At 37.1% G+C, this 144179-nt stretch overlaps 1 protein-coding gene across 4 annotated transcripts; it reads right to left on the reverse strand.

Moving 5' to 3' along the window:
* Positions 1-40453: 40453 nt before the first annotated feature.
* HNF4G (hepatocyte nuclear factor 4 gamma) lies at positions 40454-99724 on the reverse strand. 4 transcript variants are annotated; one of them, XM_048938645.1, is made up of 12 exons: positions 99507-99724; positions 92563-92664; positions 74699-74803; positions 58727-58895; positions 56587-56681; positions 53100-53206; positions 49258-49413; positions 46964-47051; positions 44788-44940; positions 44352-44588; positions 43743-43865; positions 40454-43362 (listed from the first exon to the last, which is right to left on the reverse strand). In XM_048938645.1, exons 4-12 carry the CDS (start codon positions 58870-58872, stop codon positions 43244-43246), a joined length of 1224 nt encoding a protein of 407 aa, XP_048794602.1. In that variant the 5' UTR covers positions 58873-58895; positions 74699-74803; positions 92563-92664; positions 99507-99724; the 3' UTR covers positions 40454-43243. The 4 variants fall into 4 exon arrangements, with proteins under 4 accessions (XP_048794602.1, XP_048794600.1, XP_048794601.1 ...); XM_048938643.1 differs by lacking the exon at positions 92563-92664; XM_048938644.1 differs by lacking the exons at positions 92563-92664; positions 99507-99724 and adding an exon at positions 80399-80522.
* Positions 99725-144179: the final 44455 nt, after the last annotated feature.

Consider the following 144179-nt stretch of genomic DNA (forward strand, 5'->3'; position numbering starts at 1 on the left):
CAGTCTGCAAATTATGTGAAACTTCATAGTGTCACTGAAGTCTAGAGGAAAGAATAAAGGGGTTTTTTTTTTCCCTCAACCATTTTACGAGTATTGTGATTTTTGAGGACTTCTCACTCTTTCAAAAGAAATTTCAAAGGAACTGAAGAATCATTCACTGCAGGACTTTATTAATTTGAATTAAGAAAGAAGAAAGAGTAGTAAAAGGTGATAGTACTGAAAGATAAATAACAAGGGGCAATAAAAGGATCCTGTGTAATGAGACTTCTTGATATAACTGAATTCCTTCTGGACTGTGACTGAGTGAGGCTGGAAATGTTCTCAGTCTTTCAGGGAATATTTAGTTGATCTAGCTGAGACAAGTCTGAAAGTGTGAGTAAATGCAAGTGTGAAAAATGATAGGGGGCAGTTTTTGCTCTTAATCACTAAACAGACCCTTAATGCAAAGCCAGTCTTGACAAAAATAATTCAAGTTTATGTTCATATGATACCTTGTTTGAGGAAGTGGGATAGGAATATGATGTTAATGCTAAAAATATTAACCTCATCCTATGCCACTGTACAGTTAGATATTATTAATAAGCATGCTCTTTTGTCTCTTCCAAACAAACATATATATTTTTTCCTTTATCTTACTGATTTTCTTCTATAGTCAACCAAAGTGTTAATAAATTCTAAAGCAAATGTATCCTCTTGACACAAATCTTTGAAAAAATAAAAGTTACCAACATCTAGTGAAAGACAGCCAAAGACTAAGTACATAACAAATCTTGTAAGAGTAGCAGAAAATATAATCCTTTCTGCACGCCAAGAAACACCTTGAAAATACAAAAACATCCAAAATGTTGGAAAAAAAACACCAAAACATATGAAGCCTTGTGTTACTGCAACTTATATGTGCAATTATATACTGGGTCTGTATATGTAATTTACTAATTATGGTATAAAAAATCGTAAGTGTAGATCTTACCCAAAATTTTGCTCAGAAAACTCCCTATCCAAGAATTCCAAGCTTTGTACTTATACCTGTACCTGCAGTCTCCCACCAAGCAGCCCAATGGAAATATTCTAAAAGCACTAGATTTTTGTTGTAATTTCTACTTGAGGATTGCAACTGTTTTTAAGCACTTAGTTTATTTTATTTTAAGATGAAAGGCAAATTAAAAACAACTCCTGATAACTCTTGAATTCTTCAGGATGGTGCCAACCACAGATAATAGCTATGCACAGTTTGAAGTTAAATTTTGCAACTTTTTTGCAACTTTGCAATTGTGGATTGTTTCATATTTTCTTCTTTTCTGTAAATAGTCTCGTTACTCAAATAAGAGAAGAGACAATAACTCCTTCTTTCACCCCTTTTCTTTCCAAGAGCAAGAATGGTAAAACCATAAGAACTCCATACTACAGGCAAAATTGCTCTCTCTGATCTGCATGGTGGATCCAATATTCCCAATGAGAATTTTGTGCTATGTGAATAAAGAGACAAATTTCACTAATGTTATGAAACATAATAATTTCATTGTGCATTCACTGGCACTGTTAACACTATAATTTCTTCTTTACACATTTTGAATCTCCTTTGTCTGCTCTGAACAGACAGTAAGGACAAAAACACAGATCTACTGTGCATTTCAGAGAAAAAAAATCTCTTGTTTGCATGATTAACCTTATACTGAACAAATTCATATATGAGCAGGAATGGAAATAGGATATGGAGCATTTCACCTCTTCTATAGGTTACCAGATCAAATCAGTCTGGTTCAGGTCACCAGGAACCTAAAGATATTACAGGCTAATGACTGTTTTTTGACCCACATGAAATGAACTGGAATTATTTAAATTCATGGAAATAGGTGTCCATTTCACAAAAAGAAAAAGAAAAAAGAATAAAAGGGACAGGATAGGATAGCACTAACAGTCTTCCTGGTAACCTGGTAGCATTAATAACAGGCAGTAACTACTGAATTGTAGTAGAGATCGGATTATCTTTTTTTTTCAAATGGTGGCCATAAGAAAGCAGCAGCAGAAATAAAGCAGTTAAATGCAGGGAAGATGCAGGAAATACAGAGAAAGAGACAGAGGGAGTGCTGTGTTTGTTTATGTATTGTCTGATATGTGTACAAACAGAAGACTTCCGTCTCAAGGCCTGTCAGTTCAGCACCTTTCACAAGAACAGAATGTCATGTACTACAAGCTGATGAAATAAAAGACAAAGGTGTCAAAGGAACCATTACACTATATTCTAGCAATGATCAAAGGATCAACAGCTTCCCTTCTAGATTGACACTATGTTAAACTATGCCTGGATATTTGGCCTGAACCTCTTCTTACATTCCCCAGTTTTATACCAAGGGCAGAACTTAATTTATAACAACAGCATCACACTCTGCCATGTGGAAGAGAAATGAAATACATAAATATTTCCTTTCTAAGAAATATTTGGACTATTTTTAAATAGCCAATATGGTTGTATGCATCTACATGTTTTAGGAGGCATACTGTTTCTTCTGCTACCAAAAATAAAGGGTGTGCGTTTACTCACCATATGGATGCAGTGAGTAATCACAGCAGGTAGAATAACACCTTGCACTGAGAAGGCTGCTCAAAGCTGAGAAAGCAATATGTGAAAATACCACTTCTTCTAATTCACACTGTCTTGCATATTTGGCTAACAGCTTATTTCTTATATCAACACAGCCCTCTGTACTTACAGATAATTGTGGGAGAGCTGCACATCTCTGCAATCACGGGTTGTGATGGCCTCAGAGATACTAGAATGCTGGTATGCTCTAGTATAGTCCACCACACCAGCTAAGAAATGTTGAAAACTTTCTGAGACTAAACATTTGAGAGATGTCTGCTGCAGTGCTTCTAACTTAAAATGTCAGAAGTAACTTGAAATGACATTCCAAAATTATATTCCAATTAAAAATCTCTGGGTTTGGTTAGTGAACTAGAATAATACATACAGAGGAAAAAATATATATTTTTGCCATTACAGCAGTCTTTACAACCACAACTGCTGCAGCAGCAGCGTCCATTTGTTGAGTCAGGTTACCACATCCAGCCATAATTAGATTAAATGGCTCTAAAAAGTTTAGATACTTTCTTTCCTCACAAATGTTTTCACTAGTTCTCGAACCTGCAACTGCTTTGATTATTCAACCAACACAGGCTAATTGCCTACAGGTCTCCCTGTATTACACCACTTACATAAATAGAGTCACCAGTCTTCAAAGAGTGGTGACTTAGCTTTTACAGGACCTAAAGTGAAATAATATGTAGCTCACTCTTTCCCAGGCGCACCTTTTTCCTGCCAATCTCCTGGCAGGAGATTTCCCCAATCCTTTCCAGAAGCACAGCTATAATGCACAGCTGTAATGATGGTCGACTGCTGTGCAGAGCCTCTCACCACTGACCCGCAGCTTCCTGGCCTCATGGGGCTGCCTCTGTGGCTCATGTCCTCAGCAAGAAGCCCTAGAAGATCCTTCCATTTTAATTACATCAGGTAATACAAATCTAACCACCAGTAATTGGACAGATGATATTCCAAGGGCTCTGTTGCACAAGCAGCAGCCTGGATAAAAAGAAAAAACAGAGCAATGATGTAACCAACCCCTTCACCACCATTACACGCAATAGGAATATCTTGCTACTCCTACTACGTCATCCCACATCGTACCTGAATCCACTCACGTGGCTTAATCTAGCAATTTACTTAGTCACACATTGAGAGTCTTGTTTTCACGATTTCTTCATGACTGGTCATGCTGGGGGGCTCAGGTAGCTTTTCTGAACTTTTTCCCAATTTTCTGTGGTTCTTTCAGCTGTTATCCTGCAAGTGAAAGGCTCTAAAATCCTCTAAAACCTACACCAGTTTTTCTGCCTTTTTATTTTATTTTTCTGAAAATTACAGGATATTTTAAAGTAAAAGAAGAAAAGGAGAGAGAGGCACTCTCTTGTTGATAAAAAGTCACTGCAGAAGTCCTTCTGTATTTCCCACTTCAGTTTGATCTGCAGTAGTTCTGCAACTTTGCCTGAAGTTTAAAAAAAAAGTGCAGAAAGACAGAGATTAAAATGGGTCACTATGCATTTTTACAGATGATCAGCACAAAAATTAGTGTTAAATTCCAGCTCTTTTTATTGTTTTGACATACAGAAAGGATATAAAAGTCACCATTCAGATTCATCAAGTCACTGAAAAATTGCTTGCCCCAGATTGCTTTATAAACGCTATGCACACCAGAGCTGGGTAATGGGGTTCATAGAAAAATAAATCTGAAGAGAATTTTCACCAAAAAGCTCAAGCTCACAATATATTTTCTGTCTGTACTTTTGCATGCAGAGCTTCTCTCCAGTCAGCTCTCAACAAGGAAGCACTATTCAAGCTCTCAGAGATGCAGAAGAGAAATGACTAAGTACAACCACAACCCTGTAAAAATTCTAGATCAAAGGTAGCCGGATATATTTATGCTCTCACCTATTAATTAAGAGACAAATGTTCAAGGTTTGCCACTTGGACAAGAACTTAAAAAACCTTAAAAATAGCTTGCATGCTCCAGCAATGTTGCATTGGATTGGTGGGGGTTGGCACAATTTGACACATCCATCAGATGGACATATATTAGATGGGTATTTCCAATAATCTCATAGGTTTTATGAATCATAAGTAGTCAGGAAGACATCTGATTAAGTGTATTTATTCCATCATAAAACCCACCTGTGTAAAAAGGCAAGAGCCACTTCATCAGCCAAACATCATTTTTCCCCAATCTCCCTTCACACCCCTCTGCATTCCTAAGACAGACCTCATGAAGAGTGGGGTAACTTTGTCTTTCACGAGACTATAGGTACCTCAGACTGAAAACATACTGCACTGGGGATGCCCCCTTGAGACTCCCTTCCACCCACTCACCCACATCTACATAAACACAGTCACTTTGGTACTACCTCAGTGGTGCTGCTCATCCATATGGGTTCCTGTGCTGAAGTTCAAAGGAAAGAAAATCCCTGATATTGAAGAACCTCCGGTAACTGGTCAAGATTCTCAAAACAAGTAACAGTATCTAAATTCTATTTTTTTTTTTTTTTTTTTTTTTTTGGTGATGAGTCAAAAACTACCCAGTATCTTTTGGGAATGTCAGTTTAACAGTGTGATACTAGAAAAAGGAATAATCTGATTTACGCAGGGTCCAGGGCTTGATCAATCAGAACTACACCTCACATTTAATCAAGAAACAAAGGAGAAGCCAGTGCTGTCTCTGGGGAACAGTTATCAACGCTGCTCCCCTGACCAGATATGCTGCTACTTGCTGAACCCTGAGATATCCTTTATGGCTCACTGCAGCCAAGCAAGCCAGAGGTGGCAAAGGCTTAGGTAGTGCCAGAAGAACGTGCAGCTGAATGATGATTTTGCAGCACCCATGCCTAATAGAGAAGGAAAAGGAAATGCTTGACCAGCTCAAGTATCCTGCCTTCAACAAACAGTCCAGATCTTAAAGGAAATCCAAGTCTGTGAATTCCAGTAACAAAACATAGACTCTTCCACTGAAACAATGATAGCCATGAATCTATGGACAGTTAACCCCAAGGGCAAGCGCACTTGTACATGTTATACACTTATACATCTGCCATATCTGACTTTTTGTTAATTGTTTTTCCACCTCTCTATGTTTAGAGGTATCTGCCATAGGGAGTCCTGAACCTTTAGAAAGGGGACAAGATAACTAGATGCTGAAGGTTGGTACAAGGATGATGAGCTCCCACTTAAGCTGAGTAGAATAAGCTGAACAGAAAAGGAGCTTTCTGAAAGCTAAGTGCTATCCTGTCTCTCAGTTTTGGGTACTGACCCGATGAGTTTTATACCGAAGACAATTGAATCATTAATCTCCACCTGTCTCTGAACAGTGTATTGACATTGTGTACATACTAAGCATTGCTCTGTGCTTTACCACTTCAATCTACTCACAAGTACAGCAACAGTGAAGTTACAGCTTTCTCTTCCTGCCTATTATACACACGCACTGAAAAACACAGCAATACACACGCACACACACATATAAACAAATAAGTGAAGGTGTAGAGCCACATAAAAATTCACTGTAAGGTTCACAAACGGAAAATCTGCAAAGGCTGTAAATGTAACATGCAGGCTAACTAGACACATAACAAAAGACTTCTGAACCTTTATCAAATACAAATTAACAGGAATACATTTGAATTGTTAAGAAGAACATTGCTTTTCAAATAGGTTCATAACTACTTCCTCCTCAGCATAAAGACGGGAAAAATATTGTTGCAGCTCCACCTAGTGGATAACGATAGAAAACACGGCAACGAAGCAGAGGCCCGGAGGGCCGCGAGCCCAGGGGCCGCGCTCCTCGCAGCGGGCGGGTGCAGCGGGCTCGGTCCCGGCGGGCGGGAGCACTCAGCCCCGCGCTGTTCCCCTTGCTTGGCTCCTGCCGGCTCAGTTCCAGCGAGACCAAACGCTCCTGTTTCGGGTGTGTGGGATGTGGTTGCTAGTTATTTCTTACAGCTCGTTCAGGGAACACCACACATTGATACCGGCAGGGTCATCCATCAAAACAAACGATAAAGTTGTCACATGTGTTATATGTGTTCTTTGAATCGAAAGGAGGCTGAATTTCCATATTCATTCAGTTTTCCTATGGCCTCTGCCAAATTAAGAAGGTTTACTGCATACACATTTCACTGCAGTATTAATTTGCATTTTTTGCAATATATTTAATTGCTTCAAAGTTCATTCCAAGAAGTAACATAGCAGTATTGTATGTGCAGTGAGACACGGACAGACAGAATAGACACTGAAATGCATGTCCCATCTCTGGAGGCATTGAATGGAGCCCTGGCCTATCATAGTTGGCAATCCTGTCTCCGTGTCAGGGGGGTTGGAGCTAGACAATCTTTAGGATCTCATCCAACCTAAGCCATTCTATGAAATTTCTCTGTGCTTCATCATCTTTTACTTTTGCCTGACTCTCTTAAGATGACAAAATACGGGAACTGTGGTATCACACACCTCCACGTTGAATGGAAGAACTGTAGAACAGCAAGCAGGCAAGACAAATAAACAAACATAAATAACCTATGAACCCCTTCAGTATATTCTAGGTGATACACTCTACGGCAGTATTCTTTTTTAAATATGCTAATACAATTGAACATTCTCAGTTGAGACCCTTATTTTCCTTTCATTACTTACTTTTCAAACATTTTCTTCCTGCTGCTTTCACAGGCAGCCTGTGTTTTCATTGTTGCCCATTAAAAGGATCCATCTTTTAAAAAGTCAGAGCACTCTGTTAAGGCCTGCCATATAAGCAGCATCTATTCCTTCTGTTCTCCAAATTGCTCCACTGCTTGGCTTCTTTGTACCTCCAGTGACAGCCAGAGCTGACCTTACATTTTGCAGGGCTTTAAGCTGCAGGCACTGAGGACAAGGGCTTGAACAGCCAATGCCCCAGCCCTGCTGCCAGAGGTAATCCGACACTGAGCTGCTGGAGGAGGAGATATGAAAGAGAGACTTGTGAACAGAAGAGATACTAATGGACAACAGGCTGCAGATGAGTAGAGCTATATTGCTTATGCTTAAGTGTAGCATATCCACGGATTATCTTTAATTTAAAGCAGCAGTATAAATCATTTCATCATACAAACAATTTCATTCATTCCAAAACGTGTATTCTGTGCAGTAATGAGAACAATTGTAATTTTGTGCTCCTTCTTACAAAAATATTTGGTACTGTATAGGGTAAAAAATGAAAAGAAAAACCTTGCTGCATGTGGTTTAAATAGTGAAAATATTTAGTCAGATGTTGAAACCGAAGCTTCCAAGTGGTTCTGTTACAGCTAATGGGACAGTCTGCAGACTTCAATTCATCGTGGGAATATATATTTGCAGAACTGGCTCCACAAAAAGCAATAGAAGGAAAGGATCCATCCAGCATGGTGATTTGCTTCAATATTTGTATCTATTTTAGTTTGTTTCTCCTGAAAAAAAGTGTAAATATTTTTGCCAAAGGAAGAAACCTGAAAGGTGCATAATGATTTCACTAAATTCACATTAACTAAACAGGGTAAATTAAGCAGAAAGCATAAAGGCCAAACACTGTACACAGTAATTAAGCTCAATATTACAGGGCTGTACTGTAATAATTACAGCCAGCATTGCATGCACACTCTGATAATTTACTTCAATTGCCTTTAGAACATGCCAGGGAAATTTCTTTTACCCAAACAACAAAAAGATTTTTTTTAATAACAATAAGGGGAAAAAAAAAAAAAAAAAAGGACAGAAAAAAAAGAAAACCAAATTTGTGCTTTTCATTTTGAAAACTATCATTTTTCCTTTCCCTATCTTGTCTCTTCTGGAAAAAAAAGCCCTAAATATAAATAGAGCATTTGCTGTTGTCTTTCTACTAAAGCTTTTAAATTTAAGGAATAATAGATGCCTGTCTAGACAACCCTAAAATTGTTTTAGTTACTGATGTATGGATGACTGATAAATGTCATCTTTTCTGCCTGCGGTGCATTTTGCATCCAGTCTAGTGACATTTGTCTATAGCTGACCTGAGTCTGCATTTTTCATTTGCATTAAACATTTAAATTTTACAAGTCTGGAGCTTCAGGATTCACTGTTTACTGAAAAATACAATACCATTCCCTCCTCCTCTTTCCACCCCAAAGGAGAGATGCTTTCTTTGCTTGTCACATGGCCATTTTTAATTAAACCAGCAGGAAAGATTCTAATCAGACAAAGGCAATGGAATTTGCTTCATACCTTTCCAAGTGAAATAATTATTAATTCCCTGGTTTCACATTTCTCATACAGATAAAATGAAATATGTAGGATAAGCAGTAAAAGGAGATATTTATTTAAATATAGATAGGGTTTTTGAAACAATGCGAGAAACATTTAAGTGTGTCATTGCAGATGACAAACTCATGGAAATGTAAGAAATTAGTAAATCTACTAGTTGCTTTTAGATGTTATTTTATGCTATTAACATACTCAGTCGTGATTGCAAGACAGTTGAATTATCTCCTATAGAGATTTCCATTGCAAAAGACATCACTATATTTTCACACACTTTTACTGAGAAATGTTTGTTCCTGCCTACTTTGTGATACAGATGGTTCCAATGATAACTTTATGCAAACTATATCCTCTAAGACACTGTGTCTCAAACAAGGCATGATTTTTGCAGTATGTCACTTCAGAGGACTGAGGTCCATCGAAAATCTTTGCTAAATACAAGCAGTCTAACTGACATCAAGCATGACTTGTTTCTAAAGGACTGGGTAAATCTGGGATGGTAACAAACTATTGAGGTACACAGTTATAACAGTTATTTCTCATTTATTAGAGCTGCTGCTCTAGGCAGGCTGGTCTAGTGGTTTGCAACCCTGCCTGTGGCAGGGGGGTTGAAACTAGATGGTCTTTGAGATCCTTTTCAATCCAGGCCATTCTATGATTCTATGATTCTATGATTCTATGAAAATAGCAATTATTTTCTATTATAAAAGCTTCTCACTCAAACAACAGTCAAAAAATAATTCCATGGGATAGTTGCACAGAAATTCGCTTTGATGCCAAACTAGAGCACATTTCATTAGAAGCTTTCAATGCAGGTTTTTCCAACCAATACATTCACAAATATTATCAAGGTAAGAAACTGAGGGACCACTTCATTTTCTTGTTGAGCTAACAGCAAAATGGCTCAAGTAGAAGTAATGGAGACCTAAAGCATGTGTCCAACTTTACATACATGAATAGTCCCATTGAGGCCAATGGATTTGCATACTTTCCATCAAGGATGCACATAAGTAGTGCACAATGGATTTTTTTGTTCTACTAATAAAGCTACATCAGGATATCTGCTGTACTACAAAACCCTTGGGCAGATATTTTGCCCCACTGACTGGCACCAGCAACAGTTCCTCAGAGCTTTGGGGAAGCCCCACTCCTGTGTACAATCGCCATCAACAGCAGTATGGAAAGGTTTTCTTTGTTGAAATCCTATCAAGATTGTTATACGAGTACAAGGAAAGGCAGTTCTTCTCTACCTTTGGCAGAAGTACATCAGTGTAAGATAGAAATGGGGGCTTATATTAATGCCTTTGTTAACCAAATCTCACTCCACCCTATAAGGAAATATGATAGAAGACTCCCTGCAGTCCTGTTAGTCAAATCTTATTTTTATTTGGCAGTTTTGTATCAACCTATACCTCACTTACTTTCCATTCTACAGAGCTGATTTTAATATTTTAATTATTTCATTTCTCCAGCACAAACCTGTGTAGAAAATCTTCAACTACTGAGCATTCCTGGCACAGATGGAATAAAGTCTCGGACATGTGCTTTTCTGCTCCTAAAAGTACAGCTAGACCCTAGCAAATGGACTAAAGTGGAAATGATTATTGTACATTTTTAACACACAGAGAGGGAACAATTTTCAACTGGGACCTTTCACCAGCTTCAATCAAATTTCTCCTTCCTCTCTTCTTCCTCCACTCCCTTCCAAAAAAAAAAAAAAAAAAAAAAAAAAAAAGAAAGGTTATTTTGAGTTAGTATCAAAAAAGAATGTGGTCTGAGATCAGAGGAAGTTGTAGTGAAAGGAAAACAGAAAACAGTTAACCTCCACCTTGTATATAAATCAGTGCAACAGATGTAAAAGTAAGTATACATTTGAAACCTACTGACCCAGAACACCAGCACTGAACCTTTGTTTTCTCTCCTCTCCAAAACGACTCCATCTTGTGATTTTTGCTCACATGGCAAGACAGAATATTCGTGTTCTTCTGCAAGATTTATTGAGAAACATTTCTGCCTTGTTTCTTAATGTGCTTCCTTTCCTCAGCACCACTCTAGGGCACTACCCTGTATTCAGGCAAACTAAGCAACCTGGTATTCTAAAATGCTAGATCTGAAGGAAAAAAAAAAGTCTCTAGCATTGGCCTAAGTAGTCCCTCATCAACATTCAGCAGCAGTATGATAGAAAAGAGGAGAAAAAAGCCACCCCACAGACACATGAGAAAAGATAAAAGGAGGCCTGAATGAAGACAACTGTGTTATTTCTTAACTGAGCTGTGGATTAGGAGGAGAAAAGGGGTTCTGACATAGCCTGCAGATCTTTGTTTATGAGAACATCCTTCCAGTGATATGAACCAGCGTCAGATGGGAGCACAGAGCTACTCTTCATGTTTGCACCATTCTGACTCCTATGCAAGGGTATGGAGATACTGAGTGTGAAGTCTCATTTTCAAAGGCTAGAAACAGATTTTATTTCAATCCTTCATACAAAATCTTTAAATTCAAGGCTAGGAGACACTCTAAAGGTTTCAGGAGTGAAGCAGTCTTAGAAGAGTTGTAAAAATTGAGATACTATATGTTGAGGTACCAGTCTCTCAGTTAAGACTCTGTGAGGAGCCCTTTGCATACCAATTTCAGGAAGGGGGAGAACTGTGAAAAGATGGACTACAAGAACATTCCAGACACTGGTTTGTTTTCTGAACAAATCAATAGGAGGTCTGAAGAAAAAATTATACATGGATATATAAATGTACAAACATATTTTACCTATAAATACCTACAAGTGCATATATAATTTACTTTTATATTAAAAGTATATATATAAATACATAATGCATATATGTATATATAATATATATAACATATAACATATAACATAATATATAATACATAATACATAATATATAATATATGATATATAATGTATATAATGTTTAATATTTATAGTATATAAATATGATTGTGGAGAAGTTTTAAAAGAAGTTTTAAAAGAAGAGAAGTTTTAAAAACAACTGAATTAAAATGCAAGATAAAGCACTTCTACTGCTTTAAGGATCTGGTTTGCTGTCACTTACATAGGAAGAAAATAATCTTTCTGAAACTGCTAGTGTTTATCAGTTCAAAACTAATCAGAATTCTTTATAAAACAAATGAACATATGTTTGTCCTCCTGAAGAGGAGCAAATTATTCTGTTTCCTAGGACTTCTGTGTTGCTGTTCCGACTGCTGAAGGAGACAATTATTAGGACTGTCCTCTATAAATATCTCTGTTTTATTTATTTATCTATATTTTAAGGCATCCTTCTCTCTCATGTGCCTTTAAAATAACAATGAGTTTTGCTTGACACCTACTGGGAAATTCTTCATCCATGCATTCATTTATGTATACAATGGGGGATTTAAATACAGAAAAAAAATAGCATGTTACATTGGCGAACATCGCATCCACAAAATATTTGGGAGAGATAGGAAGCTAGGTGGATGGAAGTTTGGAGATGACATTAAAAGAAGAACAGGTTGAAAACTGCTTTGTCAATACAGTAGAGCACTGGACAGAAGAACTGCTAAAGTCTGTATCCTATAGGGATAAGTAGGAATATGGATCAGTGATGGGAATTTGATTGCCATAATAAAAAAAGTTAGCAATGAAAAAGAACAACTTTCATGAAGGGGCAATAATTGCCTTTGAAACCAATGGATAGTGCTTGAAAAATAGATAAATAAATAAAACCAAAACACAAAGCTGTAAAAGCAGAAAAATAACATGAAAAATAATAATGAAAAGTTTGGTCCCACTGCTTGTGGCTGCTCTGTTTGTGCTTATTCAGCCTGTGCCTAGGGACATTTTTTGAGCTTGTCCACACAATTTTTATAATCTACTTCTAACAATACTAATATTTAGTAGACATCTGTGCTCAACTGTTGCTTATATTCAGTAATCTCTAAGGACTGTGGAAATTATAGGGATTAGATGCTCTCAATTTGCAAATGGAGAAACTGAGGCCAGTAGATGACATAATTTTAATATGGTTCTACAGGGACTCAGTGTCAGAGAGGAAAAGCTGCTGTGGGAGCTTTCCTGATGGCAGATGATCTATCTGAAGTCCCTCTTCATTGATCACCCAAGTCTCTGTCACCAAGTTTGAAGTTCCTAGGAATGAGTTTCTGCCATAAGGAGAACACAATATTGCTTCCTGGGGAAGGAGGCATAGTGCCTCTTGGCTCTGGTGGTGAAGGCATGTCCCTCTCAAACTGTGAGGCTTCACACATTCTGTATCTGCAGATTAATGCCCTCACTTTTCCCTGCCATTTGGCCCCAATGCTAGCTGTGTGCTGTGTCATATGATCTCAGGTGGCTTGGCCTCTATGGTGAAAAAGTGAAAATATCAGAGTTCTGAGGAAAAACACAACTTATTTCTGTATCTTTTATCTCCTTGCTCCAGACATTATTATTTCCTCCTAGATAAATTCCTTTGTATTTCCCATGCTCAGCTTCTTGATGTAACACAACACTGTCTTCAAGACTGTGCCTTTCTTGCTGTCATATGAATCAAATGTATAAAACATGAGTCTTCCTTCTCAGCAAAGGAGACCACTGGTACAGACTCTGTTACAATAAAGCATCAGTTGCAACCCTTTTCATGTTGATCATACCAAATTAAGACTTTAGTAACTTCTTGACATGCTTATTTGTGGGCTGAAATTACCTGAGCATAGGTTCTTCTTAAAACAAAATTATTTAGACTGTAAGTTTTTCACCCATCATCTCCAAGAGTTAGCAAAATCAAAGGAACAGAGCTGCTGTGAATCTATATGTTGAAGAAATTCAGACACAAAATAGTTCTTTATAAAAGCTGAGTTTTTGACTGAGGAAGGAACAGACAAACTCCAAAAATTCTAAACTCCAAGCTCCAAAATTCTAATTTAAAAACAAACAAACAAACAAACAAAAAAATCACAGTATTTCTCTTAAATTTGTATGTTGATTATATCTACTGTGAAAGATTACATATAAAAAAAACAAACTATAATGCATGTGGTTTTCACAGTACTGAATCTTCCATGTTAACAATATAAAAAATAATAAACTTTGCTATGCTGAATGAGATTCATGAATTTCATGCGAGATCACAGCAGCCATTTTTTTCCATACTGTAAATCTACTTCCTCAGATATGTAGTTAAGTCTATCACATAGCTTAATATGCAGTTTTTATGCGAAACCAGTGACTTTGGAGTTTCTAGTTTCAAAAATAAATTTTAAAAGATGAAAGAATTTAAAGAGATAAAGGGCTTAAAAGTTGTTGGGAGTTTTTGTGTAGGTGGGTCAGGAGAAGACTGTTAAATTGTTGTTTGGGGCTAATTCCTTTGGCTTTGTTCTCAGTTGTCTTTTACCTCCTGTTGTCAAATGTGCCTTGACATTAAAAAAAAAAAAAAAAAAAAAAAAAAAAAGATATAAATTGCTCTCAAGTGGAGTTCAAAAATATTTGCCATTATTTTACACTAGTGTAAACAGCTATCTGAAGTTCAGTGCAACAGGGAACCAGTCACCTATCTCTGTCTGCCTGAGCCTGGAGCAAGGTGTGCATTCCATGGAACTTCTGTTTCTTTTGGACTCTGCAAAAACCAAGAATGAGGGTCAAGTAGTTCTAAGCAGACAGAAAATGGGATTGTCTGTTAAAATTATACTTTCTTGCATTATTGCTTCCACTGCCGTCTGTTTTGTACTTGAGATTAAGTAGAAGTATCTGCCTATGGCTTTAATTTATACTTGAGCTGGCTCTGACTGCTAGTAACACATTCCAGTTTGTAGCACTACAGAAAGCTTAACAGCTTAATTGCAGGTGACTCCATAAACCTCTGTGTACTTTGTTTTCATCACCAATACATGATCATTCTGTTGTGTTGGGGAAGCTATATTTCTGATCTTCTTTGTGAGGTATCAGCCTTCCCTACCCCTCACCCCTCCCAGTCTAACAGGATAGTCAAGGAACTTTACTTTCACCTCCTTGTCATATGGGAAAATCAAGTTGTTTCTACCCAACAAAGCAGGATATGTTAGTGCCATGGCAATAAAATCAGTGGGAAGCTTTACATCAGCTCCAGCATGGTTTGGATCCCACATCTTAACGAATCTGCATTTTACCTCTGCCTACGTTCTTAAATATCCTTGACAACATTGCATGGTAACTAGTAAAGCCCTCGAGTAGCATTTAAAATAAGTAAGATTTGATTATATTTTGTTCAGTGAGAACTATACAGCCTTCTTACAATTCAAATACGAGTTAATGTCACTTTATGGAAAAAGAAGGAAACCAGATCATTCGAATTACAAGATTGTTGATGGATTAATTTGTGACAGAAGAAAGTGAAAGCGAGGTGGTGACAAGGGGATTAGTTAACAAGATGAAGTAAGACTACTAGGAGAGCTGCTCTTGCTTTATAAATACAGTAGACTTTTTGAAGATATCACTAGCATGACAGATAAAGGGAATGTAGCTGCATTATATATTTAAATTTTCCACAAAGGCATTTGAAAAGATGCTGCACAAATGGCTTATTTTGAAAATAAAAGCCCATGTGATGAAGAGGAAGCCAGAAAATGAATTAAAACATAAGACAAAAGGAGGAATGGAATAATGAATATAATAAACTTAACATGGAAGATATTCTCCTGAGAAGTATCACAGAGAGCACTGCAGGCTTATACCAGGGCAGCTGCACCTTGTTATTTAATCTGTGTAATGCTTTGCTTATAGACTCTTATTTGACTTTATTGAATGTTGACGTAAAAAAAAGGTCTTTATTTATGACATTTATACTGTATTTATAGTCCGAAACTCTTTCTTTAATAACACGGAGATGAAAGTAGAGATTAGCAAAAGCCTTATAATTACAAAATTCACATTTCACAGCCTTAAATGTTACAAAAATTCCTTTGCCTTTTAAACAGGCTATACAGACTTTTCCGTAGCACCTCTGTTCGGGTGCATTTTACATTAAACACCTGGAACCCTGAGAAAAGAAGTGCCTAGTGGAGCCTGTAATCCAGAGGTGTTTCTTTTTAGTTATATTTGTGAATCACTGACTCATTATGTTCACGTGCTATTGTGTTACCAAATATCCATGCATAGAATTGGCATGGGCCTATTAACCTTGTTCCTACAATTTTATAATTACATTTGTATTCCATTTTTATCAGCAAGGAACAGAGACAAAGAGAAACTTAAAGGGTTTTCCCCTTAAAAGTGAGAAGACGCAATACTGTGAAATTTAAGCCATCACTCAATGAAATTCTTGGCCATTAACCCTCTGTAAGACTTATGAATCTAAACTGGTTTGCCTTTTTGCAGAGAAAATGACAAAAGGACTGTATATCACATCACAGATTAAGCTGAAGCCTAAAGCTCTCGCACGCTGGGAGGCTATCTACATTCAGGTTCTGCCTCTCCAGTAGCTAAACCAAGAATTGCCAGCATAGTTTTGCTGATTTCCATGAGAGTACCTTAATCACAAAATATTTGGCTTTTCAGTGATGTGTAATTTTTTTCCACTGGATCTACCCTGTCCTTTATACATGATTTAGAAAGAATAAAGGGAGTGTCTCTCTTTAATCTGGAATTTTTCATTGTGATGTGGAATGTGCTATGTTAGCTAACTCTCATGAAAAATTAGAACAGGGATCTAAATCCAATTCTCCCCACACCCAAAGGTCCTGTCACTTGCTTACTTTTGTGGAGAATGCAGACATCAAAAATATTGTGCAAGAAACTTTTATTTCAGATGTGTACAGCATTAGCTCTAATCCTAAGCAATCTGACTGTTTTGGGGTGGTGTTAACTCTTTAGCAGTTCTGTTCATGTTCTCCTATTTGGAGGAAACTAAGAACTACCCTGACCCAGAGATTTGTCAAAAGACACACACAAGGAAAAAAGGGGTGGATCTGAATTCATTACTACTAAGTTCATAGCCTGTGTGTTAGACCTTCTTCTTATAGAAGGAATAACAAGAGAGCATGCTAGGGCATTTTCTGTGATTGTGGATACTGTTTGTATCCTGCTGCTTTAAAGCTGTGCTGTTCCACCATCTTTTCAGGTGTGGTAGGTAATTTGATCTTCCTAGCCACAGTTTTGAATAAAATGTCACAATTAAACAACATAGAAAGATTGTTTCTGTTTTAATGGTAGTAGTTGTAAAGAAAAACATTATGGAATACATTGTTAATTGTGATTTTTTAAATGAAGTGAAACTTTCTAGTTGAAAGCCATACTTACTTTCTTTCCAAGCCGTGTTGTTACAAATGAGAGCAGCAGATATGCTTAACTTCTCTGGGCTCTGATACAATGTAAAAACTCCACCAACCTGCAGAAAGCCAGCTAGAATGGACATTACATGTGTAAGAAATATGCTTGTCGGCAAGCATATACTTGCTGGCCTGTTTCAGGATAAAACGTTCTACATATTCTCAAATTTAAATTCTTTCTTAATGCCTCTGAAATCAACTGAATATTTTTAATACAGGTGTAAGGAAATTTCTTGGAAAGAAAATTGTGCTTACAGTAAAATGTTGAATATATCCAATATTATGATTTACTATATACCTCAAACACATGGACTTCAGTTCTCCAACATGAATCATATAACCTCTTTTTTGTCAATTTCCAGATATCTGGAAAATTCTTTTCTGGAGGAAAGGAAATTATGGAAATATTTTGGGTCAGAAATTACAAAGATAATTTGGTAACTGCAATTTCTAATTCACTTTGAATTAGTATGTGTTTTCTAATTGAAACAAGATATTCTGTTACTTTGGGTTCTTAAATTTTCAGAGTTTTATCTTAGAAATTAATAAATCAAAGTACATAGGCCTCAGTTGGCATACTTAGATTTATAATCTGCCTTCAAATAAGTTGTGCCAGTACCTGAAAAAAAGAGAAAATGTAGTCCACAGCAAGCAGTTAATATGTCTCCAAATGGCTTTTTATTGTGACTTTTATTTGCTGGAAGGCACAATTCTAGACTTCTACTGAGAAATATGTTAAAACAATAATTCTTATTTATCCATGAATTAAATAGCAAAATAAACCAAAACCAATCAGAATGAAAAAATAATGTAACAACAGATAAGGAGAAAGCTGAGGTACTTAACAGCTTTTTTGCCTTGGTCTTCCCTGATAACTGCTCGCCACACAGCCCTCAAGTCTTTAGTTTGGTAGGAGGGGATTGGAAAAGCAACATCTCTCCCACTGTAAGTGATGATCAGGTTCGTGACATTCACAAGTCTACGGGTCCCGATGAGATGCATCCTAGAGTCCTGAGGGAATTAACTGAGTTAGTCAACAAACCACTCTCAAAAATTTGAAAAGTCATGGCAGTCGGGTGAAGATCCTGGTGACTGGAAAAAAGGCAACATCACATCTGTTTTTAAGAAGGGTAAAAAGGATGACCCTGGGAACTACTGATCTGTCAGTCTCACCTCTGTGCTGGAAAAAGTACTGGACCAGATCCTCCTGAAAGCTATGCTAAGGTGCCTGGAAGGCAAAGAGATGATATGGGAGGATCAGCATAGCTTCCCCAAAGGCAAATCCTGTTTGCCCAACCTAGTGATCTTTTATGATGGTGTCACTGCAACAATGGACAAGGAAGGAGCCACTGATGTCATCTCTCTAGACTTCAGTAAGGCCTTTGCACACAGTATTATGTCTGCTTATAGGTGGCTGCAGGCTCAGAGAAGTTTTAAAGATGCACGTCCACAGATAATGAGGTAGGAAGAGTTATGTGATTGCTCCTTACAGACCTCTCAGATCCAAAAAGTATTCTTTGTTACCTCAACCCCTGAAACAGATGGAGACTTTTTACTGTCTTTATTTCCTCTGGTTGGGCAAGTACTCTACTGTTCAGCAATGCAGCATCACTGTCACATTTCAAAGGAATGCAGAGGTAGTGACAACCATCATTGTCCGCATGGCCAAGGATTTACGGTGTCAACTAATTTGGAGTTATGTAATTCATTTCAAATCTGGGGAAACTGAGGCATGGAGAGGTGAAGTGGTTTGTGGAAGGACATCTGGACAGACTTGTAACAGCACATCTCAGAAACCATGGAGCTATGTGCATGGGGACCTACTCTGAAAACCTGCTTACTACTGATCTCTGCTAATAGTAATAGGGATCATCACTTCCAGTACTGTGGCCTCCAGATTACATTCCAAATTACAGAAGTTCCTGCTGTCTCAGGTGAAGGCTCCGCTTCTCAACTTGAATAAGGGATAGAAAGCAGTATGCAAAGATCTGGGATCACTTTACAGACAGATGCTCATGGAGTGATGCTCCAACCTTGGTTCCCCCTTTCCTTTCAGACCAGGGCTACAAAGTGCCTTCTCTCCATCCTATTCCCAGCAAAAACTGTTTCATGTGTGATTAATTAAACCCTCAGGGAAAAAAAAAAAAAAAAAAAAAAAAAAAAAAAAAAAAAAAAAAAAAAAATCAATTGTATTTGAAAATCACTTAACATCTTCTTGTGCTTCTAAATGTATATGGCTGCACTCAACAGGTTTGCTTGATGGCGTGATGGCTGTCCATATCTCCATATACTCCTGTATAGCCATGAAACAGCTGGCCATCTGTCCTACTCCTTCAACATTCCCAAAGACTAACCCAGCATTTTCACTTGGCACCAAACAAGCAGACATCATGCAATTTTTTCAGGTCAGCACCAAAATGTACATAAGCAACATATTTCCTGATATGCAAGTGGAACAAATCACCACCAAAACAAACAAGTAGAGCTAGGGTGGGAAACTCCTGTGAGACAGAGACAGGTTAGAGTGTATCACTATTACTTTAATAAACAAACAAGTACATATGTTTGTGTTAATGTAAACAATACGTATAAATGTGTGTAAGTGTATGTATGTTCCCTTCCAACCCAAGCCATTCTATGATTCCATGTACTTGATCTAGTGGTTGGCAACACTGCCTGTGGCAGGGAGGCTGGAACTTGATGATCTTTGAGGTCTCTTCCAACCCAAGACATTCTATGATTCTATGATTCTTCAACACTCTACCTCACAACATCCTTCTCTCCAAACTGGACAGGATTGATGGCAGCCCTGCCAAAAAAGACCTGGGGATACTGAGGGATGGAAAGGTTGGACATGAGCCAGAAATGTGCTCTTACAGCCCAAAAAGCCAAACATATCCTAGGCTGCACAAAAAGAAGTGTGGCCAGCAGGTGAGAGGTGATCCTGCCCCTGTACTCTGTGCGGGTGAGGCCTCACGTAGAGTACTGCATACAGATGTAGAATCCTCAGTAGAGACGAGACATGGACCTGTTGAAGTGAATCCAGAGTAGGGACACAGAAATGATCCATGAAATGGAACACCTCTCCTATGAGAGCAGGCTGAGAGAGTTGGAGGTGTTCAGGCTGGAAAAGTCTCCAAGGTGATCTGATAGAAGCTTTTCAGTATCTAAAGGGTAGCTACAGGAAAGAAGGTAACAAACTCTTTAGCAGGGTATATGGTTTCAAGCTCAAAGAAGGTAGTTTTAGGTTGAATATAAGGAAAAAGTCTTTTACAGTGAGTAAGTAAGTAAGTCTTTGAGTGGTGAGGCACTGGAACAGGTTGCCCAGAGGTGTGGTTGATGCCCCATACCTGAAGACTGTCAAGATGAGGCTGGATCAGACCCTGCACAACCTGATCTAGCTATGGTGCTCCAGTTCATTGCAGGGGAATTGGACCAGAGGGCCTTCAGAGGTCCTTTCCAACTCTAAGGGTGCTATGATTCTCTTACTCTAATATTAGGAAACAAGCAGTCACAAAGCAAATCCTAGGTGCTACAGGATAGTCCAGAAGATGTTGCTAAGACATGCTGCTCCACTTGAATTTTCAGGTTCATTTAAGTGTAATCTCAAATGTATTAGGAGGGGAGGGGAGGAAAGGGAAGGGAAGGGAAGGCAGCAGGCGTTATTATTTATTTACTTATTTCTGGAATGTTGCCGTTCCATTTTATGCTACTGGCTATAATGTGCATTTTAATTATCTGTTTGCAGTCTTTTGGCATCTCAGGAAAGAGAACCCAAGCATCAGGCCAGATATATCAATTTCATCAGCTTTTATTTTAGGATATGGAAAGAATACTACATATGGAATGGCTTTGTTGTTAGGGAAAATGCTAATTTCTGAATAATAGAAATTGGATTGTCTAATTTTCACATCAGTATAAATGCAAAATTGTTGATGTTGGCTTATTTCTGCAGGGAGGTGTTAGCTGTCAGATCCCATTGATTTCAGCTTAGATATCTTAATTAGTCAATCCTATTGATTTTAATGAGGATGTCATGAAAAGTAATTACTCTGCCTTCATCGTAGTCATTTTTCTATTTTAACATTTATTCTCTTTTAAAAAGCAGATTTTTAAAATTGCTAAAGGTAGTAATATCAAGAAGATAGTCAAATTATTTGGTTTAAGAATCAAACTAGCCTCCTAAGACCACTCATCATCATTTTGACAGATTTTGAAACAGGTCACCAGCGCTACACTCAAAACTGTCAAAAAAAGTGTGTTTCAGTACCTCTTCATCCCCAAGGCCTGATTACGGTTTGGTATTCTTAACTTACTTATTGAATTTTCCCTCAAGTATTCTATGTGCCTGAAAATTGTTGAGATATTCTGTTCCATCATGTTACAAGAAGTGCTTGTTCTACTATAGTACAGTAAGGACAACAAAGCTTAACCAGTGTTATGTCACTTCATTCATTTTTCTCCTCTTTTCACTTCTGTATTTCATCTCCGACAAGATCTTGTCTAGGATTTTGTATGATCAAAGTCAAGAAAGTTACGGTGTACTGAATATGGATCAAAGACTCTTTTTATCTAAAAAGCTTGCATTTGGTTAAAATCAATATACATATTTTATAAAACATTTCAGTTTAGTCTCAAGTGTTGTTTGGGTCATTCTTTAATTTAAAATTAATCATATTTTGCACACAGATGAGCCTAAGTAAAAATTCATGGAAAAATACTAGCCACAGTCAAATGTGAGTTTATTGATCTGGACAATCAGAAAAGTTCTCCAGAAGTAGGACAGCAGAAAACATTTATTTTGCTGCACTTATTTTAATCATCATCATCATCATCATCATCATCATCATCATCATCATCATCATGAAGGTGCCTGTGATCACTAGGAAGCCTTTTTAGGGCTCTACAGAAGTAGAGGAGAAGAGTAAGTTTTGACCACATGAAGGTCCTAATCTGTGTGTTTCTGACTGCCTTTGCAAGTAAGAGTAACACCTCCTCTCAGTTTTTCTGTTTTACTGAGCCCGCCCAAAACTACTGCAGTTAAGGTCAGCTGTTTATCTGTGGCTTTCAGATGTCAATACCACAACTACACATTGAGTTTTAGGAGTTGGAGAGATTACTTTAGGAATTAGGAATACTAGTTTTGGAAGAACAGCTTCACAGAGATTAAGAATGTAAGTTACACAAAAAATGCAACAGTCTGATTTCAAGAAGTTTGTTGGCAAACAATGGAGTCCTGTTTCAGAGCAAGTTTCAGACATAAGAGAGAAAAAGTTCAATTTTTTTTTTTTTGCACTAAGTTGCCCCCATCATAACGTTGGGACTTTTAAAAATGAAGCAGAATATGGAGGAGCCAGAGAATTCTTTTATTGTCAAGATGGCTTACTGCAATACACTATTCTCTGCATATCCATGAGGCTCCTTCATTATTCTCCAATCTGTACTTGAAACCACGCTGTAATACCAGCCTTTCCTGTTAGTCCAGAAGTAGTTGCAAGGATGCTTCACTTACTCTTCTTGCAGTAAGTGTTGAAACAGTTTAAGGAAGTTCCCCATGTCTTATAACCAGGACGCTGTGATCTTGAGTACATTCCTTGTTTTCAGGGAACAATAATAACGTTCTTCAGATAATTTCTACAAAAGAGTAATTCAAGGGCTAAGTTCCAACAAGAGAAAGAGAAGAATCATATTAAAACCTGGTGTATTAAAACCTTCTTCATTTAGACTATATTCTGCTACTTGAAGAAGATAATTCTTAGTTTGCATCATGGTACTGGAAAAATGTGAAAGATTATGGGAATCATAGATTATACACCATGGCAATCCAACTTTTTGTCTTGCCTGGGCCACACTTAGTGAAAAGGAATTGTCTTGAAATGCATATAAAATATATAGTTAATCTCTATAAGTAACAAAACTTACTGTGCAATTCATAAATGTACATACTGCCAAAGAAACAATGACATGAATAAGACGTGATTGTAAAGAGAAGGATATTTTTTTCTGATGAAGCAGGGCTTATAAAAGTCTGGCAAAGTAACATAATCATTTTTTTAGTAGAATATCTGATTATATTCCATTTGAAAATTCACAGGTAATGTATTTATGTTGACTGAAAATGGAGTCACAAACATACCACATTATTGATGATTTTCTTTGCAATCTTGAAACCTGTTCTCAAATTTTTCATACAAACAGCAAGCACAGCTGCAGATTTTTTCACTGTTCACAGAACCATGTTTATTCAACATATCAAAATGCTTAAAATAATTTGTCGTAACTTCAGTTAGCACTGCACAGTGCCCTCTCCATGCCCTGGTTTCAGCCCTGATAGTGCTTATTGCACATCGATGCTTGGTTGTTGCTGAGTGATGGGTGCACACCATCAGTCAGGCTGGGCTGCTTGCCAGGGAAGAGCTGCCACCATGATGGCTGAGGGCAGAGGGCAGCCACAGTATGAGCTATGCTGAGATGCATGCGGTCCATGGGCTGAGGCTCTGACATGCCTTCTCCACAGTATCTGCCAAGACAGTTATCTTGCAAAGGACTTTGAATCAGCTTTATATCAACAATAGTTCTTTGTCTAGGTAAACCTATGCCATGTCTACTATAATACATAGTAGCTTTTCACAGAACTGAGATTGATTTTCCAAAATATAAGGTTTTATCATGTTAATGTTCAAACATAGTCCATATTTCAGGATTTGAATATCATGTATTGTATAATTGCATTACAATACTTTTTATTATAAAATCACCACATTCTGGGTATGTCATGTTCAGCTTCCTTTAATATACCTTTTCCCTCTTGAAATGTGAAGTCCTTTGTTTTCCGGGCCTTTTTAACACCTGCTTTTCTCATTAGAATTTGTAGGACTGGTAAAAAAAAGTACCAGAACCTCAGTGTCTCAGAAAAAATAAAATGAAACATACAAAAAAGCAACAGGAATTCTATCCTAACCAATATCTATTGCAACTCATTTTATTAATTTTTACATTTTGAATGTCTATATGTGTCTTTAGTGGTACTTTTTCTAAAGACAATTTGTGAATTTCTATTCTACTTTTTCTTCCTTGAGATGTCAGATTTTTCTCTTTGCACTTTGAATATTAAGATCTCTTCAGAAACTCTAAGTTGAGGAAACATGCTATGATCTTCAATGATACAATAAAGCAATTCTCAGTGAGATATATAGATAACATTTTAATAATTTTATATCTATTTTTAAATGAGATACTTAAGTGTAAGATGGTCACTTAGATAATGTGATCATTCTGCTTATAGTATGCAAGATCTGATAAACAATAGAAGAGTTTTTGCATTTTAGTATACTGTCCCGAATACCAAGAGTATTGTTTAATATCTGTGTCTACAGTGAAAAGCGTCAAGGAAAAAGTGACATTAAACTTACAAGAAAATTAGAGAAAAAAACACTCTGACTGGCAGTGTGGGTTGTATGTGTTCTGCAGGTTTTGGACGTCCATAATTTCTATTGCAAGCACTTTTTAGGAATACATTAAGAAAAGTTTCAAGCAGGAAAGATTGAGCATAGCAGCAGAGCTCCTCTAGGTGCTGGGCTCCCACTTGGTCTCTTTGGCCACTTCCTCTCTGGAAGCAATCTTTGGCCAGCTTCCTCCAGCTGCCGGCAAGCAAGACTGGTGGCTGAGGAACATCCTGAGCACTAGATTTGAAAAGTAACTATCATATGGAGAAGAGATAGAAGATAAATGTCTTCACAGAAGAAAAAATATCCTGCTCTTGTGGGCACTTTCCACTTGCAGAGAATTTTTATTTTTACTACCACAGGTGGCATTTTTCTTCCTCTACTCTGTTCTTATTTTTAAATCACCAAAAAGCATGAATAATGTCATATAATTTTAGGGCATTTTACTTGTTTTTCTATCTGTGTGGAAAATCACTTGTTCATCCCTACATCTCTTATTGAAAGACTTTATCTTCAACTTCCAATTTTTTGAGTTAATAGACCAAAAAAGTTTTTGGAAGACAAAATATATTTCTACTTTTCCAGTATTTCGTTTGCATGCTTTAATAGATAAAGCTTTGACTCATCAGATCACTTAATCCCAGCTTTAAATCTTTTTTGAAATATTCAATTAGATTCTACTGAGTCTGTTCTTCAATATACGATTTTATTTTGTGAAAGTGATGTACTTTATAATAAAATTATGAGACTTCAAACTGATTCAAAATTCTGCATTTAATTGGTGTTTTGTTGGTATATTTGTTTTGTTTTATTCTGTTTTCACCATGACTTATAGGATTAAAAGGTCAATGAGTCTTAATATGGTTTATAGAGTTTCACAGGATCACAGAATGGCTGAGGTTAGCAGGGATCTCTGAATCCAGATGTTCCAGACTCTTCTCAAGCAAAAACGGATCCCAGGATCATATCCAAACAGCTTTTTGAAGATCTTCTATGACTCTGTAGCCTCTGAGCAGCCAGCCTATGCCAGTGATCTGTAGTCTACACAGTAAATAACTATTTCCTGATGGCAGATTCTCTTGAGTTTCAGTTTATCTCCACTGCTTCTTGTATTATTGAACAGAGCCTGGCTCCAGCTTCTTGATGCCCTCCCTTCAGGCATTTATGGACACTGATAAGATCCCTCCTAAGTCTTCACTTCTTCAGTTCGAACAGTCCCAGTTTTGTCAGCCTTTCCTCATAGGAAAGATGCTCTTATCTCTTGATCATATTGGTAGCCCCCTACTGGACTTTTTGCAATATGCCCATATTTCTCTTATACTCAGGAAACCAGAATAAGACACAGTACTCCAGGTGTAGGCTCACCAGGGTTGAGAAGAGGGAAAGGATCACATCTTTTCAGTTGCTGGTTTGCCAAGAATAGTGTTAGCTTTCATAGTGGCGAGGACATATTGCTGCTTCATGTTCATCTTGGTGTCCAAAAGGACACCCAGGTCCTGTTCAGGACCTGCTTTTTAGCAGAATGTCCTGGTGCCTGAGGTTGTTCCTCTCCAGGTGTAGGACTTTGCAATTCTCCTTGCTGACCTTCATGGGATTTTCATCAGCCCACCTCTCCAGCCTATCAAGTTTCCTCTGCATGACAGCATGAACCCAGGATTTTTCTCCTTCAGTTCTTTGTCACCTGTGAATTTACTGAGGGTGCACTCTACTCTATTGTCCAGATCATCTGTGAAGATGTTAAACAGGACTAGAGCAAGTATTGGGCCCTGGGGGTACTTCACTCATTACTGGCTTCCAACTAGTCTTTGTGCAACTCACCACTACTGTCTGACTACCACACTTTATCATTACTGGATACAATACAAACATATCCTCTAGGATACATAAGTAAGTACCAGAAAGGAAAGGATCTATGCCAAACATTTTTGTGGCACAGATGAATACTTGTAAAGTAGCATTGCTCAAATAAAAGAAAATGCTTTAAGATGCATTAGCTACCACCAGAAAAGAAGAAAAAGAAAAAAAAAAAAATTGTCAAGAAAGAGGGTTTTCTTTCAATTAGAGTATACTTAGGCCAACAAGTCAGTGGAATATTTCCAGAGAAATTTAGATAGGGAGCCTTTAAATAACCTTATGATTCTTTTGCTACCTCATCTTTCAAGTATTCTGAGGTTCAAAAAATCTTATGAAGATCATATGCCATTGTCTGCAATTTTTCTGTTACTAGCCTGATCTAGAGCATTTGAACAAGTTACTAGCTGTGAAGAATTGTTCCCAGCTTATGTTATGTTCTGCCTATTTGCATTAGTGCCCTGAAGCATTTCTTACGTTTGCTGCTTGAAGAAAATGAACTGCAGCACTATATTTACCTGATAATTTTCATATAGAAGATTTGATCAGATGGAATCATTCTGCAGCCACTTATTTTTTGGTGGTGAGTATCAACAATGCAAATGGCAATTAACAGGACTGGAACAAGATTACGTTCCATAACAGGGAAGTCAAATTATATTTCAGCAGGTAAGTAGTGAAAGTTCAATTAGAACATGAATCACTTAAAACTAAATTGAACACAGCAGTGGATAACATTCTTTTCGAAGTAAGCTTGTACTTGTAGAGGGATATGTCTACTTAGCAAGATAGCCTCAGGGATGCTCTGACTTATGCCTGAGAGCTGGCCCTGCACATGGCAGTCCCAGAATGAGGGCAGGGCTTTGATGAGAGTTCCTCTTCCTTTGTATTTTCTCCCTCCCTCTCCAAAGGGTTCCTCACTGGCAGGCGGTCAGGCACTGGAACAGGCTCCCCATGGCAATGTTCATGGCTCCAAGCTGTCAGAGTTCAAAGAACACACAACGCTCTCAGACATATAGTCTGATTCTCATGTGGTCTTATGTGCAGCCAGCAGGTGGACTTGATGATCCTTGTGAGTCTCTTCCAACTCGGGATATTCTACGATGATGTGAAATTGCACTGTACACATAGCCATACCTGGAGATTTGTATCAGCACTTCATTCCTTAGCCACTCCTTTAGCTGCTGTGAGAATGTAGAACTGGAATTGTTGATCTTAATATCTTTACGAAGGCTTCCTTGTTTGTTTGTTTAGCCTCAGTAGCTCAGACCCTGATGATTTTCTATATGGAGATTCACAGCTTGGTCAAGGGAAGGGCACAACACATTTTTCTGCCTTTTGCAGAATTTGCAATGGTTAACATTCATGCAAATTTCTTGCTTGCACTTCCACCTGTTCCCCTGAACCTTTGGACAGGCAGAATAACTGCAATTTGAATGTCAGCAGCAAGCTGGGACATACAGCATGTTAGACTTTGAAACTGCTCCTACAGGTATCAACTGACCACTTCTAAGTACCTAGGATGAAACCCTCTCCCCTCTTAAGTCTCACAGCATTTACCACATCATTCCCAGGTAAAGACATGACTGGCATCACATTTGGCATCCTTTATCAACTTGACTTTAAATCAGTATAGCAGTCATCATATTCTCTTATAGTTAATTTGTATATATATTTGCTTCAACTTTCATGTCTGCTTCTGTAATCACTTGAATCATTTAAGAATTCAAGCTCAGAGAAGTAGCAAAGAATCCTCTGAAGAAACCATTGAAAACTAGGTCTGCAAAGAGATTCAGCAGAAATCCATGTTTGCCCTGTACAGTGGAGCACATGTGAAAGATACTAAGTTAGCACGGAAATACCTGGAAATGCTAGGTCTGAAAACAGTTGGGCAGTGACAGTTAATTACATCTTTGAGCTTACTGTTATAGTGACACAGGTATAATGTTTGTAGTATGACTGCTGGCATGTCAGTGGAAGGCCACAGGTGTTTCAAAGGCAACATTATTTTGCTGGACCATGGAGGGACTCAGGTCCCAACTGTAATCCCCAAAATTCTGCTCTTCTAAACACCAAAGTGTCCTAGAAAAGGTTCAGAATATTTAATTGTGCACACACCCGGAAGCATCATAGCCTCAGTAGCTCAGACCCTGATGATTTTCTATATGGAGATTCACAGCTTGGTCAAGGGAAGGGCACAACACATTTTTCTGCCTTTTGCAGAATTTGCAATGGTTAACATTCATGCAAATTTCTACATGGGAGGTATTTGGAGTGGGCATGTGTAAGTTTCCAGCTTACTGTCCACTGGTAAAATTCTCAATCTTGTTTGACTGTCTTGACAACCCCTAGGCTCTGTTTCTAGCCTGTTAGGGAACATACCTTAAATGATAACCAAGGCAGGTAGTATGCTATATGGCATGTTCCTTGCATTAGTCAGTAGAAAATGAAGACAAGAATCTTCATGACTGTTCTTCAGTGGATATTTCCTCAGAGGGACTGTCTCCATTCAGGATGCATCCCTCTCCAGCACTGCATGTTTGACACAGGCCAGCCCCTTAATCCAGAAAGAGACTGCATAGACACAAAAATTATCTAGGTCCTCCATAAGGAAATATATATCACTACTACTATAAAGATCTCAGCTTATTCTTTTCAGTGATTTATATACTGCCTGTGTTTAAACCTTTTTGTTCCTCTATGAACTGTAAATGGCAGCTGCATTTTTTTTTCAGATATGACAGTTTCGTGCAGTAGGTTATTTTTTCCCATTAGAACACATGCCATTAAATCCATTATGCTTTCTACTTTCTCTGTCAGCACAATCTGTCTCTTTGCTTTACTGCAGTTAATGCCACTATTAATTAATCTTATCCTTAATTCATTCCTTGTGTATTTTTTAAAGAGAATGTAGAGCTCATAATGAGCTGAACTGACAGATTTGGAGATCAAAGGCACAGATCCTCAGAGATACACTGGCACATAATTACGATTTAGCTACCCAACTTCCATTGATTTCAGTAGTAGTTGGGTGCCAAAGTATCTTTCAATATTGGTGCCAGAGTTCATATTCTTTTAATAGTTTTAGTGCAAAGTTCCCTTCATTAGATTCATTTTGAAAGGTATTGTGTCCAAGGGTGTTACAAGCCAGAGCAGCCTTTCATAGTCAGTTGAGTCACCAATCTTGCTGTGAGGCTGTGAGTGCAACTCTGCTTGCAATTGTAGCTTAGTGGTAGGAGAAATGTTTTCACCCAGCTGATGGCTGAACAGTCACTTCCAGCCAGTTCCATCAACACTTCCTAAACAGTGGAAAAGAAAAACTTGCTTCCTTCAAAACTCTCTCACCAACGTCCAAAGATAAAAATCGTAATTTTCCATCTGTACTTTACTTTGTATTCAAAATAATGAGGAGATGGGGCAGTCTTTTCCTTTCATTCAAGACACTGAGCTCAGCCTGCGAGTTGTCTTCTCACATTGCTTCCTGTGAATAGATGAGAGCAACTATTTTGCTGAATTTATTTATTTATTTTTATGCTGCAGCTGAAACAGAAGTAATTTGTATGATGCCCTGCAACACTGCCTCTTCTGCAGGGTGGTATGCAATAGTATGCAGCCTGACCCTGTGCAGCAGGGACCAATTTAAATCCATGAGTAGCTCGAGTGAAGTCAGACATGTTTCTGAGGCTAAGCATTACCTAACTGCCGTGTTGCATTTGCTCAGAGTGTTAAGCATTATCCCAGATTGCATCTCAAATATCTTAGCAACCTGAAAAGCTCTACCAGAGTAGGATACATTAATAAGTGATACCCAGATAACTCTATGTTTCTTCCTGAACAGAGATAATTGGACCCTTGCTATCTTTCCTCAAGTCCACTTACTTCTATAACTTACTTCTATAACTTCTATTCTGTAATGTGATCAAACTCCAAATCACATTTGCTAAGGTTTTTTTGCTGCTTTTTTCTTCTGTAATGTTTTGTATCATATCATAATATTGCATTGTAATATTTTTCATATGAAAAAGCAAAATAACTAATTCATATATAAGGATCACTTCAGTGGAGTAGCAAGGAGCAGCATTAGCAGAGGCTGAACTGTCTTTACACCACAGAAAAAGCAGAATATGACTCCACGCCAGTTACAGGGTGAAGAAGCCCTGCAGACATGCTGGAGAAGACACTGCTGCTTCCTTCACTCTTTTGGGGTCATCTGCACCACTTAGCCTCATTACCTCAGAGGACACAAGACACGTGGCGCTGAGTGAGCAATCTCAGTTGTATTCGTCATCATATGAAATGAAAGAATATTAAAGGAGCTTGACACTCTACTTCAAAGGTCAAGAAATAATTCTCAGTGCCTCCATATATAAAACAAATTACAGTGGACAATGGGCACAGTTTTGTTTCACATGCTAGTTGTAGGTTAAAGCAAAGTGACAGGAAATAATGAGGTTTAAATTGGTGAATTGGCTTTTGTTTTCTGGGGATTAGCCAAATTGCACCCAAATTATGGAATTTCAGAGAGGAGATGCTTTAGAGCATTTTAACATACACACTGTTTTGTTTTTTTTTTTAATATATTTTATTTATAGCAATATTGGTATTCTTCATTACCTTTACACAGTCATGTCACAGTTTTAGACTAAAACCTTAAACTAACTGTAATAAAACTGAGTAGTATTAGAAAATGAGCACTACTAAAAGCTGATTTTAGTAAGGTGTGTAGTAGAGAAAGTGAAATGTACCAACAAAGGATCTGGTCCATATGTTAAATTTTTAGTATTTATGAATGAAAGAAGGTGCAAAGAGGTAAAGGATAACTCATGCATTTTCTTTTAAAGCAAAGGAATTTCATGAAATAACTTCACTGCTCATATCCTTCCAAACACTCCCTATACCAGTCTAGATGTAGACTGCACAGAGAAGAAGATTGGCAGTACATAGACCAATCTTCTACATTGGTCAGTACATTGTGTCATCTTATGTCTTCCTGTGACATGAAGAACTACCATGCAGCTACTAACTTGTACAGAGGTCATAAATAGTAGGCAGTGAGTTCAGCAGCAGTGAGTAACAGAAATGACAAGATATGCTGCATCCCTCTAAATCTGCTGCTTTATCTTGCCCTTCCTACTTATTCTAGTAGGTGCTTTTTTTGCCCAAGGAAACTCAGACTGAACTCATATGAAACCAGACTAGCAGATTGACAATGCAAGTGCTGTAGGCTTGATGGTTTCAAGGATACTCAGGCACAAGATTCAATATAAATTAAGCTGTAAATAGTAAGGACTCTTACTCTGGGAAAGATAAGATTCAGGTGAGAGAAAAGACAGAGTAATGCAATTAATAGTTATTACACTAAAGAACCTTTATCACTAGCAAATATATTATTAGGGCTGAAGACAGTAATTTGAGCAAATAGTTCTATTAATATGCTTTAGTTGAAGTAGATCCCTTGAGTCTATTCAGTGTGCTGTTGGAAATGTTTTCTTTGGTCTCAGCATTCCCATTGTTTCGGGGTTTTTTTTGCTTTCTAATGTCTTCATTCCTCACACTCCCACTGGGGAGAACATGAAGATGGCATTTACAGTGGTAAATTCCAAGTATTCAAAATATGGAAGCAGAATAATAATTATCAGAAATATTGACTTGTATAAAAGAAAAAAAAAAAATGCACAACAATAAACAATTACTTGGAGGTCAAAATAATTTCCCTTCTGTTTTTCATGTGAGTAAGTTTAAGGAGGTTATCTCTAACCTTGATAGCTTGAAGTTCAAGCTAACCACAAAAAATAAAAGGATTCTTTTTCCCATATTACAAGCGCACCTGGATCAGGGAACTCCCAAACAAAGAATCCCAAGCAAAGAATCGTTTGAGAGCAGCCCTGAGGAGAAGGGTTTGGGGATGTTCGTTGATGAAAGACTTAACATGAGCCAGCAATGTGCTCTTGCAGCCCGGAAGGTCAACCATATTCTGGGTTGCATCAAGAGGAGTGTGACCAGCAGGTCAAGGAGATGATTCTGCCCCTGCACTCTGTTCTTGTGAGATTCCATCTGTAACAGTATCAAGTTCAGGGGCCTCCAACACAAGAAGAACATGGAACTGTTGGAGCAGGCCCAGCAGAGGGCCACAAAGATTATCAAAGGGCTAGAGCATCTTCACTATGAAGACAGTCTGAGAGAGTTGAGGATCTTCAGACTGGAAAAGAGAAGACTCCAAGGTGACCTTATAGAGGCCTTCCAGTACCTGAAAGAGGCCAACAGGAAAGCTAGAGAGGGACTTTTTATAAGGGCAGGTAGCAACAGGACAAGGGGAAATTGTTTTAAACTCGAACAGGGTAGGTTTAAACCTACCCTAGGTTTAGATATTAGGAAGACATTATTTACTGTGAGAGTGATGAGACACTGGAATAGGTTGCCCAGTGAGGTTGTAGATGCCCCCTGAATGGAAGACCAGGCTGGATGGGGCTTTGAGGGTCTAGAGGGAGGTGTCTCTGCCTATAGCACAGAAGTTGGAACTAGATGATCTTAAAGGTCCCTTCCAACCAAAACCATTCTATGATTCTATGATTCTGTGATATTTGTCTATTTCGAGAAGAGATACAGTGAAAAAGGCAACAGTGCTGTCTCAGTTCCTTGGCTGAATCTCCGTCCATGCTCATCAAGCTTTCTTTTATCTACCTTCTCTGAGTTCCCTTGATTCTAACAGCACTAAATCTTTATAAGCAATTTTTTTCTCACCAATTCACTTATTTTTTTTTAAATGCAAAGTTCTCCTTAAGTAAGTGTTTTCTTCTGCAAGTCTAAAGCTGAAATCTCCATCAGTGTTTTCCTCACACTCAGAGAGATATGGATTCCTCTTCTGCCCTCCAGAAGGACTCTATTCCTATTTTTATTTTGAAATTGCTTGTTGGTTAATGAGCATTACCTCAGGCTGTCAGTCTCTGAACAAGCACAGTGTCACAGGCATAGAATATAAGCCTTTATGTATTTACTCATATGATGCAATATTAATCAACCTGCAAAAAATTGAGCTAAAATAGATGACAGATCATTCTACAGTTAAATTGTGATTTTGCTGTTGAGATAAAAATCGATATAAGTGTTCGTGTTGCAAGAGAGTGTACTTCACAGGAAGTAAATTAAAGTTTGTTATTCTGTAATACATCTGTCCACATATTTTACAGTATTGTTCCCTATTATTACATTTCTGATCAAGACTAATGCTCATTAAAAAATCTAATATGACAATGAAAAATTTATATGGAAAATTTTTTGTCCTCTGTTACAATTGCTATCTCCTCCATTTTTTGGAAACCACAGAAAATTAGTCTCAGGCCGTGGTAATCTTAATTATATCTTGGAACATATGATGTTGGAAATGTATTGAAAAATTCTATTGGTGAGATTACCTTTGCCTCTTAATGCAAAATCTCTATGTTCATATGCTTGCATTATTTAAATTACAAAAGAAAGGCAACTGAAAAATGGGATGCTTTGTTGTGCAGTCATATTCATGAAAATTCATTTAGTTGTGAGGGGGTAAAAAAAAGGGGGGGGGGGGGTAAAAAACCTTTTGCTGTTCGAAGTATAACAAAGCTGCATTTAAGCAGTAAAATGCATAGGCTAAAAAACAAAGTTTTTATGTGCTCTCAAAATCAGATTTTTATGAATTTGACACACATATAGCTAGATGGCAGCTGTAACCCAGCCTGTTTGGCTTTATTCCAAACAGACAGGAAACAGATGCCATTCTAAGAGGAGACACAAGGGCTCTGCAGATAACTAGTTTGACTTCAGCCAGTATCTCTTATGGATGTAACAGGTGGGTACATCATCAGTTCCAACACCCCTTTTCTCCACATTTGTATCAAATTCAAATGCTGACTCTGTACACAACTGAACTACAATTTGATTGTGCTTTTACCTTGCATCAATTGGTATATGAGAAGCATAAAATGAAGTATGAGTTAACGTGCTGGATCAGCTGCTGTTGTTATCACTTCACAGAGTGACTGTGACTCCTGGCTAAGCATTTGCACTGTGTTTCCTGTCCTATGATGTTTCCAAAATGGGGGAGCTCGTAGAGCTTTTCCAGGATAAGCGGTCAGATGATGCAACTGGCAGATTCAGCTGTGTCACTACTGTGCCCCTATGATGAATGGAATGGTGACAGAAAACACTGCCGTGGACTATATGAAGAGTGCCATTTCATTTCCATGGTGCTAGTGCTCAGTGACAAGAAACGCTTTTAAATAATACTTAGAGGCAGGGTTCTTGAGCAGGGTTGCAGTATGAACTCAGGCCTCCCTGCACAGCAGCCCCAGTGACAGCCAGCTTTCTGTCTGAGTGCATGAGAAGACATGCTAAGCTGCAAGGTTATGCTCCAGGACCTGCTCAATAAAAATAAATGTAAACTGATCAGCTGTACCAACTTAAACCCTATGTTTGAAAGGAACAAGCAATAGCTTAGACCACAAACAAATGTTCCTCAGCAAGGTTGTGTAATTTCTTACTTTCACTCTAGAGGTTTTCATGTCTTCATGGAATTGATGATGGTACCAGATTTATCCAGACCTTATTTCCTTCCTTGTTCTACTTAATTCCCTTAAAAGACTGTAGTACACATTATGTATTCTTTTAAAATATTTTTCTTCTACCAATCATGATCTTTTTTAACTTTGTGAGGCTTTTTTTCACTTCCAGAGACACATCTGCCCATGCAGTCTTTCTCACTACATTTCCATGAAGACATCTGGGATTCTAAATCTGAAACAGCAAGTGCTTCTTAGTGTTACTTGCTAACAAAAAAGCGGAAGAGGTTTTTTTTGTGTGTGGCCAAATCCCACAGAGCTGCTGAGCCTTATAAAACACAATGTTCTCAACTATTCAGAGCACTTTCTTATTATAATAAAATTTATTACAGAGACCAACCAGGGTTATTCAGACAAAATTTGAGGAGGTTGTTTTTTTTTTTTTCGTTTTTTTTTTAATGTGGATATCTAGGCTTTCACCTCTAAACTCAGAGCACAGTGCCTACACTTCAGATGGAACCATCCCTAGATCAGACTGCTTAAAGTGAAATCTTCAACAGCACTTCCTGCTGTTTTCCCTATGGAGAACACCTCTCTCTGTTAAGATACCAATGATAATCACTGCTGCAAGTAGAAAGGCCCAGAATTATCAGTGGTTGCAATGAAGAGTGATGTGCTGGTGATAGGCCATATTGCTGTGGTGTGACCTGTACAGCAGTGTGAGTGAGGAGCTGACAACCCTGTCAGAACTGCCAGTAAGTCTAGTGCTAATGCGATACCTTTGACTGATTCTTAATTGGGATGAACTGCCAAATAGTGTTCAGTAGCAATTATAGCTCCTCAGCAACTTTAAGGAACAGAGATAATCATTGTCAGAACGCTTTTTAGGTGTAACTTTTGTTCTCTCATCTTGATTAGATGATCTCATCTTCTTCAGAAGCTATTTAGATACGATGACATTGAACGAGAATGATTTACCTCCTTCCATCTTGTAAGAAAAGACTTCAAGTCTCTTTCATTGCATAGGTGTTTATATTACACTCCTCTTTTATTTTCTTACTCTATCATAAATATTTATAATTTTGATTGGAAATCAATTATGTGTTTTAATTTTTTTTTTTTTTTGTATGGAAGAAATCTTGAAGATATTTTTCCTTATTCTTCTGTGTATTCAAGCTTAAATTTTCAATTTTTAGACGTTTCCAAATAGACATCATGATTAATTGGAATATTTGGATTTATCACAAAAGAATAAGGAACCAGAAGGAAGTAATGATCAACACTAGCCTTGATCAAGACTATGTCTCCTTTCTTTTTGTATTACAAACCAGACAGAAGAGGAAGAAACCTGTTAGCACAATGACTTAAAGGTTTAGAAAAAGTAGTTTATTCTTTGTTTGGGATATAAAGGGAAAGAAGAAATCTACTGGCTCTACATCAGGGAAAATATAAAAAAAAGTATACATTTGCAAAACAGCACAGATTTATGAAAGAATTAATTGAAAATGTGGCTTTATAAATTTGTTTTCCATGTATATTCTGTTCTGTGAGAAACCATCTGGAGTATTGTATTCAGCTCTGGGGCATGTAGCATAAGACATGAACTTGTTGGAGCAGAGCTAGAGGAGGGAGAAAAAGATGAACAGAGGAATATCTCTCCTATGAAGAAGGGTGAGAGCTGAGGTTATTTAGTCTAGAGTAGATAAGTTTTTGGGAGACTTCACAGAATCACAGAATCACAGAAATACCAACGTTGGAAAAGACCTACAAGATCATCCAGTCCACCTATCACCAATAGTCCTCACCAAACCATGTCCCTCAGCACAACGTCCAAATGTTCCTTGAACACCTCCAGGGTCGGTAAATCCACCACCTCCCCGGGCAGCCCATTCCAGTGCCTGACCACTCTTTCATAGAAGTAGTATTTCCTAATGTCCAGCCTAAATGTCCCCTGGTGCATCTTGAAGCCCTCTAGTTCTATCACCAGTTACGCAAGAGAAGAGGCCAACCCCCAGCTCACTACAGCCTCCCTTCAGGTAGTTGTAGAGAGCAATAAGGTCTCCCCTGAGCCACCACTTCTCCAGACTGAACATTCCCAGCTCCTTCAGCCGCTCCTTATAAGGCCTGTGCTCCAGACCCCTCACCAGTCTTGTTGCCCTTCTTTGAACCCAGTCCAGGGCCTCAATGTCTTTCTTGCAGTGAGGGGCCCGAAACTGAACACAGTACTCAAGGTGCAGCCTCACCAGAGCTGAGTACAGGGGGACAATCACTGCCCTGTTCCTGCTGGCAACACCGTTCCTGATGCAAGTCAGGATGCCATTGACCTTCTTGGCCACCCAGGCACACTGCTGGCTCATGTCCAGCCTAGCATCAATCAGTACCAGCAAGATCCATTTCCTCTACGCAGTCCTCCAGCCACTCTGCCCCAAGCCTGTAGCATTGCCTGGGGTTGTGGCCAAAGTGTGGCACCCAGCATTTGGCCTTGTTGAAACTCATCCCGTTGGCTTCAGCCCAGCCATCCAGCCTGTCCAGATCCCTCTGTAGGGTCTCGCTACCCCCAGCCAGATAGACACTTCCAGCCAACTTGGTGTCAGAAAATTGAGGTTGCACTCAATGCCCTCATCCAAGTCATCAATGAAGATATTGAAGAGGACAGGCCCCAGCACTGACCTCTGGGGAATACCACCCATGACTGGTCGCCGGCTGGATTTAGCTCCATTCACTACCACTCTCTGAGCCCAGCCCTCCAGCCAGTTCTTTATCCAGCCAAGAGTGTACCTGTCCAAGTCAAGGGCTGCCAGCTTCTGCAGGAGAAACCTCCTTGTAGCCTTCAAATATTTGAAGGGGACTTAGAGGAAAGATGGGGAAACACACTTTATCAGGTATTGTAGTGACCAGAAAAGAGATGACAGTTTAAAACCAAAAGAGGGTAGATTTAGATTATGTATCAGGAAGAAATTTACTGCTATGAAAGCAGTGAAGCACTGAAAGTTTGCGCTGAGAAGCTGTGGATGCCCTGTGCCTGGAGATGTTCAAGGCCAGGTTAGATGGGGCTTTGGGTAGCCTCATCTAGCAGATGGCAGCCCTGCTCATGGTAGGGGAGCTGGGACCAGATGATCTTTAAGGTTCCTTTCTACCCAAGCCATTTTATGATTCCATAAATAACACAAATATTGGAGGTACATAATTAGAAATTGTGTCTTGGAAAGACATGTTTTAGACTGTCATGGACTGGCACAGATCTTCAAATGAAAACAGGACTGCTAAGTAGAAAAATAGTAAATGAGAGCTGTAATGGATTTTATTTTTTTATTCTGGAAATATCAAATTTTCTGTCACAGAAGGTTTCTGAAATTCAATAAATACCTTCAACCATATTCAGAACTCCTTAACTGGGAGAAATGCTATACAGTGATTTGACCTGAAAACTAATATGTCCACCTCTTTCTGCAAAATAAATGCTCCTGATTCACTTCTTGAGGTTGTTTCTAAACTTCATTTATGGAAATCCTTAAAGAAGGGTCTGTCTATCAGCACTTCATGTCATTGAAGATTTAGGCTCCACTTAGGCTGAAAGAAAATCTCTTATACTGTTTAAAATCGTATATATATTTTTTTTCATTCAACTTAGCATTTATGAGTAAAAAGCACATAAACCCTTTATCTAGAGTAATCAGCCAGAAACATATCATTCTCAATGGGACCTGGAGACCTCCAGCATTCATAAGTGCAGTTTCTTCTTCCTCCCGTGAAAGATTTGTCCAGAAGCACAAAAGAAGTAGAAGGTATTTGAGCAAAAGCAATTACCCCAATTTATTGTGTTATTTCCCTCTTTCCTACCTTCCAAAAATTCCTCAAATCTACTTCTACGGAATATCTATACACAGTAAAAATACTTTTCAAAACTTAGGAGATACTGCTTATATAAAAAGGTCTATATTAAAAAATCAGTTTGAGTTTTAAATGTATTTACCTAGAAAGTAAATAGAATAGCTGTAACTACATTAACCTAAGTAGCAATGCTCTAAGAAACAAAAGGGAGTGATTTATTAAGTTATCCCTGCCCAGAAAAAAAGAGAAAATGCTGTTGAACATATGCTTCATTTTAAATACAGATGGCATTAAGCACATGCTTCTTTTTTTTTTTCTGAGGCAGAATTAAAAACTGAAAAACATACCTATGTAATACTTTGTCATGTTACAGGAGAATCAACTAAAATGTTGCCATTATATTCTTTCATATGATTTCAATATCCTGCCTAAACAAGAGAGTTGGACCAGATGACCTCCAGAGTTCCCTGCAATCTCAACCATTTTGTGATTCTGTGAATACTGCACAGATGAAAGCATGTTACAGTTTTATGCCTATTCATAAGATAAGCAATAGAAAGTGTCATCGATGTTTATGTAAATAGTAAAAGAATAATAATTAACAAAGGCAAACGTGTCATTTGGATCATTCATTTTTCTTTATTGAATTTTGATGAAAAACAGTCCATTTGAAATATTTCCAGAAACCATTTCAATTCCAAATGCTCAACACAAAAACTTGGTATCAGAGTTCAAACATATAAAGTTACATCTTATTATAATTTAATATTTAACAAAGATAATCATTTTTGATTTTGAATAATTAAGCTTACAAAAATAATGTTACAGTTATAAAATAAATCAGCTTTTCCCAATAAATTACAGTGGTGTTCATCTTATTCAAAAATGTAATATATTGTACAAAATAGATAACATCTTTTAGTAAGATAAAATACTAAAGTATGTTTTTCATCCAGTACATTTTGGCAGTGTGTGAAACCATGTTATTGTACATTTAATATCTAAACAACAGTGTGAAAACTAAACCCATTATGTTATTACGTTAATTGCTTATATAAGGCAGGGTGTCCTAACATGGGGGCCATTTTATATTTCAAGTTACTTTTATTTAGTCAGACCGATCCTGTCATATTCACAAAACTGGCTTATTTAATCTCACCCAGAAAAGTCACACATATCCAGCCACAGCCAAACATTCACTTTCTGAGAGGATCACAAAAGTGACCTCAGTCAACATTTGGGTGTCTCATGTATGCTTTATCCTTTTTCTCACAAAGTGAGAAAGCTGGTGGACTACATGGAGAAACAGCACAGTTCTGATACCCCTAAAGTTAATGGCAAAACTTTGATACTTTATTCTGTCATAAAAAGTCTCACTAAAAGGGTCTAGTAAAAAGAGCAATGAATTGATAAAAAACAAGCAAAAAAACAAAAAGAAAAACAAAAAAACCAACAACAACCAGTAACCAGCAAAAAGAAAAACGCATTCTATAAAGCAAAAGGTAAACTTTAAGAGCTATTGTATGCAGATCTAAGTACAAAAGCAACTGCTTCAAAATAACAAGAAGAAACACAGCATCTACCTTGTGGTAAATGTATTTTCATTAAAGCCCTTTAAATGTTTAGGTCATCTCAATATTTACTGTGTATTTTCTGCCTACAAAAAAAAAAAAGAAAAAAGTATGCAAAGTAACTTTAAAGGCCAGTGGTTTAATTATACCATCTTTGGATGCTGTGATTAAGGCAAATGTCTGATTCAGGATGAACAACTTCTCACCTTGCAGAATTTCTGACCCCATTGTATTTCATCTTTGCCATGGTTCAGCAAACTGCAAATATTTTTTCTGTTTACTTTGTATATAGCTTCTGGGGGGAAAAACAAACAAACAAACACCTACTTTGAAGTAAAGAAAGGCTTTGCTGTCTGGAATAAATAAAATGTGCAAAGTGGCAATTTTCTTACGATATCACTACTGTATGAACAAAATAATCACTTCATGTTTTATAAGAGATAATTTTCAAAAATTCTTAATGAATATATGCCCATGTGAGCATGTGTCACAACAGCCCCTTTGTGCAAACTGACAGAGGGTCTATATCTAGATCAGTTAATATAGACTCCAGAAGGAAAATTTCAATCAATTCTGGATTCTTCAAAACTGGGAAAGAAAGGAGTCAAGGGGGACTCATCACAGTAAGTCAATTCATACCAAACACCTGAAAATCCGAATGGAAAGTACATGGTGTGCTGGTTATCTTCATAGCTTGAAATACCATGGCTCAAATGAGGAACATTTGGAGTTGAATTCAGGCATGTCTATCACTTTAGTTAGCAAATCATCTGTCTCCAGACATAGGTCTACAATATAAATATGTAGTTCTTTCTGAAAGCAATGCCTCCTATTTCTTTCATGGAAACTACAACAGGAGTACAAAAACATTATTTGATGGACCAAATTCTCAGCTACAAAATGCTATTTTTCAACAGTCACCAGCTTTAGCTATGCATTTTTGCCAGTGATGAACATGAGCCTGCATGCCACACCCATAAATATATGCACCACTGGAGATAATCCACTGTTTCACAGTTTCTTGACACTGTTGATAGAAAAATGTTGGCTATGTAGTCCATCTTTCATCAGCCCAAATAGATGGAAGTCAAAAGTCACCAAATCTAGACTATATGGTGGGTGTGATATGACAGTGCTGCCCAGATTGGTTATGTTTTCCATGATGTTCTAACTGGCACTGTGTTGCAGGAGAAACACTGTCTTCTTCTGTGGTCTGACTCTGGAAGTTTGAACCTTTGACTTAGTCAGTCTCATGATGTAGCTGTCAGAGTTGATAGTTTGTCCAGGTTCCAGGAAATCCAGAAGAATCACCCCGTTTTTGTCCCAAAAGATAGTGCACATCACCTTTCCTGCGGAAGGCTGAATCTTGAACTTTTTCTTCTGTAAAGAATTTCATGTGTCTACTCCATGGACTGCCATTTTGACTCAGGCTCATAGTAGTGACATCAGGTGGTCCAGAAAACTGTCACTGCTTTCACCAGTGCTGAAATGCACACATTGCATCCCTGCATTCAAAACCACTGTTTGGCTTCCATAAACATTAAGCAAGTGTTGATGAATGTCAATAAGTGCTATTTTTTCCACATGAAGGAATTCAATTCCATACTTTTGCTTCACACACGCTTCTATGTCAGACATATCAGACTGCCTCTCCACTGATATCCATCACATGGCAACAAAACACAATGGATTATTGGTGGTAAGGTTTCATCTCTACTGCCATACTACCAACATCCACCTCTGCTGTTGTGATACAGCATAATAAAATAGGAGGTATTACTTTCAGAGCAGCTCTGATACAGTTATTCTGTAGGTAAAGTTTAGAGTGATTGCCATGCACTCACCAGACAGTCAGACAAATAACACAATGGCTACATTTACATTAGTAAGTTAAACAGTACAAAGTCTATATACTCCAGTCTTGAGGTCAACTGACATGGCCTGGACATGTTTCTACAGTTATTCACTGTAAAGAAAAATGGCAATATTGCAAGTGCACAGTAAAAAGTGTCCCTAGACAGGCCTAATTCCCAAAATGCCCTGAGAAATAGTCTGGGAGAGAAACAGTGCTGACCATAAAAAAATTCAGACCCCTTTTTAACTCTTTAGTAATATAAATGATAGCACTCTGGTGTCTATACATCCATGCCTAGGTACTGTCTCGTTGAGTAATATAGACATTACTGCGTATGTAGATTTCAAAGAGTTCTCAAACATCTTCGCACATGGCAAGCCCTCCCTCTGATTCATACAAATTCACTGCATGGAGGATTCAACTCTTTTGTTGAAATTTTACTTGAAAGAGATGCTTCTTTCAAATCAGTATTTTTGAAAACGTACTGAATACTTCTATCCATTCAGCATTTCCTCGTTTTTATTCAGTGTATGTGCTTTGTTTTTGGAATCTTGGCTTTGGTTTGACTAATGCACTTTTTCATGCCTACAATTCACAGGTAAACAATCCCTAGACAGTTCAGTCACAATGAAAAAAAAAGTTATGTACACAACTAAAACAATAATATAAAGATGACAACTAAAACAGAAAATAAAAAAAAAAAAAATGAATCTGTGCATTTAAAAGATCTAAAAATAACATCAACCTTTATACATTTTTATCAGACTGCAGTGTCCAGAGTTACAGTCTGCATAGCAGTCAGAACATTGAGTATTACTTTCCAAATCATAAAGGGTCTCAAGAAACACCCACAGTAGTGGCTGCTGGGGAAATAAACTCCTTTATCATCCTGAGATTTTAAATGTGCAAGTTTCCTACCAAATTATCTAGTGCATAAAAAGGAAGTAGGAATGGAAGGAGGGAGGACTGAAGGGAAAGAATGGGGGAAATAAGGAAGGTAGGAAGAGCAAGACCAAGAAATATTATCACAATGATTTTTGTTTCAAAATAGACTGCTGTGCAATTACTGAAGCCTGATTTGAAGACATTTTGTATTCTTGTCCAGAGCCTTGAGGAGGAGAAGGTAATGGAGTCTCTGGTGTTGCTGAAAAAGAATTCAGAAAGAATTGCACTTTTTTATATTCTGTACAATTCTGCACACATATATACATACTACTGACCCCAAATACAGTTCTTCTACATTTGTCATACTAGGCAAATAGGACATTATTGCAGATTTCAGTTCATCGGAAATTGTGCACATAAAACCAACGATGTATCAGAATGGTGCTAAATTGTTAAAATTAGATTAAATTCAAGTCAAACACTCTTAGTTATCACATGTTAACAAACATGTTTTTAATGCACAATTATTTTATTCTTTATGAAATAACTCTATAAGCACTGACAGGCCACCATTTTAATTAATATGTTAAACTGTAAGACTGAAATGTTATGATGGAAGGCTAACTTGAAATTACTTACAAATCTGTTCTGCATGTACAGGAGCAGACATTGAACTTATGAGGATGGTTTGGCCAGTTAATGGATCTTGGGCTAAGTGAGGATGTACTGGATGATGTAAATGACTGGTATCATTAGAAGTACCTGCAAAAATAACATGAGCGTATATCAGTTTAGAAGAGCAGATTGTTGCCAGCAATTTATACTGAAATAATTACATTTCTGCAGAGCAAATATTTTGATTGGCAATTTGAATAATTGCCTCTGGGTATTCATTAAACAATTTAACCAGATTTCAACCACATTAAGCACTGTATTTATTTGCACTGTTTTGACTGCATTAACAGCGGACTTCTTGAAATATTTGTAAGAATTCTATAATCTGTCACGGGAATTCTGTGTCTAAAAATCCAGAAAAGACTATGAAGTACAAAGCACGATCTGAGGCTGTAGGACTGAGGGAACAAGATGAGCAGACAGGACAAGCATTTAGCTAACGATTATATGACTTGAAGCTCAGTTAGTGTGGTACTGGTCAAAGTGCTTGCTTACATCATGATTCTCTTAGCATCTCAGTGTGCTAAATTCAACAGAATACAGCATGGTAAGTTTGAGATGTTGTTTATTTACCTCCAAGTAACATTTCCTGAAGCAAACTGTCAATTTTAACAATTCCAAATAGTTTAACCAGTTGTATTTGCTCAATCATTTGCCAAGTGATACTCTGGAGTGTAGGCAGTAAAAGCAAAAGCTCTCCAAATCTTCCTCGGGAGTCATACTGACGGTCATTGATATAATCCTCTAAACTGATTTGGACTTGGTACCGCATGTTCTTAATTTTCATTGGATTACTCAGGCCTTTCGCATCTGAAAAATGACAAAAGCATACAATCAAGGTAAATTTTTATTTGGTTGGAGTGTCTTACTTTTTTTTTTTCCCATTTTGTTCTTTTCCTTCCAGCTAGATATCATGAGCACATGCTATATCAACAAAAATCACTTAAAATGTAATCTGAACAAAATCAATAATTAACAATAATTCTGATATATATTTTCAGGAATGTACCTGGATCAAAAAACACAATGGCTTTCAAGCAAGCATACTCATTGTCATCTATCTGAATTTCCTGGAAGGGTCGAACTAGTTCATCTAGGATTCGATTTGCCACTCGGCTGATCTCCACTTCAGTGCTGTTGCGATGGATTATATAGTTGTTACCTTGGAAAGAAAGAATACCAACATGTAGACTGATATAAAGATTTAGATGCAATATACTACATGATGAAAATCATTTTCAAAAATATATTTTATTTTGCTTAATCAAAATAGTATTTTTTCATTCAATAGCTCTCCTTTATAGCATACAAAAATTTAATGATGCAAATAAAGTCATACGTACCAATTAAAGCTCTCATCTAGTGAATAAACTGTGTGGGTAAATATGCCATCATGTGTAGTTACTTACTAGTCCACGCAACTGAGATGGACATTTGAATGCACAAGCATGGAATAAGCAAGCCTTTACACAAAAGATAAAGACACCAGTAAACAGATCTAACTTTTTTTCTCTGCCCATTATATCCCAAGAGATATATTTTCAGAGAAGACAGCAGGAATGCTTCATTATCCAACAAATTCTCTTGTTATTCCCAACAAAATGTAGAAGAATCAGAAAACTTTCAGTAAATAATCAATTTTGCCTCTTCTTTTCATTTTAAATTTCCATTTTGGGTAAGTCACCATCTTATTATCTTAACTCAACTACTGTACAAGAAAGCATCTAACATAAGTGGTGAGAACAGTGGGAAGACCACAGAGCTTCCAGAAGCCACAAAGTCATTTTGGAAAGAAGAGTTGATGAACATATCACAAGAGATCCATGCCAAAATGCCTCATAAACTCGAAGTATCAGAAATAAGCATAGCCTCAAACTGTTTCTTCCTTCAGTATGTATGCTGATTGTGGTAATGCTGACTACAATTTTCTGCTTATTATTTTCTCATTATTTGTCCTTATTATTTAATAATCCTGATAAAACTGTATTATTTATGTTAATTTTGTCAGTAAAGTGACAGCTAGAGAAAGTACTAGACTAAAAAAGTCATCTATATAGTTTCTAATTTGAAAATATTGCTGATGCCAGTAATATCTTCAGAGTAAGCCCTTTCTGTCCTTATGGTGCGTGTGAAAGAAAATTCAAACTGAATCACAGCTATGGAAAGGCAAACTCAAAGAAGTAGCAGAAAACTCCTTTGTACCACAACACTGATGAATAAACTAGTTTGAGTTGATATTCTGCGTAGTATTGACTCGCTTCAGCTGTCCAAATAAGACTTCAACACTTTCTTACAAAACGGCTAAAGAATTGAACATATTAAATGAGGACATTTTTGGTAGGGTGCACTTTAGGCTTGCAGATTGCTATGTCAAAGACTGCTAACAAATGTTTCATCATGCCATTATGCACACAGGCACATATTTCATCATATGACTGTGCCTCTGTTGTGTGACAGAAGGGAAGACTTGCTCCTACAGTGTGACAATGTTCTCTTTGCTAACAGCTCTGGTCTCTATAAAACCCAGCAAAGGTTATGGTCAAGCATATGCTTGTTGCATGATTTGTTACACATGCAACAATCACAGTGTTCTGTACATGTAGGTATCTACATCCAACATGACAGGGAAAAACAGGATTGCTCCCTGCATGGTGACACACGGCAGCTGTCAAAACAGCAGTGAAAAAGATGTTGGGAAAGACAACTGCAGGGAACAGTCCATCCACTTTCATAGCCTATAGGATCTTCTGTGATAATTTCTGAAGACCTTTTAGGAAAGAACCAGGTAAATGGTTTTCATGAGACTGAAATTATTAAATTAATCTCTCCTCTTAAATGAAGATGTGATTTTGGTACTGGTGGTGGTTTTTGTTGTTATTGTGTTGTTTAGTTCTCTTTTTTTTTTTTCTTTCTTCTTTTTTTTTTTTTTTTTTTTGTATGGGATAAAGACAAAAAAATGATGCTAACGTAAGGAAATCACTTGCTAGGAAATCTCTAAATTGTGGCTTCTGGTATTCTGCTTTTGCTGGAACAGGGCAGATGACATTATACCTTTAACAGCTATTTAGCATTTACAGCATGCATTGCTTTGATTATGTCACAACAGTTGTCCCACTTAAATGACTACGTGGTTGCTAGTGTACTGAATCATCATCATTATTAATTGAAATAAAACCAATATTTACCTAAAAGTAAAATGTCCTTATATGCCATGGACCGTTTTGCTGCTCCAAGCAACAGGTGTTCCCCAGCATGTGCTCTCAGCAGTGCAACCTTAAAAAAAATAGCAGAGTCATTAGAAAATAAAGCAGTAACTTCCAAGAAAGGGCAAAATGAATTACCATGCATATTAACATGAGTACTTTTAGCTACATGTACTGTAAGGTCATACGGTAAAATGCCAAATAAATATAAAAACCTTCCACTGTATAACACTGTATTTATAATTTATAATTATAATATTATAATGAAATTATCATTCCTTGTCATTTCTAGCAGTTGGGGATGATCTTGAACATATAATTCTACAAAATACTTCTAAGTCAGTACAGTTCTATTTATTTCCTTGCCTTTATTTCATTAACAAATTTTGCTCTAAAATTTTAGGTTGGTGTCAAAGACTCCAGTGGGCTGGAATGAACCATAATAGTAAATTCTTCATTGTCACTCCTTGATTTCTGTCATCAAAATTGTATGCATTACATAAAAGAGCTTTTTCCCTAACACCAGATATGCGAAAATATACACTACAGTAAACAATGAAGAAACTTGATTCCTAGCAGGAAGGTGGTACAAAATGTGATCATTAGTTTACTCTTTGTCACCTATTTACTTTCCCTTTTAAAATCTCCTTGAAGCTTCAGCATTGACCTCTGTTAACTCACAACATTTCTCTCTGTGCAAGCATTTCCTTATGAAGCCAAGCCCATTCTTTATGGGTGATGTAAACCTAGGAATACTTAATGTATCTCAGTAGAGTTGACTCATCCAGATTGGCTGTTCCACGGTCTGATTCCAAGATCAGGAATCATTCACCACAAACCAGATGATTAATGTGATAAATAAACACACAATGCACATTAAAAAGAAGTTATCACAAAAATAATAAATAAATAAATAAATAAATAAATAAATTGACATTTATTTTAACTCCCAATACCTTTGTCATTAATTTTCGAAGGTATTCAAAGTTCAGGAATATTTCCCAAATATGCACTCTTGAAGTAGCGCATTCTCAGCCTTAACTTATCTATCTGTACTGATGACTTTTTTCATTTAAGTAAAGACAGTAACTTCTTACTGACGTCTGATCCTTTCCATATTTTTATGTCAACTTAGCAATTTGCTTTTTGCTTGCTTCCAGTGATTTTGTAGAACACTGTATTTAAAGATCTAACACTACATTTCTCTTTCTTTTACAGATTTTTAACTTGTCTGTTGAGGTTGTGCATATATATAATATTCCATGGGTCTGCAAACATAGCAAAGTACTAGTGTGGCGGCTTATCCTCTGTGTCTGAACCAACCCCGTATTTCTGAGAAAGCATATAAAAGGACTCAGTTTTAATTTCAAACCAAATTATCTAATCTTCTTAATGAAACTTTGTTAAAAACTGAAAGACTAAAGAGAAAAAAAAAAAAAAAAAAAAAAAAAAAAAAAAGAGGAATTGCTCAATTTCACTTCTCAAAGTAATTTTCAAGCTAAATCAGACATCACTGAGATCCCGAGCCATGAATTAATCTTCTATCCAGGAAGTTGGTGACAAGACCACAAGCCTACCACAACGTGAAGACACTTATTCTATGTGTGCCAACATGGTTGGCTTTGAAAATCACTAAACATTAGCTGCATTACAAATGAGATGATAAGACAGACCTCTGTAATGAAGACCCTGAAGAACCCTTCATGTTTTGATGATTTTTTTTCTCTACACTTTTGTTATTTACAATATAATTTGAGTACATTATATCATATGAAATATTACTTGCTACAGAGTGACATCAGCACGTGTTTGGCATTTGCTCAAGATTCTTATGGCTTTTATTTTTTGAAAGCAGAGAAAATCTGCTTTAAATTAAATAACAGGCGGCCTTAAACTATATTACAATGAAAGATGGACATAAAATAAATACTTTGGAAGATCAGAAAAAATCACGATTTTTTACAATATTTTTTTCATTTCTGCATTCATCTTGGTATTTCTGCTTTCCAAAAGAAAGCACAAAACACTAAATGACTACTAGTTTGCTAAAGAAGTGATTCTTTCTTTTAGCAGGCTAGAGCCATATCATATCCTTCTATTTTTCCATGGTGGTGTTACTTCAAAATTTAAAAAAAGAAAAAAAAAAATTTTAATAACAGGCATGTAGTATCAAGCTGTATTTGATCAGACACTGCATTATTGTTTTCTCATATAATTAAAATATTACAGAAAGAAAAAGACAGTTATAATGTTCTCCCTTTGGTCTTTTCTTGTACCTGGTCATCCAGTGGTAATTCACAGAAGCCAGGAATATATTTAGCCCATTCCACCAGGACCAAAAGTTGCTGCTTCATAGATTCACAGACATCACTAATACCAGCAATTTTCTTAGCATTTATGTCAGTGCTTGCACCAGGACTGGAGATTGAGATCTGGACATATTGAAAGAAAAAAATTAATAATGTTGAATTTCATATGGTTGCATTTTCAAAGCAAACTAAAAAAAAAAAAAAAAGAATGACAGCAGTTATCACATACTCTTAAGCAATTTCTTGACTATATAGACCATACAGACAGGACAGTCTGCACAAAAATTATAAAACTTAATTTCACATTTATTACCGCTATTCATATCATGGTACAATATCTCCTCCCTTCAAAATACTACTTGTAAAAATTCTAAAGCCTCCACTGTCTGTAAACAGGAGGGTTTTGTTTTGTTTAGGTTGAGGTTTTCATTTTTTTTTCCTTTAAAATTGCTGTAATTTATCTCTTTTTAGAAAAAAGAGTTTATATGCAATAAAATGAAAGGCAAAGAAAGAAAGAGAAAATGGGTAGCAAATTCTTCCAGTGAAAAGCATTACTAACTTCTTAAGTTAAAATGGGGACAGAACAAAGTAATGTATGAGACCATTGAAACAGTTTCACTTTACATTTTACTTAAGAAAGGATATTTAAATCTTGAGATTTGATTATTCCTGTAACCCCTCTGCTATTTCCCCACTTCAATCCCTAAAAAAAAATAAATAACAATAAACTGTTTGATTTTTTTGCAGTTACAAATTTCAGGATTGTGGATCTTATTTAGGTTGACTTCTGCCATATCCTCCTCATTCTCAGATCTGTGTTTAATCACCCATTGGGACCCATGGTGAAATCCCATTATCCTTAGATGGTCAAAGGGAGTCGCACTTCTGAACTAAAGCCCAGCACTTCCTACATAATTCAGTAGCCTAAAACACTGAAAACAGCTTAGATAGTAATGGCAGTTAACCATCTGAACATCAGTTCTCGGGAGAATACAGCAGTCAATGAGATTAAAATAAAGTCCTCAGAGATAATTCAAAGGCAGTGATGTAGGAAAAGAGGTAAAGATATTGTCTCTTTGCAGGCAGACCATTTGTGAAATCCTTGCTGTAAACACAAGTCTATTTCTGGCATCTGCTCTACAAAAACAAAGTTGAAAAAAATACTGAGTATTGTTTAGGTAAGTAGGATCTAGTAGAATAATTTAGTCTAGAAAAAAAAACAAAAAACAGAAAGAGAATAATGAAATTCAATGTATTTCATTCTTTCCAGAAAAGTCTTGATTGTTAGTCAAAAATACCTACACTGGGAAGAAAATTCTCATAGCAGGAGGCTCTCTGATCTATCAGAAAAATACATATATCACCATTCACCAACTAGGAGTTAGTTCAAGAGGGAAAAGAACATGCAGGTTCTTTAATCATTACACATAATGACTCATGAACTTGAAACACACTTCATCCTTCAATATCTTTTGCTATACAACTTGATAAACTACAAGATTATGGACTGAGTCCTGAAATTACTTGGTGAACCTCTGTAGGGGATTCATTATGAACGCCTAGGACTGCATGTCTTAACAAAGAAATAAAAAAGACAATTTTCCTCTTTCTCCATTGCTCCTCTGGGTTGAAATATGGGTGTCACCAGCTTGATGAACAAAACAACATAACACTACATGCCTATAATCCTGAGGAATGTCAGTGACATATCTTTATTGAGAGTAAAGCATCTTCCTTACACATTTATGCAATCCAAGACCTTCAATCTGTGGGAGAATTGCACGATTTATCCTCACAAATAATCCTCGGGGATGAAATAGATCATTTTTCCCATTTTAATATGAGATCTAAAAAATGAAAGAATGACACCTTCTTCCTCATTTTCAAAGCTCAAATACTTGACCAAGTATTGGACTTGGGGGTTGTGGTAGACAAAAAGTTTTACACAAGCAAGCAGTGTGCACTTACAGCCCAGAAAGCCAGCAGTAACCTGGGCTGCATCAAAGTAGGGGTGGCCAGCAGGGCAAGGAAAGTGATTGTCCACCCTCATGAGTCCCCATTGGGAGTACTACATCCAAGCATGAGGCACCTAGCACAAGAAAGATGTGGAGCTGTTGAGAGTCCAGAGGAGAGCCATGAGGATGATGAGAGGGCTGGAGCACCTCTCTTACAGAGAAAGACTGAGGGAGCTGGGCTTGTCCAGGGAGACTTCACTGTGGAGTTCCAGTACTTAAAGGGAGTTTATTAACAGGAGGGAGACCAACTTTTTATACAGTCTGAGTGTGATAGGACTATGGGGAACAGTTTTAAACTAAAAGAAGGGAGATTTAGGTTAAATGTTAGGAGGAAATTACTTTAAGCATGGTATGCAACAGGTTGTCCAGTGAAGCTGTGGAAGCCCCATCCCTGAAGGTGACCAAGGCCAGGGTCCTTGATCTGGTGGGTGGCAACTCTTTCCAGAGCAGGGGAATTGTAACTAGATGGTCTTTAAAGGACCTTTCAGCCCAAGACTTGCTATGATTCCATTGTATGATGTATGACACTAACAAACTCTTGAAATCCCTTCTCAGGACTGAACTATTACAGGCCCATTCAACTGAGGCAAAAACAAGGACCTCCAGAACCTGGCTTTTCCATCACATTAAAATAACCTTTTGGCCTTTAAGGTTTGGCATATTGGAAACAATTCTCTTTTACTACACCATATCAAACAATAAGAATAATAAATTTTTGTGTGAATTCACAAGGAGGTGTTTTAGGACAGGAATCTACCAGCTGACAAGAACTTAGTGGCAGAAAAGACTGAGGATGTGATTCTCTTTAAGAAAGCTCTTATTCCTGAACTGCATGAGTCAGTTGGAAATGATTAAGGGACTGACACACACATGCACATACTAAAAAGCATAATAAGCAAGTTCAAAGAATTACTAAGGAGGTAAAATAGGTATATTTTTCATACTGCATAGCTATGAAAGGTAGGAAGGTCCATTATGTTCATCTACCCAGACATGCAATATCTGCCAAAGACTATCACCCAGCAATTCCTGCATCAATTCTCTGCAGACAGTTCCACTCTAAGAGAGATGCTGATAAAGGATGAGATTACAAAACATTTGGGGATGTATAAATCAGTCAACATGAAATCATAAAGGTGGCAGTTAAATTCTAAGTTAGCAAGAGGTGCAAGAATGCAGAATCAATGACCATGATTTATCTCAGTTGCAGAAAAGGGCTGGAGACTGTTCCATTCAGCAATTGATTGAATAGGAAAAAAAAGAAGAAAAAGAAAATGAAGTTCAGATGAGACAAAGAAAATTTAAAAGAAAGCTGAGAAAAGAGTTTGCAGTTGGAACACTTCTGTTTGCCTTATTTATAATACCTAAGGATACTGAAAATGGGATTTTCAAAAGAATGTAAGGAAATGAGTGTTCACACCCATTAGAAATTTAATGGGTTTCGACAATTTTTTCACTAATGTTTCATATGAAAGCAAGCCTCAAGAATAGATAGGTGCCACCAGCTGCCTGAGACAGCAACTGATTTAAAAGCAGTAAGAACCATAAAGCTTTATTAAGAAAGGCGCCTAGGACATATTGTCCAGGACAAAGTAGAAATTTTATATTGACTTTGCTTTAAGAATGAATTCTGTTGCTGATTCTTTATTGGAAAGAGGAAACTGGGTATATTTTGGAAGTAGGAAGAAAGTAATCTTTAAAATTACATTGAATACAATGAGAATCTGAAAGTATTTAACCACAGAAAATATTTTCTTGAAGTCTATTAAAGAAATTTATGGAAGATATCAGTACCTGACGGGAAAGTGTCTCAGCTTGTGACAATGTGCTAATAGAGGGAATGTTGCAGCCATCAAAAGTATTTCTTCTTGTACTTATCCTGTCCCGTTCATTTTGTACAGCTGGAAGAGAATAATTGTCTCATTTATTGACTTGTAAAAATTGCCACACAATATCATAACAGAGGCTTACTAGATAATTATAAGAAGAATGGCATTCAAAAAACTTTGTGCTTTCAGCTCTAACTAATGAGAAAGAATGACAGTACATGTTCATGGTCCTTATCCACATTATGATGTTTGCGTATAATACTTAATACAACCAACTGTAGCTAGAAACTGAACTTCAATAAATGAACCTTTCTGATAGTGACAGAAATGGACATCTCAGTACTGCTGAATGGGTCAAGAGGTACAGCACCGTGAAAAATGTCTGAGTGAGAGGTAGTTTCCTGCAAGAAACCTTGATACAGCAATGGAAAATGAACTAAATATTCTAGTAAAATAATTTTGAGACTTAAATATCATACTTCGACAACGAATTTCTAGTCAGTTTACAGAACATTAACTAAGTAAGAAATTAAAGAACAGAAAAGCACCAAAAAGGTTCCAGGAAGGTATCTTTTATCCCATGGGGGGACAAAAAAAGGTAGTTGAAAGGACTTTAAATAGGGAATCCTTAATCAGTGCATGCAAGGCTTATGAAGCAACAAGGCTTACCTCTGAATTCAAGGAAGAATGAAAAATAAAACTATCAATCAGATACTTCTATAACCTAGAGCATGTCCAAGGTTAGGCCAGGAAAAAAAAAAAAAAAAAAAAAAGAATTATACTGATCAAAATATTTTTTACTGCACAAGGAATCTCATAATCTTTTAAGAGCAGCAGCTTTATTTCCAAAGATATGTTTGCTGTTTTGTGAGCAGCTCCAAAGGCTTCAATAAAAAAAGAAAGTAAATAAATAAATAAATAACTGAATAGTTTTCAGGGTTTATCTGAACAATGCACATAGTTTATTCCTGAGGAGCAGTAACTTTTTGCCAAGGACATTCAATGATGGGCCTTTTATTAAAGTCACAATAAGAAATGTGCAGTGATAAATACGAAGTGCTAAATATGCCTGAAGAACTGAGATAAAAAACATAGCTTTTTAAAAAAAAAATGGAGAAAAAACACTTTTAATCTCAGAAGCTTAGTGTCACATAGCTAATTAAAATAATGTCAATAGTAACTAATATTAAAATAGTAAGCTATTCTGCCAATCACTAGTGAAAGTCACTAGCAGAGCACTTGGGAATGATAGGCAAATTATTTCTTGGGAATACACACTTTCAGATGTACTGAATTGTCTATCTTTGTAGACCCTTTGTTCAGACACTGTAATGAAGGGGGAATATTTGCTCAAAGAGGGCTTGTATAGCCTCTACCAGCTGAAGCCCTTTTCACCTTTGCCTTGAAGGAAAGAAAGTGATTTCCTGGAATCAAGCTAAGAATATATCATACAAACCATGCTACACTTATGCTATAAGAGATAATCTGATTGTGTAGAGAGAGGTACATAACAGCATATGAGCAGTGAAATCCACAGTTCAGTCTCTTGAATTATTTTACTGCTGGGAAGCCTTGAATAAACATGACTTGGATATGGGGAAAAATGGAAGCCTTATAGGTAGTGGAACTGAAAGAGGCAGAATAGTGTAAATGAGATTAAAATTCTGAACAGGATATATATTTTCAGTTACAACACGAGTCAGCAATATGCCCTGTGTTCACATTAGCTAACTGTGCAGTGGGCTACCCAGTGTGCAAGAAACACTGGAAAACTGGGCCTAGTGAAGGGCTATGGTGCTGTAATCCACATGATGTCCAAGGTGAAGCAGAGTATTTGATTTTATAGGAAAAAGAGGACCAAGGTGGAGGTGGTCTAATTTCAGTAGACCCAGATCCTTCTCATATGTGTAGTGAAAGGCCAAGGCAATAGAGACTACACTAACTGCAAAATGAGACATTCTAGTTAGATATTACAAAGAAAATATTCACAGTGAGGGCGGTCAAGCAGTGGAAAAAGTTGCTGACAGAGATTGAGAAATGCCCTCTCTTTGGGACTATCTAAACCTGGCTGGATAGAGTTCTTAGCAACTTGACTGAACCTAGAAATTACCTGTTTTAAATAGGGGCCTGGGCCAGATGACTTCCAGATGCCCCTTCTTAGCTAAAATGTTCTTTATTTCCCATTTTTGAACGTCTACAAAGCATTGCTTTTTGCAGAAGTTCTAGGGTTGCTATGTATACGAAGGTCTTCCTTTTTTTTTTTCTATGTCATATACATAATCGACATGTTACTGACTTTAATGGTTCAAATTCCAGAAGACTAAACTGTGTTCCACAAAAATATCAAACCTATTTCATTCAAGCACAATACTACCTGTTTAGTTAGACTGTTTGTCTGTACTTACAAGGAAAAAATTCCTGTTATCTCATACTATAACTCGAATACAAGCAAAGCAATATGATACTACAGATACTTAAAAGCATAAAGAAACAGCTTCCTTTATTTTAGGAAAGCAATGTCTAGACTAAAACTATCATGATACAGTCTAGTTACAGGACAGACATGCACTTCCACTGCAGACTGGCCTTCCAGATGACATATCATATTCCAAATAAAACAGGTTGCAAAGAGCATCACAAAAAACACAAATTTTGCAATGAAATAATCATCTCTGACTGCTTATTTGAACCAGATCAGGATGCCTTTTGCCACTACATTATAACTGAAAGTGAATCAACAAGCCCAACAACTTGGTATAAAAATTCTCTGATATGCCTACTGACTTTCTCTCTCCATGTCCTCAAGATTACCAGAAGATCCATGTTTCTTCACATTTTTTGAGGTAGATGCATAAGTATCTTTTCTCACATATATACAAGTATATCTCACGTACACATATTAAGTCCCAGCGAGACTGGAAATATTCCTGATTGTTGACACTCCACTAACAGTTACCACAGTTACCTCACACTTCTTTCTTAAGAGTTTCAAACACTTAAAATGAAGGGAACAATAAGCAAGTCAGCCCTGTAGCTCAGGTAGGGTATAGAAACACAATGCAAAACATGCATTTTATGATTGAAATTTGGAAAAAATTATAAATCAGAACTGAAATTCTGTGCTTTGAATTTTTTCCAGGCATATGGCACTTAGAAAGCAATGAATTTTGGTGCCAGGATTCATGGATTAAGCAGCTGAGATTCACTTGAAACCAGTCATGTTTGATAATGCCCAAAGTATTAAAACTGCTTACCCACCTGAAAATTAGATGATACATACTTCACCTCAGTAAAAAAATCCATCATGCAGGCAGTATAGCTGCCAGATTTTCCATTTAATTATTCTGCTGTTAATTTTTTTTTTAATTTTAATTAAATTTGGAATTTTGATTAAATCTTTAAACTTAGATTCTATTACTTTAAGCATGTCAAGTAACAAACGAGTCTATTACCTTCTTTTTTCATTCCTGCTCGAAAACATTTTTTTAAACGACAATATCTGCACTGATTCCTTTTGTCCTTGTCAACAACACATTGCCGGCTGAATCTATCAGAGACAAAATAAGGTAAACATACAATGCATTAATAAAGCACCACTCTGGCTTTGAAGAGGAGAACTAATTAATTTGTGCTCTCAGAATTATGTCTATGACCACAGAATTTCTTCTGCAGTTTTTTTTTCCCTGTCAGTCAGTCTTGAGAGATTTCATACCTCCTTATTTTGCAAGCACATGTGTGTATCTATGTATAAAATACATATTAGAATAGGCAAGAATGGAATATTTTTGAGTTATGCTTTATTGTGAGATATGCAAATGCTGCCTACTCAGAAAGGGTTGGGATGACATGCTACTAATAGAAGAAGGATAGGATACTTGATGAAAATGTCAACTGTCACCAGCACAGAGCAGCCCACCCACTCCTGCAAAACCAGTACCTTTGGTTGGCAAAGTTTACTTCTGGGAGCTAACAAATGAACAAGTTACCTGTAATATCATTATAGGTGAGAAATCAAACAGGAAATAGGAGGAAAAAAAACCTGAATAATGCAATAAAGATGCGGAAACACACAGAGTGTGACACTGCAAGAAAGTTTTTCTGGCTCTCATGCACATCCACAGATGTTCCTAAGGAAAATGTATATGAGGCATCCCCTCCTCTCCATTTGCTTTTGCCTTTTTTTTTTTTTTGTATGTGTTAGATAAATAGATCTATCCTCTTCAGAGCTCTACTCGGACTCAGCTACAGCTCTTATTACACCATTTTAGAAGCATTCTATGATCATATATCCACAATTAGAATGCTAAGTATCTAAGGAAGAGTGGAGCAAACAACATTTCCAGCAACAACGCTACGAAGAAAGTTTTCAGTTTTATCTATCTGTCTAAACTCACAAATATATTCTGTGCATGGCTTAAAACTGACATCTTAAGGACTCAGGCATGCACAGAGCAATTCCTCAAACATGGTACACATAGCTGCAGAATGACAATTTGGGCAGCTAGGCACAGAAAAGTTAACAGGTTGCCGTTCAGACTGACAAGGAGGGTAACAGTCACTAAAAGAGCAGTGCACAACTGAAGTGGGAAGATGTGTTACATAGTTGATCTGTCTTTAAAAAAACTCATAAATTTTAGTTTTTCTACAGAAACTGCCTTAGCAGAGAACAATTTTAAAATCAAAATTAAAAATCAGTTAAGAATCACACTTTCCAGTGAAAATACAAGATTTTTTTTTTTTTCATTTTCTTTCTTCTTGTTTTGTTTTGTTTTGTTTTCAGGGGTTGTCTCTCTGGATATGGTCATGGGCACTCTGGTCTAGGTGTCCCTGCTTGAGCAAAGAGGTTAGACCAGATAACCTCTAGAGGTCCCTTCCAACTTTAGCTGTTCTGTGTTTCTATTATTCTTTGTAATCATAAATAAAAGACCAAGACTGCACTTCAGTAATACAAGGACATCAACCACATCAATGGACACATGGAAACTCTGACAGAACAGATCTTCCCTAATAAAAAGATACCTGAGTACCTATACTTGTATAAACATTTTTTGTTCCGGTAGTGATACCAAGTTAATTCATAGGAAAAAAAAAAAAAAAAAAAAAAAACAACAACAATGAAAAAACAACTGATATAAAACATCTAAAACATCCAGCCCAGCTTTGATAATTAAAGTTAGACTTTCAAAAAGTGCTGTCTTGATGCCCATTAAATTGTTGGTAACTTTTCATTCTTAGCATTTTGTCTGCAAGTCTTACAAGTAAAAAAAAAAACATCAATGAATAGAATACTCTCATGAGGTCTTAAAAGCTAACTTAATATGTTGTCTTTAGGAGCATATATAGTGCTACAAAGATTCCATATCAGAGAAGCCTTTTATAGGTGGTCCAATTCATTAGACTTAAATGAAAGGGATTTTTTTTCACATTATAAGAACATAACATCCTTGCAAGCTCCATCTGAAGTGCTGTTTAGAATTCCTTCAAAAGAAGCTGAAAATACCCCTATGTATGTCTGAAAATTCTGAAAATGTCTGAAAGTAATGTTTGCATACACTCATTAATTTAGTGCCTCTAGATTAACTTTTTAAATACCTGCATGTATAAACATGATTTTTCCGTATACTGCGTCTAAAGAATCCTTTGCATCCATCACAACTGGAAGCACCATAATGTTTTCCAGTTGCTCGGTCTCCACATATTGCACAGAGACTGCTGATCCCGCTGTCAGTAGCATTCATGTTGAGAGGTTCTCCAGAACTGTCTGAAAAGAGAGAAGAACAACATATATAGTTATGGACAACAAGTTCTCAACAGCAAATAATTTTATTCCAAACTGTTTCCAACTGAAAGGGGTTATAAAGTAAATGTAACCTTGCAGGTCTAATTACATGTATTCTAAATACATATATGTCTAATTATATGTATACTAACTAACAAGAGGAGAAACTTTGGCATAAAGCAACATTACATGGATAGCTGGCAAAGACATCACATACCACGTCTATTAAGAGATGGCAGTAACTGTTGACTATCAATGAAAAAATCAATTATATTTAAAAAAAAATACAATAGACTTAAGGAAAGAATGCTAAGAGAGTCCTCTTAGCATAGCTTAGTAGTTTTACTTCCTTGAACAATTTGTTCAAAGGAAGATTGACTTAAAAGTTGTGAGAGAACATTATCTAAATATGCTTAACATTTAATCATTGAACATGGAAAACAATACTGAATTCATATAAAATCAGAATAGCTATGTTTATTATCCTTTGAATCACAAGGCTTAACAGACACATTTTCTGAATATAGATCTTTTTCTGAGTATGCTTCTGTTCTTATGGAAGGAAAACCTCAGTATCCGTTAAACTTTTGTAGTTATTCAAAGAAAAGAGGTTAACGTTACTTAAATATTCAAGCTTGCATTAAGAAATACGAGTTCATGAAGAGTAAAAATGTTGAAAAGCAGAACTGTTAATGTTGATAAACATCATTTATATTGTAGAAGAGGCATCTGAAATGTGTCTTGTGAAAATACAATAAAATTTTGCTTATTCCCTAAGGAATTTACAATGTAAATAGAATTCTTTAGACAAAGAAAAAATTAGCATCAACTTTTTCTGTACAGAGACACAGTTGATTAGAATCACATTTTAAAATGTTCAAATAAAAATAAAAAGGTAAGAATTCAGTTCCCTGAAGAATTTACTGTTTTAAAATTGGGTTTGTTATGACCAAAAAATTATTTTAAAAAATAGTCTACAGGGTAGCTTCATTTGAAAAGTATAAAAGCTTTACTTCAGACTTTAGTGATTTTGGATCAGGACATATCCAAATAATTAAAATATTTAAACGTAATGATGAAATATTTCATAGCAGTATGACTTGTATCTCCTTGTGTCTGTTTTTATGCACATGCATACATATATATGGAGATACTTGTTTTCTTCGGGTAATACTCTGAAAGAAAATGTCTGGGAAATTGACTTGATTTTGCAGTTTGTTCAACAGAACTGTACAACCTGTCTGAATGTGGATAGTTAAATTTCTCTGAATAGTTTTAATGAACTTAGAAGTTTTGAAAATACACATCTGAAAATTCAGAAAGGCAGCTCTCAGATCCAACCTAGCACTGTAGATGGAAGTCAACCTCTTTTATTAATTCTATCAGAAAATACTTAGCCTAACCTCAAAGAAAACTCTGAAGAAAAAAAGGACTAATTTAGTAAAAAATAGTTGTCAAAGTAATCATTTACAGTGAATAATTTAACTAACTGGATCACTAACACACAACACAGCATAACCTCCCTAATCAACTTTCCCATTCTGTGTAACATTAACAGATCAGAAAAAATGAGATTCAGCAAAAAACAAATGACCAATGAAATCATCCATAGTAAAAGGAAAATCAGATAAATCCTCTAAAACTTACATAATCATTGTTGATAGCTTCAAAATCATTTAGGCAGTGAAGGTCTGTTTTTCTTCCTAAATCAATAATAAAATCTACTTTTCTGTTTACTGAGCTGGTTGTAAAGTAATACTAGAAATTCAAATAAAAATTCAAATCCAGTAATAAAAATTAACTTTGATTCTATATTGAAAGAATACATTGACATGGGAAATGGAGTGTGCTTAGTATTTTTCCTGCAAATCACTAAGTATTTGTTCTGCTTTTCAATATATTTCATAAATATTTCATAAATACTATATCTGTATTAGAAATACAACTAAAACTAATTCTCAAATATATCAAAAGATTTGGAAAGACACTTTAGGGAGTTTAATTCACTTGATATTTTTCTTCACTTTAATAGACTGAAACTACCCATTTTTGTTCAATGCAAAAAGATGGCAGAATGAAATTGTGTGCTTTCTATTCCAAGCACTGGTACAATTGGTACAATTTCTCACAAAAATAAATAAATAAATAAATAAATAATCTACCTGAAGTTAAAACTCTGCATTAGCCAATAATTTATGCCAGTAGTTTTCCTCAGCTAAACATTAGCCTGTAGAGAGCCAACATGATTTTTAAAAAATCACCCTCATTCATATATACACATATTTAGAATGATTATTTTAACATTTAAATGAATAAAATGTCCCACAAATAGAAACTAGGCATCAAGAAGCAGTAGCTATTTTTTTTTCCACAAACCTCTGGATAATCTTGTCGTGTCCTTCTGAATGCTATATATAACATTTACTTTCATGTCCCAACTGTCAATACTAGTTATTCATTTGTCTTACAGTAAATAAAACAACTGCTGAATACACCATTTTCTTCCTTTGATTAACTGAATGATGACAGTACAGTTCAGTTATTTTATTACATATAACCACTCTTTTATTTTCCTTAATGTTAAAGAATTATAACGTCATTAACTTAGAGTTAACAGTGAAGTGTGATAGAGATGATCTGTAGTTTGAAAACAATCACCAAATCTGCCATTAATAAAACATTTTGCTAACATCTTAAAACATTAATAAAATTCACACTTCCCACTAACTGGCATGATTTTGCATCATGGAGCAGAACTCACCATTGCCATTGTACAGAATCTGCATAGTTTCAAACTCCAGTGCGGTGTACGCAGGATCTAAAACTTCACTGTAGTTTGCCATTTCCATGTCTAGTATTGGTTCTGAGACCCTCATCATTCAGAGCAAAAACACTGAAAAAGCTGCTCAAATGTACAAGCTTTCCATTCTGTTTTACAGTGGTTGATTATCCAAAGTTAACTATAACCGTGTCTCTTGCGTGCTACAGTGGGAGGAGCTGGAAAACTGCCTCTGCATGCTATATTCTACCTGCATTTTTTTTTTTTTATGATACAGTGCAACTCTTCTGATAATCTTGGAATGCTTCATGGAATTACCTTATCAGAAGTTATACTGGCTCTAGTTCTTTCATGAACTCAGGTACATCCAGGAAGCTTCCTATCTCCTGTGACCTTCTACACATTTTGTTGTCAAAAAGTGGTGTAAAGGTTCTAAAAAAACTACTCTTGTTTTCTTTGTGTAAAGAGACTGTAGATTCATATGCTATTTTGTTCTCTCTGTTTCAAACAGTAAGGAAGTGCAATACAAATATGGACTATCCTCAGTTCCCATCTATCTAGCCTTATGATGCCTATTTTTACAACTATTCATGTTCTTCAACCGTGACAATGAGCTGGCTGTGCAGGCATTCTTAACAAAGATCTGAAGCAACATAAACACTAAAGCAAGAGTTCCCCTCCTCTTTACAGTCCCTCCCCATCACGTATTGTGTTGCTGCGATGGCAGCAGTGGATCTCACATGCTCTCAGAAGATGGCTTCCTGCTCTAAAACTTCTTCATGCAGAATGCAATGGCAGTATGCAGTTTTCAGAACCACTGAGGTACATAGAAAATAAATTATTTTCCTTCTCTGAACAGAAGGTGGACATTTTGGGTAGGTGCATTGCTCATCAGTTAGCATACACATACAAACCCAAACAAACCCCACCCAGGAAGTCACTTGAATCTCTGCATAAAGTTGCTGAATTTTGCTTGCTAATCACATGTTTTTAAATGCTGCATGGCAGAATTTCAGATATTCTTGCTTTGCAAGGGAGCCTGTACAGAGAACTACTCTTTACACTGCTAAACAATAGTTACAGTAAAGATTACGTGTACAGGAAAACTTTCCAGGTTATGCTTAACCAAGAAGAGGAAATAACTATATACACAGCATTTAAGTGTTTATTTGAATGATGTCTGCTATCACATTGCTATGTCCAAATTTAAGAGTATCACTGATCATGTTACTTGGACAAATTCCCTGCAGATTTTGTAGGGTGCCATTTTTAACCCACTGTTACATTTCCTACACAGTACAGAAAACAGTATTTGGGAATTTTAGGATTACAACTGAAGAGGTAAACTATTTCATGTCTACAAACATTAAAAAAAATTCTACTCAGTAACACTTCACAGTAACAGACGTGTAAAAAGATCCATTATCTTTTACCCTCTTCATTATTTTTTCCCTTTTTTAAAAGAAGCATGCAAAATATCTTTGTAAATTAAGATTGTTGAAAAACTATTTGTTGTTGAAAGCCTTTATTTGTTTAAGAAATCACTGTAGTTTCATCATGAGATAGATTCCTGCTATATTCTGATGGTTCAGCTTGAAGTTTCTTCAGTAGCAGAATTTGTTGTAATTGAAGTATTTGCTACATAACTAGTTACTAGTTATAGTAATAAAATGATTCATTGCATTAAAGATGCTAGTTAAAATTATATACAAGGATTTCACTTCAAGTAGAATTATCTTATGTTCCCTAGTGCATAGGTTTCAATAAGATACCCTAGAAAAAATCTGTGACTTTTTATATCAAAACTACATGTTGCACAAGCTCAAACTTATCTTCAGCTAGCTGAGTTGTATTAGAAAACTCTAGCTCCAAAACAGTCTGCCATGCAAGTAACTTTTAAATAAGGGAGTGTATTTAAAAAGGAAGAAATGTATGACAATACCATTATATCCTCTATTGTTTAAATCACTTCTTCACTGCTGTGAAAACAGGCCCCTCAGTGACAACTAAAGAGAGGGAATGAATTGACCCTTTCTGATTCCGTCATATAAAAACTCACTTCAATTGATTTTTTAATATGGAAAAACATAAATATAGGGAAATGTTCTTTATACTATTTTTTCATGCCTTCATATGGAAATTTCTTACAGTTACATCTTGTATTCATAAAGATGTGTATTTGGGGGGATTTTTTGCTTCATAAAGTAAATCATGAACAATTAATGTATTCTAAATTACTACTGTAAAATACTTATATGCTTTCTTTCCATCTTAGGTGAATCACAATGCAGCCCCAGAATTAAGGCCAAGACATATTAGCCCTAGATAAGCAGAGGCTTTAAAACTGCATAATTAGGCTACAAAATAGTTTTCAAACTAGTGATACAGTAAACTTGAGTAGAAAATGATTTTTCAAAATTAATTTTGCACTAACTCTGAAGAAGCAGAAAGCAGAACTATAATGTACTTGTTTGTGTGGTTTTGTTGTAGATTTGTTGGTTTTTTTGCTTTAAATCTGATCTCATAGTCACATACAGAAAGCATTCCAATCTTATCTTTAGGTCTATTAACCCTGTTAATTGTTCAGTTCTCCATAATAAATGTAATCATTCTTTCTGATTGTGGTATAAAATAGTACACAAGCTAATAAAATCAAGGTTATTTCCATAAAATGTCTTCCTGAAAATGAAAACAGCTCTTAGATTACTATCACTACTGAATTTTTTTTGTAAGTAGCAATACATTCCCTTATTACGCTAGTTTATTAAGAAATATAGGTACTTACAACAAGGTCTTTATTTAAAGGGTTGTTTTCTTGTTTGTTTCTCACATGTTCTGAATAAGGAATACACATAAAGAATCACAGTATCTCTTTTTTTTTTTTTTTTTTTTAGTATGGAGAGTTGTAATTGATATACTCCAAAGGTATCCTTTTTATATTAATAATCTGGAGTATTTATTAAGTATGCTTATAAAACACATACTTTGATATGTCTCTTCTGCCATTTGCTGACACGTAAGAGTACACAGGGAGCCTACATTAACCGTGCCTAATGAAATCACATGAACTTATGCCGTAGTGTCACCTTGCAACCATCAACATGGCCAAAGATCTCCCGACATAGAGAGATTATCCACCAAAAGCTTGATACAGGAAGCTGTGTGCAGATTTCCTCATGTCACTGAGGAATTTCACCTTTGGCTTATAAAGACACAACTCCATATTGCTGCAGACTGAGTGCCCCAACCCTGTAACAGACTCTCAATGGGCACTGTCATAGGAAGGCTCCATCAGCTCTGACACTGCCCACCCCAAAACATTTCATAAACGAATCATGAGCAGTGGCTCAGAAACTTGTATTCTAATACACATAAAATTATGAGCATGTTTGATATTAAAAGATTCCTAATGTTGCAGTGTAATTTTTCATGATGGAGATCATTGGCTTTTTTTAAGAAATAAAATGTCAGAGGTGAATCGCATCCAAAAAAGAGTAATTAATCTAAGTGTGTTACCCAATTCTTAGACATTTTGGAAAATAAATTACCTCTTGTGCTTAAGACCTAAATATAATGGAAACATGCCTACAGTCCTCTTCAGATCTAAAAGACCACAGCAAGTCTCTAACACTGTCCCTACCTTGCCCCCCACATAAAGAACAACACAATTCCAAACAAGGACAGAGTTGTCTTTGAGTTGATTAAAATAAATTTCAAAAAATATTGTGGATCATGAGAGCAAATGCAGAGCACTACTACTTCCAGTAAGCTGATCAAAGGAACAATTTAATATACACCCAGCATCAGCATTCTGCTTTACCAGATAAATCCGTAGCACTTAGATGTTTTTATGTCTTCTCCATTTTGCATCTTCATTTTGACTTTGCCCTGAAAGTTTAGTGAGTAAATAAAACACTCAAAAGTGAAGTAAGAAACAGAATCAACATCAGATTTCTGCAGCACAAATATCAGGCAAGATAATAAGACTATCTGCAACAAATCATGCCCACTGAAATGCAAGTACAAATCTTTCTGGGAAATTTAGGTTAAACCTGTTTCCACTGCACGTTTTTAGGCAGAGGCATTCTATAAAACTGAGATACTTGCACATACTGAATCTGCCTCTTCTTTTCATTTGACTAATCATTACACTAATCTCCACAGCATCATACAGCAAAAATACAGATTCCTTTAATAAGTGATGACAAGAGGTGAGTTTTTTTGTTTTGTTGTTTTCCTTTTTTTTTTTTTTTTTTTTCATTTTAGAGTAACAGGAACAGATCATTACTGTGAGGTGTTAACTGTTTTTATGTTTCTGGCTTCAAAAAGTATCCATCTAGTAGAACACAATCACTATTTCAACAGCTATGAATCTGCATACACAGAAAAAACAAAGAACATGGATGGCTTATGACTGGTCAAATGCTATGGACTCACCTTATTTAGAGTGCTTTGCTGGAAATATTGCCCAGGAGTTATGAAGATGTCAATGACTAGTCTACACCAGAATTTCAAAGGTGAGTAGCAGATTTAATGCTCCAAATTCTTTGAAGTGCAATTTACAGTTTTAACCTTGCAGCCACTGAGGCCTCTGCCCTGTCTGCACTTAAGGGGAAATATCAAAGGAATATGAAGGCTGTAAAATATTTGAAGCCTGATAAATAGTCGCCACAGCATCTGAAGTTAATTTACACAAGCTGAGGATATATCCCACTTTCAGATCCTTTTTCCATATTCCGAATTTCAATCTCTGCAGTTTATTCTAAAAGGATATATGATTTATTCATTTTATATTCTACATTGTCATTGAGGAGATAGGCTGCTAGCATAGCAACACTAATATAATGGTGCCATATGCAAAGGAAAGATGTTACACCCATTTTGTAAGGTCAAGGTAAACAAAGTTATCTGGTTTATCTAATTTTATTTCTCACATGCACATACATCAGTTTGCAGAATATCAGTGTGATTCCTAGGTAGCATCTTGCAAAGTACAAAATATTTCAAATCACAAATCTGCAGTCACTTTTCTTAATAGTAAGGCATTTTTTGAGGATGACTCTTACATTGGATTCACTCATATTCTGAACAGATAACAGTGATTTAGACAATATCTTCTGCATTTTCCCAATGTGCTGTGCTACTTTCTGTCAGTGGTCCAGCAAAATCAGCATTGTATTTGCGTGTGATATTCCTGCAGTGGTGATCACCAGCCTTTGATTAACTACTACTATCAGGGAGATTTTTGCTACTGTTATTATTTCACTTCATTATTCACTCTTTATTTTCATTATTCACTCTTTGTTATTCATATTACAATGAATTTCTTCAACTAAGGAGAGCTAGATTGCTCCTACAGTAATTGTATGTGAACAGCTAATACTTAAAAACTGTCTTTTGACATTACACAGTGTTCACCTTAGTGGAGAGATTTCTGGATAGCCTCCCACCAAATTAAACAACTACTTAAGAGCAGAAATGTCCAGAGAAAGCCACCTCATAGTCTGTAGGTGGCACATGGACCATTGAATACAGGCCACCATGAAATGTCAACCAGCAGTTATATTATACAATTGCATTGATGGAGAGCAGTGTGTCTGGGTGGTGGAGAACCCAAAGTCAAGACTGTGCCTCTTGAAGTACGACATTTTTATGAGAAGATTTACAGGGACACCTAAGGGAGAAGTGACAGTCATGACGTATATTCCTGGTTAGGAGACTAGTCATTAGGATTTAAAAGACCAAGGACACAATTTTCACACATTCCCCTTTCTAGCAGCTCCAGGAGGCATCTGGCCACAGTAGACCTTGAGACAAATGTAGACAGACAAAAGCAGATTTAAAATCTTGCCTTATATAAAATGCACATGTATACATGCATGTATGCATCCACATGTGAATTTCTATTCAGTGTTTTTCTAACAGTTGGATTGGCTCCTGAATTATTATCGAGTGTGCCTACAAAAATGTATTTAGCAGGGGGAAGCTCTCCATCTTGCTCAAATATGTCTCAGTCCTAAATATTGGATTCTAGTAATTCTTGATATTATACTGTCTGTGAGCAGATTTTCTCCATAAGCTAGTAGTAAATCTGTATTTTTCCACTTCGATCCATTTCTGTGCTTGCTTTGTGGCCAGATTAACAATGAATTAGCTAACCTTATCTGGATAATTGTGCATTTCCATAGGGTGGAAAAAAAAAAAAAGGGGATACTTTTGCTTTTTACATAGCATCAGATAAAGTTTACTGTTAGGTGTTTGGATTACTATTAGGTAGACTTTAATATTTCTGTTTTAACTGAATATTCTTCATTTTATTCCTGAAAACTCACAATAGCCTTGAAGTTTGGGCAGTTTACAGAGCTTAAAGGATTTTTGTAGTGTACAGTTTTGTGGCAAGTCTTGCTGAGTTACATTTAAACGACTAGAATGACTTGTTAATTATTTGCTTAGATCAGATAACTTTTATTATTTTCTGATACACAGGGTAATTAATCAGATATTTGTCTTGGAGACCAGAATGAACTGAGAAGAAAATAGGAGAGTTCAGGCACAAGATAAAACCAAAACATCGTGATATTGATAAGCAAGATTAAAAGTCCTTGTTCAATCATCCTCATGTGATTAGCAATTCCTTAACAAGCCTCCTTGGCAGGTTTTTATTGAAACTTACTCGTAAACAATGTTTTATATAGCCAGCTAGGTAGCTTATAATTTATCCGTGTTATCTTGAGAAATACTACATAATGATATATATTTTTCCTTTTTACTCCACAGATAAACACCTTTGCCTTTGTCATAAACAATAGAAGAGTTTAAAAAAGGTTAACCACTATTTGGACACAGTTTGTTCTGTTGTTTTTGTTTGTTTGTTTGTTTGTTAATCTTGCTTAGAATCCTTCTGTGTGATGAATTAATTATAGCAAGTCTTCTAACTTCTAAATCCCATCCCTTGCTGAATGAGTAATATATTCCACATAATTTTTCAGGTCGAACTCAGTACACTTCTGCCCAAGTTAGTGACTGTGTAACTCCTAGTCCCACGTAAAAAAAACTACTTAGATAACTAAATAGTCAGACAAGTCCCATTATTTTCAGTTACTCTATCTAAAATTAAAAATTTTAACTAGTGTCTGAACTGACTCATCACATTCCTGCAGAAAGAACTTTGTGTCAACACAATCAGCTTAACTCTTCCAAGGCACTGGCACGGTTATGCTTGGCTTGACAACTTCTCCCATTTTTACTGTCAAGAAAATCAGTTAATGTGAAGCTCAGAGTGTGCTAAAAACTAAGAGTTTAAACTGAAAGTACAGCAAAGAAAATTCAAAATACTACCGGAATGCATGAGAGGAAAGTATTAGGGCATACATTCTATTGCAATTATATTTTGGACCAGTCTTTTAAAGTATTAAAAGAACTCAATTGTATGCAGTAATAAACATGAAGATTTTCAGAACACCTCATATCCTGGGGAAGCATGCATGTCTTGACTTTCAAAGGGATAATTTTTCCTCTGAGAACAGTAATATATGAAGGGATTGAGTACTACTAAAAATCTAGCTTCCATATCAGAATCAATAATCCAAAGCTTCTAATATTGCTAAATTGGTCCAATGAAGCCATTTCACTTGGTCAGAAGCCAAGAAATTTCATATTCAAATCATTACATTGTTTTCCTTAAGAGAACAAATCCATTATTCCAGCAAATACAAAATGATTACAATATCTCCTTGAAAATACAATCAGAGCTCTTCTAAGAATTAGGAAGGTCCTGGAGAGTTGATTTTTTTATGGGCAGAAGCATCTTCTCTGTGCATGCAATGAATTCATATCCCAGCTCACATGAAAGAGAATTGTCTGCAGAAGAAAATTAATGCTAGGTGTGTTCCCAGGTAGGAATAAAACATTAACTCCTGTGACTTCTGAAAGATACAAATAAATCCATTCCGAACAGATTTTTGACAGTAATTTTAATAAGTTCAAAATTAGCAAAAGTCCCTTTTAAAAAACTGGTGATTAATCTTATGAGAGCTAAGATGGACTTATCTGTTAGAAGAATAAAGCCAGAACATTGATCAAGTTGAGCAGGAAAAAATTGCTGGCATGGAAACTATGAAGGAAGCAATACTGCAAAGTTGTACTTGGGCCTAATCTTAAGTCTACGTAAGAGGAAGCTTTGAGAAACAGTCATAGGTACAGTTATGACCAAAACCACAATGCAATCATTAAGATTCAATCTGAATCATTATGTGTAGCTATAGTAATGTAAGTTGCATGATCAATTCTACATTAAACATTATAGATAACCTCTGTGTCAGGGTGGGTTTTCTGGACACAAGCAATATTCATGTGATCATATAGTTATTTTTAGTGTACTCATGTAGGCCTCATCACTTTATCCAAGAATCTTGTAGTCAGTAAATTTATCTCTGTATCTATAAGAGAGGGTAAAAGTATATTCCTCTTTTTATGAACAGAGGAGGAGAGGAGAGCATATAGTGCTTATGACGCTTGAGTCCATGTGCCTACAACATAGTCATCTGTATGCACACTAGAAGTCTAATTGTCTTTGTGTCTGATGAAAGGAAAAAGCACTTCTAAAAAGAATCACCAAACATATCTTTGACTTTGAGTTGATTTGTGTCATCCTTCAAAACACCCACTGGTGAATCCTACAAGTCAGAGAAGGTGGAGACCCTGGATGGAGACCTACTTTCAGCTTTATTCACCTGAGTACTTTCTCAAAACTGCAAGTACATCATATGTCCTATCTGCTACGAGTTATACAAATCCAAGGGAAATAATATCCTTTATCAAAATCAAAACAAATTCAAGTACTGTTGTGATCCTACTACATATAGTGGATGTTTACTTCACCTTATAAAATGTTTCAGAATGCCTGAGCTTTAGCAAGAGTCAGCCAACGTAACACACATGGCCATGTGTGCAGTCATAAAATGCTGAGCACTATACCCACATAATTCTTCATAGTAAGAATGGGGCTGCATGTATTGAAATCCAAAAATAGTCTAGGTGAAGAACATTCCTCGTAACAGAAAGAGACAGGAAAATGGTGAGTTTCCCTAACTGTAGAACATCTCTACTGCATGGAAGTTCCAATTGTGGATATGTATTCAAATTCCCCGCAACTGTAGGATATGGATGTATAGAATCATATAATGATTTAGGTGGCAAATGACCCTCAAGATCATTAAGTCCTGCCATTAACCTAACATTACCAAGGCTACCAGTAATCTACACACCTTCATGTGACATACACGTATCTCTTAAATACTGTTAGAGATGTTGACTCCACTAGAAATACCTCCAGGGATGGCTACTTTTTCTTCTGTAGTTTCCTTCAGAAGGAACACTAAGAGGAGAGGCTCAGAGCCTAGTCAGTTCTTCCTTGGGTTCTGGGAATCAGAAATACAAAGCATACAGTGGACACACATCAGTTCCCCATCCTGCAGGTACACTACAGTCGAGAACAGTACAGGAACAGCTTTCCATGACAGGTTAAGCTGCCTTATTAAAAAACTATGTTGAATAAAAGGAGAAATCACAGCAGATCTATTAACTATATCTCAGGAGAATCACACAAAAATTTCTGCGCTGCAATATTTTGGTGATTTTTCAAAACAATGTTGTAAATATATACAACTTTTCCTCTGATTCAACAGAAAAAAAGCAGCTATAAACTGTAGTTTTTACTGATTAAATGCCCTGGCAACCTTTCCTATCTAAAAATGATTCATTACCCAGGTAATAATATTGCTTTAATTACACATGTGAGAAAATATCCAAGGTAGCAGCCCACTTGATCATTAAGTTCTGTAAATACATCAGCATTTAAAACACATTAGTATTTGAATACCCCTATCTGATTCGGGAGCATGGTAAAAGTAACTTCCTGTGAGAAGTCAGTCTTTCAACTTGTAGAGTAAGCAAAAGCCCCCTAGAAAAGTATCTCCTTATCAGAATGAACCGCAGAACAAATTTGTTTAAGTATCAGGAAGGCTGAGTCAGAAGAGTTCGAGTGTAAGCAAACTAAATGACTTAAACTAGACAGATGACAAAAAGGTCATTAATGGGCATATCCAACCATTTATGGCAAGGTTTTAACACACATAAAACAAATAAATTATTTGAAAAACTTCAAATTCTGCAGGTGACTGGGAGAAATAGGGGTGACAAGATACTGTCTTTTTAGGTAATGTAAGCTCTAGAGTTGTAGGCATTGTTGTAGTAGACTGACTGTTATACCTAGCGCAACAGAATTGGTGTACCGGAGGAGACAGCAACATTTGCAGTTTGAGGTGGATATTCTGCTTGTTCTAATATGAAATGTGGTCTCCTGCTAAAATTTGGCCTTGCCTGGATCTCTTTGTAAGTACAACTGAAATGGTGAAGCTTCTTTATAATTTTTTGGACATATAATAAATGTTAGGGATAGGAAACATGGTAAGTTTTTTCCTAATTGAAAATCTAAGAATGTATTTTGATGTGCTTATCTAATATGACCTGCATACCTCAAATAAATAAAACTGCAGCATTGTTGCTTTAGAAACACAGTTAAAAAAAATAAAATAAAATCAGAAATACAACAATTCCTAGGAAATTTGGCTGAAATAATTACTCCAAAACCCAGAAGTCTTCAGAATCACCGAATCCTAAAAAGACATGAAGACACAAACTTTGGTAACAAAAATTTTATTTCATATAACTGAAGTATTTTTCATTTGTCTGCCTACAGAAGATTTACAGCTGAAACAGAACCAGCTTTTTTCATAACTTACAAATTTGAAGATAATTAATTTGACTGAAATAGTACCGTAGCAAATTGTTGTGATGTATTTTTTTGAAGACAAGCATTAATAAAAATAAAATTTAGAACAATAAAATCCTAGCTTGATGTTATTTCCTGAAGGGGACCTGAATATAAAATACAGCCAAGAAAGAAGTGATACTGAAGTGAACTAAATAATGCTGTCTAATGTGATGCATAAAGGGGAAAAATATTACTGTCTTTGATCCCACTTGAAATCATTTTCTTGTAACAGCCAGGATGCTGTTGCCCTCTCTGCTCCAGGAACACATGGCTAGCTCATGCTTGACATCTTGTCTGCTATGGTCCCTTTGGATCTTTTCAGCAGAGTTGCTCCACAGCCAGACCCCTCATTCTTCCACTAGTACAAGATTTGTCCTTGGTTATTACAAATCGTAATACCTTCCCAGGCTAAATTACTACAGTATTCTCTAATTTTAAGAGAAATATTTAAGTAGTTTTCCATGAAAAGATTGGCTTAGCTGTCTCAAAGAGTTATAACTGAAACACTGGAGCATCTGTTCACTTAGCCAGAAGAAGTCAACTGTCAACCAGTTGCTTCCACCAGTACTTCTGAACACATTCCACAGAGGGAGCAGAACTCATCTACACCTCCTGCTGTCATTCACACGAGACTACACAGTATTTCTGCTTCCATCTACATGGGAGAAAGGGCTTAAAAGTTGCCATTACAGCTGAAATTAAGGAGCACTAATGGCTTGCCAGCCATGTTCAGGGCAAGAGAACATAGATATCGCAGAAGAGGATTGAGAGGAGTTGGTTTACCCACCTTGGTGAAGTAAACAATGAGAGGGAGTGTTTTCTACAAATCATGTATGATGAATATATGAAAAAAAAATAGATAATGAAACAGTACTTCATAAGAACAAAGGACTAAATTTTAGTTTAACAAGTGGAAAGATTCTAAATGCGGAAGGATTAGTGCGCTGTGACAAACTTTCAGTTACATAGCAGAGGCAAGGGATTCAACTGGTTTTAAGAGACTGATTTATGAATGTTATTATTGATGATATCAGCTAAATTGATGACTCAGAAGATCTCTTTTAGATTTATGTTGCTCAACATTTGCATCATTACTTTTTTTCTTTTTTTTTTTTTTTTTAAGTAGTTACTGAGCAATATCAAGTGTGGTATTCCAATTATGAATTAAGCAAATATAAACGACAGAATGTTAACCTTACTAACAATTAACTGAACTATACTGACTGCAGCTGATACACAAATGATGTTATCCATCTAATTTGCCCAGACTGGAGTAGCCTTATTCTCAGACATGTTTAGCAAGTTGTGTGGTAATGTACACTTGAATGAAACACTCTTTACTAACATGTTCAAATCACAAAGTTGTTATTGGAATTGTAAATAAGTTACATTCCAACACTATTTTCTCTGAATATCATTTTCTCTTCTTTGCAGCCACCCTTGACAGACAATCAAACTGCAACAAGTCCAAAGGATGTTTGCACAAATTGAGCAAAAGAAATGTTATATAATTAAACAAGAAAAATGTGCAAAAAATCATCCTGATGAAGCAAGCTGAACTGAACTCAAAGCATATAAGTTGCTGCTGGGTAGGAAAGAACAAGGATTATGGAGAGAGAGAGTTCACAATAGAATTCTTTTAATAAAGTAGAAAAGGGAAAAATATATTTTTAAATGTTGTATATTTAAAGCCCAGAACTGAAAAATATCTGATAAAATCGGTATAAAATATCACTAGATCTTGACTAGATCTTCAGGGGCAATACTTTTTAGAGTTGTAAAATGAAGAAGCTAGTGGTTCTCTGCTCTTCTGGTCACCTTACCCAGGGCATAAGAGAATTTGGACAGCTGGAGAAATAATGTATGATGAAGGAGCAGTTGCCTCAAAAGTAGTATGCACAGCCTTGGTAGAACAATGTATTGATTGCACATAATTGATAATACACCGTACCAATAAAAGTCTTAGTGTGGTGCACACCTTCCACTAACCTACCACCAATTTCTCCAATGTCACAGATATTTATGTGGCTTTCAGGAGCACACAATCATTCATACAATTGTGTCTCCGGTCATCATTTTTCTGAGAGAATGACATATCAAAATAGGACAACTATCTATACAGTCTCTACAAAGCAAGTATATTAGTGAAGCATACAGCAAAACTTTACTTACATTCGAACACAAAACAACAGAGTACGAAAGATTCAGTTCTCCACAGACAGATGAGGGAAGGCTGACTTCCTGGTCTGTGTTTCCATCCTCACCTGTAGGTAACACCTGCAGTCAATAAAAGTAAAATAAATGTGAAACTACCTGTAATGTAAACCAATCTTGCTCCAAAAGAAAATTATTTTTATTATAAAGGATGAGAATACAGTACTTTTAGTCAAGGTACAAAGGTATTATTGAAGATTAAAGAAACTCTGAGAAAAGACTAAGTCATCAGACAGTGTTGCCAGATTTTCTTCCACTTGCAGAATAAAAAAAAAAAAAAAACACAACAAAAGATAGAATTTCTACAAGGTCTTGAAATGCTATCTGAAAGGATTATATATAGGGAAGAAGAGACAGAAAGCTTTTAAAACTGTGGAACTGTTGACAGAGAAGCATATGAATAAAAGATTTCCTGCTCTTTGGATGACCCCAGTGTTTAGGTACAGGGTAAACTATATAGTAAAACAGGATTTGCAATAGAAAAATCTAAAAAAAAAAAAAAAAAGGAGTTTAATTTGACTGTGTGCAGAGGATTTCAAGAAGGATGAAGGTATGAATAAAAACAAGGGATACTTTGTAGTAACCTTGAAAAGTACCTTATATCCCATGTTGCCTTGCTGATTTTTCTAGCATGACTTGCATTTTTAAATGCTAAGCTTTAGGGACAGTACTATCTTTTTTGTTTTACAACTTTTTTGTTGTTTTTTTTTTCATCCATGCTACCTATAAATTCAAAACAATTTCATGTTGGTATATATACTATGGTAAAGTTCTGAAATACGTTTTCTTTCTACATCCAAAATGTAATTCCTTGTTAGTAAATTCCAGATAAGTACATGTCATTTTCAGATTCTCTAGTTAAAATAAAACAAATGAAGAAAACGAAACAGAAAACTAGCTTCATCCAAGACATCATTCTTTGCTCTGCTTTTTACTTTACTAGAAACCTTATGGGCCATACATTGTGCTTCCTCATGGAAGAAAATGACAACACAGAAAATCACTTCTAGACACCTGGGATGAAAATAGCTCCCCTTATTTAGATACAGCAGGACTTTAGTCAAGACCAGAGATTCTTACAGTCTAAATTGTAGGTCTGCTGAGGCATTATATTCTTTATTGATCTTATAAACTGCAGTGCATGCAAAATAGAAAGCAGTAAAATTATTAACCCATCAGTACTTTTTTGTCCTCATAAGTGATACTGCTGCACCAGTATACAAGATTGATTTTGACAATATCAGAAATGAGAGTGTTTTATTTGCTATTTATGTACATATAAAAGTAATCCTCATATGCATATTTTCATACATCAACCGTGGATCAGAAATGCACTGTTTGGCTAATTGGGTAGGAAAAATGCAGCACGTGTAATGGCACAGCCTCTCCCATTGGGGCCACTATGAAGGCACATAAAAATCATCAGCTGTACTGAAGTGAGGATGAAGCCTAGAAATGGATCTGTTCACAAAGTCCCTCTGTGCCTCTCCCTACCCTTGCTTATCTATGCAAGGTAAATTGGTCTCTCCATCATTAGTGATTAGGAAAAGACAGAGTCTCTATGGCAAGCACACACTTCTTTATATACCTCTTTCAGTTCTACATTTTCAAAACTCCCTTACACACTTAATCCTATAGCCATTAGTAAGGCAATGAAATGACATAAAATGAACAAAGAGCAATAAAGTAATCATATCCTAGCATGTTTATTTAGTTGTGGTCCTTAATGACTGAGACCTTCGTACCCAGTGATATCAGGAGCTGCTACTAAATTTCCTCTGACTCAAATCCCTAGTTAGGATTATTGTTCGATATGCTCAATGCATTAAAGCCTGCCTCACACAAACCATGAAAGCAAAACAAAACAAAGAATCGGAAAAACACTTCACAGAAAGGAAGATCAGTTGTATGAAAAGTTTTTTAAATTCAGCCAAAACTCATTTTTTTTCAAAGCTATACTTGAAGAATAGGTGTGGGTTAAGAAGCTGAGTTAAGAACGAATCACAAAATCACAGAATGACTTGAGTTGGAGGACACCTTAAAGAGAGTCTAGTTCAAATTCCCTTGCTGAGGAGGGAGTTGCCACTCACTGATCAGGTGCCCAGAGCCCCATCCAGCTTGGTCTTGAACACGTCCTGGGATGGGGCATCTACAACTTTTCTTGGCAACCTGTTCTAGAGTCTCACCATCCTCTGAGTAAAGAGCTTCTTTTCAACATCTAATCTAAATCCCCCTTTTAGTTTAAAACCATTCACCCTTGTTCTGTCGCTAGCTATTCATGTAAAATGTCAGTCCCCAAATGGTAGAAGTGGACAACAAGTAGGTTCAGGCAGCACTTCTGCTGTCCACACTTTGAGCAAACTGGATCTGACACAATGCAAAATCTGCATAGCTGCACTGAGATTGTGTTAAAATGTGTTAACGTGGGCCTCGGTCTTTAAGTATATTGTCAGAATTAGGAACATAAAAAGGCTGAAACATCAAATAGCAGTAAGAAACATATTTAAAAACTTGTGAATGAATCTGATGACCAGTCAGGCTTTCATCCCCTCAAAATACAACTTTGACAAGCAGTCAAATTTAAGCTGAACTAGCTATAGCATATTGTGATTACTTTTCCAGTCACTGCTGTGTTGATCTAAAATCCACTCCTATTAAAATACCATTCTTTCAACAGCTATAGTTACATATTAACTATTTAAGACTAGTTTCCTCTATCTTTACTTTGCAATTTATAGTATTGTTTAAGAACTGTTAAAAAACATTATTGCCAGAAGGGGACATTGAGATAATCCGCGCTGATTTCTGACTAGCACTGAAAAGTGCTATGTAATCCAGTTATTCTTAACAGGGAGCGTGTGCTTGTCCTTTGGGAGATCCCATTTTGATTTTAAAATGATCAACAATCTACAAAAAAGTCCAGTGAACCATTACAGTCCAGTGGTTAGTCACAGTCAAAAATGCAGTCTGGATTAAAAAAAAACAGTAACATAGTTCCACTTATTTCTAGTTTCACCTTTTAACCATTCCTAGCTTGTTAATTTCTCTATCTATATACCCACCTATCCACTTATCTATGAAAATTGCTCTATTTTATCTTTTTAGAGTTGCCACTTCTTCATGAAAAATGTCTGCAGAATCACTTTAGATTCACCTCATGCTGTGTGTTTCCTTCCCAACATTTCCCCCTTTCTTCTTTCCCTGTCCCCCTTGTTTATTTTCAATTAATCTCGTCTCGCCTCATTTTATTTAAGTAATTCCCTATGTATTAAAAACAAAAATACTGTATGTAATGAAGCCAACATGTCTTCAGATTGGTATTGAAATTAGAGAAATTCTTTCACTGAACCATTTTTCAGGATAAAAAATTCCAGAACCTGGAAGAGATCTTTGTTGAATTGCTTACTACATCACAATGAGATGTGAGTGGATTTCCACTTCTTCTTTAAAATATTCCTAACAAATGTTTATGAAATGCCTGTTATGCATTTTCTGTGGCAACTTTAGTAGGACTGGTCTCTGAATCACTGCTTAATTGGAAAATCTGGGATTCTTTTTAAGTAATTTCGGAGGGTTCAAACTGCATTTTGCACTGCTATACTTCACACTTGTTGCAATGCTCCTGCTGTCCCAGTCTCTCCTAGACTTTTTTTAGAGATATTTTATCAGAGAATATTTTTCTGCAGATTTCAGCAGTGTTTTGACTCCAGAGTGCTCAGGGAACCTGGCCTCTTTTAAACTGGGATGAGCTACACAAATGTCTAAGTCCAGTCAAATTACCAATTGATCAGAACAAATAAATTACCTGACCAAGACAGCATGTGAGAAGTATTAATATTGTAAGCAAAAAGATACAACAGGTTTTGTTTACAGAAGTAAGTGCACATGATACAGAGAAAAGGCATATAGCTTGGAAACATTCTTCAAATAGCATGCTATATGTAGGAAAGTTGGTCAAAAACTACTGAGAAGAAAAAAAATTTCCTTTTGTATTTGAAATTTCAAATGATCGAATAGTATGTTTCAGTGAAAAAAAAATGGCCTGCTGGAATAAAAAAACAATAAAGAAGATCTACATGTTGAATTATTTCACTGAGTCAGAATCCAAAGTAGAGCACTATGTATAAATCACATCATTTTATTCAAAAAGCAAGGGAGAATAAAACATAGAAGAAAACAAAACAAAATAAACAAAACAAAAAGAAGAAGAAAATATTGAAAGAAAAATAAAAATAGTGCCCCTTTCAGGATGATTGATTTCTGTGCAATCCATATTTTACTCTCTGCTACATAATTTTATACTCTTGACAAAATGTCACACAATTGGAAAAGGGCTAGGAAAACATATGCAGCTTTCTATCAACTTTATGCCTCCCTAAATTTAGAAGATTTCTCTGAATAGGGAAACTAAAAATAAATCAGGAAACAATGTCAATAATGAAGTCTGAATTATCCAGCAGTAAAAAACATGAAAGTATTTTTAGTATATTTAAATAGAACATTCATAACATAAATAGTGGCAATGAAACTTGACTGTCAACAAGAAAAAAAACAAGTGATCTGTAGCTGACTTCTGTAGATGACATTTTCTTTTTTTTTTTTTTTTAAATGACATTGCCTATATGTACTGTGCCTTGTTTACTTACACGTTTAAACTATTGTAAGAATTCACTGTTAGAATGTGGCCAACATGTACTTTACCTAATCTTAATAAGAAAAGCTGACACTGAAGTTGGATAAGCAAATATATTCACATTTATAGTTACAATTTTGTTTCCAGAATGAAACTCTGGGCCAATTTAACCAGATAATGTAAACAAATTAACAAGATATGTAGAAAAATTAATATCTACAGACAATTCGGGTTTCATCACATATACAGTGCATTTGCACATATATACAAGAGAGAGAAGGCAATTTAATTACAATTCTATGAAATTATAATCATTAAAGAAATCTTCATATTTTTAATGAAATATGCTGATAAATTACGTAATTATAACAGATATATTCCTGGATTTTCTAAGAGGAAAACTTTTTCAAGACTCTGTAAGCATTCACAATATTAATTCTTCAGTCACTACAGTAATATCATCAGAGATACTTGACAAGAATGCTGTTATGCAAAAACTAAATGTGGTTGATACAGAAAAGTTTTTCTGAAAAAGTATATGTAAAATAACAGCGGTTAGAAAGAAAAAAAAGAAGTAAGTTGGTCGTCAAAATAAATGTTAGTTGATTAATAATGTTCATATTTGAATTAAAGTTAAAAAAAAAACAAAAACCTTTAGAACTTTAACAAATAAAATTATATTTCTGACTAGCTCTAATGATGTGTGCAACACTGAACCCAGACTGAGATTAACACCCATTTCTGCCAATTTTTCAACACTTCTATGAAGTTACACAATTATTCTGACTGAAGATGGTCCCAAGTTACAGTAGGATCTGGCCCACATGCCCAGCTAGCCAGTAAGATTTTTTTTTCTTGTGGGGACCTTGTGACCAGTGAGAAGCAAAACAATCAACGAGACTTCACTCAAGCTCCTGCAATTCTTTATCATTACCCTCTCATGTCTATCTTCTTGTTTCTTATCCTTTTCAGTCTTACTAGACTTTTATTTCCTATGTCAAAGAGCACAGATTTTTGCCACTCACTTTGACGAGTTCATCAGTGAAACCACTGCAGGTCAGAGGCATGCAAAAGTGAATGGTGCTGCTTGTAGCACAAGCTGTGTTAGAGTTTCCTCAAGCCACTCTTCTTGATTTTCCAACATGCCTGTACTAAACTAAACAAATATTTTCACACAATAAACTTCCAATATTTAACTGAAAGTAGTCATAAAGTATACCAATCAGTAACCAAATCCACACACAAAGCGTACAAATTATTACAAAGCAGCACTACATCTGCAACATTAGCAATACACATTATCTTCTAGAAGGTACTGAGGGACAAAGGACACAGGCTTTTTCAGTTTTACGTAAAGAAAATGAACCAGGGTTTTTATTTAAAAAGAGATGGTGAGGAAAGCTATCTAAAAATGTTAGTTAGAAAAGACAATTGAGTCTAAAGGTACATCTAGAAATAGCAGCTCGCATGAGCATAAGAATGATCTTCAGATAATGGCTCGATGACATGACTGATGGAGAAAGTTAAATTTTATTCAGATCAACAAAATATTTTTTTTCAATTTCTAATGCCCTTATGTCTGCAATTGTTTTATGCCATAAAAATATTTATTAATGTGTTTATAGGCAACCATTGATTTTACTTGAAACATTCCATTAACTATTGGAAGACATAGTATAGAAAACTGTGCAAAGCCCTAGCAATTTACAGGAAATTACATAAAATTAGGTGAGATTAGATGAAACGAATAGATATAAAAAGACTGCAATATACCAGCCTAGCAGTGTTCTTCCCATAGAGAACATTCTGTCCCAGGCAGTTCTCAACAGTAAAGAAGCAGACAAGAACAGAAATCTCAGTCCCGTTGGAAAGTCATCATCTCAGCAAAACAGCATTGAACAAACCTACACGAGAAGCATACGCAAACAACAGACCAGCAGAAGATTGAGTAGTCCCATAAAAAGATACAGAGATTTCTCAGTAATATTCAGGCACCATGAGATGTATTTATACATGCACTGCAGGAAAACCCACGGCTCTTGGTAATGGCTGGCCTCATCCTGCCAGGAACCAGCAAGTTAAAATGTGTGACTTTCAGCTGAAATACTAAATGAGAGAAGGACGAGATCGCTAATGCTCAGAAGAGGGTGATAAAGAGCAAGAATCTTGTACAGTGACTTCAAACACACACAGCTGCAGTGCTCAGTGTAATATTGCTTTAAATGTGAAAGAGAACTGTGAACCATTATTTTTATGGTAGTTTTGTCCTGTACCTTTTTGCTGTCAGTCTGGAATTTCAGTTTACAGACACAGGATAGGGATGGTGTATTTCACTAGATGCCTGTTAGAATCTTTTGATGCATAAACCCTTTCGAAAATCTGACCATAATCCTAAGTACTCCATAGAGAAGCATGATGGCAAAAGTTCATTTTTGCTACTCCATTGTTGTCTTGAACTCATCAGCTGTCAATTAACTGTAAATGATTACAGCAATCATATGTGCTTGTGGGCAAATCATAGAGCTCAGTTTCAGGTGTAAATGAAATCTGTTTTACGAAATATGTTCTTTTAAAGTACAAACAACTGCTTAACTTCAAATAATGCCTTTTTTTTTTTTTTTAAAGTTTAATAAACATACCCTGAATAAGAGCTCATTTGCTTTCCTTTGCTCTTTTTCTGCACAGATATGAATTTCATGAGAAATGTATGCAACTAATAAGTCTAAAACAGATATATGATAAATTTTGATTTTAATGTTTACACATCAATTGAAATAACTGAAATAATGTAAAATGTTTTCAATTATGAACTAATGCTCTTTTTAAAAAATTGGTTTCCATCTATCTGAACTGCACAGAACTGTGTATCAGTCACATTCTGCTACACTAAGACAACATAGCCAGTAGCAATTGAGAAACACATTATACATGGCACTTAGTTCACCATGAAATTCTAGATGAGTTAATGATAGATAATGGCCTACAATTCATGTGTGACTTATTTTAGCAAATCTCACTGATACAGCAATTCAAGTGAACTGCATCAAGGCTGCACTAAGTATAATCAAATGGGCTTGCAGGAAAAAAAAAAAAATCAGCAAAAAATTACAAAACACTTAACAGAAAAGAAAGTGACATACTCAGAAGTCCCATGGAATCAGTACTGTCTGACTGTTTAAACACATCTGTTCTATTATCCTTTCCAGTGCAGTTTGTGGAGAACAGAACTCAAGTGTCATGCACCCTTACCCAAAGGAGCATTATCCTCTCCTTACCCAAAGCTTTTGAAGTAGTTACAAAAACCTGCCCAGTGTCACTGTCATGGCTGCCATCCTGACTGACACAGAAATGACATGTAAAGGGTGCCTTTGCAAATCCTCTTACATCTTTCTAACTGGCTTACAAGATCCACATCCAATACTCATGATTTGGATGCACTATGGAGGTACCCAATAGATTTGCAACTGCAAAAAACTTCACTACCTTGTGAATCAAGGCCTTTCAAGAAGCCATGAAACAAACTTCATTGCGATAAGGCCTGAAAAGGCAGCGGATCCTTGCTTCCTTCTCACCAGGACAGAGCAGGAGCTATGACAGTTGTTCGCTCTCAGGATGGGACAGTACTGAGAGAAGGAGGCAAGGAGCACAAAGCACCAAGAGGCCAGATGTGACATTCTAGTATTTTGATGCAAGAGCATAACAAACATAGAATAGTGAGACAGATCAGTAAATATAAATCATTCTGTAAAAAGATAATTGAAAGAATAACAACTTAAAATACCAACTTGTGAACAGTGTGCTATTTTATCATGATAATTTGTGATAACCTCCTGTGGAAAAATCTAAAACAGGTGAAACAGAAAACATCCTTAAGATAGAGCAAGAACAGTGGATTTCCAGCTCCTACTGCTGACATTCCCCATGGACAACAGAACCAGTCTCCTTGCCACTGGGAGCAAAGAAGTCAATGTGGCCAGCTTGCGCTCTGGATGGCAGCTCTCTCTGCAACCACTAACAACCGAATCAGTGATAAGGAACTTCTTTAAAAATGAGAAATCCACTCTATGAACAAAAAGCCATTGATATTCACAGATAATAGATGCTGGAGCATGGTCAACAAAAGACTAGAAACATGTCTAAGCCTTAACAACTGGTAATGTTCATTTGTTCAGGAAGGTCCATTTTTATAGGGCATGTCTTGTTTCATTTTGATGGTACCAGAAATACTAAAACAAAGAGAAGCAAAAATACACACACAGAAAACCAAACGTATCCTAGAGAAACAAACAAAAAAAAATCTTTGGCTATGAAAAATACAAATAAAAAGTCTTGAAGTATGTGATCAGGCCCAAAAGGCATTGGAGTAAGGTTTGCTGTAAGAAAACTAGCAAAAGTAGCCTATTTCCAAAACAAAACATAGCCTGAAGTATTTTCATCATAATTTTGTTTTCTCATCTATCTTTATTTACCCAATAGAAATACAAATTTGTGTAACTGTGTACATATAAAGACTTCCTCCACAATTATACTGTTGCCACAATACCTGAGTATATACTTTTTAAGTAATAAGCAACAGACATAATAACTATCTAAAGCTGATTTACTGATTTCATTCAACATTACTTGTTCATTCTTTTCATCTAAAAATAAATAAAAAGAACAGAAATATTATTGCTCTTCTGCTACTTTCAGTGGCTTTGGTGGAAATCCACACAGAGCTTTTTAGATTCAGTTCTTAGAAGTTACATGGAGCTCGACATGAATTAGCTAGTTCAAACAAATAAGAGCTCTAAACAAATGTCAACAATGATAGCAATGGCCACTTCTCAACAAGAAGAATGTACTTTATCCATACAAAGAAATTAAAGCAGAGTTGGAACTACCTTGTCAACAGCAGTTTCCCTATGAGAAGTGTACATCAAAACTAATATACCATTTCTTCCAAGACTTTCACCTACTTCACCCAAAGAATCATCTGCAAGAATATGTGTAACAGTGCCCTCTGGTGATTATGTGCCTAAGGAATATTCTTTCATTATAAGGGCAAAGAGCGCAAATCTGTGGCAGGGCTGGTAAGTAATTTTGGCAGTTTTGCAAACTGAATTCCGTTACCAATTCTCAAAAATTGCAGTGAAGAAATCAGGTATTTGCAACTGGTTTATGCCTATGGTTTTAAATGCAATTTCACATGAAGAAAGAGACAGTAGCCTTGACTAGGTTAAGATTTATGGGTGCTATAGACAGCACAGCTACTTTTATGGCTAAGAATGTAATAGATCCTAAGCAAACACTGATAAGTCCTCTATTCTCCTAAGAAGTATCCGCCCATCAAGTGTCCTGACACTGGAAAAACCCACAGTTTTGATAAGAATAAAGACAAGCTAACTGTAGAAAATAACTTCATTTCTTAAGTTAGCTGAAAACATTTATCAAGTGTTTGGTGGGCAAGACCAGGGTCTTCTTCCATTATTGGACAGTGATCACTGCATTTTCAATCCTACTGCAATAGATACATAAGCAAAACATATATTAACACATAAAGTATGTTTTATACATATCTATTTACTGTGAGGGTGACAGAGCACTGGAACAGGCTGCCCAGAGGGGTTGTGTAGCCTCCATCTCTGGAGGTATTCAAGACCCACCTGGATGCTTTCCTGTGTAATCTACTGTAGGAAGCCTGCTTTAGCAGAGAAGTTGGGCTAGATGATCCCCAGAGGTCCCTCTCAACCCCTATGTTTCTATGATTCTATGACGTATGCGTATGTATATATATGCATATAAAATTAAAATATTGGAGAGACTTATTATCAAGCAAAGGAGTAAAATTCTACTTTCGCAAGATTTAAGCCAACCAAGATTTTAAACCAACAAAAGGTTCTGCAGTAATAAAAAAAAAAAAAAAAAAAAAAGCTGATACAAAAGTACACTGGTTGAGGCCTGAAAATACCACTCTAGTCTTAGTTTATTACCTCCTATCTGGGGTGAAACTAAGGGCAGATTTACTGGGAGTGTTATACTACCTCATTAGTACCTCCCAGTAATCACATACACTCCTTCTCTCAAGGTACCATGGCAGTTACTTCTAGCCTCTGTAACATAACCTAAACCGCAGCAGTGTTCCTGTAAAGGCAGTAAAAATTAGGGAAGTTATCACAACTGTTTGTTTCTCTAATGTTTGTAAGAGATATAAGAGATTCTCATAAGAATAAGAAAGGGAACTTTATGAAATACTGTCCTAATAAACTTATCTCTTATAATGATCCCTTTTCTCACTCGTATTAAATACCCCTCACCACTCTCTGAACATGGTGACTAATTAACTTCATGTTTTTTAAGAAAGGAACCTGGCAGTCCCATGGGGTTGTTTAACAAATAACCAGCTATCTTCTGAGGATTTTAAAGAATCACTTCCAGCCAAGTTTTTTTGGGCCACGTATAAATACTAGCAAGTTGCAGCAAGAAGTAAAGGAGGAGGAAAGAGATAGAAAAATTACATCAAAAAACAAAAAATCAGATTTTTCATTATTTTTCATTATTCATATAGCTCATCAATCAATTAATAGATCATCATTATTTTTCAGTATTCAATCCTTTTACTATAGTTACTGTGATGGTTACACTGGACATTGTAGGCCCTGTTTATACTATATGGCTCTTCGAAGTTAAGCATTTGCTTCTTCTAACAACACCTGAAAAACATCCAGCTATCCGCTTACCCAAAACAGAGGCACTGGTACTTTTCAAAGAGGACATGTTAATTAATTTTGTAGAATCACAGAATACTCTGAGTCAGGAAGCACCCACAAGAATCATCAAGTCCAACTTCTGGCTCCACAGAGAAGAACACCCAAAAACCAGATCATATGACAGAGATGCTTCTTGAACTTCAGCAGCTTAGAACTATGGCTGCTGCCTTGAGGAGTCTGTTCCATGCTCATCACCTTCTAGTAAAGAACCTTTTCCTGATATCCTACTTAAACCTACCTGACCTAGCTCCATGCCATTCCTCAGGTTCAGCCTGAAAAAAAAAATGGACCAAGTAAACTCCCCTTTTCCACAGGTGGAAAATGAAGTCGATTTATTTTGGCAAATAAAGAAGGGAAGGGGCTGTGAAAGTCAAGTCTGCAGTAGAAATATTAACTTTGCTGATAATACTTTTAAAGCACTAACGGTCCTAGAGCAAAGGCTATCTTTTATTATGCCAGCAAACAGCATTCAGCCTCATGAGACTAACAAGCATCAGTGTAATATATGGAAAACCTAGTGGTGGTTCAGACTAGTCTGGGGTTTGCTCTGAACATCAGATATAAGGAAAGTTAGTGTCAAATTGAATTACTGACTTTTAAACTTATGTATGCTTTTGTACAGTCCCATAAATATTTCTAAATTAAGGCAGCTTTCTACAGAAGACTTCAGCCAGCAGCAAAATGGAAGAGTGAAGCTGCACTGTAAGATATCACCATTTGAGGAGGTAGAGGGATAAGATGTAGGTACAGCCATTCTGCTCAGTGTTCCTCACTGGTGAAGGAACTGAGACCTGAAAGTGCTTTGTTGAGATGTGGTTATCTTGTGCCATGTTAATCATTTTAATAGAGCGGGGAAAAAAAAGAAAAAGAAAAAAAGAATACATAATCCAGAGTAGCTGTGAACAATACTGCATAGCAACTTAGTAGAAGCAATGCAGAAGTTTAAAAGCAATCAAAACACAAATATGAAAAAACAGGCTTCTGTAGAAAATGTTAGCTAACTAATAAAAAATGTCAAATTTGTTACAGTTATCCTATGTTCTAAATCAATGTGACCTGAATGTAATGGACATTTGTTCAGGTAGTAAGAGCAAAAGCATGCACACAAAAAATATCAGAAATACTGTTCTGCTTGGGGTTCAGCCCAGGCTTGTCCCACTTGCTACAATCGCTTGCTGGGGCACACTCCCTTGAGCGCCACCAAAGCTGTGCTGACTGTTCTCTCCCTGAGCATTGCAGAAGACTCAAAGGAAGCTGTACTGAAATTAAGTCCTTATTAATCAAAGGCAAAATAATTCTCTCTCTTCCGTCACATCAGAGAGTGGGGAGACAGTTACTTGGGAAGCGGAGAGCCTTGGCAGCCCTCCCGGCTCTTTGAGCTCAAAACAGTACAGCTCTGACAGTGCTGCGGCATGGGTGCACCGACACGACTTTATACTTCTGTTCACAAAGAGGTAGTTCACATGTCTTAGATCAGTCACAGCTTGCCCCAGTGATTCTAAAGGAAAAAAGGAGGGAAAATAAATATACTATTGTTCTAGATTAAAAAAAAAAAAAAAAAACTAGAACAGAAAAGACATTTTTTAAGTGCTACTGATTTTCCTCTGCATTCCTGTATTACAAACTGCTCTGACAGTAATTCTGAATAGTAAATAAAGTAAAAAGAAATCCACTCTAATCAGATAAACTTATAATACCTTATGCTTATGGTTCTTGTGTTACCTTAGCAAAAATGAACCCTGCTTTGGGCTCTTCCAGGCTGTAGGATCACACCATTACATATCTTTCAACATAAAGTTACAAGAAAAAGAGACAAATACTTTTTTCTATTTCTATCAAGTTTTTATAATGTCTAGGTTTTCCATCTCAACTGTTCTTGTTCAAACTAAATCTAGGTCAGGAAAAAATCCCCACCTCATTTCCCTGAGAACCTACTTATTTTGTCTACCTCAACAACCAAGCTACTCTACCTTGTCATTTCAATTTTCACATATTTTCTCTTAGTGTATTAGTTCTTTGATTCAATGAAATCTCATCTCCTCAGCCCACTGCCATAAACTACTGTCCGGAACAAAGCTCTCTCTCAAATTCAATCTCAAACAAAATGAAAAAGAGAAAGTCACAAATGAGAAAGTGGACTACAACCAATCCTATGGGTCTCATTCTCTCAAGGTCTGCAAGCTATTTTGCTTCATCAAGTAAACCTGAACTATGGGAAGGTGCTATCACCTCTCTCATTGTCGAGTGAGAACGTGTTAATAAAAACAAGACCTCCTTATGGGGACACTGGTGTGTCAATGTTAATCACCGATTTCACTGAAATACACTACTTGATCTCAAAAGTGATTTCCAGATGAAAGACAAACAGCTGAAATTGTGTTTGAATAAATCAAAAAGCAGGTTTATCACACATCTGTGGAATTACTAGTGCTAAACTATGATCACAATAAATATTAATTATGTATCTAATGGTAACACCTAGAAGTCATCTCTGCTAATTTGAGTCTTATCTGAGATATTTAATAGCCTCATTAAGCTGGATGACAAGGGAAACCTTTACATTTATGTTGTTATATTCTGCACAAAGCACTGACCTGTGGAGGGTCTCTGTTTAAAGAATCTTTAGATAGGGAATAATTTATTTTTGTTTCAAAATTTAGGATATTTATTGCACTTTCTCATACTGCCTTTTAGAAGGTTTGTAATTTCTTTCTTCAGTTCAGTACATGTGCTTTTTCTCCACTTTATATGCCTCCAACAGCTTTTGTAGAGAGCCCCACCTGCTAAAGCCTCCCCAAGAGAGCTGTAATAGCTGCAACTCATAGGACTAGATTGTGAAGCTTTTCCTTCAAAAGAAAATCTGGAAAACACCGAAAATAAAACACTTATGTAGCAAACATTTATAAATGCTGGAATTCAGCCCCTACATGTGAACTTCCAAGTTAAAAGGATTGGGCAAAGAAATTTATTAAGGTTCTCTAAAAGTGAGAAAATTCTTTGTCACATAATGGTGCCTATAATTTTTGCAATCAAGAGTAAGTAGTTGTCTAAATCCATGCTGTGCCATTGTTGAGGTACAAGCCGTGCAATTGCTTCAACAGAATTACATGCAAAGTTAGCACTGAAATAAAAAATGTTTCACCAATGACTGTGAATTTACTAAAAAAGGTGGGATTCATTTTTTTTTCCTTGTTTCACAGTGATTTTAAACCAGTGTAACCCCATTAATTGAACTTCATGAGACAGCAACAGTGTGCAGAATTGGTGCTAATGATTTCCCCACGCCACATGATAGCAGTGACGTATTAATAACAGCATCTTCTAGCTCAATGCAGATGTTCCTAGAGCCTGGTGACTATTGAAACAGTTTCAGTTTGCTCAAAAGCAATACTTTGAATTCTTTATTCAGCTGCAAATCAGATGTGTTATGAATAAAACTGTTCTGACTTCTTCAGCTGTGCTTTTAAAAAGCTAGCCTACAGTTAAAAACTGCTAGCATTTCCCCATGATTTTTCAGGGCATTACCTCATTCTTAACAGATTTACTGTGGTGTGATTCCATAAATGTGCATATGTTACAAAATGAGACTTTAATGAACTTGGCAACCTGCAACATATTAAACGTAACCTTCTAACTCACACACACACACACACACACACACACACACACACATATATATATATATATATATATATATACAAACTTTGAAATGCGCACACATTCTCTAAAGCCTTCAGTAGTCCTATTGCTATACTGGAACATAAATCCCTTGTTACTACTTTATCTATGAAACATTCATTTTTCATGCCTCAGCATTTTGTTTCCTACTAAGCAAAGAATCCAGCTTCTGTGAAGTCCTGCAAGGCTCAGTTTTGTTCCCCCTGTTCTATTCTCATCTTACTACTTCCTAAGAATCAGATGTGAGGCCATCAGTCACCTCTAATGTTAACCACTAACATCAACTTTAGTGATGCTTATCTGCAGGCATTTTAACACTTGTTAGTGTATCTCCTCCTCCATAGTTCCCATTGTTAAGTTCTAGGCTTGCTCTTGCTCTTGGTTTCCTAGGCCAAAGCTTGAGATGTACCCAAACAAATAATCTCTTTCATTATCTGCTCCTTCTTTCTGCTCCTTCTAAACTGCTTGCATAATCTCCGCACTGACATGGTTCTTCTACATCTCATCTGCAGACTGCCTGCTGATTCCTGCAACATTCTCTGTATATAAAAATTTCTTTGGCATACAGCCGGATCATGCTTTGCTTCCCCTAAAACCATAAGGCAACAGCGTACTCAGAAACCCAGTGCTTGCAATGAAGAATTTTGCAGCCTGTGTCCCTTTTCAAAGATGTCTTGGACTGCCCTGCTCAGTAGCTGCTAGGATTGATGTCTAAACTGTGGTCTTCCTGACACAGACACCCCAGGTGCTAGAGGCCAGTCACCTCATTTCATCTCTTCCAAACAATGACATGGGAGAGCAGAGTCCTTGAAAATACTCCCTACATCCATCTTCACCAAATTCCTCATCTTGATACTCATCTGTTTTCAATTCAGTTACATCTCCTTCTGCCCTAAAGCCAAGCTCTCCAGCCCGACAGATGTACAGATTGTAATCCATCCTCCAATGCACAGAATGATGCATCTGCTCCTCCCCCAAAGGCAAGCTACAAAAAAAAGAGAATAAAATTCCTCCAACATTCTCCCTCACCCAAATATTTGCTTGGAAGAAATCTACAGCAACGGAAGAAGAACACAGTATGTCACATTTTTTCATGCTGTAATTGTTAACCACATTTAATACGCAGCCAGCTGTTTAACTCCTGTCTACAGCAAAAGCTGGTGAGTTACTCGACAAACAAAAGCAAACAAACAAATAAAAGCAAACAAACTCCAAATACACATACAGAAGCCACACATATGCAATCAGCCATTAGCACTAGTTCCTATAAAAAATTCACGATTATCTTCAGCTAGGGCAAGGCAATTCTGCAGAAACTGGAGTGCTACATTCAAAATAATAGAGAAAAATATGAAATGCTACTGGTCAAGTTCATATAAAGGATTTAAAGTTTTGCTTAAATAAGAATGTGCATACTTCTCCTTGTTTAGAGACACACAGAAAATTCGAAACGGACTGTTAGAACACAGGTATCAACACCGACAGAGTATGTATGAAGTTCAAACCTCTGAGCGTGAGACACAAGTTACAACATAAAAATAGCATGAAACACAAAGAAATTACTTGGGAAACAGATAAAAATGTGGGATACTTTCATGGATGAAAACTAACTTGGCTTTGTAATATAGCTAACTAAGCCTTCATTTTCTAGCATAGAAAATACATATGAGACATTATTCTGAGGTGTTCTAAGCCAAGTTCCTAGAAATCAAAGAATTTGAAATCTGTTTTGCTGGAACCTAGTCTAGTCAATCACTTATTCTAAATCTCATATTTTTATTTGAAATACTTTGTTAAGGATCTATCTCATAAACAAATAAGCATATAGGTGGATAAATAAATAAATACTTCTGCCTTTATTTTGATGGAGCCTATACTTAAAAATAAATTTTAGAACAGCAAAGAGCTTGTTTAATAGAGACAAGCAAAATTCCTAAACTGACTAAATGTAGAAAATAAATATAGTAAAAAAAAATTTTAAGCCTTAAGAATTGTTTAATAGAGAAGCTTTTTAAAGGTTTTGTTGTTTTGGTCATATACTAAGAACTTTATTAAATGCTTTATTTCAGAATGCAAGCAAGTTGCAGATTTGTATGACTCACAACCAACCGCAGAAAATATGCATTCATCCCATATAATTCCCATATAGTTCTACTATAGTTACAGTGACTTTAGAGTCAAGGCCATCTGAAACAGCCGATACTAGATTTGACCAAAAATGAAAAGGAGACACAGAAAGAAGATAAAGAACATGTCTGTGTTCTTTATCACGCCAAATCAAAACTCTATATGGAAAATGTCTTACCGGAAAGGATTCCTTCAAGCAGCAACCACTAGCAAGATGCAGATTTTTCTTGTTATCTGAGAAAATGGATCATGTCATCCCATGTTACAAAATGTCTTGGATTCTTTATCTAGCTAAAGAGCACTGAAGCATCTGTAAGTGTCCAGAATCACAAGCGGTAGTTGTGGGTACATATATCCTTGGTGGAGAAGTACACCACATCAGCCATTTTCAAGATTTCTCAACTATCCATCACCCAAGCCAGGGCTCCCCACAGTTTCTACTGTCTGTTATACTGGTCTGAGGTGGAACAGCTCTTAAACTGAGAAACAGAAGTCTATTACTTCTACAAAGAAGCTATATTCACAGTGATTTCCCAGAGCACATTGGCTTTTCAGGTTTGAATAATGTGTTTAGTTCTTAACTAGAGTAGCTTCTCTACAACTAACTTATTTTGCACAACTAATGAAATACTTACTTATCAGGCATATTTTTCCTTCATGACCTTGCCCATACAGCTGAGGTTTAACAAGCACCTTGTTGGCTTGAGTTGATCTGCTCTGTAACGATGCTTTCCTTCCTGTTGTGGAAAGTAAGAAGCTGCCCTTACAAATTCAAAGCTGTGAAATGAATCATAAAGGCTTTAAAAATTTGCTGCAATCTCATATGTATGTTCTCTTGGCCAGTCAAATCTGTGTTCTTTTCTACCCAACAAGGATTTGCTTTTCATACGTGTATCTTAATTTCAAAATGTCCATTCATGTTCTATGGTATCGGAAACTTAAGAACACTCACTGGGAGTGGTTTTCATTTTCTGCCTAATTTTAGCTTCAGATACATACTAGGAAATAAATTACTTGACCTAGTAGATCAAACTATGATAAAAATTCAACTATAAAGTTTGGTGATAACAAACTTAATGATGAAAATTTTGTTAGAATTTGAATTCTATTCTCAAAGTCTGCAACCTGTTTAGCACTTCCTTGCCCCTGAAATGGAAGCCTATTTTTTCGAAGTTTCCCATATTTTCTCTATTATTAAAAAAGTCTTAATAGACTTGCTATTGGAAAAGCTGCTATAGCTGTTTGTTTTATGTACCACTAAATAACATAATGTTAAAAATGAGAGTTGCCCTCTGTCAATTTTTGAGCAGGCAAATACATCTATGGTTACATATCCACCACACAGCTCACTCTTCTTGGCAAGAAATGAAATGAATAGTTTTTTCAGACAGAACGATATACAGGGGTTGCAATACTCTACAACTCCCCAGAAACAACCATTCCTTCCCACAATTAACGCAGGCATATACTCAAACCTCAGCCACTGATACGCAGCATCAAGCTACCAGCAGCCTCGTATCTGACAATTTAAGCTACTATCTCACCTCAGTCATGGACAAAGATTTGTATTCTCTTGGCACTAATGGGGACAATTACATTTAAAATACGTGGGAGATGAGGTGCACAAGCAAATGGTGCTTACACCTTAAAATGCCTTGGTTGTTTTGATTGAGCCTGGAAATGTAAATGAATTGCATCAGGAAACTTGCATTTTTTCTTCTCCAAAATTATTTACCAGCAAACAAAAGCATTTGAATGAAACATGTGAAATTGGCTGAGGAGATGGACTCAGATCAACCCAAAATCTCAAACTAAATCTGCACTCATTATAACAGCATTTCTATTTTTTTCATGCAGGATGGACTCTTCATTCCTGGGAGCTGAGGTTCTGCTCATCTCAGTTACGTTCTACTCTCAATGCAAATTAACAATACTAAGAAGGCACAGGCTCTGAAAACTGTTTAAGTTCTTTTTCTCTTTAATCCATTTACACTAAAATAGCCCTAACCAGCCAATCAACAAGCAAAAAATACTCACAAGACTAGTTTAATACATCTGCAACTAGCCTAGTGCATTTTACAATTTTACAACTAAAACTGTTTACCCTAATTCTGTAGCTTATTTTGCTCCTCAGGAAAACATATTTTTGAAGATGATGTTTCTTTGATAAGATACTGCTTTTTACTGCTTTCCATGTAAGCCTGGGTGTCAACTCTAAACTCTTAATGATCTAGAAGATTCTGAAACAGGGAAGAAGAAATCTCGTATTCAAATTGAAGGCCTTTTTTTTTTTTTTTTCCTATTTTTTTTTTCCTATTTTTTTTTTCCTAATTGATCACAGCTACAATTGTTCATGTTAAAATAATCAAATCTAAAGTTCTGTTAGACCAAGTTCTGGCCTTCCAAAATTTTTGTTAGACCAAGTGCTAGCATTTCAAAACCAAAGTAAATGAAAAAGAATAGTCTCTTAAGTCTTCCTAAAGCACTTGTTAAAATGACTTGTTTAAAATTAACACAGAAAGGCGCAAAAGCTCAAAGAGACAAATAATTAAGAAAAAAAAAGAAAGATAAAAAAAATAATATAAGACGACGATGTTAAACATGGACTGAAACAAAAGGCTTAGAAAACATTAAAGACATTAAAATGTAGATCCTTTTTTAATATTTTAGATTTGGGCACTGGAGCTGGGAATGCCACTTTTCTTCCAAAAGGTAAGAAGGATATTAAGTACAGATAATACATACCTGCTGTGTAGATAACATCTACCACCAAAGTCAGACCTTGCAATAAAACCTGTATCTTGTTTCGTAAGTAAAAAGCCAAGCTCCGTATTTCCATTTCTGTGATGACAAAAGAAGTGCAGATCGAATGGTAACTGCCCAGAAATTGTGTGAAACTACATATGTATAGTTGATGCCGTACAAGGTCTCTATTCAGACTGTCAATGTCACAGTGCGGCTACCGAACAGCCCAGCAGAAGACTGTTTTCAACTTCTTTAGCAGATGGAGCAAGGGAGTAATTAACAGGTATTTAGCAATATGGCAAATGAAATTCTATCAATTATCATAATTACTCTGAACTTCAGCAGCAGGTACAAGCCAACACCTGACTACAACTAACAAGTGCAGAGAGAGGAGAGTGAGTATTTATCGATGTGCAATCACAGCATGGACAACATCTCAGTTCTCTGAGTCATCTCTAGACCTCTGCAGAAGGAATTTTGTCTGCCAGTGTAATGTCAGTCTGACATTTCCTTGCAGAAGGAGTAAATACTATTATCCCGAAGAGCATATCAAAAGACACTGTCTGAAAGACACTTTCAGGTGCAATTCTGAAAGTGGCGATATGAATAAGTCATTACAGTCATCAATTTCAAAGCAACAAAAAGAAAAATCTAGCTGCAAGAAGCACAATATGTGCCTGAGATACATGAGGAAACGTGTCAGTTGCCATGAAGAGTTTTCAAGTATGTGGAACTGCTCTGAGAGCATAAAATGATCTCACTCCTTGTCTAGTGCCGATACTTCAAACTTCAGCAGCTAACGAACAAATGTTGTGTTTAACACAGAAAGGGGGAAATTCTAAGAGCTGCCTGAATTTCTGCCTATTTTGGATAACAAGCAGCTGGTTACTTCTGAGTGCATTACCAAGCTGGTGTAGCAGAGAAACCCCATACAAAAACGACGTGAAGAAACATTTCTCACTGCAACTCTGCCAGAGATGCACTAAAAATCCAACCTGAATTGTATTTTCCATTTCACAGGCACAAAACTTAGTCTTGGGTGCAGTTCTGAGAATTTATCCCTCAAAGCCCCCCTCCCACCTGCTCCCAATTTCTATGTTTGGGCAGGCATTGTCTTGGGGCAAACGTTGCCATGCTAGAAATAGAGACAGAAAACAGCAGTATTTGTACAGGTCTATTGTGGTTGGATTCACAGATAAGCAGGAGGCAAAGAAAATTCACACAGCATCTTGTATACTGCTACTGTAATGTATGTCCTTGTTGCTTGGATACCTCCAGTGAATTACCAAGCAGGGGTGCGAGTCTCTTTCCTAGCTGATATTAAATAAAAAAATCCCAATGTACCGCTGTGTAAGAAGTAGAAGATGCACATGGAGGCTTCCTGAGCGCTTGCCCGCTAAGTGCCATAAGAAGACAGATCGAGAATTTTAAATCTTGTGGTTTGCTGCTCCATGTTATGAACCAGATCTCATACAATTCATCACCCAAGTTACAAAAAAATAGTTCAAGAACTCAAAATAATGAATTCTGTCATTTCCAATAGAAGTGTGAAGGGAGAATTATGAATGAACCTTTTAAAACACGTATGTGGAGGGAGATTGCCCTTCTACAAAATGAAAGCAGCAGGCTTCTATTTAAATGGTCCAATCCTGAAACCGAGACCTTTCATTTTCAATTAACTTAAATTGACAATTGAGAAAGGTTTGAAAATGTTGTTGGAGCCTTTCACTTTGATAGATCTCAGCTCTGACATTGCACACAGCATTCTGACCTGATTTTTAGGGTGTGCTGTTTTAAAATTGAAAATTTGAAAAGAATTTGATTCAATCAAAGCTGTTGCAAGACACTCGAACATCTTAATTTATTAGTAATGCATTTCCCATATTTTCTCATCATATGTTATGTAATGCATCATTCATTAAGGCACATTAAAACCTAAGAACCATGCCTTTCTATAATGTATTAGAGCAACATTTTCCTTGCAAAAATTAATTCTATCATGGAACATATTGCCATTTACAACAGGCAACAACAGCAAAAATAAAAACCTTTACATATATTCTAAAACAGCCTACTTTACCAAGCTACATTACTGAAATAATGCCATTATCCAGTATTGTGTACCTCTTATCAACATGGTGTAACTTAAGCAAATCAAGCTAATTTTCAAGCTTAATATCAAACTGTGAATTGCTTTGGTCACTTCTGAACACACAAAGGGAACAAAAGAAAGAATTGTGAACAGCTGAAACACTTCACTTAGATAAAAGTGTAATTAATCAAGCCAAATACGGAACTTCAAAATCCTTAAGTAGAGATCTCCCTGTATGGGAAGTGCCCACATATCAATTAATAAATGGAGCACATTGCTCCTGCTCTTCAACAGATATAGAAATATAATTGGGTCAGCTTAGAGCCACATGATCGCCATGATTGAGTCTTAAGTCACTTGTGAATTTGTTCTGTTAAAATACATCTAATTCCTAAATAAACAAGCATAAAATTTGATTTATTTTCCAAAACTTCCATCACATTTGGGGTTACTGGAATCTTTCCAGTACAGAGCATGCAAGTGCAGGCTGGGCAGCCACATTAACAACCTTGATTTTTTTTCAGGACATCTCTTCATACAAAGAATATTGTTTAAAGGATACTATGAATATTGTTTAAAGTAATGTTCTGATTCTTGTAGCCAACAAAAAGCCAGTGAAAACTGATGTTCGTGATGCAGATTTAGAACTAATGGGTTGTATGTGCTGGACCCCATTTTTTCAACTCAATCATAAAGAGAGTGAAGACACAACAGAAACAACCTCTCGCAGTACTGAGTCCATATACACCTGCTATGAATTCTGCAGCAAAGTTCGGAACAGAAGCCACGTCAAAGCACGATGACTAAATTCTGTTCTTGCATCTTTTCAGTTTTTCAGTAAACACACACCAAAACCTATTTGATTCTAAAATTCAACTTTGGCCTACTCTGATGGAGTGAAAGCAGCAAAGACGTGTTTATCCCACAAGACCTTTTGCAGGGAGCTGGTCAGGAGCTACTTTAGTGATGCATGCAGAAGAGCAGTAAGTATAACTTGACCATCCAAGGAATTAGATGCTGTCAGGCCTCAGGAATTCCATTTTCTCCAGTGTATCATCATTGGTGGGAGGCAGGACAGACAGCAGTACTACCTCAATGCCAACTAAATCTTTGGCCATTATACTGCATATTGGTACTTACTTACAATAGCCACTTGGAAATTCAGTCTGGATTTCTGCATCATCCTGCATCCTTAACATGACTAATACTTGATTATACTTTTTTGTGTGTACGAAGTGACTGCCCGGTGTGCTTCAGCAATAGAAACAGGGACAGGGACGGAGAGCTGAGCACTAGATTATGTAGTATAAATATAGATTAATAAAAATAAAATAAAATAAAATTCTGTTTTCTTCTCGATGTTTTCCAAACTGAAAGATAATGAGAAGGGTGAATTGATCTTCAACAGAACAGTGTAAACATTTTGTCCCTTTTTCCTTAGCATATGACAAGAAAAAGGAAAGAAGAATGACATGGTTGATGCACAGTTTGTAATATTTGAAAACCACCTGTGTGTATATATATATATATGCCTCTATGTTAGCTGTGAGAACTGCTGTTTGTAAGGAACATGGAGAATTCCAAAGCCATTTGCAGTTCCATTCAGCACACAGAAGAGTTAAGGACTTGGAGAGCTGGGAAGCATGGTCAGTTCTACACATGGAGCCAATTTTAACAAACACAGCAGCAGAAACAAAGATGTCACCTTCAGTTATTCCAGTGTCTTTATAATATGGATGAGAAGTCACCATAAACCAAAGTACATGGCTCATTGTACAAGGAGTGGCCTACAACAAGGAAGGTCAGACACAACACAACCATACTTCCCTACAGAATATTGCTTTAAAATACTACTACCAATGCAACTTACTGTATTTTTCTGAAAATGTTTGACTATGTCTCCCACATCAGCACACGGAAAGTTGGATTCAGGCTGAAGTGCAGCATCTGAAAGTTGGCTTTCAATAAAGCTACAAGGTGGCCTGTTTTGGTGCACCTACTGTGCTGGAGCAGTGCGCTGGCAGCACTGCTGGATCTGCCTGCAAAACCCTTCCTCGGCTCTCATCTTGCTTGGGCCTTTTCATGTTTATAAACATAATTGTTTCGTGTTTACATGTATAATCATTATTTTTTCCCTACGGGAAGTATTTTGGGATTCCTCACTGAGGCACACTGCTGGGCCACGAACTATTAGTAGGAACAGCCTCCTACAAATCCACCTGCTGCACAGGTCACTGTGAGAGGGCGGGGCTGAGAAATTAATAAAGAAAAAAAAAAGAAGAAAAAGAAGAAAAAGAAGAAGGCACTCGGAAAATGCTTTTAAACCCGATGCAAAGTCGTAACTGGGGCTGCAAAAGCTCCGCAGACGGCTGCACAGCGCCGGAGCAGTGCCGGGGCCGTGTCCGCCGGCTCCCACGTCCCCGACCTACGGCCGCAGCGGCAGCACACCCCGCCCCGGGGGCCCGAGGCTGCGCCCAGCGTGCGGCGTGCTTCTGCGGAGCAGCCCTCATGCCGACAACAGAGACACGTGACTAGACGTATTTCTTTAGGGGGGAAAAAAAAAAAAAAAAGTGGATGTATGTAATCGAACCCCCATCCTCCCCCCCTCTTCTCCACCCCCGCCCTTCCCCAGTCCGGCTCTGCTGTCCGCTCTCCCGCCGGCTGGGCAGCGCTCCCGGCCCGCACGCCCTCCTCCTCCCGCCGGGCTGCCCCTCGTCACGCTGCTGCCAGCCCCGGACTTACCGGCGGGACAGCGCCGTCCCTCGGCCCCCGCGGCGCGCTCGCGGTTCAGGGCGGCGGCATCCCCCGGGCCGGCCGCCTCCCCGCACCCCCCGCTTGGTCCCGGCGCTGCGCTGCGTGCCTCTCTCGGTGCGGCCGGCACCGTACGCTGTAGCGTGGAAGAGGCGGAGGAGTGTGCGTGTGTTTGTGTGTGTGTGCAGAGGGAGAATTAACTTTGCTCAATGGCGACAGGGCAGCAGCCTCAGCCCAAGCATCAGATCGATTTACTAAACAAACGTGGGTGGGGATGTTAAACAGTAACCAGCAGCTTCAATGAAAACTGAAAGCTGCTCAGCCCGCGGCTGGCCCTGCGCGCACCCTGCGCCCCGCCGGCTGCCGTGCGAGGCGCTCCCGGCCCGGCTCGGCTCGGTTCGGCCCTGAGCTCTCCGGCGGGGCTCCGCCGCCCGGCCCGGCACCCTCGGGGCATCGGCTCAGCGGCGCGGCCTGCGGGCAGCGCGGGGGGAGGTGCGTGCCCAGCGCCGTCTGCGGGCGGCGTCCGCTCGGGCTGCCCACGGCACTGCGCTGGGGGAACGGAGCAATCCCGCTCTGCCCCGCTGTTGCCCCCGCTTCCCTGCGAACGCCCTGTTCCTTGCCCTAGGTCGGTGGACCTCTCAGCGCCGCGCAGGTCGTGACACAAGGAAGTGTTTATAAAATAATAATTGTCATTGTCCTCTGCCACGGCACACTCAGATTCGAAACAGTAATTAACGGTCAAACTGTGAGATCACCGCTCACACCCGCGGAGGCATCGGGAAGGGAGCGGGCACCTGGGCTGTGTGTCACCGCCACCCGGAGTGTCCCTGCCGTGTGAAATAGAGTGGGAGACGCCACGCGAGAGCGAAGAAAGTGCCCGCGGAGCGCCCGGCCTGTGCGCGTCGCGCAGCGCTCACAGTGCCGGGATGTGAGCGGCACTCGAAGGAGCGGCGCAGCGAGGGTCATGCGCTGAGATTGGGGAGAAAAAGAGATGAAAAACGTTCTTTTCCTCTGGTCTCTGTGATTGATGGGTTTCTCAGCGAGGAGCTCAGCTCTTCGTCCTCAGCGCGGTCCCTCGCCTTGCCGCTGGATCTCGTTACGGAGGCCGATGCCTCGTTCCCTGAGCTCACCCGTGGAAGCTGCGGGTTCGCTTTCCAGGGGCTTTCGATTGTCACTTGAAGGGGACAAAGAGAATTCCTCTTGGCAATTCCCTCCGTTACGAAACATTAAATAATCATTGGAAATAATTGCCCCGTAGCCACAGGGCCCTCAGATGTTATCACAGAGGTGGGTTTTAAGAGGCCAATGAAAGTCGCCGGAGAAGCTGATCCCGAGGAGCGCTGCCCATCGCAAGTGAAATGCCGCGGGCAGGGGCAGCGCTGGCACTGACACACGCGCTGCTGCGGCTCGGAGCGCTCCGCGGGAGCGAATGGCTTAAAAGCGACCGCCACCTGCGTGGGGTCGGCTTTCACCTCGCTGCTGGAAATCTCGGCCCGATGCTGTGGGCATGAGCACTTTGCTTAAATGAATAAAAAGCGTTGGTCATCATTTCTTTGCTGCCCTAATGAGAATAAAAAACAAACTAAAGCCTTATAAGACCCTATGTCCACCCTCGTTTCTGGATCGTGAGGAGCAATTTGATGGGTTGCGGACGTGGGGGGCACGGTGCTTCGGTTCCGGTCCCTCCCTCGTGTCCCAGCGCAGTTAATTCTTCTCCCTGCGGGAAACGTTCTGCCACGTACCTAAGAAAACAGCCCGCAGGGTGGGAAATAGGGCTTCTTTCCCGTGCGGGGAATATTTGCGCCTATTTCCCATCACATAAGGCCGCGTTTGATGTAACCTTAATGTAACTAGTGCCTTTCATTTCGACACGAGCGTTTCCTTAAACACCGTTTATGAAGTGGTTGCCTCTTTCAGTTACCAACGGCGTTTTCGAGTTAGAGTTTGGGAGTAGCACCTAGTTCCTCGGCAGTTTCATCGCCGCATGGGCTACCTCTAAGGCAGCGCTTCCACGTGTCACCTCCGCGCTAAAACCACGCGGCTGCCCAAAGAATCCGGGAGCCGCCCGGTGCCTCTGGAGCCTCCTCCGGCTCCCCCACTCCTCCCCCCCTCCCCCGTCGCATAGGGCTGGGGGCTGCGGCCACCTCTATTTCCACCCTCAGGAGAGGAGCGGGCAGGAGGCGGGTGCAGGGCAGACGCGGGGACCCTGTGGCCGGCATCCCGGAGCCGCAGGGCGGGGATTTTCCCTTTGCCCACCGCTCTTTTGCATCCTGAGAGGCAAGGCGGGGAGATGGAACTGATCTCAGTGCGGGCAGCGGATCTACGCAGCTTTTTTCAGCGGAGATAACGAATATTTCCAGCGCTGACCTCCAGGGGGAAGCCCCAGGCGGTACAGCTCCTGTGCAAATTTTGAGAAGACCCTCTAAGCGCTTGGCCGTGGCCGCAGAGCCTGGCTTACTGCCGCAGGGCACTCCCCGAGCACCTGTGCCAGGCTCTGCCTTTCCCCACCCGCTCCGGGCTTTGACCTACCGGGCGGACGCCCGCATTGTATTTGGGGACAGGACGAGGGGAACTACAGGCCAGGAGAAGGGGGGTGCACCCCATCCGCAGCCCGCCTGGCCTCCTTCGCTCCATCCCGGTATCATTAACCCGCGGGTGAGGCAACTGTTTGTGTGCCTTCGTTCCCTTTCCAGGGCTGCTTTTTCCCTGTTACTGATCCATCCCTCGTAAATCATTTATAGGAACAGGGCGCTTCTCTCCTCGCAGGAGCTTCCCTTGAAAAACTTTCCCATCTTCAGGCGAGCGCCTTTTCTTTGTGAACGCGAGTAACTGATAAAAGACCCCAACGCGCCATCAGACACCACCTAAACGGCTGCCGGGAACTGCAGTCACCGCGGGTCACGGGGCGCTCCTGGCTCGAAAAGCGCAATACAGGAAACGATCAAGACCAAACCGGTTTAAAGAAGCAGCTAGTTTTATGTGGTTACCTGAGACCATAAATGGGAAACCTGCTCCAATTTTACAGGTTCTGCTTTGGAGCTCTCGGGCTGAGTTCCGCAGAGCCCCCGCCCCCCGTCAGAAAGCACCTGGCATTTCGCACTAACTCGTGGCTTTGAGTTTTCTTGCCTCGCAAAACAACGAGGGAGAAAGTGCTTTGTTCGAAAATAAATCGCAAAGCTGTAACCTCTTAAAACTCTGAATCGTGAGATGACGCCGGCACCACACGGCTAGGAACCGATTTCCAGGGCTGCATTAAAGCCTCTGTTTTCTTTAAAGGTTCTCTGGCTAAACTATTAATTGCCGGGGTTTCATGAAAGATTTGCAGACTTTACAATCATTTATGATCCGTGCCATAAAAACCGAAAGATACGAGCAGGCTGGTTCAAGGTGTAACGTAGAGATGTATGAGGTGCCCTTGGCAACTATCTGTGGGTGCTGTTTGTATTCCCCGAACACGCCCTTCGCTGCAATGAACATTGCTGCGAACCGCGGGTTGGGCTGCTCATTGCCAAAGCTCCGAAGGCTCACACAAAAGAGCTATAGATTTCAGTCAGGGGAATCCAACGACTGGAAACTCATTCTGCTCCCCCGACGAGTTCAAATGCAAGTGAGATAATTAACCTTGAAGAAAAGTAAACTCGGAGGGGAAATATATGCCTTTCCCTCGTCAATTAGAAGCCCTCCAGATTGTAGATTTGAACATTCCGACCCCGACGCCCTCCTGGCCCCCTCGGGGCGGGGGATCACCCCATTGTCTGCCGGGCAGACGGCGGACGGGAACCCCCCCGAACCCGAAGAAAGACCCCTCCGAGCCCAGCGGCGGTGTTGCAGTGTCTCAGGAGCCTACCAGCCGCGCCCTGGGCGTCCTAAAGCTTATCCCCCCAGCAGACCTTTGAAGATTATGCTAATGATTGCAGATTACAAGAGTTTATTGCAAGAGGGGAGAAACAAAACCGGCCTCGTGGCGGTTTCCCATGGCGACTTTTCCGCCTCTCTTTTAAGATGATTCGAGCCCTCTTACTTCCCCCAGGCCGCTTCCCCTCGGCAGCCGCAGGGTGAGGTGGGGGCTCCCTCCGCACCTAACGGGCCGGGGGGGCCGCAGCTCCGGGCAGCGCCGCTCGTAGCGCCGTGCGAGACCCAGCCGTGCCACCTAGCGGGCAGCGATGGGCCTCGCTCACCGCAGCCATGGGGCAAAGGGAGGGCACGGCACCTGGTGGCAGCTGTGTCGAAGTAGGAGCATCGCGGCGCGGTGTAAGGAAGCCCCGAGCGCCGCAGGGTGTAAGGAAGCGACCAGCAGCAGAACAGCTTTACGCTGCCTGAATGCTCACCCCATCTTCAGCCTTTCAGTTCTCAGATGTTCATCCTGTAGTTGCGTTGCTAAATAAAGCCTAAGAGCCAGGGCCTGCCATCCTGTCCTCACCTGAGCTGTGCCAGCTCCTTCCCTGCTGAAAACAAATGAAGGGTAGGGGTACAGCATCACCTCCGATGCTGCCGTTAGCATAAAGACAGTGAGTGTGCTAACGGTGTTCGTGGTGTTTGTGATTAAAAGTCCTGCTGGGCTAAAGCAGAAGTAAAGGGTTCCATACGTACACTGGTGTTGTTGTCATATGAACAAGTATGATGAAAACTGTTCCTCAGACAAAGACAATAACTGTGTACTTACTGATAATATTTTGATCTTGTTGCTTGTTTCGGGCCATGCTCATAGTATACTTTATGAAAATTGTGATTAGTTTTTTTTTCCTCCCAAAGTGCAGTCAAGAAATACATGCCCAAAGATAACAATATTCCATGGTTATTGCAAGTGCTTCAACATACATGTAAAGTGCTGGCCACAGCAGATCAGCTGCCTAACAGTTTGTTGCTTGGTTTATGCTTGGGAAGCATGGTGTCCCATCACTATCTGCTGCCTTCAATGTCTTTTAAAATACAGAATCATATGATCGTATGAATCACATAATCACATAATCAGTTGGAAGGCACCTTTAAAGGTTATCTAGTCCTACTCCCTTGCAATGAATAGGGACACCTACAGCTAAATCAGGTTGTTCAGATCCCCATCCAGCCTGATCTTGAATGACATACAAATATTTCTCATGTTTATTTATAAAAAAATAATTGCAAACATTAATATGCATGACAATTTCATCATATTTATGTATTTGTCTGTCTACACGCCCTGTCCGATACGGGCTGTTCTGAAATGCTCTTTAGTCAGGTGCAGACTTCTGCTAGGTTTGAATATGCAATGGATTACCTTGGATTGCCTCCCAGGAGATAAACGTTTTAGGCAATATCTTGGAAACTCGAGTAACGGGTGAGTGGGACACTGTTGTGAAAAGAGATTAAAGCAGTACCAATGTGGGAACACAGCAAAACTGAAAAAGGCTTGAACAGATCTCTGAAACAGGTTAGAATGGGGATTAAGAGCATGAAAGTGCTTATGATACAAAACTTGTACACAAATAGTTCCACCTCATTGATTCTGTTAGGGATGGTTGGATTAAAAATTTAGGCAGGGCAAAAGAAAATGATGTTTTATCGATAAGTGAGTGTAATTCATGCTGGTATGCTGATAAACAGTGTGTGTACATTGATATTGACACTGTAGGCATGGCAGATGAAAATGTGCTTTTGCTGAGAATTGGGAATATTTCAGTCTCTATTGCATCAACCAGTGAAAACTCCAATGTTTTCACAGGAAAAAAAAATAGTATTCCAGAAGTCTAATAAACCATTTAAACAAATTAATTCTCCCTGGGTTAATAATGCTAATTCAATTAATTGGCCTGTCTTGGCTATTTTTATGCTTATGTATATGTAGAGATAAAACAGTTCAACTTTCTAATATTTTTGAATTTATCATTTGTTTTCACAGAATCCCAGAACATGATGTGCTTGAACTGAGTTGGTAGAATACATATAGGTTTTGAAGCCTGTTCTGGGTCTTGAATTGTTTAATAGAATGTTTTAAAATTTATTCCATTTATAGATCTCCATCTGTTCTTTAAAGTGGAGGTATGGAGTCATGCCAGTACTCTTGTTAGGTATCCCTTGTTTTCCTTCATCCACAGATACCCAGTGTTTCACCGATAACTGGCTGAAAACCACTGGTTTGGGAAATGTAAACCTACTCCTTATGATTGCCTTCTGTGGAACTGCTTTCACTTAGACTGCTTCAACATAGTCCACCTGGGGACATGTGATTCAGGTCAGTGGTACTAAATAGGCAGCAACTGAGGCAGGAGGGGGCTGAGGCAGGGGCTGAGGAGCAGTGGCACTCCTCCTCTTGCTCTGAGCATGTCTTCCTACATGGAAGCAAGTGGAGACCTACTCAGATAAAAGCCATCAATACCTGAGATCCATCACCGATCATTCCTGATGTAACCATATCAAAATGATCCAGTGTAACTAAAAAAAAAAAGAATTAAAAAGAGGACAAGCAGTTTCTGAAGTAACAGATCCCAGAGGTAGCTCATTTTATACATAGCTTAGCCTTTCATTTTCTCATATAATTACTGAAATAACAGAGCAGAGTTGTGATTTTTTGTGATTTTGTGATTCCTTCTGCAGTTCATAGAGCACAACCATGTTCAGAAGATGTTGATTAATTGATCTCCACTATGTTCATATATTTTTAACAGTACAAGCCAATTTTAATTTCTGAAGAAATGCAAAAGAATGACATTTTAATAAATTTAAGACTGAATCTTAATATAGCTATAGGTCTAAAATTCTGCATGTACATTTTCAGTAAGTAACAAATGTCATACAGTCTTCCATAAGTCCAGCCTCATTACAGCATAGGCATTCTTGTATTATAGATGATGAACCTTAAGTTGCCACTTATTTACATAAAACTAAAACCTTAATAAAAGAAGTGTAAAAGCAAACCACTTAGGATTGCTAAGAGACAACACATTTACCTATTAAATCATTTGTAAAATTCAGTCACTTATCTGAGGAAATACGTCAAGGTCACCATAAAAATAAGCACACTTCATAAATCATATCACAGTATATAAAATAATACTTGTCAGTTTTCAGTGCATTTTTCTCGTATGGTTTTTTACAAATAGGTACTTTCTTTTACAATAAATGCATTCTTTTTGCCAGACTGAAAGTAGGATGCTTCAATAAAATACTCTGTTTTTTGCTAGAAAGTTTGTATATGTCATTTGATAGTGTGCTAACATGAATAAGTTTGAGACAATCCACCTTTTCCTGACAGTCAGAAACAAAAAGTCTCTTTAAGTTAGGTGATATGTTGGTCTGAAGAAACATGCATCAAACCCATCAAAACTGATTTGTGAGTTTTGTTGCTTGCCTCTGTAATACAAAAGATAGAAATGAAAAAGAAGGAAGGAAGGAAGGAAGGAAGGAAGGAAGGAAGGAAGGAAGGAAGGAAGGAAGGAAGGAAGGAAGGAAGGAAGGAAGGAAGGAAGGAAGGAAGGAAGGAAGGAAGGAAGGAAGGAAGGAAGGAAGGAAGGAAGGAAGGAAGGGAGGGAGGGAGGGAGGGAGGGAGGGAGGGAGGGAGGGAGGGAGGGAGGGAGGGAGGGAAGAAAGGGAAGAGAAGGGAAGGGAAGGGAAGGGAAGGGAAGGGAAGGGAAGGGAAGGGAAGGGAAGGGAAGGGAAGAGAAGGGAAGGGAAGGGAAGGGAAGGGAAGGGAAGGGAAGGGAAGGGAAGGGAAGGGAAGGGAAGGGAAGGGAAGGGAAGGGAAGGGAAGGGAAGGGAAGGGAAGGGAAGGGAAGGGAAGGGAAGGGAAGGGAAGGGAAGGGAAGGGAAGGGAAGGGAAGGGAAGGGAAGGGAAGGGAAGGGAAGGGAAGGGAAGGGAAGGGAAGGGAAGGGAAGGGAAGGGAAGGGAAGGGAAGGGAAGGGAAGGGAAGGGAAGGGAAGGGAAGGGAAGGGAAGGGAAGGGAAGGGAAGGGAAGGGAAGGAAAGGAAAGGAAAGGAAAGGAAAGGAAAGGAAAGGAAAGGAAAGGAAAGGAAAGGAAAGGAAAGGAAAGGAAAGGAAAGGAAAGGAAAGGAAAGGAACGCATGCTAGTAAAGGGTACCTGGAATGGAATTTTCACTGGCGTGAAATACACTGGGTGCTTGAAGAAGGATTTTGTTGGGAAGAGCTGCTTCTCTATTTTCTATGCTACCTTCATCATGGAACAGCTGATTTTTCTCAGAGTGATGAAAGTAGGTGTACTACTTTCCTTGCTTTCTCAACAGACTAGCCATATGATGTTCTGTCAAGTTTCTTAAACTCTTTGTTCCATTTCCTGACTTTTACACCTGGTACAATGTTGTGTTCCCAATGCTGGGAGAAGGCCAAACTCATACAGTAATGAAAAGAAGCCCAAGGCTTGCTAGGGACAAAGCTACAGGCTTGACAAGTCTAGCCTAGGAATTCAGATAAGTGTACAGAAAAGGTGTACAAGTAGATCTAAGATGTATTTTTCAGGATGTTGATATGAACCAACATTTTCAGGACTTGTGTTCATTTGGACTATCAGTATCTACTTGATTCATCTTCTGTTATCTTATTTGAGTCTCAGGACTGCAGACCTGTACTATTAAGTGAATTTCAGACTTATTACATAAGACACAGTCATGCAGTGTTTTATGAAAAAAGGACAGAGATCAGAAGTGTAAATTCTAAATCTATCACTGAAGCAAAGTTTGTTAACTTTCTTAAGAAGTCTGGCTTTCAAAAAGTCTCATATTCTGACTTGTGAGTGACCAAAAGAGACCCAACTGAGTTACCAGATTGAATAGTATTGGCAGAAGAAACTCAAGAAAAGAACATTCATGTATGTGCTTATTAGAAGATATCGTTAATTTGCACCAGTTCTTTTGGATTTGCTTCACTTTTTACAATGAATATGCACAGAGTAAAATATATTCCTGAAATATATTTCTGCAGTTCTGTTTTGGGCCTTAATTATGACAGCTGTGCTAGTCAGAGAAGCAGAACATTTCTGTATGCACATAGCTACTGGGGAAAAAAAAAAAGAAAAAAAAAAAAGAAAAAAAAAAACCAAACAAGCTAATTACAGTTTTAATTATTCATTACATTTAATGTTTCATATACTCATTTAAATTGGAAGAGACCTTCAAGACCATCAAGTCCAACCATCAACCTGACCTACTGAGTCCCATCACTAAACCATTGACCACTAAGTCCCTTAGTGCTTCACAGAACAAAACTTAGAGAAGAAATTATGTCTTTTCTTAGTTTCATTCCTTGCATAAAATATTTTTAACAATATGAAGTCCATCTCTTTGCAATAGTTTTTGGGGCTAATATTTTGTGAGAGTGTATTTGTAAACTCTATTTTATTTCTTTTTAAATGTCAAGAGAGTATAAATCAATAATAGAGTGGTAACTGGGTAATTAACTCATGTCACCCCTGTACCTTTACATTAGCATCACTGAGAATGGTACTACCCCTTTGGTGACCTCAATAAAAGCAATAACAACCTATTCTGCTAAAGTTAATTTTTTTTTAAGTGAACTTGACGCTCCTGAAAGGTGATGCATTGACAGTCCTGTAAAGTGACGTTCCTTATTTGGTGATTGACTAGTCACTATGGGTAGTAGGTAATTCCACAAATTATCTAGTGACCCAATCCTGTCCCAGAGGGATAGAAATGGAGTCCAGCACTTCTTTTACCCATTTTGTTGAGGCATCCCAACCTAGATATCGGTTGTTAGGGTAGTTTCTGATGCAGTTATTTTCAGTTAGCAAGCAGAGTTGGAATTCCCATTCATTTTCAGCAGGCAAGCACTCATTACTGTAATCAGTATTGACAGAAGGTAGATGGCAATCATCGACCAGCAAGTGAAAGCTGAGTATCCTGTTACCAATTCCCTAAGTCATCTCATTTGCAAAATGGCATCAAGTAACAGTTCAAAAGGTATCAGGAAATCCTTGAATCAACTAAGGAAGTTGAATACAATGTAATAAGCTTTTGCCAAACTAGTATAAGATTTTGAAAGCTTTATGCTTACCAAGGAAAACTGAGAAAATTCAGTAAATAGGAAATGGAAGATAACTCAGTGAACTAAACAAATTAATTAGTTTTCCAAGTATATTTTCATCTATTTTCTGTATATTGTATAATAATAATAAAGGATGAACATATTTATCAGGAGTTTGAAAGGTGTTGACACTCTGGCTCTTGTGCCTGGAAAGATCTTTGTTCAGTTGCGTCCTCTGCAATGGATCTCAACCAGTGCCTATCTCTTCCATCTACAGGGAGAATCTGTGAACACGTCCCTATTTCAGACTGACACAGTGTGCTATAAAGTACAGAGAAATATCCAATGGTGATAAGGGATTCAAATATGAAGTTGAGGTTAGACTGTATCCCAATTCACCCTTTAATTTTTTCAGGGTCTTTCCTTCCTCAAATACAACATCAGGGAAACATCTGAAGAGCAACTACTTAATATGATAACTATCTTAGATTGATCTATTGATAGATTGATATGCATTTCTATATTACTGTATGAGCATGGAGTTATTCTCACTGAAGTCCAGAGAAGGAGAGTACACTAGAGTAACTAGAGTTACATCTAAGTGATCAAGTGTATCTGAAGGATCCTTATTTAGATGAGAACTTGCCTTCTCTCCATACCTGAATTCAGCAAGAATGATTCTATGCTTTGTGCATCATCCATTATCTACATACTGAAGTGACAGGAGCTAGAGGATGTACTTACTGGACATACTGCATGTCATTAAAAGTGCTTTTATAATTCCTATAATATTCAAGTTCTACAGTTTTCTTTACAATGAACTTTTTAGCTTTGAGTCTGGTCTTTTGAAATGTGATTGGAATATATATTTCTATGATAGGATGATGAGATTTTTCAAAATTTTGAAGGGACTTCCATGTATCTTTCACAAAATCCTGTCTAAACCCTGAGATATATTTTAAGATATTTCTTCTTTGGCTTAGTTTAATATCCTTTCATGTGGGGTAAATCCATTTACCTAGATTACATACCGATGTTGTTCTACATTAGTGTTTTTCCTGTGAAATGCCAGTCTGGGCTTCTTCCAGGGCATTTACATTGATGGCATCTCTTCTTACGTTTAAATCCAAACACTCCTCAGTGTGCCATCTCATTAATTGCACGCTGGAAAAAAAAAAGAGAGAAGGAGAACAATGTGACCTGTGTATATGTAGTACTTAGTGAGAATCTGGGGAATTATTTAATGAATTAATCACCTCAGATAGTTCTTCTGCATTCTTGAATAGCCCACCAATTCCCATATGCCTGTAAAAATTGCTATCGGGCTCAGGTGGTCCCTTATTATCTATAATGTCATTTAATTTTTTTCATCTTTATGCTAAAAGTACCTTCAAATAAAGCTTGATGACATAATTCTCAGTGGCTGTAATTAACAAACGAGACAGAGGTAGGACGAGAACCCACATTTATGAGTACAGAAGAGATCCATGTCTGTGCAGACATCACTGTGTTTACCCAGTGTCAGCAAGACATTGAACTTCGTTGTCATTGGCAGCATCCCCTGCAGCGACAAAGGTAGTGCTAATTAAAACTCACTAAGCACAAAAGGGCCATTTCTAATGAACATGTACTGATGAGACATTTAGCTCAGTCTCTTACATCTTCAGAGGTATCAAAAATTCCTTTCATGAGAGGTTTTTCATCCCAGGACTGTTAGTTCATTTTCCTGAAGGATTTCAGTCAGTACATTGGCTTTCTGTGTGGAACCTAATAGAGCAGCAGAGCATGCTGAAGCAGCAAGTGAGCATTAAGAATATTGACAGTTTTCAAAATTGTCCATTTTCAGAAAGGATTCAGCCTAAGTTTTTAAGTGATGTCAGGAAGTGTTCTCATGTCAGGACAAGGGGTCCTTCCTTCTTTCTAGATGATTGGATGAGATGATCTTTGGAACTTCCTTCCAAGCTAACCCATTTTCCGATAATTTCTACACTTCCATGAAGGATACTAATACCATAAATCCATATGTTCACAAATGAGTTAATAAGAAATGTAACGCTGCCGAAGTCAGTGGTAAAATTCCTGTTGCTTTCAAAGGAAACAAAAGTGCTTCTGTGTATGACAGAATGTGAATTTATGGCACCGAACGCATTATAAAATGCACAGGCAAACATTACGATATGACTGTAACAATTGTTTGTCGTAACTCCACCCTGACACGTACTGACGGATATAAGCATTCTTTGACTTACAAATCTGCAAATAGCTGCTCTGGTTCAGCACCAGGTCATACTGAAGCTGAAGAATCCAATTACATCTATCTTTATCTTTTATGTTATGGGTTTGACTATGTCCTCAAGGCAAGACCAGACTTGAGAGTGGCAGCACATTGTTGTATCCTATGTGGCAGGGTAGGCCTGGTAAGTTTGCATGGCAGAGAGCTGCCAGCTGCTGGGCATAAACCCTCTCTCAGAACGGTGCTCTGGTCATCAGCTCCAGCAAGCCTGCTATAATGGACAAAGGCAATAAATCTTTATTTTACTTTGAGTAATAATTTGGCATATTGGCATATCAGATGATGTTCTTTACGTAACCAAATGCAGTTAGGCATTCGACTTCTACTGAAACGCAGTCTACCTATTTGAGTCCTGAGAAAGCCTTAAAATATTCTCTGTTCCATACTGATGAGTGTGCTGCAAAAGTCTAGAAACAACAGTTCAATTGTCAACTGATTTATTATTTGACAGCTGAATATGTCAAATAAGCCCTTTACTAAAGATTTCTGTCAGCCAGAAATTCATATTTAATCTTTGCAGAAATAGCATGTACCCTGAAAGCGTTTCCAGTTCTAAGAGGGACCTGTGAATTGGTTGCCAAAGGATTCGAAGTTGATTACTTGTATTTCTCACAGCAAACACTAGATGGCCATGTGGCCTTTTTCTTCTTCCTGCATTTAAACTTAATTACAAAAAAAAAAAAAAAAAAAAAAAAAAAAAAAAACCCACCCAAAAACAAAACGAAACAAAAAAAAAAAACCCTGTGGTGTTTTTGATGATTGTAAATACTATCAGTTTCTTATCCCACGTTAAACTAATTGCAGCAGGGTCTAAATTACACAACTGTATACTGTGCATGAGAGCTACACATAGTCCTACATGACATGAAGGTTTTTTTGTTGTTAATGTATACTTATATAGGGGGAAAAAAAGCCTGATAACAATTCCAAAGTAACCTTACATCCTGTTGCTGTAACGTTTTAATGGAGGAAAATTATATTCTGTGTGAATATTCATATATTCATGTATTACTAAACCCCAAATTCGGATGCAGTCACTAAGATAATCTATATATTATGTTTTATTTTAATTCACAAAGTATAGCCAACTTTGATAATAAAAATTATACTAAACAAAAGAGTTCAGCAGCAGCCTTATTCACATTGCTCTAGGATGTAGGTTGCTTTTTCCTTTTTGTAATGTATACCTTTTTTTTTTTTTTTTTTCAACTGCATCTTCTTAATCAATTTCTAAAAATTAATGAAGATTTGTACCTTCTTTGTAAAAATTTGTAATTTTTGTAATCTGTAAAAATTGAATCACTAAAAGGATCTGATAGTAATTACTATCCTCCTTGTATTCCTGCAGAAGCATTAAAATAGTCCTTCGTTAAAAAGTCTGTGTTGTTTTTATAATTTATAATTACTGAATCAAACAGTACTCCTCTTGTTTTTCACTTTCTAACAGAGCCTTTGACTTCCACAGGTTTAATACAGTTCTTACAGACTTGTTTTTTTCTCCCCATCCTGTCAGGATTTCTGGTAGAAAGGATAAAAAATTTCCATCTTCTGCTTTTTGTTCATTCTAGAGTAAGAGAGAACCTCTAAGGCATTGATAGATCCATTGCCTACCAAACTCCTAGGACTTCAATGCAAAAATAATCAAAACAGACTCAAAAATTGCCTTGCATATTGGAAACGCCCAGTAACTGATAAAATAGTGTTTTCATATGCAGTTATGTATAAAAATTCTCCTTCTTTCTTATAGCAGACATTCAAAAAATCAGCAAATATATATTCACAAAAAAAAGTCTACTGCAAACACGGGGGCAGTCTGAAAAAATTCATGATGTTTCCTTCATCTCTGCACATTCCAGAGTGGTATAATAATGTGGATGTTGGTCTGAAGTTCTCTTCAGAAAGTTATCTCTGCTTATGCAGAAGATCTGTATGCTTTCCGTGACTTCTTTGGCTCCAAATGTGTTTAGTCCAGTATAGCTGAAGTAAGGTAAATCCTGGCCTTACTTACATGGGATTAAAAATACATTTCTTACTCAGGGTACTGTTGGCTACCTATACGAAATGCCATTAAGATGTGAGATCTTTATGTTCTGCCTAAAGATCTGAGGCGTATATTTGAAGCAGTTTTCTGGATTTTAGGCAGATGGCTTGTTCTTCGTTTATGTTAGCCTCGAGTGGCAGATCTTTATTGACCATAAATTTCTGGCACTCTTATAGTGCAGCTGCTTCACATTTAATATTTGGATGGCAGAATGCTCAATAGTATTGAAAGCCAAGGAATTGGATTTGAGTTTAATGCACTGCTTATTACTCTCAAAGAGCTATTTATTTCAGGGGGGATCAGCTATGTATGAAGGCTGTTATATCAAACAGATGAGCAATCCTTTGCTGTAGATAGGTTAAATCCTTGCTTTAAAATCTTCAGGGCACATACACTGCTTCCCCAAGTATTCCCTATTCACTTTTGATAGGTAAATCTGGGTTTTTGCTTATTGCTTGGTATTCTCAAGCACATCTGGCAGCTGTGAGTGGCTTTCAAAGAGATTCCAGCGTACTTCAGTAGACAGCCGTAGCCTGGTCCATATTCATTGCTAACACTACTTTGAGGCTGGGACGTCCTCATTGATTCCCTTCCAGTCTGAGCTATTCTGATTCCAGAATTTAGACTATGTTCCTGAACAAACCTTTTGAGACTTTTTATGACTTCCTACCAGCAACTACTTTTTAAAAACTATGATTTTCTATTTGTACTGAGAGAAAGTTACAGTAGTTTTAATTTCCAATCTTTTAATTTAGTCTCTAAGCCTACATTTACGCTGTGAAATAAAACAGGACTGGAACATGGAATTTAGCACTGGATCACAACTGTATCCATTCTGTTTAATTTTTAGCAAACTTGTTGGTACAGCTTAGTCCCTGCCAACTAGAACTTGACCTGCCAGTGGACAGACAAATGCCTAATTATTCTTGCACAGGTGGCTATTCCCATTAGGCCATTCCCAAGAGGTAGTGCGGATGTATCCATCACGTTATGGAGGGGAGAGGGATTTTTCCATGGAGAGTTGAACTCATCAGTGCAACATCTCTTCAGGGCTGAGATATCCCTGATCTTATTTTTCTGTGAGAAAAGTACCAAGGATTACTGACACTCACTGTGAAGTGTTTGCTGATCTCAATGCAAGCACCAGACTTACTTGGAAATGCAAAATCATTTGTAAACATACATTTTAAGAGTTGCTAGTATCACTGATTGCAAAGTACTAGTCTTGTGGAGCTCTTCATTCTGAAATTTGATTACGGAATTAATCATGCAGATTTACTACTTCTGGAAATGTTGTTGAACAGTATAAAAGCCACATGGAAGTTAAGTATGTTTGATAAAACAGATGAAATAAGCTTCCGTGGCAGACTTTTCTTCCTGCAAGTGTTGTTAATCAAACATAATTATTCCTTAGAGTTCTTTCAGTAGCTGACTTCAGTAAAGATAGACCATGCTAGAATTTTATCAGAAAAATGGTTACTCAATCTGGTGTCTGCTTGCATTATCAGAACACTTGTTTGCAAGACTGATATATGCTACCGTAGGAAGAAGCTGTTCAATGTGTCCCATGATAATATAGTAAATAGTAAAATGTATGGACTAGTAGATATTAGAATTGACTTGATGTTAGAAATGTCCTCACAGAAGAGTTAGCTTTTGATATTGGCTTTGTTCTAAATTGTTGAGTAGAGCCTCTTTTAAAAATAATCAGTCAAGGTGAGAATGAAAGACTTTCTAGCCCTGTGAGCTAGAAGATGGACTAGGGAAAAGAGAAAACAGATCATGCATACAGTAACACACAACATGAAGTGTTGATTTGAGCTGTTGGAGCAGATCCAGAGGAAGGCCACAAAGATGAGCTACAGAGAGGGCTGGAGCACCTCCCCACTGAGGACAGGCTGAGAGAATTGGGACTCTTCAGCCTAGAGAAGAGAAGGCTCCAGGGAGACCTTATAAAGACTTTCCAGCACCTGAAGGGGGTCTACAGGAAAGCTGGGAAGGGACTTTTATTTATAAGAGTATGTAACGACAAGGGGAAATGGCTTTAAACTGGAAGAAGGTAGATTTAGACTACATATTAGGAAGAAATTCTTTACTGCAAGGGTGGTGAGACACTGGAACAGGTTGCCCAGTAAGGTTGTGAATACCCCCTCCCTGGAAGCATTCAAGGCCAGGTTGGATGGGGCTTTGAGCAGCCTAGTCTAGTGGGAGGTGTCCCTGCCTATAGCAGGGGATTGGAACTAGATGATCTTAAAGGTCCCTTCCAATTGAGTCTATGATTTGATGCTGCAGTAGTGAGAACTCTCTGCTACTGTATGCTTTACATTCCCTGACCATGCTAAATTCCCATACTGTCAAAGCAAATTGTACAACAAAGAAGCTCTCTCATAGGGCAAATTTGGCCAAGTCTGAAGAATGAAGATATACTACTGTGCCAGCTCACCAGAGAGGAAAATACTAAAGGCCTATGGACTTGAAGTAGATGGAGACCTTGTGTTCTACCATGGAGGATGATGACACTTACAGAACAGCATGGATAGTTTAAGTATTTCTGGAAATGTCAGTCTTGAAGAAAATGATCATGAAAGTTCTTATGCTGCAGTGTATAGTCCCTGCATATGTATTTATTTATTTAAATTGTAAAATATTATATGCCTTCTCTCATACCACTGTCACACTTTGCAGAAATGCATCCTTGATAAGCAGTGGGATACAACTGCACTTCTGTGGCCTTGGGTCTTCATACCTTCCTAAGTTTGTAAGCTGGTATTCACTCTTTGAGCATATGATACTGCCAGACAGTATCCTGATTTTGTATTTAGGACCTCAGTTGACCTGTTTTTTCATGCACTGACTCTTCAGTCTTTCTGAAATTACCCTTCGCTTACCATTGTCTGCTAGCTCCTGGCAGTCGGTTGTTTAAAGATATTCCATGTCAGGGGATGGGCATAGAACATCATGCTTAATAATTACCACCAGCCCTTACTTTCATTAAAACTGTTTGGTTCTTTTTGAATCCATTTGTAATTTTGCTTCCACAACATTCTGTGGTATTGAGTTCCACAGTTTAATCCTCTCCTTTATGCAAGCATTTCCTTTTGTTTGTGAAATAATTTCTTTCCATGTTGCTTCCTCTTTGTCTGTAAAAAGTATTAGTCATCATTCATTTTTATTGACCTCTACAAGAGCCTTCCTCAACTGTCTTTTCCCAGAGGAAGAGTCCTACTTTGCATCATTTCTGTTCTGCTGGTCCATAGCACTTACTATCCTCATTGGCTTTTTTTTTTCTTCCTTCTGGAAGCTATTCACAAATACTATTCAAGATGTTAATCCACTGCAGACCAAAACAGTGGTATAAAAATATTCTTTGTTAGATTTACGATTTGAAGAGTTGATGAAGAGTTCAGTTACACATCTTTCTTGATAAGATAGCCTTTAAACTCTCATCAGCTGAGGAACACACAGATCTGTTTTTCTCTGCAGATTGTTTCAGGTTCATTCCTGTGCAAACAGCCTTGATTAATTCTATTATCTCTGCTCTAATGGACCTTTTGGTACCTTCTACAAAACTCACTTTCAGTTTAATAAGCCAAACTAGCTAAGCATGATGGACAATTCTGTGGGAAACAGTCTATTTTATTTTAAAGCCCTCCCCTGTCTTCCCCCCTTTAAATTTAGTTTTACTTCACAGTTCTAGTAAATAGATGTGGCAGGTTTTTCATGGGATTTTTTTTCGTTTAATTTCTTTCATGCTACTCAAAATGAACTTCAAGCAACTTCAGTGTTTTTCTCATACTGTAAAACAAATTAGTTTTTTGGTAGTTTTACAGTATTTTATTCCAGAAATGCCCAGAGCTACAAATATCTCTTATAAATCTGGTAAAAGAAAATCTGAGAGTTCTTTTGTCTCTGTATGAAGACCTCTAACTCTCCTCCCTTCCAGACGAAAAAAAAAACCCTGCTGTGCTCTACAGTAGTTTTTGGACAAATGTGCCTCTCACAGATGTTGAAATATTACAACCGAACCTCTCCTACATGATCTACAAGATGATACCCTCTCAGGTAAGGTGATAGTGAAAGCCAAACTTTTGTGACACTAAAGCTAAATACAATCTGGACAACTAGCATTGCTACTAATCCCATTCCAAGAGCAAACCTCTGAGGTAGAGAGCTCCTGGAGCAGGTAACAATCCCCTCTGACCTTCTTACAAAAATTATAATCCATATGGACAGATAGTATTGACTGTGCATTCATTCAAAACATAGTGCTGCAGATGCGCTATGGTTATTTTACATAATGAACTTAATAGGCTTTAGCATGTGAAACAACAGGTAGAAATTGTTTTGTCTAAATCTGAATGTAGTTTGCACTTCATTTTTTTTTCAGAAAAAATGTTCCTAGCTTGATCTAGTATTTATTCAAATATATCAACTGTTTTATGTAATTATTTATCTTTTTGGAGAAATTTGGATGAAAATTTCACAGATTTGAATTTGTTTTACCTGGAGACTTGCAATGCAGCACAATATCAGGTTGGGAGCAACAAGAAATATTCAGTGAAACAAAAGCTCCCATTCCTTCAAGGACAAAGACACCTAAGCTAGGCATCATATGCAAAAAAAGATGCCTAAGCTAGCATTTGACCATCATACGCTTTGCTAATAACATTAAATGCAGAAACACTCAAAATAAAAATGGAGCTAAAAATATGATATATATGCACAAGAAAAGGAAATTAATGAAATAAGATTTCAACATTTTAAGCACCGCAAGGGTAAACAAAGTAAAAACACCAGGAGATAAGCTCCTGCTCCACAGGGTTTAAATAAGTCCTCAAGAGATAAGGAAGCATACTCAGTGTTACAGTTTCAGATTCATTTTTTCATAGTGTAATTGACCTATAGGGAATTCTCAGGGGATGAAATAGATTCTACTGCACTTGTTTCCTTCGTAGTCAGGAGAAGAATCATCATAAAATGCCATAATTTTGGCTTTAGACTGCTCAGAAGTTTGCTGCTCTAATTAAAAATGAACGTTCCCAGTGTTTTGCCAAATAAAGCTCTTTTATAACAAATAACCTTTTGATGGGGAAACCACACTGTTTGGACACCAAAAAGCAATTTTAAGGCTTATCTTGAGTGTGTGCCATGGTAAATACAGCCTAGAGCTCCTTGACTTTCCTCTCTTTACTGAGGAATCAAAACAGATGTATTTCAGCAACAAGCTTGTACAAATATTCTACTGTAAATGTAACTACAGTTTGGAGTGACAAATTTTCTTCTAATGACATTTTTAGAAGGATTACACACATGCTTACATTAGGGCAGTGGTCCTATAGGATAAGGTTGTGGCACTTTTTCTATTATTAACCTAAATTTCTGCTGCTTTTGTTTAACTGATACAGAAAAGCTCCCTTTGGTTGGACTGTCTTGACTTTACTCTTCTCTTTTTCTTACTTTTTTTTTTTTTTTTTTTTTTTTTTTTTTTTTTTTTTAAGTTTGAGATTATTCGAGCAAGTTGCTTGGAACTGAGGTGCTGTGACACTAAATATAGCTTGTATTGAAGACACTTAAAATATAGATGTTGCTAACTATGGACTCAGTTCCTCTCTTGCTAACATTTAATTCATTAACTAAGTCTCCTCTGCCCCTTTCAAGTAAGTGCAGCATCAGTTCATAAACAGTACTATCTTTATTAAAGCATGAAAAGACAACGCACAAGAGAGGAGAGCACCATAACTTGCATATAGCAAGTTATAGCACCATAACTTGCAAATATTGGTAAGGTATAGCTTTAGACAGATAATAGGTAAATGGTTTCCCTTCACAGACATTTACCTTCTTGGCTTAAAAGACCTTCAGTCCTTTCCATCAGTTTTGAAGTATCTTTTACAATATGGTCCATTAAGTTTAAATTCATGTGAGTTAAGATGAAATGGCACTACTCTCTTGAATCTTGGTATTTTCAAATTCCTTGGTTTTATTGGGTTAAATCCTACATATAGACCCTCCTTTTACCAAATAATTTGAATATAAAATCATCCTGACAAGGGTGTCCTCTATCTTGTTGAGGGTCTCCCTGTGGTCACTAGAAACCCAAAACTGACATCACACTGCAAATCACTCCAGCAGCTTATACATTTCCCTCTTGAGTTAATGAAGGTGAAGCATGGCTAGGCCACTAGTAGGAGAATGTATCACTGGTGTCAGCTAGGTAACCCCAGATCTAGGGGCTCCAAGAAGCCCAAAATGTTTATTGCCTTCTGACGGGCTTTTTCATTTGTGGTGGAAAATGTCCATAATCTTCCCAAGCATATAATATTATTACCAGAAGCTAGAAAACAGTAGGTAGCAGTGAAGTGGATTTGTCAACCCTGTAGACACACGGCAAAAAGGAAAAGTTGAGGTAGCTAGCATATTTATATCCACAAATCTTTTTATGCTATTGTATTTCACAGGATATATTAAACATTAAACTGCTGATGTCTTATTAACATGACAAGACAAGAAAAAAAGCATAGAACTGTAGGTCATCCATTTTTATGACAAGTTTGGAATGTGAATGAGGAATAGCAAACATAAGCCTTGTCTTCTATGGATGTCAAACCCAAGACAATCTGTTCCTTTTTTTTTTTTTAAAAAAAAAAAAAAAAAAAAAAAGAATTAATATTAGTAGATATTCTTGAGCAGAGAAGTTATCTAGGTTGGCCACTTCCAAAAACAAAAACAAATGTAAATTATCTTTGCACAGACTGTTCAAGAAATGTATGTCAACTATGAATAATAGTTACAGATATATATGAAACATCTGAATATTTCAGAAAAATTAAAACAAGTCTATAAATTCTGGTTATTGAAGTCCATTTTGATGTGTAATGCAAACTAATATACAGTAGGGCTGTTATAATGCATGTTTTTTTAATGAATTGCAGAGTATACATATGAGCCATAATTGGAGCTCTTGGGAGCAGCATTGCTTAAATCTAATTAGCTGACATGTCTTTGTAAGGTCAAGTAAGTCTTTAAGGAAAAGAACTCTGGTAACCTGAGATCAGAGACTTCCAGATTTTTATTCAACTTTGTTCCACTGCATATTCATTCACATTTACAGCAGAAAAGCTAACCATTTTTGATTACAGTTCAAGGGCTTTAAGTCCTGCTGTTACCATTGAATAAAAACATTATGGAGGTACATTATAAATTAATATGCATTTCTTATACCATAAGTTTGGCTTTATCTTTGTCCTCTACAGAAAAATAATCTTGAACACTTCAGAAGATAAAGAAAATAAATTCTACAACCTGTTAGGTCATCTTTGTGAGCACACTTCTTTACAACCATTGCTTTATAAAATTATTGATATAGCTCAGTTCATTTATCAATTATCTCATCATTTTCTTTAGGTGTGATTGCTGCTTTTTGAGTTTGTGTGTTACGTTTATAACAGTAGGATACTGATGTCTATCAGCTTACAGACATCTATTCTGTACAGTGGAAATGTTCTGGCAGAAATGACCTATCCTCTGTGTTATGAGATCTTTAACTTCAGAAAATAAAACAATGAAATGCTTTTTTTTTTTTTTTTTTTTTTTTTTTTTTAATTTCTTGTATGCTTTCCCTAACAAGTCTCTTGGTAAAGTATGGGAAATTCTTGTTCAGAAAACATTAAAATATCTAGGTCAAAACTCCTAAAAAGCATATGGAATTTTCCATAAACAATACCACAGAGATTTGTAGTTCAATTTAGCAGTTGAAAAGTGAGCTCTGAGATATAGATTGCAATTATATAGATATACTGCATGCTAAAATACCAATCTCACAACTCATAATTATGTTGAAAATATGCTGAGGTGGCTAATGTCTAAAAATATGACAATAATAAAAGTTTATGATTTTGGATTAGGAATTATTCCAGACTATGACAGTGAAGAAAAATAATGTGTCCTTGTTTTTATTCTGTGGACTCACTTTCAGTACAAGTTATTTTTGGTTCTAATGTCACATAGTACAATGGATTTATTCTGATTTATCTGGAATACAACAAGTAAACATTTGCTATTCACAGCTTTTTTTGAATATGGCATTTGTGGACAGCTTTGAAGATCAGCTTCATAGTTTACTTTTCAATAATTATTTATTTTAAAAGCTGCAGGTGAAGCTAAATTTGTACTCTGCTTGGCACGCCACAAATAGCAAGATAGACTTCCTTCTGCAAAGAACTTGCAATCTGAGTAACAGAGATAGATAATGATGGAGGACAAAAATAATCTAGCCCCATTTGGAGAAGGAACCAATAGCATGAGTTATAAGCTCATGTAATATTCTAAAAGCTCAAGGTAATGGTATTTCCCTTACACTTATAATGACATAATGAAGATAATTTTTTCTTTAATTTCTTTGGTTTCATTTTAGTTTTAAGGAAGTCTTTCTCAGAAAGGTAATTAATAGTAACTGCCATTAGAGATGGTTTTTTTTGGTTTTTTTTTTTTTTTTTCATTTTTCTATGTTTAAAAATAATTGGTGTTTTCTGGATTATTATTTTGTGGACTGTTGCTTGACAAAATCTTTCATTTTTGGACAGTTCTTTCTTCTAATGTAATACCTGAAATTCTTCTTGTTTGGACAATCTTTGTTTGGTTTGTTATAAAGCATGGAAAAAAAGTCTTCACTGAAGCAACTTTGAGAGAAGATAGTTTTGTAACACACATAGGGTTTATAGAGCAGCTCTCCTCACTAAATATCTGAAAAACAATGTATACTGTAAGCAAAATTGAAGCAAGATTTGTAATTGTTAAATTTCTTAATAGGCTTTCCCTTCCATTTCCTTTTAGCTTCATCTCTGTATTTTTCTCTTCCTTTTAGGCAAACCACTTTACTAACAATTATTTTTGCTACATCACATGCCCATCTTCTCTCCTCAAAAGGCAGACCAGTGGATCTGTGTCCTCATACACAGAGTTCAACCAATTCTTGTCACACTTTCATCCTTCCTTTCTGTTACTCCACTTTTTATTATTTGGATTCTGCTGTCTACCCCTTCACCCTCTCATTTTTCAGCAGTGCCAAGCAACAGGACAAGGAGCAATGGGGAGAAACCTGTGCATAGGAAGTTCTATACAAACATGAGGTAGAAGAACATTAATGAGAGGGTGACAAAGGCTCAGAGAGGTTGTGGGGTTTCCTTCTCTGGAGATATTCAAAACCCACCTGGATGCTTTCCTGCGTAACCTGTGGTAGAGAACCTAGTTTACCAGGGGAGTTGGACTTGATGATCTCCAAAGATCCCTTCCAACTCCTACGATTCTGTGATTTTATGTTTGGCTTGCTCTGCCTTCTACTAAGCAGAGGTCATCTTTCCGTTTGGGAGTCATTCAATGTCCTACAATATCAGGTCACTTCTGAACAGTCCTGTTTATCATCTTTCATCCTGTAGTGACAAGTTCAAGTCTTTAGTTCACTTTTAAGTTGTTGTGGAATGTGATTTTTTTTTAATTATTTTGCATCCTTAACATATTTTCAATGAGCCCAGGTGCTCTTATTTTAGTGATTTATTTAATACTGCTCAGCTTCTTGTGTAATTTTTTTTCCTTCCTCGGTGAGCAGAATATTTCTCAGGTTATGCTTCAAATCTACCATATACACATATATATACATATACAAATATATAAATAAACATGTATGAAAGTTAAAATTTATACAAATAACTATAGCTGTACAAAAAATCCTTTCATGATCAAGAATGAGCAGTGCGTATGTGTATTGAATGAAGTAGCTGGAAACAAGTGTCTGGCCAATGTTTTGCTTAAAAAGTACTTTTGAGAGACTTCATTTTATTAAATCACTCATAGTGAAATGAGCTGAAATACTGAGATAATAACAATGGTGGTTGATAGCTCTAGGCTTTCTGTGATTATTACTATCATCTGAAGCAATAATATGGAATATTTAGGAAGAAATTTTTAACATGCTGTTTCACTGACCCAGCCATTTAAAAAAAAGCAAAAATCTTACTGTTATTTGTCCTGATAGTCCCCTCATTTTTCATTTTTAATTTATTTAGTCAAATACTCATCTACACACTGGAGTTGTATACAAATGAGCATATCAAAGGGAACTGTAAATAGCTGCCTACAAACAGTACAAATGCTGCTGTAGCTAATATGAATGTTGACAAAATCCTTGGTACAACAGTCAAAGTAGTGTTTGAGTTTTCTGTTGTTTTTGGTGATGACACTAACCTCTTCCAACAAACAGCATTGTTCACGTAAGAAGTGTCCCAGCACAAGCTCCATGGTGTGGATTCTCTGTTTGGCAGATTTTGGGCTGCCACAAAAGGGCTTGATTCCTGTTAGAGGAAAACAGCAAAATCTCCCTCACAAGTACAAATCTGGAATGCCAGACAAGCAGCCTTCCCCAGATATTGTGTGTTTCCTGCACTGGTATAAAGAATATATTTTTCAGGACAAGTTTTAAAAGATTCAGTTATTATCATACACTAATACTGAAATATGGAAAAGAACTATTGTTTTTTTAATATAGCATATACACAGAGAATTTGAGGACTAGGATGAAAAGAAAGATGTCTCAGCACTGAAAAATCATCATGTACTATAAAATACAACAAAAAAAATTAGGCCTAAATTTTCCAAATACTTGTGGATGTACTTACACTTATTAGCTTGAACAGCCCTAGTAAAAATCCTGAGCATCAAGGAGGAAGAAACTTGCTGTTATTATAATGATATTATTGTACTGATTTTTACATTAAACTCCAAATTTTCTGCCTATAGAATTCAGAAGTGCTCTTTTAGATGCTCTAATTTCCCTTCCAGTGTGATCAACTATGGTATGATATTTTTTTGGAAAACTTTGAAGTCACACATTTGAAATTGTCTGTCTTGCCCATTATATGAGGTGAGAATCAGGTCAGCTGTATTGCTTAAACAGCTGTAGTCCAGCAGAGAACAATTTGGCTAAATAAAATAAAGCAAAACAAAATAAACAAGCAAAATATATTTTTAGCATTTAAAATGTGAATATTTCAGAGAAACCATTCTTATTTAGGAAACAAGAACTTTGTCTCTCTGATACTTGACAAATAACGATATTAGATCATGCCTGGCAAAACGAAGTTTATTATTCTTAATACAAATCATCTCTTAGGTGCCAGCCTTTTACTGCCTCACAGAACCTGTAAGAGATGGAGACGTAATTCCTGCCATGAGGATTTTATAGACTAAAGATAAATCCATCCCTAAATGCATAGGAAGTTCTGTGTCAGAAACATGCAGAATGTTTGAAGTGCATTGTTGCAATGTTGCAAAACATGTTGCAGTGTTTTTATTTGAGTAGATAATATCCTTACTCAAAGGAATTAACATTAGTAAACAGAGTAAGTCCATTTAAAGTTATTTTTAAGACAAAAGGCACTCTGTACCACAAACAAGCAGGTATTCAGATGCTAAGCAAAAGAAACATAAATACTGATGCAGGCAATGATGAGATGACAAAAAAAGAACAAGTTGAAGGTCAAGAGCATAAGTTCAGTCTTGATTTGAAAGACAGAAATCCAAGGCAGAGAATCAGGAGGGGAGGTGAGGGGAGCAGATTTTGTGCAACTGAAACTTCTGCATAGATTGTCAGGGAGATATTTTAAATTAAGTGCTAGCAGAACTTCCAGTACTTTTGATTATCTCTTGAAAATACCAGATTGTCTAAGGAAGCACAACAGCACAATAGAATGTAGTTATGGATAAGTTAGTAGGTGAAATGTGCTTTCAACAAAGTAGAAATATATTTGCAGAATGTATCTGGGGAAAAATGCCAGGAATTCCAATTTCCAAACACAATATTGCTTAAACAATATTAAAAAATGGAAATGAATTTTGTCTTATTTTGTTTATTTCTTCTTATGGGCTCTCATTACACATTGCTGCCCTGGTGTGTGATGTGTTTTATCCCCAAATGTCTTGAACGGTTGTGCCCTAATATGGCGTAAGCTAATTTATCACCTTGGTGCATGGGATAAAACTACTCTTCCAATTAAAAGATTTATTCATCTGACTTGTACTAATAAGTATCATAGAATCATAGAATGGCCTGGGTTGAAAAGGATCATAATGATCATCCAGTTTCAACCCCACTGCTGTGGGAAGGGCCACCAGCCACCAGACCAGGCTGCCCAGAGCCACATCCAGCCTGCCTTGAATGCTTCCAGGGATGGGGCATCCACAACTTCCTCGGGTGATCTGTTCCAGTGTGTCACCACCCTCTGAGGGAAAAACTTCCTCCTAATATCTAACCTAAACCTCCCCGTCTCAGTTTAAAACCATTCCCCCTTCTCCTTTCACTATCCATCCCTGTAAACAGTTGCTCCCCCTCCTGTTTATATCCTCCCTTCAACTATTGGTCACAATGAGGTCTCCCTGGAGCCTTCTCTACTCCAAGCTAAACAATGCCAGTTCCCTCAACCTTTCTTCATGGGAGAGGTGATCCAGCCCTCTGATCATCTTAGTGGCCCCCTTTGGACCTGTTTCAAGAGCATTTTTCCTGTTCTTGGAGTCCCAGTTAGTTATTATTTATGTTAGTTATTATTATGTATCTCTGGCTTAAATCATTAACCTAGTTTTTTAAGTACTGTGACTGAATAGTCAAATAAAGCCAATTTATTTAAGAGAATTAATGATTGATAACTCTCACTATTGAGCTCTAAGGCTCAATTCTATAGCAACTGTTGTATTAAATTTCTGTGGTATAACTAAAGCATCTGTTTTAGAAATCAGAATATTCCCTGGCTATTAATAAAGCTGAGGCCACTTTAATTGTTTTTGAATGTCAGTATTGTATTACCCAATGCCTGCTGTCTTACAGTTAATTCCATTTTTAGGAGCAAGATCAAAAAAACAATTTATCTGAAACCCACAAGGAAACTGGATGTTCAGGTTGAACCTTTGTCCTTAAACTACTATGTTTACATTTTTAAAATGCAATCTCCAAATAAATAAACAAATGAATAAATATAGCCTAAAGTGAAATAAGAAATCTCTCATTGGTTTCCTGGGGCCACGTGGACTAATGTCACCACATATGTTCAAAAGGGGTAATTCTACATGTATTTTGCCAGTTTTAAAGATCAAAAGCATCTCACCTTCAGTCCCCTACAGATCTTAATTTTGACTATGATTTGTCAAAGAATGAATTTGAATCTCAATTGTGTGAAGATTTAAATTTTAAATTTAACAGAGAGCGACTTTAATTATGTAATTCTAAGTTTCCATTTATATGTATTTGTAATTCCAGTTTTGAGGCTAATTTCTAGTTCTTTTGTAACTTCAGCTATAGAACAGCCTAAAATTTTCAGATGAAGGAAATAATCTTAGTTCTGTTAAGATGAATCAAGCATGATTTCTGAGCCAAATAGAATCAAAGGAGTTAGTCCAGGTTTTCATTTTTTGTTTGTCATATCACTCTTCAAGAGCTTTGAACTACAAGATATTAGGCTAGTTGTAGTATTTTCCTCCAGCTAGTTTTTTTTTTATATTTCTTACTGACAGTGACAATTGCTAAGATTATTAAGCTGGCAAATTCAATCCACTAGTATTCTACCTCTGATTTCAGAGAAAGCATGTTTATATCTACAACTTTGTCACCATAAATCAGGCTTCTTGATGTGATCTGTGGTCACAGATCATAGATGTTATTTAGAAAGCTGCATTCACTGTAGCCTGTAGCAAGATATATATGTACAGTCTAGTAATGTTTATCAACTGCTTATGAAACCAGTTATAGCAGTCCATCAGTTTTGGCTGATGAAATACTCTTATAATGTGAAATTTCCTTAAGAAGGTTATTACCTGTGGCCTGTTTTAGAGTTAAATGTGAAGATATAAAAAATAAGTTGACTTGCATTTTTGCCAGCTAAGGACAAGGATTCCTCTGAGTGCCTGCAGAAGGTATAGTTTCAAGAGTATGTCTACTTCTCTATTTTATGATTTCAAAGCCTGTAGAGACTATACAGAACAAACACTGTCTTGTGTTTCTGTTGTCATAGCTACTTTAAGCAATAAAATTAAAAGTTGCTCTATCCAACTGATGTTTACAAATTATGTTTTCCTTAGGAGTGACCATCACCCTACATCATCTACTTTGAAGGACTTTTTACATATGGTGAACATCTGAGCTCTGATTATATAACTTAACTTTCTTTAAAGCAGGAAAAACAGAGAGATATTGTGGTCATTTATGGCACCATGATATCAGTTGAAAATGTAACTGAATAAAACTGCTTACAATTTAATTCCCTTCTACGTGTTAATTTATTTGGAAAGAATGATGTCAGTGCCTTGGAGCATGACAGAAATGCCTAAAAGAAATGCAGGCTGACTGAGACACAATGCATCAGCTGTGGAACTAAAATACTTGCAGATTTAAAGGTGAGATAGTGAAAAATACGTAACATTTTCCATTTAACTCTGCTGCTATAGAGGCTTACTGATTATAATGTCAGCAAATTTATACCTTGCTTTTGAAAATGCCAGTTTTATGTACAAATTTTATATTTATTTTAAAATTCAACAAATTTACCTAGTTGGAATTTTATATATGTAGCAGGCATCACTGATACCACAGTTAAACATGTTCATCTCTCACTGTGATGTGAGGGAGGCTAAACAAAAATACTAACGTATTTTATTATTTTCATTTCTTTGTGCTTTGAGATTAAATCTCTAACACTTGAACTTAAATGAAAGTGAAGGTTCTCAAAAAATACATTGCTCTTGTGTTACTAGGTGTAGCACTGATAGTAATGAGTATGGTACTATGAAATCATTTGCTTAAAAATATTTTAATGCAGAGAGGTAATTACAGAGCTTTAAGACTGGCCAAATTCCCTTTCATTGCAGGGGAGTTGGACTAGATGGCCTTTCAGGGTCACTTTCAATTCAAAAGATTTTATAATTCTATGATTCTGTGATTGATTAGATGCTATTAAAGCCAACATAAAGATTGTTATTGGCATTCAGTGTGGACAAAACTGAATTTTATACTACTAATAAATGTTTCACATCAATGATTTTTTTTATTAGCATATAATCTGTTAAAAGACATTTCATAGACACTCAGATAAGTAAAAGCTGAAGACCAGAGTGCATTCCTCATCATTTCTTTTTTGTGTATGTCTTAATTCTTTTTTCAATATTCACACTTCACCTCAGTGCAAAACAAAAGATACAGAATAAATAAATTAGTTGGAGGAATATTACTACCTATCTGTAATTTTCATAATCATAGAACTTGTAAAAGTAAACACTTATTTTGAAGGCTTCAAATGATGTATGAGGTCTTCCAATAGCTAGAATTTGTTATATAGTGATTGAGAATAAACTGCAAGCAAAATTAAAAGTATGTTTTGGTCATATAATATCATAAAATCATAGAACGAGTTAGGTTGGAGGGGACCTTAAAGATCATCTAGTTCCAACCCCCCTGTCTTGGACAGGGTTGCCAGCCAGTAGATGAGTCTGCCCAGGGCTCTATTCAGCCTGGCCTTGGATGCCTGCAGAGATGGGGCATCCATAGCCTCTCTTGTTTCGAGGGCCAGACCATCCTCTGAGTAAAAGATTTCTTCCTAACTTCTAACCTAAATCTCCCTTCTTTTAAAGACATTGCACCTTGTCCTATGACTATCAGACCATGTAAAAAGTTGATCTCTTTTCTGTATATAGCTTTCAATTACTGGAAGGACTACAGTGTGGTCTCCCCGGAGCCTTCTCTTTTCCAAGCTCAACAAGCCCAACTCCCTCAACATATCATAGAATCATAGAATGGCTTGGATCAGAAGAGACCTCAAGGATAATCAAGTTCCAACCCTCCTGCCACAGGCAAGGTTACCAGGCACTAGATAAGTACTAGATTGCCCAGGGCCCCATCCAACCTGGGCTTTAACACCTCCAGGGCCAGGGCATCCACAGCTTCTCTGGTCAGCCTGTTCCAGCACCTCACCACTCTCTCAGTAAAAAACTTCTCTCTGACATCTAATTGAAATCTCCCCTCCTTTAGTTTAAAACTACTCCCCCTTGTCCCAGCACTATCTACCCATGTTAAAAGGTGATTTCCCTATGTTTATAAACTACCATTTAAATATCGGAAGATTGCAATGAGGTTTTCCTGCAGTTCTCTCTGTTCCAGGCTGAACAAGGGCAGTCCCTTCAGCTCTTTATAGGAGAGGTACTCCAGCTGCTTGATCACCCTTGTGGCCCTTCCTCTGGACTCACTCCAGCAGTCTCACATCCCTCTTGTACTGGGGGTCCCAAGCTTGGACATAGTACTCCAGCTGGGTCCTCATGAGGGCAGAGTAGAAGGGGACAATCACCTCCCTGTTCCTGCTGGCCATCACTCTTCTGATGCAGCCACTACTATGGAAGTAGTAGGACTTCAGTCATAGTTTTTGGAATAGAAATTCATTTATAACTCTGATCCACATAGACAACAACACTTTGAGAAAATTTATGGATGTGAATGCTTCACTTCAAATAAATGAATGGTCCCCCAGAAAATAATGGGACTATTCAATTGTTTATAGTGCTTGTTTATTTATAGGACTGAAGTCTTTCTGTGTTGGTAAAAGGCACAATAGAATACAGAATAAAATGGAATGAAAGCACAAAGTTGATTCAAAGTCAATTAAAAAATCTTTAGGATCATATGTGTGTTTAGGTACATCTAGGGAAAATGCTATAATGCATGCATTCTTCACACTTAACTGCCTTCAAGCATCAACATACATTTTCTCCTATAGTTTATGTTAAAATTGCCCACCATTCTTTCACTTTGAGAAAATTCCTAGGTCAGAAATTGTATTGATATGCTTACCCATAAAAAACAAACAAGCAAAAAACTCAGAAATGTTAAGACCAAGGAAGCAAAAACAGTGCAGCCCAGTGATAGCCCAGTTCAAACTTCAGCTCATGTAATTGAAAATGGAGTGAAGGTAAAAAGCCTTTTAGGTGTCTGGGTTATGTTGTCCCCAAGACATTTTTAATAATATAATTGGGACTGGTGCTATACATTCCAAAAGCAAAATAAATTACTCTTTGTTAGTTGTTTTCATGGCTACCAGGGACCACTCATATCAAGTGAGGATGTTTTTTTCTACTCAGAGAAAGCAGAAATTGCATCAGAGGCTTTAAAATTATCCTCAACTTCCCTTCAATTTGGGGAAAGAATTTTAACAAGTTGCTTCCAGAAACCCTTGAGGGCTTCCCACAGTATCTCATTCCACTTAAACCTTAGATATATCCCTGCAAGTACCATGCAATTTAAAATAAAGTTATAAGCATTTTAAAATCAGCCTTGGTACATCACCACTATTAAAATTTCTATTAGATTTTTATTATATAATTCCCCTGTAGCACCATGGAGATGCCTAATAGCACATTTAGTCTATTATAGGTGGTATGGGATAAAACTGAGCAGCAAAATAATGTAAATCTTTGTTCATCTCATTACAGCTTTCTGTGTGGTTTTTGTTGTTGTTATTTTTACTTAAGTTTGTGATCATGGTTTGTCTTGTATCTAATAAATGCATACTGGTTAACCACCCTGGCTTTAATGTCATGGACAGCAAAGCTAATTGAAAGTAGCAGGTAGTTATTTGTGTTTATCTCCAAAGCATGTAGATTTCCAGTACAGTATATAAATTTTTGCTCTTCAAGCCTGCTGTCTTTCATGAACATCAGACAAAATATGGCTTCTTCCACAGTACAAGCAGACCATAAACTCATTAGTTTACTTTCCTAAGACAGAGAATTTCCATCAGATTTTTGTGCCATACCTGTTCCAGAAAAGAATTAGACAGATTTTGTGTATCAGGTGAAATTTGTTACAGATGTCAATAAGATTATGCCATGATTATAATAGAAATCTACAGAGATCTTGTTCTTGAGCTATGATTTTTGCTCTCTGAATCCTTATTTCTCATTTTTGCTGGTTTTTTTTTTTTTTTTTTTTTTTTTTGTCTAAAAATAAACTTGCAAAAAATATTTTTTAGATATTAACTAGCACCAGAATTTCTGGTGTTTTCTTTCAGATTACTGCAGAACTAGCACTCAAGTTCAGTTTATGATGGCTGAATTATTCTAGCAGCTCCTCATGTTGATATACGAATACCCGGGAGTCTAGGAATATCATGATGGCGCTCATGAGTTTAAATTTGACCAGTGAGTCCAGAGTTTAGATTGGTATATAAATAGCATAAAAGGAAGAGGTTTGAAGGACAAGAGTTTTATAATGGGCAGAGACCACTGATGAATATTTACAGTTCTGTAAAAGAGAAGAAAACTCATTGTTATCCTGGAAAATAAAATAGAGGTTTATAATGCTGGCATAATAATCTTCCAGTAATAAAGGGATATCAGATTCCAGAATGTTTTGAGGTTAATGAAAATAGAAGAAAGGAGGAGGAGAGGAGAGGAAAGGAAGAGGAAATGAGAAGGAGAGAGAAAGAAGAGCAGAATCATACAATCACTCAGGTTGGAAAAGCCCTTAAAGATCATTGAGTCCAACCATAACCTAACCATACCAGCCTAGCTCTGCTAAATCCTGTCCCGGAGCACCAAATCCAAATGGTTTTTAAACACACCCAGGGATGGTGACTCAGTCACCTCCTCGGGGAGCCTATTCTAGTGCTTAAAAACCCCTTCTGTAAAGAAGTTTTTCCTAATACCCAACCTAAACTTACCCTGTCACAATTAGAGGCCATTTCCCCTCATCCTGTCGCCTGTCACCAGTGAGAAGAGACCAACCCTGCTCTCGCTGTAAGCACCTTTCAAGTATTGAAAGAGAGCAATAAGGTCTCCCCTTGGAGGGAGAAGGGGGGAGGGCAGAGGACAGGGAGAGGAGAGGAGAGGAGAGGAGAGGAGAGGAGAGGAGAGGAGAGGAGAGGAGAGGAGAGGAGAGGAGAGGAGAGGAGAGGAGAGGAGAGGAGAGGAGAGGAGAGGAGAGGAGAGGAGAGGAGAGGAGAGGAGAGGAGAGGAGAGGAGAGGAGAGGAGAGGAGAGGAGAGGAGAGGCTTCAAAATCCCAGGGGTTTCAGTGCTATTAAAAAGGTACAATATTTGCAAAGCAGATATAGAAGATTGGCTATGTGAGTGTATAAAAAATGAACTAACAAAGGAATTATACTTTTGGCTCGAGGACTTGAACAATGAAGAGAGAGTACTTGCTAAAGCTTGAAAGAAATAAAAAGAAGTCAAGTGTAAAGGAAATCAGATATGATTTTTTCTTTATTTCTCGCCAAACATCCCACTGAAGAGGCAGACCTTTATTCCAGTAAAGAAAATTGTCTTGCCAAAAATGTGGAGGTGGCTACTTCATTCCTAGCCAAGTTGAGGGTGAATTATGAAAATAAAACTTATATCTGCTGGGACACTAATCGTCTGAAGATCTGTTGCAACATGTTGAAAGTGACTTAATTCAGGAAGATCTGGATTCTAGATCAGGCTCGGAGGGAACTTGAGGACTTTATGGTTTCCTTTTTTTCGATCAAGTTTTATAGCCCACATTTGTAGTAAAATAATGTTGTTTGAAGTTTGTATGTTTCATGGGAGTGGTGCCTTGAAGAAGTTATTTCAGTTAAATGGCACCAGATGGAGTGTTTAGTTTGTGACAGGATTCCAGTGTTTAGTTTGAAATTATGTTCTTTATTTGATGCCTTTATGGTATCAAGAGCTATTCTGCTGGCATGTATTCCTGTTCTGCCCCTTGGAAAAAGCAGATAAAATACATCTTGAATCAATTAAAAAAAAATAATGCTAGGCTTAGATGTTAATATAGAGGATTTTCTTTACCATAAGAATTCATTGCTGCATATCAGAGCATGTATTATTTTTTTATTTCATTGATATGGTTGCTTTTCAAATACATAACAAACCCCAAATATACATAGATAGGATGTAATAAACCATCAAATGCAACAATAATAAGTAATACTTAGTGTGGCAATAAAAATATTTCCTTACTAGTTTTAGGAGTAAGATCTTAATTTATTTTTCTTTAAATTTGCTATCTTCCCTCATTTTGAAGTCATATATATTTTAGAACTTCTACATTTAGCAAAAGTAGGAGCTCAAAGAAGGCAAGGAGATCATCAGTGTTTAACACTCAGGTAGTTCGGTGAGGTTGCTACAAACTGCATCGTTGACCTTTAACAGCTTTTTGCCCAAAAATAATTGGACAGAGAAGAAGGATCCTGTATGAAAATTATCAGCAAAAGAACAAAAATGAAATAGATGTCACAGATTATTTAAGAGAATCATCTCAATAAGGGAGCAGATGTTCAGAAAGGAAAGATTGAGCAGTAAACGAGTGTGTGAGTGTATTTTCATAAAGGAGATACTGGGCTCTTCAACAAGCAGTCATTTAGTAATGACAAAGAATCTGAAGGGGGAATAAGAAGCTGTGGGAAATTTTATTTCTCTTAGAAAAAAACTGACAGACTCTAACAGTAACTCTGAGGAGGAGAGTGAAAATAAATCTCTCACTTTGTGTTCACTAGTAAATATATTCTAAATATTTCTACTGTCTATTATTGAAGTAGTTCTGCTAAAGAAAAAGGGAAAAAGACAAAGCAATGAAGTAAGGAAATATTTCAAACTTTCAAATTTCCTCCAGCAGCCATTATGAAAGTAAGCAAAATCATAGGTGGGCAGGACTCCACCAGTGTGTGATAGAGTTTGATAGAGTTTGACAGAAAAGTTGATAGAAAAGTTTGAGAGATTTCATCAACTGCATTAGCATCTAGCAAAGTGGGATTATCGTACAGCTTATCCTGAGAATGGATCCATACAGTACTAGGCCATCCCACAGTGAGCACTAAGCTACTTGGACACACTGGTAATCTTTTGGTTTATTTATTTATCCATCTTTAAGTAGTGTGCCTAAATCACTTTTAAAACAGTCTTAACCTCGAAGGCACTTACACATTCCTCAAAGTTTTCATCCAAGTCAGTCATGTCTTTTAAAAACAAAAGAAATATCTTGATTTGTAACCAGAAACACTTTGAAATCAAGAGGAAAATCTGGAATACGCATACTCCCCGAAAGCAGAACTCTTCAGTAAGAAAACCACAACCTTCTGCTGGAGCTCAGCTCAAGTTTCCAAATTGAGGCATGGAATACTGCAAAGAATAAGATTTATAGGAATTCCTTCAGACAATTTTAATATGTGACTGAACTGTAAGAATAATTTACTCATGCCTTCTTTTCTGGGACTGAAGACATTAAAGAGACATCTCACTTTTTTTTTAAATTTCCGGTGAAATAGTTTGAAATATGCTTATTGTTATTAGATTTCTCTTTCTCAGTTAGGTATTAATTTTCACACCACCTTTAGCTGAAAGGAAGAATGTTTATATTATACTTAAAAACTTGTATGAATTAATGATGGTAAGAACCAAAAGTGGAAAAAAAAAGATTTAGTAATATGAAATAGTTGTTACTACCACTGTCTCTCAGAGTTATGCCAAAGCAGGTAGAGACCTAAACCTTTTTAATATAACTTACCACAACTTTAACGGTTTCAGTGTTCTGAGAAGGCCAAAGCAAATGTATATCTTTACAATGGTTTTCCCCATATGTCTGTAAAAACAACCCTCAAAAATTAAAATCCAAAAATGCAAGCTGATGAAAAACTTGTAAGTTCCAACAAAGAAGACTTTGTGTTTTAATAATTGCATCTAGGCAGTCACATTTCTCATCTTAAAGGTACTTAATTATTTTGATGCTTGTTATTGCAGTGATGTCTAGGCATTTCATTTAGTTTATTTTCAGAGAAATAGGTCTTGTTAAAGCACACGGAAATCCTTATTCACTGAAATGTTATAACAAATGATCTCCATCATTAAACAATTAAGGAAATATACATTTCTTGAATCAGCAGTCACCTCAAGCACTCACTGCACTCATCACATCCAACCGTATGACTGTTGCAATGTGTCTTGCTTGTGCCATGCTCATTTGGGGATAACGTTTGCTCTCTGGCTCATGAATGCACAGATAACTTTCCCTTACACTCACAGTCACTCAGTAGTTGCTTGAGGAACATAGTAAGCCATAAATTATTAGTAGTCCACTCTCTACATTTGGAAGACCATCCGGATCACTCATATCATAATGCTTCCAGTTATTCTAGAAGAAAAAGAGTTAACTTTTCCTAACAGATATTTGTGTGTGAACATCATATCCTCATAGGTAGCTTTTTTTTTAAATATTACTGTGATTTTTTCCACTATTTATTCTGCAATTTATTTATTTTGTCAATCCCATTGCATTTCATTTCCTAACCTTCTGTCCAGTCCTGTTTTCATGAGTATTGTAGTGTTTTATTTCTTTCCAAATGCTTGGAATCTGTATGAAATATTTAAAAATTTCATTTGAGAGATTATTTTTCATTTTTTGGTAATGTGATGAATCTCTCATAGAAGTGCTTTACAGCTAAGTCCATTACAAGATTTTATTAGCACTTACACAATGAGAGTTCACAAATTATATATTTATATATATATATACATAAATATATATATATATATGTATGCACATATATAACATACATATAAATGAAAATAGTAGAAGAGGAACAAATAACACTGCTTACTCTTTACTGTTTCATCCTTAAATAGCTCAGTTGTTTTCCTTCTTTTCTTGTAAGTAATCACCTTTCCCATCTGAAACAAATTAACTCCTGGGGAGGAAATGTTCTGAGAGCTTTCATATGGTCCTTGTTACCAGGGAAACTACTTCTTTTGTCAGTATGTGTTCTGAAGCTTACAGACAGTGTAGATTGCTTTGTAACATCGGATGACAAGAGACAGCAAGGGCCAACTAGTTTGCATGTGGTTTCTGAGCAAAAAAAATAATTAGGGTCTCTCATAGCACTGGCCAACTTTACCTATCCTGGACAGCTCTTCAAAACAGAGGTGTGCAAAATAGCATGGTTTATCTATGTATTCAGTTTACTCTAGGTTGATTAAATAAATATTGTCCTGAGGGTGTGCTGGGGGGAATGCAGTGCAGAGCATCCCTCAGTGCTGGAGAGTCCTCTGCCGGGGAACAGTGAGTCAGGTGTATGCTGGATGCTGCAGGGTCCAGCTTATGAGTGCTGGAGTAAGCCGCTAGGGAAAACCACTTTCATTTGAACAAGTTCTTCTTTGATAGGTACATCTCATCTTGAAAGTTATTTGTATCGTTTATTTAGATTTGTTGTGCATTTTTTCTATGATATTAAGCCTAGATATTCCTTAATTCTTAACTTCTTAATAGTATACAGTGTCTGAGACCATATCTTTCCAAAGAAAAGTGCCATTCTTTTTGTTTTTGGTAACACATTTTCATCAAATGTAACCAACAAATAAAGCAGAGAAGTACACTGGAGCTAAAAGTGTAGCTTATAATAATTGCTGCCATTTCAACATTTTGTTTATTTTGCATTTCTAATCTTAACCTAGCTCAAAGCATACCTCAGATAAAGTAAGTGAGCAAGCAGAAGTTGAGCCAATGTTTCACAAATGTCTCCTGAACATCTCAGCAAGGTTTCTGTTTTCAAAAATCTGTTAATAGCAAGGCTTAATTTATGTTGTATGCCTTTACCAGTTTGCTTTTTCGACTGTAATATTTTGTCTAGAATTTTATCCAGAGCTGCTGGTTTGTTTTAGAAATGAAGAAAGATGAGATCGAAAGACCTAGCGCATTGTTTTCTTTTATAAGAATCATCTGGATAACCCATTTTCATTCTTTGCAAGATTAAAATAATATAAACCAGGAACACTGGCTGCAAAAGTGGAAATATCAGCTTAGTTTAGATCATAAATGTTGTGACTTCACTGCAGTAGCCCTAGTGACTGGGAGTTCAGTTTTTCTTGAAAGCCATGTACAAATATAATGGATCGTTCAGTCAGTGGCACCTAACTATGTGTACTGATGAGAGAACAGATAATGAAAAATACAACAGTTGACAATGCACATAAAATAGCATTTAGAAAGAATCTATGCTATTAATCTTTGCAGGTCACCGGGTAGAGGCCATTAAACTAGGCAAATAAAATCAAGAATCATAAATAATAGACACCTGCAAGAACATTTGCAAGAACAAGTGATTAAAACCACTGCTCTTACTGATGAGGCACCGGATATATCAAATACTCCCACAAAGGTAAGCTTCTTTAATCAGGAGCTTACAATCTAAATGAACTAATTCTCATCATGTGCGTAAAAACTCTAAGAAAGCCAGTGTGACTAGATGGCAAATTTGTGAATGCTTTTGGTGTAATGAGGTGTAAATTATTTTCTTTTGATTGCTTATTGTTTTTAACAATGTTTTTCTACATCTTCATATTTTTACAAAGGCATATCCAGTGAGCACAATACAGGAAAAAAAAAAAAAGATAGTTTCAGTCTCATAACCAAATATATAAGAATTTTAGATAGATTTGTATCTGATTTTAATGAAATGTAAGCACATGCATCAGTATTTTATTTAAATGGAGATTATCCCCCTTTCTGCTAAAATAACACATATGTGGAAAATAAAACACAAAACTTCCTCTCTTGGGATATCTGACAAAAATCCAAAGTAAAAGAGAGTGGAACAAATGTGAAGCTCATTTGAGCTCTTCACTGGATTCTGCAAAAACTGCCTTTTCAGGTTGAGTCTGTAGCTAGCAGGTCCTGCAGGAGTTCTGCAAATGCAGAGCATTTAGACCTTGAGGGAAAAGAGAATGCTCTTCCCAATCTCTTTCAACAGTGGTCTCCCTTGTCAATTAAAAGGATGCCAGCTACTGTCAGCTAGGAAAGTCTGTCAAGCCCTTAATGTAAGATGCCTGAAGGGAGGATGCAGATTAAAGCAGTCTAAGAAAAACAGATGTTAGAGTATGAGCTAGAGATGTTCTGAAATTCAAAGAGGGTGTTCTGCCTTAATGTGCTTAATTACAGAATTCCTTGTTGCTGTCATTAAAATTGAACCCTGCTGTTAGCTCATTCATCTATGCTCCAATTTCCATTAAAATTTTTCAGTTCTTTTAAAGGTGGAAAGACCACCTAGATTTGCTGATCCCTGAGATGTTACATCAAGAGGGGAAAAATATTCTCATTACAATTATGAACTATTCAGTGGTAAATGTAAAAAAGAAGTCCAGAGCTTAAAGACCAGGACGAGGGATTTGATGATCTAGATTTTATTACGTTAGACATATTTGTGATGAAAACCTAGCTCCCTTGAAACCTTGGAAGTTTTGCTATTAATTTCAAAATACCCACGATTTCTCCCTTGCTGTTCAAATTGCAGTTAGTAATTCAGGTCAGCCTTTTCAAAGGACCCCAGGACTATATCAGATCTTCAGAGAATGTAGAGCATCCTAAACATGAACCATCCAGGTAGTGAGGTCATTTATGCATATTCTGTAACAATTCTTTTCTCCTTCATATTTCCATGTAGAACATAGGGAGAAATAATTTTCTGCTTTGTAGAGAAGTTTTATTTGTTGATATGGGATTATGAATCAAAATTAAAAAAAAACAAACAAACAACACACACACAAAAAAGGCATTAAATACATGTGAAATGTAATCATGTGTGCAATCTGCTGATTTTTGAAGGAATGTAAATACATATTCACACACAAAGGTTGCTCCAAAAGTAATACCTACTATTTTATTATCTTGGCCATGTGGAATTAGATGTGGATGTTGGTGGTATGGCAGTAGAGGCTGAACCTTCCCGCCAACATTCCATTATATTTTGTTCTGTGCAACAGATGGCAGCTGAAGGGCAGTCTGACAAAAAAGGCCTGATGTGGAAGTGCATGTGAAGCAAAGCTGTGTCACTGAATTCCTCCATCCTGAAAAAAATGCGCCTATTGGCATTGACTGTTTATGGAGACCAAACAGTGGATGTGAACACAGTGAGGCAGTGTCAGTAGCAACAGTAGGTTACCTCCAGTTGTGCAAATTTTTATGAGTGAATCGTGCAGACTCTTGTTTACTGCTGGTGAAAATGCGTAGCTAATGGTGGTAGCTATGTTGAAAAATAGGGTTTTTGTAGCCGAGAATTTGCTCTTTCAGAGAGTGTTAATTTGCTCTTTATAGCTGTGGGTTTCTTTTTTTTTTTTTTTCCCCATGTAGTTTTCAGGGAAATATATTGGAGGCATTATGTTCAGAGTGATCTACACATATTTTGAATCTTATAAAAAAAAATGAAAGAACTGTTCTAAAAAATGTTTCCTCATTGTCATGGAAACAGTTTTCTTCCCAACAAGTGGCATATCCAAACAGAATATTCCCAGCTACCTCAAGTCATAACAGTAAGAAAAGAAAATCAAGGAAAATGTACACCTGATAGTCCAAATGTTCCAGAAAAGAGAGTACAAATAAATGGAATTCATTTATGCTGCATAAATATTTAAGTTAAATGTAGAGATGGTTGAACTTGTGCCTACAGGAAACCCAGGAAAAATCTGAGTTTCCTTTTCAGATTTTGAACAAAATTATGTGAAGTTGCCTTCAAATGTGGTTAGGAATGGATGGGAGGAACACTCCCTCCTGTGGAGTCACTCTATGGAAGGAGACTAAGGCTCTTGGAAGTTATGAGTAATGTGTCTGAGACAGTGTGAACCTGAAGAAACTGGAGAAAAAAAGTCCACTAGAGTCACAGAACCGCAGGTTTTTATCTACATTTAACATAAATATCACCATAAAAAACCCTGTCACTGCAAAACATTGTATTATTGCAATACAGTTGCTTTGTTGTAAAATCCAATTCAATTTTTCATAGACTCAGCTGAATAATTTTAACTGGAATTATATTTATTTATTTAATAACCCCACACAGGACATTCTCTCACATAATTGGAACAGTTTCTACTCTTAATTCATGAAATGTACCTTATAGCTCTCCAGATACTCTCTAGTGGGGTAGAAAGCTTACACAAAATTGCATTTAAAGGAATTCTGTATTTTTATCCAGGATCATAAGTAGCTTGCTGTTAGGCTTCTCATTTCTATGTGTCAAAGTTGTGATCAAATTTTGAAATGTTCTTCGCTCTTAATATAGTGATGTGTTGGCAGCAAGAATTAGTGGACATGCTACATAATTCTGAAAATTGGTTAGGAACCTCAGTGTAAACCAAGCTCTTCCGTGAGTTTGTTTTTTGTGTTGCGTGAGCCGATTGTTTTTGAAAATCAGCCCAAAGGATTAATTTTTTTAATTATTTTCTCAGTAATTCACAATCAGCCTCATCAGAATCTATGAAGATGTATTGTAAAGGATCTGTTTTAGTCACCATTTCAACTAGTAAAGCTATGTGCTTGGGTGCTGTGGAATAGTGAGCCTGGTAAGGTTAGGAATGTAGTCAAAGCAAAATCATTTGAAAATTCAAATACTCAGAGAAACATGTAAGGGCACTGTTTCCACCACTTGTTGTCATAAGCAATTACAAACACTGCTTCAGAAACTGGTTTCAGTTTTAGTAACTAGGTTACTGAAAGAAGACCTAAAATATTTATTTATCATTTAGTTGAAGTATAACTTAAAATCATATTGCCATGGACTATCTGCAGATATGTGTTGTAGTTGGATGCCCGTGCTCCTGGCACAAAATCCAGAGCTTTTATTTCTGGAAGAAAAAAGAGCCCAGCAGGAGGTTGACTGAGCACCTGTTAGTGGTAGCCTGAGACAGATATTCACAGGGTTTAGCAAGTAGCAGAGAAAACTGAAAGAAAATAAGGAGTCTGCATATCACCAGAAGTCTTTTTGCAATAGATCACTGAGTATCTTTTCTAGACTCTGTATTTAACACCAGTGTGTTCACTAAAACTCCAAGTCATTGATAAAAAATATATGAGACGGAAAGCTGACATGCAAAACAAAACTCAGAAAAAAAAAAACAAACCAGCAATAACAATAAAACACAGAAATACACAAAACAAGCCAGAACCACAGTAGCTGACCCTCTGCATTCTTGTTAAAAATCCAAACAGAGTCTAGGCTATACCATATCTGCAGAAGAATGGCCTGCAGTTTGGCATCTCTTCATCCAAATAAATGATGCCAGCTTTCCCCCATACTGCACTAAGACGAGCATTAATTGATGCTGATATCTTATGTTCCATCCAAAAAAGGCATCATCTAAGGAACAAGAAAAAAAATATAGTGTTTGGAGAGATGTAAAGGTTTTCAGGACCGCTATTCTGCATGTGATTGGAAATTGCTTTCAGAAGCAAAATATCCCAGGACAGTATATCAGAACCTTGACCTTGATACGAACAATGAAACAGCATAGAGGGGTGATGTGTTCTGCAGATCTCAGAAATATCTGTGAGTGAGTCTGTCCTGATAGGTACAATGCTGAGCATTTCAACTGATCTCAGTGAGCGTTTGGTGGGAATTGTAAGTGAACAAAGCAATGCATTTGCTTCTTTGGTCTTTCACAAGATTTTGCAAAGGATAGTGAAAAGAAAGCAGTAGAAGGCGAGTCACCTCATGCACATTTAATAAAGACCAATAACAAAAGAGACATCATCAAAAGTAAAACACAGCTACTTTTAATTGTCCCTTTTCTGGTTAAATGACAGCTGTAACTTTTCATTAGCAGTGCTAAATTTACCTTGAAAGAAAGTGAAAAGTAGCATTTGTAAAAATAGGTGCCATTCATATAGAAGGTCATAGAACCATTTAGGTTGGAAAAGACCTTCAGGATCATCAAGTCTAATCATTAGCCATTTAATCTTTAATTATAAGGCCTTATTCTGCAAAACTGTAAGTTCATTCAGATAGATGCTATTGATGTTGTTCAAAATGCTAAAAAATTGGTGCAAACAATTTCAACATGGACAAACCAAGAGAGAAGTATTTTCTTCCTTTTAATTTTTTTTCCTGCTACAATTCTATGAATCTATACCAAGTAAAATGTACAGTCTAGGAAGGATTCTTATTTTATATCAAGATCTTTTACTTTGCCCTATTTTTATTTTTCATGTTATGTAGCTCTGTGAGCTCAAAAATGTATTCTTCTTGTTATATCTTTTACACCTATTCAATAGTTAGATATAATTTCTCAGCACCTTTACTGATGAAGTGATTTTAATTCTACAAGTATATTTTCCTTTCAGAAGAAAAAAAAAACACAAAAAACAGAAAACAAATCACCACCAAACCTTATGCAGGATTTTATATTTTGAAAATACTTCTGTAACTACTGTACTTTAATCATTTTAAACCAGCAAGTTTGTAGTATATTTGATAAACCCTAAGAGCCTGTTCATTACAGAGATCTGTTTGCCAGTGAAGAAACGTAAAATGCCTATCATTTTGCAAGAATTATTTGAGCACCGAACTTAATATGTTATACTATGAATTTCAGCCTGTATATCTCTTATCTGCAGGAGTATGATCCCAAGCCATTAAGATCTAAGGTCATTATGCAACTACAGTGTGAGCAAGGTACTTCCCCAAATTTTCCTGCCTATGCTCCTATGAGGTAGTTGCTTTATTTTCCTATAATTTATTAAAAATTGACTGTTCCATTCGCTAGCAATTCCAACAGTTGAATTTGTCACAGTTAATTTGCAGGTGTTACAATCAACACTTTTTCTTTTTCCTTTTTTTTTTTTTTATTTTTATTTTTTTTTAATGGTGCAAAAATTCTGTATCCAAAGTTACAAGCTTATGTGGAAAAAGACAGAACTGGTAAAACTGAAGTCACAAACTAAAAGTATAACAGATATTTTCCTCAGGATTTCTGAACTTCTGCAACCATCTCTAATTTGGTTAACGTTTACTCCTAAAATTTCTTTGTGTTCTTTACATTGCCTCTGCTTCCCCCTACTTACCAGCTTACCTCCATTTTGCTGCGTTGTGGCCTTTTGGAGCCTGCCTCCTGCCATTTGCCTGACAGGCTCCAGAAGGGAAGGACTGTTCCAGCATCTCCCTCTAAGGCGAGCAGTAGGGGGCACTAAAAAATTCTAATTTTCAGAAAAAAATGTTTGAAATTAACATTTTGGGCAACTCAATCCTTCTATAGTTGTCTGTAATTACTGAATGTGTTCAGAAGTTCTTGCAAGAACATAACATATATCCACCCAGACTTTATGCAGATACAAGTCCCCTTCCCACCTTATCATGCCTAATGGCACTGAAGATTTCAAAACCTATATATCACTGCCAAGAGAGGTCCACTTAAAAACTGCCTTGCCTGAATAAGAGCTGCATGATGATCTTATATAGTATTCTGAGTAACATATAGGGACTGTAGAAAGAAATGCTACTCTAAATTTTAGAATTCATTGCCTAAAACTGCAGATCTATAAAACAAGA

The sequence above is a fragment of the Lagopus muta genome, chromosome 3 (genome assembly GCF_023343835.1).
Source record: "Lagopus muta isolate bLagMut1 chromosome 3, bLagMut1 primary, whole genome shotgun sequence".
In the NCBI taxonomy this organism is placed as follows: domain Eukaryota; kingdom Metazoa; phylum Chordata; class Aves; order Galliformes; family Phasianidae; genus Lagopus; species Lagopus muta.

Bases quoted from the DNA above. Each gene is read 5' to 3' on its own strand.
- HNF4G (XM_048938642.1), bottom strand. From the start codon at position 61,792: ATGATGAGGGTCTCAGAACCAATACTAGACATGGAAATGGCAAACTAC. The intron at 49,414-53,099 runs GTACTGATATCT...CAATATGTCCAG, and splicing joins CTGAGACACTTTCCCGTCAG to ATCTCAATCTCCAGTCCTGG. The intron at 44,589-44,787 runs GTACATTCCTGA...GTCATTTTTCAG, and splicing joins CATTGTGTTTTTTGATCCAG to ATGCGAAAGGCCTGAGTAAT.